The sequence below is a fragment of the Diabrotica virgifera genome, chromosome 2, assembly GCF_917563875.1.
Source record: "Diabrotica virgifera virgifera chromosome 2, PGI_DIABVI_V3a".
Taxonomy (NCBI): Eukaryota; Metazoa; Arthropoda; class Insecta; order Coleoptera; family Chrysomelidae; genus Diabrotica; species Diabrotica virgifera.
The window spans coordinates 46,768,057-46,912,235 of NC_065444.1; the positions used below are offsets into that span (position 1 = coordinate 46,768,057).

The 144,179-nt window shown below is 32.7% G+C and overlaps 2 protein-coding genes across 4 annotated transcripts; both read right to left on the reverse strand.

Annotated features, from left to right (window-relative positions):
• Positions 1-30,658: 30,658 nt before the first annotated feature.
• On the reverse strand, positions 30,659-91,380 carry LOC114339438 (bromodomain-containing protein 4-like). Of its 2 annotated transcripts, XM_028290101.2 has the most exons (9): positions 91,226-91,380; positions 80,321-80,455; positions 79,241-79,425; positions 75,051-75,818; positions 59,559-59,721; positions 57,402-57,662; positions 49,502-49,624; positions 45,828-45,956; positions 30,659-30,866 (listed from the first exon to the last, which is right to left on the reverse strand). In XM_028290101.2, the coding sequence occupies exons 2-9, from the start codon at positions 80,442-80,444 to the stop codon at positions 30,829-30,831; spliced, it is 1,791 nt and encodes a 596-aa protein (XP_028145902.1). In that variant the 5' UTR covers positions 80,445-80,455; positions 91,226-91,380; the 3' UTR covers positions 30,659-30,828. The 2 variants fall into 2 exon arrangements, with proteins under 2 accessions (XP_028145902.1, XP_028145910.1); XM_028290109.2 differs by lacking the exon at positions 80,321-80,455 and having other exon boundaries at positions 91,226-91,365.
• A 9,405-nt stretch (positions 91,381-100,785) lies between these two features.
• On the reverse strand, positions 100,786-126,807 carry LOC114339418 (homeobox protein Hox-B3-like). 2 transcript variants are annotated; one of them, XM_028290074.2, is made up of 3 exons: positions 126,549-126,807; positions 114,049-114,226; positions 100,786-102,812 (listed from the first exon to the last, which is right to left on the reverse strand). In XM_028290074.2, exons 1-3 carry the CDS (start codon positions 126,768-126,770, stop codon positions 102,043-102,045), a joined length of 1,170 nt encoding a protein of 389 aa, XP_028145875.1. In that variant the 5' UTR covers positions 126,771-126,807; the 3' UTR covers positions 100,786-102,042. The 2 variants fall into 2 exon arrangements, with proteins under 2 accessions (XP_028145875.1, XP_028145891.1); XM_028290090.1 differs by lacking the exon at positions 126,549-126,807 and adding an exon at positions 115,363-115,594.
• Positions 126,808-144,179: the final 17,372 nt, after the last annotated feature.

Sequence of the window (144,179 nt, forward strand, 5' to 3'; positions counted from 1 at the left end):
TTAAAAAATGTTAGCAATTAGCTTGTACCTCTCAATTAAATTACCATGTAAATTATTTAAACGGAAACTATATTTAATTCTAAGAAAAGGTAATACCTAATACCTGTAAGCTGAACATATTGCATGTTAGCTTTCCATAGCGCGTAGTGTGAATCGTTAATCAAGAACTCCATCTTTAATTAATGTGGCTCATCTTTATGGATCAGATAGGAGTCGATACGCTTTAATTAGCAGAGGTGTAATTCTTCTGAAATTCGCTATTAGTAGAGATGCATCTCTAGTAGTGTAGTGAGGAATCTTCTTCTCTTCAAGTTCGGTTCTAATATAAACGCAGTAGGCCGGTGGCTGACAGCGTGTCGGGGTGTGCGACAGCTGTGCGCCGCGCGATTGTCTCAGAATGATTGATGATCGAGGACGGCTGTGAGCTCGGCCACCCTTGACTCTCTCTTCTCTCTGTCGGGCTCGGGGTTCCACTTCGGTTCACTATACTTACTATACAACAACCTCTGTGTATATATGCTACATTTTGTTGAAACAGGGACGTATCAGAAATCACGACTTTCTACACTTACGGCATTTCTTGTAAAGGCGCAGAACGTCATCTTACAATTTTTTTAATAAAAAAAATTGTCTGAGACAATTCCCCTTTTCCTATACTTTTTAGGTCTGAGATTTGGTTTTATATCCCCAGAAACATGGACGTATAAATAAATATTATTTATACGTCCACTCCCGGAACCAATGTTTGCAGGTTTGAGTAAATAATTCTTTCTTTGCCGTTCAACATCTAATGAGGTCAAAGCTTCTCTTAAGACGTGCCAAAATCCAAATGTATAAAACCATAATACGACCAGCAGTGATATAGAGAAGTGAAACATGGACATTGAGAAAGAAAGAAATCAATAAACTTTTAGTATGGGAACTCAAAATCGTGTGAATTATATAAATATGGTCCTTGCAGGAAAATCATCATCATTATTCTCTTTGCCTTTTTCCTATGCGGGGTCGGCTTCCTTATTGCATTTCTACACACAATTCTATAATGGGTCATATCAATGTTAATCCCGTTTACCAACATGTCCTGCCTTATCGTCTCCCCCAGGTCTCCTTTGGTCTTCCTCTCCTACTCCTTCCAGGAATCTGCACTTCAGCCATTCTTCGTATTGGGTGATTAACGTCTCGACGTTGAACATGACCAAACCATCTTAACCTATGCTCTCTCATTTTGGCATCATTTGGTGCCACACCTAGACTTCCCCTAATATACTTATTTCTAATTTTATCCTTCTTTGTCACTCCACTCATCCATCTAAGCATTCTTATTTCCGCCACATGCATTCGTTGTTCCTCTTTCTTTTTCTCTGCCCAACATTCAGTTCCGTACATCATAGCCGGTCTTATGGCTGTTTTATAGAATTTTCCCTTCAGCTTCATTGGAATTTTTCTGTCACACAACACACCACTCGCTTCTTTCCACTTCATCCATCCAGCCCTAATTCTACTGCATTCATCTCCATCTATTTCTCCATTACTCTGTAATACCGATACTAAAACTATTGCTTTTCACAATCATTTCACCATCCAAAGGTACCATGTTATTTGTAGTAACTCCATCTTTAAATGAACATTCCAAAACATTTAGGGAAATGTGACAAATGAATGGAGGAGCAGATACAACAATGAATTAGAGACTCTCTTCGAGCCTGGAAACATCGTGAGATGCATAAAAGCCAATAGACTAAGATGGCCACGTGGTACGGGGTAATGACGACAGACTAATTAGCAATGTGTTTTGGGAAAGACCAGATGGTAGAAGACCGACAGGACGGTCTAGAAAAAAGTGGAAAGATGCAGACAGAGAAGACCTGGAGAACAAGGAAGTGAGACCATGGGAAATAGTAGCACAGGACCGGAACCAATGAAAGACAATAGTAAACGCGGGAAAGCTTTCCATTTCTGTTTTTCGTCATTTCCTTTTCTGTTTTTTCCTTTATGTCTAATTCCTCTACTATATTTTCATATATATGAGCTTATGAGCCAGTTCTTAGTTCTTATTCAATCTATCGTATCGTCTATCTAAGCGTCATATATCTTTCCAAGGAAACGCCTCTTCCTCATTACTTCTCCATTTGTGATATCACTCTAAATATTATTAGCATGCTGTCTTCATTGGCTGCGATCTGCGATTCTGTACCAGATGAACGGCTTAATGTAGGAATTTTCCCACGAGAATCTTCATATGATGTACCCATCGTGTTGAAGATCTTCCTCTTTGTCTTTAGCCGTCTACCTTTCCTACTACTACCAATAGTTCCATGATCCCCGTTATGCTGGTTATTTGGTCTAAGTAATTTAGTTATGCAGAGAATTAAAAACCATACAGAAGATAATATTAATACTATATAAACAAGCAAAGAAGAGAGATCTAGTAATAAACCAGAGCAAAACGAAGTACCTCAAGTATTCAAGAGGGAGCACGAACATCCAGAAAGAAATTAAGCTTGTTGCATATAACTTTGAAAGAGTACACCCTGTCAAATACCTGGGAGTGTTGGTGAATGGCAGAAATGATAGAACCGATTAAATAAATGAACGCATACCAATGGGTAATAAATTCTACTGGAACTACTAATAATTCTTAAAAGAAAAACACCCAAAGTAAGACAACCAAATTAAAAATGTACAAGACCACAATCAGACCAGTTATCACCTATGGTGCAAAGACGATATGTGCTTAACACAAAAAGATGATATAAAGTTAGAAATCTTAGAGGGAAAGATAAGTCGACGAATAATGGGACCGTTGAGGATAGGTTTAGGCGAATATAAAAGGTTAATCAATGAAGAAATTAAAGCAGCTATCGACGGTGAACATAATCAAGTTCGCGAAGGCACAAAAGCTCAGGTGGCTGGGACACACAGAAAGAGCTAACCCAGATTTTTCGCTAAAGCGAATAACCGGCTGGAGACCAACAACAAAGAGACCAAAGGGAAGACCCAAAACAAGATGGAGAGATCAAGTCTTAGGAGACATAAAGAAGCAAAGAATTGGAAGGAGCGGTGTAAGGACCGGAAAGAATGGAGGAAAATTGTAGACAGGGCCAAGTCACACAACACGCTGCTATAATAATAAAAAGACAACAACGGACTGTTGATGTTAATTCAACAAATGAATCAGACAGTCCAAAACACTGGCGAACACTCCGCCAGGAGTGAGTAAGTCATGATAATGATTAATTTAGGTATACTTGGTGTTATTTTTTTAATAGCCTATTTTTTATAATATAAAGCTCTTCCAGAACTGACAATTTGGTTATGTACAGGACACTCGTAGGATTCTTCTATATATTCATATTTCGAACAACTTCGATATTACTTCTATCGATTTTTTGGGGCTCCATATTTCAGCTGCGTATGTAGAAATAGGATAAATAAGGCCATTGAGCAACATAAGTTTAATATTCTTTTAGTCAACGGTAGTATGTTTTATTTCTTCCCTATACGTTACATAAACCTTTGGGCTATAATATAGTAGTGAATTTTAGTGGCTAGCCTTATACCCTTATTTTGTTACCATTACCACGTTTCTATTTTTATACCTGTTAGTCCAGAAAGTCACTGAGCATCCGCTAGGAAAAATATTCTGATTCGGATTTTTTGCACAATCTTACTCAAAAAGGACTCCTTTTAACAAATTTTTGCCAGAACCAAAAGGTGGTCAAAAATTTTTTAAACGTTTTTTTTTTTGTTTTTTCCTCAAATTATTTTTTTTGCATGGAAAAAAGTTTTTTTTAGGTTTTTTGGATCATTCCAAACAGAAAAGGTCTTTAGTGACTTTTCTCTAAAAATGATAGCTTTTGACATATAAGCGATTAAAAATTGAAAAATTGAAAATTTGAATTTTGCCAAGGTAGGTAGATATTCTTTAAACATCGATTGATGAAATCCCGAAGAGTTTTTTGCAATACAATATTCAAAACTCCTTTGTTTTTTAATTGCTAATCACGCGTGCGCGACACTATTTTCCACCGACAGTATGGTCCAAATGAAAGGAATAAATTCGTTATTTCGTAAACCGGCAACTTTAAGGCAATATCCCGAAACAGGTCGATTTTTATTTTTAAGTTATGATATTATGGCATATATGGTATACTAGTGACGTCATCCATCTGGACGTGATGACGTAATCGATGATTTTTTTAAATAAGAATAGGGGTCGTGTGCTAGCTCACTTGAAAGATTCTTCAATTCTCTATTCAGTAATATAAACATTTACATAATTATTTATACAGGGTGTCAAAAAAATTTTTATTAAATTAAATTATTTGACAAAAAAAGAAGTAGAAAGCACCCTGTATAAATAGTTATATAAATGTTTACATTACTGAATAGAGAATTGAATAACCTTTCAAGTGAGCTACCACACGACCCCTATTCTCATTTAAAAAAATCATCGATTACGTCATCACGCCCAGACGGATGACGTCACTAGTATACCATATATGCCACAATATCATAACTTAAAAATAAAAATCGACCTGTTTCGGAATTTTTCCTTAAAGTCGCCGGTTTACGAAATAACGAAAATATTCCTTTCATTTGCACCATACTGTCGGTGGAAAATAGTGTCGCGCACGCTTGATTAACAATTAAAAAACAAAGGAGTTTTGAATACTGTATTGCCAAAAACTCTTCGGGATTTCATCAATCGATTTTTAAAGAATATCTACCTACCTTGGCAACATTCAAATTTTCAGTTTTTCACATAGTTTTTGAGGGTTAAAAATGGCCGATTTCGCAATTTTTCAATTTTTAATCGCTTATATGTCAAAATCTATCATTTTTAGAGAAAAGTCACTAAAGACCTTTTTTGTTTGAAATGATCCAAAAAACCTAAAAAAACGTTTTTCCATGCAAAAAAAAATGCAAAACTCCAGAGAGTATTAAATCAAATAAATACATGAGCACAAAATTGGAGAATTAAATTGAATGAACAAAAATCAAACCATATGGTTTTTACAAAATGTCACGGTGAATCACCTACAGTAACAATAAATAATAAGGTAATTCCCTCAGTTACCTCTGTAAAATATCTGGGCATGCACTTGGACAGGGGATTAACCTGGAGAACCCATATATGGAACAAACGGAAACAACTGGGCATAAAATTTAGTAAGCGTTATTGGCTTCTAGGGCGTAAGTCTAAGCTCACGACAAGAAATAAACTGCTAGTCTACAACACAATATTCAAATCAGTCTGGGCATATGGTCTGCAGCTCTGGGGAACAGCATCCAAGTCGAATGTATCCATAATTGAGAGATTCCAGTCCAAGGTGTTACGTTCAATAATCGATGCTCCGTGGTTTGTTACTAACTGGGATATTTACAATGATCTGGAAACCAAAACCGTCAGTGAAGTGATAGTGGAGTTAAGTGCAAAATACATTGTACGTCTTGAAAGCCACGCGAATGTGCTTGCAATTAATTTGTTAGACAACAGTCAGGAAACAAAACGGTTAAAGAGACAGACACCATTAGATTTACCGCACAGACATTAATATTGTTACAGTAGCTAAGTTAATATATGTAATACAGTAATTTAATATTATCTCTATAGAGATGTGTGGCGCTGGTCACAATCTCTTCATGTCATTATTTCTCAGATAAAATGTGCCTATTGTTATATGTTATAACAGATTGCCTAATAAACATTAAAAAAAAAATAATAATTTTAGGAAAAAAACAAAAAAAAAAACGTTTAAAAAATTTTTGACCGCCTTTTGGTCCTGGCAACATGCAAATTTGTTAAAAGGAGTCCTTTTTGAGTAAGATATATTTTTCTAGCCTTAATATTTTTCCTAGCGGATGCGCAGTGGCTTTCTGGACTATGTAGGTATATCCCTATATTTATCTAAAGACATACATCATTATGAGTAGGACGATACTTTTAACTTATATCCCATCTTTGCTTTGGAGCTTAATTCTTCGTTATATTAATTTAGCCAACTTATTATTCATTGTAGATATACTCTATAAGTGAAGTAAACGTCAGTCCTTTGTGCAGCATCACCTCTAAATACTTAGCTCTGTTTGACTATTCTATTACGATGTCGAAAATTAGCCAATCAATCTTAGATAAATCAGCTTCAACATCATCATTCCATCTTTATCCTTCCATCTTTTTCTGGGACGACCTACAGATCTTCTAAGGTCTGGTCCGTCAAAAAATATCTACTGTCTTTAACACTCTGTCTTCTTCTGATCTTACTACATGACCTGCTCATCTTATCCGGTTAGCTTTTATATGTCTGACGATATTTACAGTGCCATACTGAGTCACCAATTCAGCATTATGCGACTTACACTCTCCTGTCAATTCATCTCTTTGAGAGCCAAATATCTTTCTACGAACCTTCCTTACAAATACCATCAGCTTATTTATATCCCGCTGATGTGGTAATGTAACAACTGGGCGATTAATTGACACGTACAGTTTTAATTTAGATTTTCTTTTTAGCAGCTCATATCTAAATAATGCTACATTCCCCGCAGCTATTCTGATACCTCCTTTTCTATATCAGCACCTCAGAGTAAGATCTGTTAAGTCACCAAATCAAAATTTATGACTGAAAAATTTCAACTGTCTTTTAACATTGTTTTTCTATGGATGCTACACAATACGCAACTTCTCTCACTACTTACATACATTCAAAACGAACAACTTCTCACGCAGTGAGAAAAGTCGGCCATTGCAGTGAAAAATATTTTTTCTCGCGGGTTCTCCTGCGGTCTTTCATACTATGATGGCCGTTTCCATGGTAACATGCACAATACAAACACAATTAATGTTGTCAAATAAATGTGTTAAGGCAAAACCTACCAGGAATTTCCTTTCAAAACCGTTCAAAAATAACTTTTAATTAGAATTTTTAAAAATAAGGTACATAAATTTTAAGAATATTAAATATCTACATGTACATTTATTTTATTTCAATTTCTGCATCTAATATACCTAAAAGAACCTAAATTATTTAATTTTGAAGTTTGAACTCCTTGACAAAACCGCATCCATAGAAAAAGTACAGTGTACAACACATGAGAAAATGACATATTTCTCCCTCGCTTGATTTGCGGCCGTCGCGGTCGCCTCGTGCTTCGGCTCGTGCCAACTAGTGATGTTGATTATAGTTACTTTCGAGTATTCGTTCAAATCGTCACTTTTGTATAAAGTAATCATTTACAGTATTCGTTACTTTAATTACTATGATTATTTTTGTTACTTTTGTATTTGAGTACCGGTAATCATATCGAGAATCGTATTTCTCAGTAGGTAGGTATTTTGTATAGGTATTCCGATATAATAACGACCTTTACGAAGTACGAACTAATCAGTGTAATCAAAGTAGATACAATAGTCGTTACTCGCTCTAATACGATTAGTATGAAGTAACGAAGTAATCAGAGTAATCAAAGTCGATACAATAGTCGTTACTCGTTCTGATACGATTGGTACGAAGTAATCAGAGTAATCAAAGTAACGATGTGCCTCTCTGTATAGTAATCGTTACTTTCGGTATTCGTAAGTAACGAGTACTTTGTAACGAATAGTTACTTTTTCAACATCACTAGTGCCAACAATCTTCTGCGCTCGTGAGAAGTATGTCGTTTTTCTCACTTGTTGTACAATATACTATTTCCTCGATTCTAATACGGGACTTAATACAGTATACTACCATTAGAGACTTAAATTTCACAAGTAGAGACTTACATTTCTTTTTCACTAGTTAGAATTAAATACCATAGATCCAAAAATGCACATAATTAATTTTTTGAACAATGTGACTTAACACACCTTACCTTCGAGGTGCTGATGTGGTTTTCTGTGAATACCGCCCTCAGATATTTAAACTCAACATGTCATTATTGGTCTTACACTAGTTTTATACAATCTTAACTTCAGATCAGTTTTAATATGTCGGTTTCGTCATATAATTTTATTGAGGCATAATGCCCTCTATTTGCTTTTTGTACTTTTGATCTCTCTCTTCTTTGTTCAGGTCTACGTGTACACGTAGTAGGACAGTATAATTACAAGTTATTTTATTTCCGTTATTTCTTCAATACTGATGGCATGGATTTCTCTTTTGCATCTGATTGGTTTTGTACTGATTACCATTATGTTAGTTTTAACATCTGTTAAATGGATAAAATTCTGTCATAATCATGTTAAAAAATTAAGTTTTGTAGTTACTGAAGGTATGGTTAGCAACTGGTTCTAACTCTCTATCCTGATATCTGCGAACTCCTTTTATTCATCATAGCCCATAAACAAAATCAAAACTCTGAACTGAACACAATTTCATTTCATTTCTGATCCTACTGAACATATTATATTTAGATCAATGGCAGCTGTGAAGACGTTTTTTTACAAATCTCTTACAGATCTGTATTTTTGGAGACAGCATCAATACTTATTCCAGACGATTCTGTTATTCCAAATGGGAAATACGTAATTAGAATTAGCTCGGCTTCCTACTAGAGGAGCAGAAACTGTTCTTTCAAACCAGAGTAAGACAATAAAGTTTAATGATGACCCACAACGTACCTGTCCAGATCTGAATTACTATGATGATAATCAAGACAATAAAACTATTCTTCTTGATACGTCTATCTTTGAGGAATGTTGATGATCATGGCGATGTAGTGTTAAACCAGGTTCTGAGGTTCTTCAACCATGATGTTCTTCTTCCTGGGCCTCGCTTTCCAAATATTTTTCTTTGCAGGATGGCTTGTAAAAGGGGACATCTGGATTCGTTGTGCATAATGTATCTGAAGTATTCTAGCTTTCAAGATTTGATGGTGGTCAGAACTTCTCGGTTCTTCTTCTGAGGACTTGAACATTTGTGGCTCGGTCAGTCTACAAGATGTTAATCACGGGAGCATAATAATTTTATATATATACACCGTTCTTAGGCGTCAACGCCCTTCGGTAGGGATCTATAGAGAAGTATCACCAAGTTTATTCCAGACCAAGCCGTAGACTCTATTGAGTTTTATACTACGACGTTGGCCTTTTATTAATTTCATGACCTATCGGAGGCTCGAACCAGCGATCGCAAATCGCAAATCCACTAATCTTGTCGATCGACTGCGCCTCAGCTAACTGGACCGTCTAGATCGACATAATAATTTTTTTAATTTTAAAAATTCATATTTTTATAATGCAACAACTAAATGTGAAATTTTTTATAGTATTGGAAATATATTGAAGGTCTCCAAATTTTGCTTGACCATATTCACGAGGTAGGAGAGGAAATGGGCATTAAAATAAACAAATCCAAATTTTTAGTTTTTAGTCGTGACCCACATCCAGACACAGAGCTTCAATTAAATGGAGTCGAAGTTGAGAAAGTTCACAAAATTACATATGGACCAGCTAGATCCAGACATTAAAATAAAACGTAAAATAGCAATGATTAAAACTAAATATATATTATGATCGCTTTAGAACGTCTTGCGGCGTTGTCCGATTCCCAAATTCCATTCCTTCCTATTTTGCCACAGGTTATCCCTGAGGTCTCGCGCGCTCATCGCTTTCCGGATGCAGGTGGTCCAAGTAACTTTCGGTCTCCCTTGCTTCCGATGTTCAGGAGGTTGCCATTCCAGACATTGTTTTGGAAGTCTCTCGTCATTCATTCTGTTCACGTGTCCATACCAGATCAGTTGTCTTCTCTCTATATCTTTCATTATTATTCCTTCTATTCCCATTCGATTTTTAATGTCTTCATTTCTGATATGTTCTCTTCTGGATATACGTAATGACCTAATTGCATCCATTTCGACTACTTCAATTTTCTTTTTGTTTTTTATGTAAGCCTCCAAGTTTCTGCATCATATAATAAACTGCTCTTAATCATAGTCTCGTAGATATTAAATTTTCTCCTTTTCGATATTTGAGTACTCCAAAGAATATTATTGAGACATCGGATTGCTCTTTTTGCTTGTATAATTCTGGAAGGAATTTCTTTATCATCAGTTCCAGTTTAATCATATTCTACTCCTAGATATTTATAATCTTGGCAGGCTTTAATCTTTTGATTATTTTCCATAGTAAGATCAATATCGTTCTCTTCTGAACCAACACATAAGTACTTTGTTTTATCTATATTGACGTCCAATCCCCATCTTGAATATTCCTCGACCAACTTACGCATCATGTATTCTATGTCTTCCCTGTCGTTTGCTATTACGACCTAGTCTTCCGCGAACTGGAGCGTGTAGAGGCATGTATTGTTTAGCTCGATACCCATTCCATTTACTTTCCTCTTCCAACCATTAAGTGCTGCCGCAACGTAGATTTTAAACAGGGTCGGAGATACGCAACATCCTTGTCTAAGCCTCTTAGTTACTGGAAAGCTGTTAGTAAGTGAGTTTCCTATCTTTACTCGTGAACGTGATCCTGCATATAGATTTTTTAATGCATTGGTAAGAGCGTAGCTTACTATGAAGAATGTAGAACTTCCCACATCTTATTTAAGGTTATGTTATCATAAGCTTTTTGTAAGTCAACGAATGTCAGGTGCACTTCTCTGTTTCTGGCTGTTTTTTCTCTATAATTTGTTTTAAACTAAATATGTTGTCTGTACAGGAGCGGCCAGCTCTAAAGCCCCATTGTTCTTCTTCTTCATACTGGCTATATTCGGACTCTATTAGGTCTCTCAGTATTCTACCATACAGTCTACTGAGTGTGCTGGTCACCGAAATTCCACTGTAATTTTCGCAGTTTCGCTTATCTCCTTTCTTATGGATGGATGAGATATAGGTAAGCCATTTTCCATAACTAAAACTACTTTTATGAAACTGAAGTAACGTCTTTGAAATAATCATCTCAGTTTAAAACTAAGACAAAGAATGGTTAAGTGCTATGTTTGGTCTGTACTTTTGTATGGAGCAGAAGTGTGGACGCTAAAAGTATCGATCATGAACAGAATTGAAGCATTGGAAATGTGGATTTAAAGACAGATCCTAAAGAAACCTTGGACAGCAAGAAAAACTAATGAAGAAGTACTAAGCAGGCTCGACAAAGGTAGAGAACTGCTAAAGACTGTTAAACACCTGACAATGTCTTATTTGGGACATATAGTGAGGGGAAATCTATATCAAATATTACGACTGCTCCTTAATTAGAGATGCATCAAGTCATACTAGTTTGATTTTATTCAACAAACTTGACTTGACTTGAACATCAAACTTTTTTTGTAAAAAAGTTTGACTTGACTTGATTTCGACATCTTTAGGTTTGACTTCTACTGAATATAAAAAAGAGAAAACTTGAATACTTAGGCCACCTGATGAGGGGACAAAAGTACACATTCCTACAAAACATAATGCAAGGAAAATCCAAGGACGAAGAAATCCAGGCCGTAGAAGAATGTCCTGGATGAGAAATTTGAGAGAGTGGTTTGGCTGTACCACTAACGAATTGTTCAAAACAGCAATAAATAAAATTAGAATCGCCCTAATGATATCCAATCTCCGATAGGAGAGGCACTCAAAGAAGAAGAAGGTTTGACTTGAAATCAAACTTCTTCAAACAGTTTGAAGTTTGAATGTCATATTGGCAATGTGTTCCAATTCTAATTGAGAGCGTACGGATTTTGTTGTGACTTATTTGGATAGGTCTGAATCTGTATTCTGCTACTCCGCAAATTAGTTTGTAGTTCATATTTAGACGTCCATGTTTGGCTTGTTTATTACGTTAGTTTTGAAGTGTGTGGCTTTGGGAGATAATATCTGAATGTGGATATTTTTCGGTTCAGAAAAAGTACCAGAACAAATTGAGTCTGATATTGAAGGTATTCCCACTGCAAAAATTAAGAGAAACAATCTGTAGTCGAAGCAGTATTAATTAAGAAAAATAAATATACTGAATTATTTGATGTTGCGGCAGGTAATTTCAAAACAATGAAAATTGCAAAGTGCATACATACTTATATTATGTAAAAATAAAGAACAGCGTTATAAAATCACAAACAGTGAACTAATTCTAAAGGACAGCGTTATGCATAACTCGACCAAGCGCCATTTCTTTAAAATCGAGATAACAGCGGATTCTGGTGACACATAGCTAAAACTATCTTGGAAAAATCCCTGTTATTGTCACGTTAACGGTTACTAAGAAAAACAAAAATAAACCAAGCGACATTATGTCTATTAAGGGTTTTTAGTTTTGCATAACAAGACTATATTCATAACTGCCATTCTTAACTGCCATTCATAACTGCCATATATCCATAACTGCCATTCATAACAGTTTCGCAATTGTAGACTAAGCGCCGACTTTGGTCTGTTTATGCTAAACTAAGCGTTTGGCCAGAATAACAGTTTTGTCCCCATTAATGTACACAGTAATTTTAAAGTTTCCGTCAAAAAATGATGGAATTTTTTTAAAGTGAAAATGTTGTGTTTATATACAGGTCGCGTCTGCGTAACTTGGAACCATATGGGAAACTTTTTTAATATCAATTTTACGAAAAAAAAGTTATTCTTTGTAAAGTGCTCTGCATGGTCTAAAACCTAAGATGCAATCATCAGATATCAAATTTTGTCAACAGTATACGAGGTATGTCAAAAAATATGAATTTCGCTCAAGAGCAAACTACCTTTATATGTCAAAATATCAAAAAATTTTATTATGAAAAGTTGTTTGTAATTAAAAACCATATTTAAATATGCAATAACAGCCTTCTACTTGAAAAAAAAATTTCTGAAATTTTCCTAAATTAACGATTCCGAACATCATTTTTATTTATTAGACATGTAATAACTCTTTTATTAATAATTTTAGGAAAAAAAGTTATTCTTCATAAAAATCTGTGCATGGTCTAAAGCTCAAGATGCAACCATCAGTTATCCAAGTTTGTTAATTTTATACGAGGTGTGTCAAATAATATGAATTTAGAAATAATTTTGAAAGAATTCTTTCTTAATTCATATTATTTGACACACCTCGTATAAAATTAAGAAACTTGGATAACTGATGGTTGCATCTTGAGGTTTAGACCATGCACAGATTTTTATGAAGAATAATTTTTTTTCCTAAAATTATTAATAAAAGAGTTATTACATGTCTAATAAATAAAAATGATGTTCGGAATCGTTAATTTAGGAAAATTTCAGAAATTTTTTTTCAAGTAAAAGGCTGTTATTGCATATTTAAATATGGTTTTTAATTACAAACAACTTTTCATAATAAAATTTTTTGATATTTTGAAATATAAAGGTAGTTTGCTCTTGAGCGAAATTCATATTTTTTGACATACCTCGTATACTGTTGACAAAATTTGATATCTGATGATTGCATCTTAGGTTTTAGACCATGCAGAGCACTTTACAAAGAATAACTTTTTTTTCGTAAAATTGATATTAAAAAAGTTTCCCATATGGTTCCAAGTTACGCAGACGCGCCCTGTATATGTAATTAAATTGAAAAATACAAAAATAATTTTTATAAAATCTTTTTATTATGTCTAACGTGCTATGTACTAAGAATATAGTATAGTATAAGTCATAAAATGGACCTTTCGGGATTCTTCTATATTTTGAATTTTGAATGTTTTTTAATCATTTCTGTACTGAGAGTATAAATCGATAGCCTGTTTTTCATGTATAAATATTGATTTTATTCCAACAGTACAACTTTTAATTTCAAAAGTCTGCTTTGTAAGGTACAGGTCAACTTCTACTGTTAGTATTTTCTGCTGTCACTTACGCAGCTTGACTTATACTTTTAGTACACACCAAATGTTGAGATTCTGGGGCATTTGTATTGAAAAAATGTAGATAATCCAAATTTGACCATAAAATTTCAAGGAATTAACATCCTTAAAAAGGTACGGAAACAGATTTTTGAGGTTCTTTGTTTTCTTCCTTTTTAACTTTCCTGAACCTTTTTTTATGACTTTCGTTCTGTCGTTGAAGACGGTGCCGATGTTTATTGTTATCGGTTATAAAAGCAGACAATTATAAAATTGTAGATCCAATTTAAACCAAAAACTGTTCAATTAGTATTTTTATTTAATTTTGTTGTGCGTGCTAAAAAATAGTTTATTGTGAAAGTGTCAGTGTTCTATTGTACATGATTTTTAAAAATGAGTAGAGGGAAACAAATACTAAAATTATTGGAACTAAAGGATGATTTATATGGCACTCAATGTATTATTAAATTTCTTATGTTAATTCGCAACTGACATGTCTATCTCAATAAAAAAGTAGGTATATAAAAAAATTAAAAAAAATAAAATACAGGATCCTTTATAAAAGGTATATTTAAAAGACCCTAATAATGGTTACATCACAAAACAAAACGCTTTCGGATTAACAAGTAATCCATCATCAGTGTTAAGCCGATAACATGCATGCGTGAGCCATCAAAAAGTTATGGGCAAAAACCCTTTAAAAGATGTAGTTGACACTCAACTTTCAATATGTGAGGTTCATCCCTTTCATATCACATCCACGTGGGTTAGAGTCCTGTGTTGCCCTGGGTAATATCCAGGAATATTGGCAATATCTAACTATTTTAAACATACTATGTAGTATAATATAAGATCTTATACCTTTTAAAGGGTTTTTACCCATAACTTTTTGGTGGCTCACGCATGCATGTTATTGGCTTAACACTGATGATGGATTGCTTGTTAATCCGAAAACGTTTTGTTTTGTGATGCAACCCTTATTAGGGTCTTTTAAATATACCTTTTACGAAGGATCCTGTATTTTGTGATTTATGGTATACAGCCAGCTACAGGAATTTTATTTTCCTCGTGGATTGTTAAAAAAGTATATCTACGAAATAAATTATTTTTCAAACTCTTTCAAACTAGTTTGACAAACAGTTTGAATTTTCAAACCTGTACGATTGACCAGTTTGACTTGACTTGAATTATTTGTCAGAAGGATTGACTTGAGTTTGACTTGAAATTAAGTCAAACTCAAGTCAAATTCAAACATTCAAGTCAAACTTGTGCAACTCTATCCTTAATGGCAAAATAGGTCGTAGAGGTGTAGGAAGAAAACAAGTTTCTTGGTTAAAAACATTTGTGAGTGGACTCAGATATCAAATGCAGGACAATTATTATTCCATATTGCAGAAGATCGAGAAGCCTTCGCTGTGGTGATCGCCAACGTCGGATAATTCTGATATGGCACATGAAGAAGAAGAAGATCGGAAGCAAACTGTACATCAGTATTTACTTCCAGTACAAAACATTTTCAATTACACATCGTTTGTTTTGCTAAACAATTTTTCTTATTGTTATTATTTGCTCTAATTTTTGTATTGTAAGCTTCTTGTCAATATACAGGACAAAAAAGATCCTCTAACAATCGACTAAAAAAAACTTTACACGGAATTGATTTAAACTTATTATTAAACTAATTACGTCAACATCAAGTCTTAGATAATCTGTAATAAAAGTTGTACTATTTTTAGTCCGGCTCTGGCTCCTGACCTGCTTCCGCATTTCTTCTTTGGTTTAATGCTGAAATGTTACTTTGTATCCTTGAAATCCGCCAAGTTTCAATAGGTCCGAAACTAACAAAAGCTTGTTGATTGCTTATGTAAACAATTACTAGCCCGGTAAAGAAGATAATCAGTCATATCATTAATTACACTCAATTCGCATAAACGCTGGAAATGACTGAACCAAAATTATCTTAGGATTGATTTACTCTCAAATTTTAACTGTTGTTTGTTCTTCGTTGTAAATGTTAATTGCAATAATTCAGAGTTAATTATTAATTGTTACCAAATTAAAAGGGGATGAAATTTTTTACGCAACGTAGTTTTTCTAGCTAGTCTATATTTTCCAAAGATCTACAAGCCCGTTTTACATGGAAACAAGAACAAAATAAAATCAGTTCTTCTCAGATTTGTATGATAAGAAATATCGGACAGAGTCTCCGAATGTGCCAACGTAATGTGGAGAGGCTAAGCACAGCAAAATGCGAAATATTGTCAAACATTTGAAATAAACTAATGTGGGAAATGAAACCGAGCTCAAAATAAGAGGCAAACTGAGAGGATATGAAATTCTTGGCGTTACCTATCACCACCTATATGGCTGCGGGGCTGATAGATACCAGCATCAGTAGTAATAATGTTAACACTATCACAGTAAAGATCGAGGAACTCATTCTAACAGACATATAAAAACCTCCATTGGGTCAGTGGCCTCCTGACTCTTGACGTTTTGCTGTAGCTCCCCCATCTAACTGGATGAGTAGAAATGAGTTTTACAAGAAAAAATCGAATATTTCGCGAAATGAATGACAGATCGAAAAACTGAAAAATACGTTCTCAATATTTTTCAAAAATCTATCGAATGATACCAAACACGACTTCCAACGGAGAGTGGTGGGGGGTAAATTTAATATTTTAAATAGGAATCCCTCGATATTTCGCGAAATGAACATCAGATCGAAAAACTGCAAAATATTCTTCTTCTCATAGTGCCTATTCGTTTCGAATATTGGCGATCATTCTGGCTATAATTCTTTTATTAACTGATGCTTTAAATAGATTAGTTGTTGTTGTGGAGAACCATTTCCTCAGGTTCTATAACCATGATATTCTTCTTCTCCCAATTCCTCGCTTTCCAAATACTTTACCTTGAAAGATTACCTTCAGTAATCTGTATTTAGTGCCGTTTCTCATTATGTGTCCGAGATATTCTAACTTTCTCCTTTTAATGGTATACATCACCTCTCTTTCTTTGCCCACTCTTCGTAATACGGTCTCGTTGGTTATCTTGTCCGTCCATGATATCCTTAGGATTCGCCTGTATAGCCACATCTCGAAGGCTTCAAGTTTTTTCTCCATGGCTTCAGTGAGTGTCAAGGATTCAACTTCGTAATACAATACTGAGAAGATATAACATCGTAGGAGCCTTATTTTTATCTCCAGATTAAGATTGTGGCTTTTAAAGAGTTTGGCCATGTTATTGAATGTACTCCTAGCCTTCTCTATTCTACATTTTATTTCTTGTGAGTGATCCCATTGTTCGTTTACTATTGTTCCAAGATAGTTATACTGTTTTACTCGGTCCACTGGTGTATTATTGATAAGTAGTTGGGCGTCTCTAATTTTATTTTCGCTGATGATCGTAAATTTAGTTTTTGATAAATTTTAGTTTTTGATAGTCCAAATCTTTCACTTACTCCATTTACTTTGTTTATTAGTTGCTGTAAACTGTTCAAACTGTCTGCAAAAATAACGGTGTCGTCTGCATAGCGGATGTTGTTTAGCCGTTCTCCATTTAAAGAAGTATTCCATGTTCGCAATTTTCCAAGGCTTCACTAAATATTTCCTCTGAATATAAGTTAAATAATATAGGTGAAAGTATACAACCTTGTCTAACACCTCGTAGAATCTGGATCGCTTCCGTTGGTTCACCTCCAAGATTTGTTCTTATTGTGGCTGATTGGTTCCAGTATAAATTTTGTATTATACGTCGGTCTTTATCATCCATTTGGGCTTTTTTAGAACATCCATAATTTTTCGGTGTTGAACTGTATCAAATACTTTTTGGTAGTCCACAAAGCAGGTGTAAATATCGCAAGGCATATCTCTGCACCTTTGAAATAAAACCTGTAGACTAAACAGTGCATCTCTTGTATGTACCTACGCCTTTCATGAATCCAAACTGTGTGTTTTGTATTCTCTCTTCGCATAGCTTGTATATTATACGATGTATAATTTTAAGAAGAAGTTTTAATGTATGGCTCATTAGACTTATTAGCCTATATTCTCTGCACTTTGTTGCTCCCTGTTTCTTTGGTAAGGTAATAAATTCTAAAACTAGCCAACTTTTTGGGATATTGCCTGTGTCATAGATGTTATTGAAGATTTTACATATTATTCGTAAAGATTCATCATCAAGAAGTTTAAGAAAATCAGATTGTACTCCGTCTGGTCCTGGAGCTCTACCTTCTTTTAGTATATTATGGCTGCTTTTATTTCTGCCACTAGTATAGGTGGTTCTGTTTCCGTAGGTATTGGGAACTGATTATCTTTCCATTGTCATTAACAAGTTTACTTATTCTTCTGTTTTTACATTTTCCTGTAATTTCTCTTACCTTCTTATGCACGTTGAAGTCGTCGTATTTACTTTGCAGAATTTCGATTTCCTGGCATTTTTTCTCCAGTTCTTTCTGTTTGGCTTCTCTGATCTTTCTCTGTAATGTTTTATCGTTCTTGTTTTTCCTTCTTTCTTCCATTAGTTGCAGAATCTCTGTCGTCATTCATGTCTTATTCTTACCTTCTTCGTTTTTCATAAAATTGTCTTTAATGTCGTCTATCGTTTTATTAAGGGATTTTATCTTTTCTTCTGTGCTTTCCATTGTATTATCGATTTCTTTGAATTTTCTATTTAATGTTTTGCTGACTATTTCTTTTACTTCGCTACATTTCAGTTTTCTGATGTCATGTTTTTTTACAGTTTTTCCGCGTATTTTCTTTAACTTAGTTCTATACACGCCCACTAAAGGATTGTGGTCAGATTAAATATCAGCGCCTGGGTAGGTTTTAACACTGTTGAAACTATTTCGATATCTTTTGTTAACAAGCATATAGTCTATTTGATTTCTTATAGGTAATAACGTCTTCTCCGTTGTCTCTAGGCTATTTCCACGTATACAGGCGTCTAGGTGGTAGATTGTAAAATGTGTTTAGCACGATTAAGTCATGCTCAGCTGCAAAGGTACTCATTGTTTCTCCGCGTTGATTTCTCTCTCCTAATCCATGTGGACCAATATGTTGCCCTTTTTTTCCGTTACCTATTTTCGCATTGAAATCTCCCATGACTATAAAGAGTTCGTGTCTCGGTATATCTCTTATAAGGTTGCTTATTTGTTTGTAGAATTCTGATATTTCTTCATCACTATGGTCTTCTGTGGGTGCATAGACTTGAATGATGTTTGAATTCACCGGTGACGTATTTATTTGTAACAGGAGGATTCTATCATTTACTGGTATGAAGTTGTTGACATGTTTGGCTATACTTTTATGTGTGATAATTCCAACTCCATTTTCATATTTACCATTTTCTGATCCTGAATAGCATATTCTGTAGTCTTCTATGTCACAATAACTTGAGTCAGGTCACCTCATTTCGCTTGTGCCCATTATTGCTATGTTCATGCGTTCCATTTCTTTGATTGCGCTTTGGATTTTTCCTGATTGAGCCATCGTCCTAACGTTCCAAGTGGATATCCTCTTCAGACAATTCGTGTGGATTTTTCTTAAAGATGTGTTATTGGGTATTTCACAGGGATTTTCCATATTAACTAACTGGGAGGCCCTGTGGTCATGGGAATGGCCTCTCTTGCCGGATCTTGGTATGATTGTACTAGAGATATCCATGCAAAATATACTTATTCAATATTTTTGAAAAATCTATCGAATACTACCAAACACGCCCTCCGCCTCCTTGGACACCCCGCCTCCAAGGAGGTGGGGGGTCGTGTTTGGTGGTATTCAATAGATTTTTCAAAAATATTGAATAACTATATTTTCCAGTTTTTCTATCTGATGTTCATTTCGACAGAAACACGACCTGATACAGAAAGGACAAAAAGAATGCTAGAAACAGCAGAGATGAAAACATTGCGAAAAATCGATGGTAAGACGCTGTGGGATAGAGCTAGAAGTGCAGATCTACGAAGGAGATGCAAGGTGGACAATATTAATAACTGGGTGAAAAGCAGAAGAGTAGAATGGAACGACCACATAAGCCGAATGACAACAAATAGAGTAGTAAGGACGGCGAGAGACGGGTCCCCAATAGGAAGACGATCAGTGGGAAGACCACGAAAAAGATGGAATGACAACCTACTGGAGGCACATTGAAAAACAGACAGAGTAATGTCTATATAAAAAGAAGAAGAATAAGAAGAAAAAGAAGAAGAAGAAGATGTTCATTTCGCGAAATATCGCGGGATTCCTATTTAAAATATTAAATTTACCCCCACTACTCTTCGTTGGAAGTCGTGTTTGGTATCATTCGATAGATTTTTGAAAAATATTGAGAACTTAGTTTTTAGTTTTTCGATCTGTCATTCATCTCGCGAAATATTCGATTTTTCTTGTGAAACTTTGGGACTCACCCATTTCTTTACGCCCCGCTCAAATCGTCAGATTTTTTAAATATACACTGTTTTGCATCTACTTAACTTACCTTATCTTAATCTGACGATTTCGAGTTTTTCTAAGGATAGATTTTTTTTTGCCCCCCCCCCCCCCTTAATGCACTCCCCTGCATTCAGAGCCAATATATGGTAGAGGTACATTTTCAGGCTACAAGGTTTCTCCCCATGTAATAATCTGACGCGCTCGAGTAACTGCAAAAATTCCCGCTTGGGCTTCCCTACCACAATACAGTAGACAGTATTCAGAACTTCTTGATAGACTGTCAATATGTAATTCAAAGATATTCTTACAGTTTTCCAAATAACCTGAAAGCATTACTAGATCACAATTCTGTCCCGGTTAATTTATTAGGTTACTTAAAATGTAGGTATAAACATGTTACAAAAAATTTAATTTCTACAAAAATATTACCGGAATGGGAATGTCGCTAATAACAATTGGATGGATACGATGTTGTCTATTTAAATAAAAAAAAATGAAATTGGTCACGCTGTCATTATATGTTTCATAATAAAAATGTTTATACCAAAAAATGCGGTCGTCAAACGATCCATAATCCCCAACTTGTTAGTATGTGTTTATCACTTTCGTGCCAATAAAAACTTCATACGCACAACAAACATGCATGGAAACAATGATGTATACGTACCGCAGGCGACGGGCCGGCAGCGTCGTAGAAATGACGAACGGCCACGAGCCCGTGACGTCACTTGCCCCCTTTTCCCTACGCGGTGCTTCCGCTCATAGGGATGATATATGGCGACGAGTAGAAGATCGCGCAGCGGCCATCACTCAAATCAATTCGTCCTATTAGTGACTGGCATTACTGTTTCAATTGGAGGTTGTGTATGGCGCAGTCAGTAGGATTATAAGATACAGCTTAGATAAAACCTGGTTTTCAAAGGGTTTTAACAAATAAGTACTTAGTACTTTTTTCTTGTAATATTTTTAAACTATTTTTTTAAATTTTAATTATTTCAACATACTCTTACTTAATTTTCTTTTTTAGATAGGCGGTACTGCCTGTTTTTCTTCAACGGTGCCTTTCATTCTGTCCCTAAATTTGCATTCAATCTTTTCCTTGGGCGTCCTATACTTCTTGTGCCTAACGGTGACTTGTCCCTGGCTATTCTTACTATCCTTGATTCAGACATCCTGCTTATGTGTTGATTCCACTCTTCTTTTCTGTTCTTTTTTCGGCCGTGTAAATCATAACTGGTCTAATAACTGACTTATTTGGGCCTTTGTTTCCACTATTAGGTGTTTGTTTTTCCAAATTGTGTCATTTAATTATTCGGCCGTTCTACTGGCTTTAATTATTTGGTCTTCTACCTCTTCTCCGATATTGTTGTCGGCTGATAGATTAATTCCCGTGTATTTGAAAGTCATTACTTCTTGTATAATTTTATTGTCTAACTCCAATTTGTATCTTATTGGTTCTTTGGATATTACTAAGCTTTTTGTTTTTTGGCTGATATTTTCATATTAATTTCTTTTGTGTTAATGTTGTATTCGTGCAGTAATCTTTGTAGGTCTTCGCACTCTGTTACTAACACGGTGTCATCAGCGTAACAGGGTATTTTTATCTCTCTATCGCCCATTTTGTACCCTCTTAACTCATCTTACTTAATTTTATCATAACAAATGTAATTATAATAACAAAAGAAAATTATTTATATTTTAGCATTCAAGAAGTTTTTGGGAAAATTTATTTTGGCCCTAAGGCAACATATGACTCCCACACGTGGTAAGTGGGTCAAAAGGTAACATTAGGTCATTATGTTACAACAGGTGACAGGCAACAGGGCCGTAGCCATAGGAATTTTATCCATCCTTTGGATTTTGCCATGTTGGCAACTATATAAGACTTTTAGTCTGTTTTTAAAAGGCTTTGACCTGTGTATTTTTTGGTTGGCTCACCATGTTCTTGTAACACTGATGATGCTCTTGCTACAGAGCGAAAACGTTTTGTTTCTATGTTTGTAGCCCTATAGGGGCTTTTTAAACTAATATACCTTTTACCAAGCCAAAATTTTTTATTAAATTTTACTCATATTTTATGTTGAAACAAAGTAAAGGACCCGCTCTTTGGCGCTTGGCGCCTCCAACATCCCGGCGTCCGTGTGCACCGCACACCCTGCACAATATGTAAAGCCGCCTCTGGCCACTCCATACATAGAAGGAGAAGGCAACAGAACTGGATTATTGTATCATAAAGGCTAGTATATAGAAGTAGGTGAAGAATATATTAATCCAGATCAATGTCCAGAAAGTACAAGACTATGGGGAACGAGAACAGTACAAAATACAAATGTAGCAAATTCTGTTGTTAAACAGATAAATAGGTATGAAACATGTTCTTTCTCTACAGCAATATAATTTTGATATAAATTCCAAATATGTGTATTGAGAAATTTTGGAAAATTCGGAACCAATTCAAATTAATAATTATTATATTCTTCCTCTTTATGTGCCATCTCCCCACAGGACGAGAGAAGCTAAGAATTTTAATTCATTCCATCCTTCATCTAAGACAAAGATAAATTAGCTCTCTTAAGATTTTGCAAAGAAATTGCAAATTAAAAGCCGATTGAATTGATCCGGTTTGTTAAGAATTGCCAACTCTCTCTATATCACAATAAAACACGGGAACGTTCCCACAAATTGTCTAAAGTCTATAAACAAAAATGTCAACTCCATGGTCTCTGAGCAACGCAAGTATAGTAGCTAACATAAATGGATGCAGACGAGTTTTGGGTGCCTGAAAACTGGAACGGAGCAGATTGGTTAAGGCAAAAAACCTTCAAAGAAAATCATGGAAAGTCAAAGGAAAAACTGCCCCACTATATTTTCCACCAATCTAAGTTGCGGACGAAAATAAAAATGGTCCTTAATACGGGGTACCCCTTAAATACGGAAAGGGTGCAAATTTGCAAAGAATCCCCCCATCAACTACCATTGAGATTCAAGGAAGTGAAGAGAGAAGGAGAGGAATACGCATTGCCACCTGGAATATATCGCACCCTCAGTGCAAGACTGCAGTAAGTCAAAATAAATAAGTTTCGAGATAAAGACGATTTGGTTTATTTTCGTACTAATATCGGTGAAATAAGACACAAGTTTTAAGAAAAATTAACATTTGATTATGATTTTGCATGCTTTTCAGTCTATGTATATTACATTAACCAAAAATAGAAATTTAAATAAAATAATATTAATGCAAAAAAATTAGAAATTTCAAAGTTACAACACTTTTGCACGGAAAAAATTGTTAATCACTACACATTTAGTATTAGAATTTCAAAGTTACAACAGTTTTGCACGGAGAAAATTGTAAAAAGTGTAGACACATTTACTTTTACAGAAAAAACCTGTGTTACCGGCCACATGCCAACATCGGCCACCTGTACTAACGGCCAGTTTAAAAATTCCCCAAACCAATTATGTATATCTAGACTACAAAAACTGGCAATACTGGCCACCTTTCTATATCGGCCAATAGTTCTTTCATTTTTAGTGGCCGTTGCTGACAGGTTTTACCGTAGTTTTTGTCCTCTTCTCGTACATCATCTTGTGCCAAAATATTTTTATAAAAACTATGGTAGGCTTCTGGTATCAAACCCGAATGGCATAAGTAAAACAAATCTTTCTTTTTGGCCATTTGAATTTTTGGCTGTTCTTTGGCAAGTTTTCTGAGAATAGATATTTTTGACCTCTCAGTATTGTCAATACACAAGTTTTAAGATAACTGTTTTTCCTGTCATGGGAAAAATACTTTTTGGTCGTAAATAGTTAGTCTTAATTTAGGTATGTGGTTTTAATCCAATCTAACAAATAAATGGTCAAACGACATCGCACACATCTTATGGAAAATAAATATAATATCACACAAAGGACATAAAATTTACATGAATAGATTGGTCTCGAAAATCTTTGTTTATTGTCTCAGCCGTTAATCGATTACGTAGACGCACTGTATATTAAAATTAAACACCACAGATATAGATATTAAAATAACAAATATCTTACTTTTTTCATTGCTTGTTATTGCTTGTTATCGAATCCGTTGCAATGTTCCGTGCAAAACTGTTGTAACTCTGTTGCATTAGAGTTACAACAGTTTTGCACGGAACTTATGTTCAAAAACGCAAAATAGTTAAACTGTTGTTGTTGTAATATTTAGCCCATTAAGCATTTGAAAGTTACTAAAGTTTTACAGGGGATAGATATGCATGTTTACTTCATGAATTCCATGATTACTTCATTTTCATAAAATTTTGAGTTACTGCAGTCTTGCACTGAGGGTGCGATATGCATCTTATTCATTACCGGGAAACTGGCAAATACTGAAGCAGAGATTAGAAAAATGAAAATAGTACAAAATTGCGAATTCATTCACATTATACTTTATCTTCATAAACTGTAGAGTTAGAGTAGCATGGTTGAAATTAAGAACAACACATAGACACCTAAATATCATAGAGGTCTATGCTCTAGCAAGTGGTAATTAACAGCAAGGGATTTAAGATTTTGTTAACATTTAACATTGATAAAATATTGTAAATGACAAAACAATCAAATTGATTTCATTTTGCTTCGCCAAAATAACTTTAATAAAATCTAATAAACATATCATAGAGCAGACATTTTCATAGTGATCACAATCCAATAATTATTAGATTATAATTAGTATATCTTAGTTATCGATCCATCATATCGATATTATAGATCCAGTTATATTATATTTTAGACTAAAAATATTTCTGAAAGTTAAAAGGGAAAAAGTGACGAGAATAATAGCGTTGATTGAGGTATTGGGGGTTTTATACCCAATACCTCAATCAACGATAATAGCCATCGCACAACTAAACCCTGAAAGGAAAACAGAAACATGTGTTACAGTTGAGAAAGACATGAAAACGATAGATAACTTGGTACAGTAAGATATTAAAGTAACAACGCAGCTACAGTCGAACCCGCTTATTAGAATACCGGTTAAAGGAATATCCCGGTTTAAGGAATAAGAATTTGAGGTGCCAAAACGGTTTTACTGTGCACATATGATCGGTTGTTAGAATATCACTGTTATAGGAATGCTTTTGCTTGGCACGAAGGCTATTCCAATAAGCGGGTTCGACTAAGAATAAATAAAAAAGATACAAAAGTAATCAAAAATTAAGTTATTTATGCTATAGAATCTCAGAAGAACAGAGAAGCCAGCAGTCTAGACAATATTATTGTGGAAATACTTAAAATAACTTTAGAAAACGGAAATATCAACTTGACAACTAGTCCATATGGTGAGACCGCTCCCGTCTGAAAAAAATTTCTGATTCGGTTTCTTTGTGGATTCCTATTCAAAAATGTCCCCTTTAAACAAATCAGAAGGTTGCCGGGCGGAATTTTTGGGCAGAAATTGTTTAAACAATTTTTTAAACAAATACAAAAGATCATGTTTTTTTGCTGTGGAACATATATTTTTAGCCAATCCAATATGGATTTTTTGGGCCAATCTAAACAAGAAAGGTATCTTGTAATTTTTCTCAGAAATTGATAGTTTTGGAGTTATAGGCGATTTAAAATCTAAAAAATGCGAAAGTACGAATTTTCGAGACCTAAAAACTCATATTTAAATTAGTATTTTTGAGGTTGCCAGATACTTAAATTAAAAAAATTGAAGAAAGACTTCTGTGTAAAAGGTATATTTATTAAAACCCCAATAAAGGGCTACATTAAAAGACAGAACGTTTTCGCTCTAAAGAGAGCATCATCAGTGTTCTAAGCCTAAAATAAGTACAACCATAATTAGTGAAGACAAGAGTAAAAAAATTTAAAGGTTAACCAAGATAAAAAATTAAGTTATACTTACAAGCTCTACATGCTAAGCCACCAAAAATACATAGGTTAAAACCCTTAAAACGCCGACCAAAAATCTTACATTGGCCTGTATTATGTTAAACCCTGGCGATGGGTGAAAATGAAAAAGATATACCTCACAGCATTATATGACTCTACCACGTGTATGTGGGTGGTTGAGTTGATTTCTCTGTCTTCACGAAGAAAAAGGTGAAAGCCAACTAATTACAGGTGACAGGTAAGAAAGCGTTTCTGACCGATGACAGCACAAGACAGACGGTCCAACATGAAGATTTGTGAAACCTATGTATTTTTGGTGGCTTAGCATGTAGAGCTTGTAAGTATAACCTAATTTTTTATCTTGGTCAACCTTTAAATTTTTTTACTCTTGTCTTCACTAATTATGGTTGTACTTATTGTAGGCTTAGAACACTGATGATACTCTCTTTAAAGCGAAAACGTTCTGTCTTTTAATGTAGCCCTTTATTGGGATTTTAATAAATATACCTTTTACACAGAAGTCTTTCTTCAATTTTTGTAATTAATGGTATACAGCCAGTTACGGGAAATTTTTCCTTATGGAATTTAAATTAAAGACTGAACATTCAGCTTCAAGAGTCTGAATAGTGATCGCGTCTAAGTTTAATTTATACCGTTGTTTTTTAATTGTTAAATATGCGTGTTTATCCGATTTTTTTGCCGGTGCGGCGCGCTCCATTTCAAAAATCTCCCATTTTCCTCAGAAAAATATTTTTTCTAGATTCTTTGTGATATCCTAAATAAAATAAGTTTCTTGTCATTTTTCTCAAAAGGTAATAGTTTTTAAGTTATAAGCGATTTAAAATCCGAAAAATGTCAAAAAAACGCATTTTCGGATTTTAAATCGCTTATAACTTTAAAACTATTAACTTTTGAGAAAAATGCCAAGAAACCTATTTTAATTAGCATGTCCCAAAGAATCTAGAAAAAATATTTTTCGGAGGAAAATAGGAGATTTTTGAAACGGAGCGCGTCGCACCGGCAAAAAAATCGGATAAACACGCATATTTAACAATTAAAAAACAACGGTATAAATTAAAGATAGACCCGATCAATCTTCAGAATCGTGAAGCTGAATATTTAGTCTTTAATTTAAGTATCTGGCAACCTCAAAAATACTAATTTGAATATGAGTTTTTAGGCCTTGAAAATGTGTATTTTCGCATTTTTCAGATTCTAAATCGCCTATAACTCGAAAACTATCAATTTCTGAGAAAATTTACAAGATACCTTTCTTGTTCAGAATGACCCACGAAACTTAAAAATATAATATGTTCCGGAGCAAAAAAACGTGATCTTTTGTATTTGTTAAAAAAAAATTGTTTAAACAATTCCTGACCAAAAATTCTGCCCGGCACCCTTCAGATTTGTTTAAAGGGGAGATATTTTTGAATAGGAATCCACAAAGAAACCGAATCAGAAATTTTTCCAGACGGGAGCGGTCTCACCATCTGGACTAAACACTATTTAATAAGATATACGTCGCAGGTAAAATATCATCAGCCTGGCTAAAGGTTTTATCACTAATCAATTTCACGAATTCACAAGAAGTTTGAGCTTCAGATAGGCGACAACTCATTTCGGATTTCGAGACGGACTGGAAATAAGACCAGCTATTTTTGCCTTAAATGTGTTAACACAACGATGAAGAGATAAAAATGAAGATGTATTATATACCTACATGTTTTATAGATTATCAAACAGAATTTGACTGCGTTAATCATAAAAATATGATAGAAATTCTGAGAACAACTAAGCTGATGTTACGAAATTGTTACCAAATACGAATTAAATCAAATGAAAATGTAGAAAAAGAACTGTGGTAGGTATAAACACATAGAAATTAAAGACAATAAGACTTTGCACTTGAAATATCATACATATCATTATAAATAAAATTTTAATTTGTTGAATACTGAAATTCCACACTTAATTTATTTTTAAATAGGTACCGAAATATTGTAGGAGTATTTTTTACCATAATATACGACCTAAAACTTTTTTCATATTTACTGATTTTGTAGCACTACATATTTAAGCTGACAGCGACATCTACAGGATTAGCCCAGAAGTATATACTTAGCGATGCTTTTAACAGAGGGCGGCCGTAGGATTGTTAGCAAAGGAATTATATGATTGATGGAAATATTTAAATCAGTTATTAAGTTGTAATGTAGTTATTTTCATTCGAGAAAACAGTTTCCTTTGATCTAATAATGCAAATAAAATTAGGAAAGTTGTGCAGCATTTTTTCCTATTAGCTTCACGTGTTAGCCAATGCTTCCTGTTACAGTGATAGTGATGTGATGTGATCACTCTCATTATTTTCATTTCACTTTTTACCAAAATTTACTGTAGGTAGGTACCTACTGCAATCTTCATCCATTTTACTTATAAAAAAACCAATTGAAAAAATAAATAATTTTTTATATAAATTGATCCCTCAGTATTCTTTTTGCTCCATATCTTCGGAAGCCAATTGGAAATAAAATATCTACCTATCCAACCCAAATATCAAAAAGAATGATTTACAATCAATGTCTTCAAAAATCATTCAAAGATGTTCCACTTACTTGGTTCCCTTATTTTTGTCTTTTTTCTTTTGTTTTTTTTTTAATAATTCCTAATCAACCTGCTTTTTCATTTTTCTGAATCTCAATGTTATAGTCTAAGTAATGAAGCTTAAAATATGCTTTGCTGATTTGCTTGAAAATTTGAGAATAAGTAGTAGATAGTCCAAGCATCAAAATCTATATGATGCCGAAAGGCGCTTTTACCATGAGGGTGGTTGTCGCCCCATCTCGGGGGTGGAAATTTTTTATTATATTTTGACCGCAAAAGTTGGTAAAACCATTCATTCTAAGCAAAAAACGTTGTATATATTTTTTTGATGAAATTAATAGTTTTCGATTTATTCGCTATCGAAAGTGTTAGTTTTATACCGAAAATATCATGTTTTTAATAAGTTTTCTGCTAATAACTCCAAAAGTTTTCGTTTTCTCAAAACAACTTTACTTAACAAAAATGTACCTTCAGAAAAAATAAACAAAACCGTTTTTTTAAGACCAAGAGTGATCGAGCTATACTTTATTATATGCTAGCTCTTCTTCGTCGAATGCTAAATATTGTAGTTTCAAAGTCAAAAGACGGAAAACCATGCATTTTTCGAGGATAACTTGTTTAAGCTAATTTAAAGTATTTAAAAATGCCATATCTCCAGAAATAAAAAGAAGTCTCTAACTCAAAAATTAAGTGACTTATAGTCATATATAGTCATTATAAAAGAATGTCAGTCCCTATTTTTTCAGCGAACAAGTGATCAGAAGCAACCCCCTAATCACCACTCTAATTAAAATTAGTCATTGACCTTCTTTATCTTCTTTCTTTAAGTATCATTAATAGGTTCTAGAAGTTCGACCGGCTTAGAATGATCAATTTAAAAAAAATGGAGATAAAAGCGAATAACGAATTTTTGTGGTTTGGAAAAAAATGGCCTTTTATTCAGAATAGAAAGATATCAAAGATACGAAAAATATTTAAATACGGAATTGTAGCTTAGTTAATTTCCAAGAAACTGATTTGCAAACACTTTTTTTACGGCCAAAATTGAGTGAGCTATTAAAACTTGTAATAACATGCAAAAACCACCTTTACCAACCCTTTCAATGTCACCTCTTTTTGTAACTGAGGATTTTAAAAGGAATTCATATTAACCGCCTTAAAGATGTAAAAACCTACAAAATTGTTTTTACCCAACTCCCTAAGATAAAAAATAAGAAGTCACGGTTAAAAAATCAATATATTTTTTTGAAAAACAAAAAGGGGAAATCCAATTGGAAGCATAATAATGCACGTTGGCGGTGTTTTTAGTCATTAGCCTTATTATATTATTAAAAGATTCTAGAAGCTTGACTGGCTTAGAATGACTATTTTTCAAAAAAAAAGGAGTTTAAAGCGAATAACGAATTATTGTAATTTGGTAAAAAATGCCATTCTCTTCAGAAGAGAATTTCAGAAGAAGCATCAGAGATTGTAGGCTATTTAATTCCCAAGAACTTCGTGTGATAGAATTTTTTCTACGGCAAAAATTGAGTGAATCGTAAATGAGTATACCATCGAAAAACATTGATTTTTTAGATATAAAACTAACACTTTCGATAGCGAATAAATTAAAAACCATTAATTTTATCAAACAAATGTATAGGACGTTTTTTGCTTAGAATGAATGTTTTTATCAACTGTAGCGGTCAAAATATAATAAAAAATTTCCACCCCGGGATGGGGTGGCAACCATCCCCATGGTAAAAGCGAATTTTGGCATCATATAAATTTTGATCCTTGACCTATCCACTAACCTATTCTCAAATTTTCAAGTAAATCGATCCGTTCTGTAAAAATTGCGAGGTGAAAAGCTTCGGTTCCTGGACTAATATTAATTCGTCTTAATTCGAATGCAATTGAATAGTCTCAATGAATGTGCATTGAGACGACTTAATATGTATGGGGTAGGTACCTACTTAAGGACTATAATAGAGGATAAAGGTACATAACTAATTTTAACACAATATACAAAAGTATATTTTACGGTCAATCTTACAGTAACATGTCATATACAAACATAAATAAAACAATATAAACATGTATATTTAAATTCGCTAGTTATTCTCAATTTAGAGTATTGTTCATTTTCGTCTCAGAGATGTTATTAGTCATTTAGATTCCCATTAATGTTCGCTGTAATTTGCTGTCCCATTTGGTTGACCTAAAATTATTATCAGGAAAATTAAGTAACGTTACAATAATTATTTATTGGTTGTATTGTTGTATGAAAAATATTGACCGCACGAAAAAATTCGCCCAATAAAAAGATACCTATTGTAGGAAATCACATATGCAATCATTTCAGTTCATTTTTGTGAAAAAGTTGCAACTGGCGGAGATATTAAACAAAAAGAGTTCTCTTTTAAATTCTAGATGGCGGCTAACGCAACTATTAGACCAGGGCGCATCTGTAAAAATATTAGTATATTTGGACGTTGAGAGGTGACTCAATTTTTTTTGCAGAAATTGCTTGAAAATAACTTAAATAATAATAAAATAATGAATGGGTTGCATGTGTGAGTCCATACTATTGTAGTAAAGAAAAGAAAAAAAAAGAGACGTTCTCACAAACAATTTATTTTACAACTGACGACCGGTTTCGCTGTCTACAATATTCACAGCATCTTCAGGTCACGGTAAAAGTAAAATTAAATGCTACAAATAACAAAAAACCAGAGTTAGTTAAGTGGTCTGGTTGAAATCAAAGGGTAAAGGTCAAGCTAATATTAAAGTATATATATTTATGCATACATATAAATACTAAAATGTACGTAAATATGGTTTAACAACCCTCACACTCACATACATGCAAGCATTCAAATGTAGTGGCAACTAAAGTATGTCAAGTATAAGTATAAAATGTACACTTACTTTCCGGTATAAGGGAAGAATATAGTAGTATTCAATATCATACTTTTTCTCCAAATTATGCTAAAGGGAGAGATGGTAGAGGGACAGATTTGATTGTAATGTACAAACAAAACAAAATAATTGGCAGGATCTTGAGGGGATTAGTAAGGGAACACGACATTAAACCGTGAAACCAAAAATTGTTAGTTATATATAAAGTGATGTTATTTTTAAATTTTTTAAAGTGTATATTTTTAAGTTAATTGGGATTATTAGATGTTGTTCTGGATGTTCAAGAACTGATGGATGTAAGATTGGTTGTGCAATTTTCTTAAAACCAGAATTGGTCAGTTGTGTATTATTTGTGGTGTGATTGTGAAAATGTTTTAATTTTGATTTGTTGGAGACATTGAAATTAAACTGAACAATAGTAAATAGGTAAAATTTGCTAAAATTTAAAAGTGTCAAACAATAAAATCATTAATAAATAATTCAGAATTAAATTCAAATGTGAAGGTAACTAACTGTACATGAAATTAAATTTATAGTAATATAAAGTTATGATGATTTGTGCAGCAATGAATGAGATTTTACGAGATATTACTAAAAAGTTAGAAAAAGGCAAATATGAAAAAATAGATGAAAAAATGATTCATTTATGTTAATATCTGTTGAATGTAATAAATAGTTGAGTAGATTGAAAAATTAATCTCAAAAAATCTTTGAAAAAGTTGCCTGGTTGAGCTGAATTATATGGTTTCTTTGAAAAGTTAAAAAAAGTTTTTGGAATATTTTTTGTTTTAAAGTCGATAAAAATAACACATAACAGACTCTCGAACGCACACAAAGGACGTGGACACAACGGGAGTTTGGAAATTTTTTGATGAGGAAAGCAAACTGTGTATTACTACATCTTATTTCTTTTTGATTTTTAAGAATTGTAAAAATTCCTCTAATTTGGTTTTATTTACAAAGAAACTCAAATGTCACTGAGAGTGAGAGGTTAATATTATCATTGCATGGATCCCAGGGCATTCCGGAGTATTAGGAAATATTAAAGCTGATTCACTTGCTAATGTAGGTCGTTGTCTCAATTGTCCGGTAAACATAAAGGTGGAGAAAGATGACTATTTTCCCTTTTTTAAAAAAATGTACTGGGATGAATTTAAAAAAGAGTGGAAGGAATCTTTTAAATATAAAGGTATTTGGTATCAACAGCTACAACCAGTTTTCAAAAATAGTCCTTGGTATCTTAATGTTCCTTACATAGATAGAAGACATATAACAACTATTATCAGAATGCGTACAGGTCACTGTTTGGTTCCAAATCACCTATTTAAAATGGGGATAGTAGAACATCCTTATTGTGAATGTGGTCAATTAGCAGATTTACAACATGTGATTCTTGAATGCCCTATTAATACTGTGCAAAATTTTGATTTATATAATGAATTAGCTAAAAATGGGTGCCCAACACCTATATCCCTTACAACCCTTCTTTATAAACCGCAGTTGGTTTTTATTAAACTTTTAATACATTTTTTGAATATACACAAAATTAAGTTATGAGGAAAGTAAAATATTGAAAATAAATTAATAACATAAATGAATATATTATAAATAATTTGAAAAATATGTCAAAAGTACACGTGAAAATATAATTCGTATATCCGAATAATATAATCTTTTGTTTCTATATAAACATTCTGTAATCACCTGGGTCTTTCACTATACCTATCTGAGGCAACAACATGGGATTGTGTAATGGTCAGGTGTTGCCCTGTATAAGACAAGTTTGTGCCTTTGTTGTATTTATTCCATGCCAACTCAAAATTGCCTGTAAATAAGATATAGAAGAATAAGATTGTGTAATGATCGGCAGTTACCCCTGAGAGAAAAAAGTTTGTGTCTTGTTATATTTGTCCCATGCCAACTCAAAATTGCCAGTAAACTCAAAAAAAAAGTAGAAGAATAAGATTGTGTAATGGTCGGCAGTTGCTCCTGAGAGCAAAGTTTGTGTCTTTGTTGAATTTGTCCCATGCCAACTCAAAATTGCCAGTAAACTAAAAAAGAAGTAGAAGAATAAGATTGTGTAATGGTCGGCAGTTGCTCCTGAGAGCAAAGTTTGTGTCTTTGTTGAATTTGTCCCATGCCAACTCAAAATTGCCAGTAACCTAAAAAAGAAGTAGAAGAATAAGATTGTGTAGTAGTCGGCAGTTGCCCTTGAGAGAGTAAAGTTTAATGTCGTTGGAAAAAAAAAAAGTTAAGTTTTTGTATTTGTCCCATGCCAACTCAAAATTTCTCCTAAATCAAAGAAGAAAAAGAACATTGTGTATTGATAGACAGTTGCCCCCTTAGACAAGGAAAGAGAGGTTGCAGCGTGAAATTTTTTTATCTTGTCATGTTTGTCCCACACCAACCAAAATTTCTAGTTAACTAAAGAAGAAGAAGAAAAAGATGAAGAAGAAGAAGAAACAAATTGTACAATGTACTAACTCCAAATTGTAAGTGAATAAGGGATTTTTCCCTTGTTCCGAGACGATGAGCTGGCCAAATACCCAAGTAGGTGGAGGCCAATAAACTGAAGAAGAAGAAGAAGAAGAGTGAGAGGTTAAGTCAATGTCAAATTCTTCTTCTGTTATGATGTAGTAATAGTTGCAGGCCTTGTCAGTTTACAATAAAATATATATTTTTCTTTTTGACAATATTGTTAATGAATAATATTGGCTAGATCTAATACAATTTTGTGCAATACTATGGTAGAAATCAATTTAAATTAACATATTTGGAAATTACTTGTGGTTACACAAAAGATGAATTACAGATAATTAACAATACGGGGGGGGAGGGGGTTTGTATTCAAATGAGGAGCAAAAACTATGGTGTAATGTTTTTTGGTTTTAATACTTATTAAAATCAGATGGATTTATTTGAAAATCAAGTTAAATTGTGACCTGTATAACTGGAAATTTACTCCAAATAAATGTAAATGAATAATTTTTTATATTTTTTATAAATTTTAAGCAAAATCTGTTGGTATCATTTAACTGTCAAAAATATTTTAGTTTATAAAGTTGGTAGAGTGCTAAATCATCTGTTTTACAGCCGGATGTGAAGGGTGGGAGGGTGGGGAAAACTCACTTAAAAATCGGTTGTTAGATTTTGTTCCTCCTTTGAAAAAATCCCCTAGCTAGTGAATTCCTATTATAACGAATACAAAACCGGTAAGTTGAAATTTGAATTTTTACAGTTTTTACGGTATTTGAAATAAACAAAATCATAGTAGATCTTAGAAAATATTTGAGTTCATAATAAAACACGTGCTCAGCAATTTAGTACAGTCTGAATGAGAATTTTTTGTGTATTTAAATGGAATTCGAAAAACATGTGCAGCTTCAATTCATGCAGTTACCAATGACAACTAAGTCTGATCAAACTCTGTAATCACAACCTCTGATAATTCAACCATTTGGCACGCAATTCGGTCGATACAAGTCAAGTTCCCGTACCAAGACTTTGAGTCTAATTTAATTTTAGTTTGTAGATAATGATGGATAATTCAGTTATATGTCAAGTAGCTCAGCACGTGTTTCCCATCCGGTGGTCTATGAAGAAAATTTGATGTACAAACTTGAGAAATTTTCAAGAAAAAACCCTTTGCATATCCAAATTGGTTAACCACGTGGTCATAAGTATAATGTAGCGGTTACAACCACATTCACATATGGGGTGGAGTTCATTTTTAAATCAATCTATTGTATGGACGAAGAAATGAAGTAAGTGGTGAGTTAAGAAATTTTTTTATTGAAAAGTAATAACCAAGCACAAATAAAAAAATAAAAAATATTACACATGATCGAATTGGTGTAAGCTATTGAGTAGTGGGGTTGTTATAGTTTATATCAGAACTGAATATGCTGGGAACTGAATATGCAAATAATAATATTTGAGTTATCGTCTCTCTCAAAAAGGTCCGCAACATTGTTTAAATAATCAAAATGTCAAAAAATGAAGGAAAAATTCAATTTTTCTCTTAGTTTTTTGATTATACCTTTAAAAGTAGGCATTTCCGAGAAAAGTTGTACTGATATAAAACTTGCATAATTAAATTTCCTACAACACAGGATTGGTTAAAAATTTAAAAAAACCCTTGTTGCAAAATAGCAATAATTGCGAAAAAAAACATACAAAAACAAGTATTCGCATTTTACGTTTTTCAACCAGAAGTGTACTGTACTTTCATTTGCAATTTACAAAATTAAAATCGATTAACTACCACGGCGTCAGGAATTTTTTTAAATAAACATTAGTTATTGGTGCTACGCGCAGGACAGCGGATAGTTTGCTCTGATTGGACATTCCAATGACCTTTGATAATGATTGATACATTTTAATTTTTATTACATTTCGATATAAATTTGTTTATTGCCAAATAAAAACACATACTGTAGTAAAAATGCCTTTTACAAAATTAGGCTTTTATTCACATAAAACTTGACAGTAGAATTAATTTGAATGACAAAACAATTAATCAATAAAATAAACAATGACAAAAGAATACTAAATTATACTACATTCACCCGGCCCTATTTTTGAACAAAATCTTGCAAATATCGTGGTTTATTTTTAGTTCTAGCTGATTTACGGCTAGATTGAAAATCTGAATTTTCCCATCTTGGTTCATGATTATGAAAATCTGAATTTTCCAATCTTGGTTCATGATTATCATCAGGTACTTGATTGGGTTCTTGAATAGATAAATTTTCTATGTCCTCTGGTATTGATTCAGTAGTGGAATTCTCTAGTGCAGTGGTTCCCAACCTTTTATGTCTGGCGACCCACCTTCTGATGTTTTTTCATATTCGCGACCCATCCCTCACCCATGATGTTATATATGTACGTTATTCAGCTACTCTAAGAGCCACGCCGCGACCCACCTAAAATCCGCTCGCGACCCACTAGTGGGTCGCGACCCATCGGTTGGGAAACGCTGCTCTAGTGTATTATTTGGACTTTCATTTTCATCTTCATCATTATCTTGATTCAATAATTTCAGGTCACCTCTAGGAGCTAAATGCTTCGTTGAAACTGTACTTTTCTTTCCGTTTGGATACTGTATTAAGGCGTAATCTGAATTGGCTTCTAAAAGATCAACCTCTTCAACTAAAGGATCAAACTTACTTTTTCGTACAAATTTTCTTAGTAATACTTTGTCTGAATCTTTAAGCCATGATGGAATAGAAGTTCCTCTAGTTGATCTTCGCTGACATGTAAACAAACGTTCATGAGGTGTACAATTGGTTGCTGTACACAGTAAACTTCTTATAGAGTGCAGAGCATCTGGTAGAACAGTCTCCCATTTAGTGATGTCTAAATTTTTGGTTTTCAATGCTAGATTCACTGCTTTCCATATAATTCCATCGTATCTCTCGACTTGACCATTTCCTCCAGGGTTATATGGTGTTGTTCTACTTGAAGATATTCCTTTAGAGTGTAGATAATTAATAAATTCTTGTGAAGTAAAGCTAGTTCCCCTGTCAGAATGTATATATGCCGGCATTCCATATAAACAAAACATTTGATTCAAACATTCAATTACTGTCTGACTGGATGTATCTGAGCATGGAAAAGCCCATGGAAATCTTGAAAATTCATCAATGATTGTAAGCATATAAGAATTTCTAGAAGAACCGGGTATTGGACCTTTAAAGTCAATATTCAATCTTTCGAACGGAGCTGTTGATTTAATTAAATGTGTATCATCTTCTTTCTTATAAAATCTGGGTTTAATTTCTGCACAGATTGGACAAGAGGTAATTACGTGTTTAATTTCATCTAAAGAATAAGGTAAATTTCGAATTTTTACAAAATGGTGCATACGAGTAATCCCAGGATGCGATAAATCTGAATGTAATTGATATAACTTGCTTGTATTATTTATATTATTGCATATTCTTGATAGTGCATCAGCTGCATCATTAGCCTTTCCTGGACGATAGATAATATCAGATTTAAAACAAGAAAGCTCCAAACGCCAACGCAAAATTTTTTCATTTTTGATTTTACTTGTATGGTTTGTATTAAACATGAACGAAACTGATTTCTGACCTGTGATTAGTTTGAATTGTCTTCCTAAAAGATAGTGTCTCCATTTTTTCAATGCCTCAACGCAAGCATATGCTTCTTTTTCAATTGCAGAATGTTTTCGTTCAGAATCTGTAAGGGTACGTGAGAAAAAAGCAACGGGTCTTCCAGATTGACTCAGAGTGGCAGCAATAGCAAATTCAGAAGCATCAGTTTCAACAATGAGAATTTCTTTTTCATCAATTGTCCATAGAAGTGCATTAGCTATATCAGTTCTCAACTCCTCAAAAGCAAATACCAAGTCAGGACCTAATGGAAATTTCTTGCAATCTATAAGACCTCTAATTTTTGCTGAAAAATTATTAACCCATTTTGAGTAATGTGAAAACATTCCAAGTGCCCTCTGAAAACTTTTAGAATCATTCGGAACTGGTAAATTTAGTAGAGGCTTCAATCTGTCTGGATCAGGTTTCATTGTAGAGTTTTCTATTGTATATCCCAAAATATTTATAATTTTTTGATTGTAGTGACATTTATTTTGATTTAAAGTTAACCCATATTTTTAACAGCATTTAAAAAATTCTGTAAATTTAAATCATGTCTATCTTGATCCTCACCACCAACTGTTACATCATCTAAATAAGCGTAAACACCTTGTAGATTTTCTTTTTTTATGATAGAATCAATGGCTCTCTGAAAACATGATACTCCATTGGTAACTCCAAAAGGAATACGACGGAATTGGTAAAGGCCTCCACTTGCCTCGAAAGCTGTAAATGGTTTGTCAGATTCGTAAATTGGTATTTGATGATATGCGTATTTTAAATCAATTGAGCTAAAAATTTTATATTTTGCTATCTTAGACACCAGTGAATCAATATTCGGCAACGGATAAGCATCAAGTAATGTGAATCTATTTATTGTTTGAGAGTAATCAACTACCATCCGACGTTTATGATTTTCGTTTTTAGTTACCAACACTTGGGCCCTCCAAGGTGATTTACTTTCTTCAATAATTTCTTCTTTAAGGAGACGTTTTATTTCTTGTTTAATAAATTCTTCATCTTCCTGTGAATGTCTGCGAGATTTAGTAGCAATAGGGTGACAATTTTCTGTTAAATTGGCAAACAACGAAGGTGGCTTAATTTTAGCTTCAGTAAGACAGCATATCTTAAGAGGTCTTCTTGGTCCTCCAAATTTAACTTCTAAGCTTTCATGTTGTTTCATAATATCTTGACCCAAAATCACATCTGTACAAAGATTGGATAAAACTAAAACTTTTGTTTGATCATATTTTTCTTTATCAACCTGAATGTTTATTAAACAATAGCCTTGAATATTAGCTGAGAATGACATAGATGCCATAGAAACTTGGACCCCTTGCATTGGAAAAATTTTAAGCTTATTTTCAATAGCGAATTCATGATCTAAAAAAGTATCTGAGCTTCCAGTGTCTATTAAAGCGTTGGCATCAATTTGGTTAACTGTTACTTTGGCTATACATTTTGAAAGCGATTGAGGTGTTTCCATTGAAGAAGCGATTACCATTGTAGATGCATAAGTTGATCTCGTTTGACTTTTCTTTGATTGCATGCACATTTTAAACCAATGTCCAATTTTATGACAGTTTTGGCAAATCGCAGCCCTTGCTGGACATACAGATCGAGGATGTCTTGGATGTCCACAAAAATAACAAGTCTGACCAGGTTTTGTTTGAACAGAAGCTAAAGTAGTTTGTTCTGAATTTGGATGACTAAAAGATGCTATATTATTTAATGCTGCATGATATGTATCAGATTGTTTTTGAGAATTTTCTAAAGATCTAGATTTAGATAATGCTTCTTCCAAAGATAAATAACTAAACTCTAGTAATCTTTGACGTATATTAGATTGAACGAGATCATTAATAAAAGCATCACGAATATAGTCATTTTTATTTTCTTCTGAAGAAACTGCTTTAAAATTACAATTTTTAGCCAAAAGCTTTAACTGTTGAGCATACTGATCTATAGATTCGTTTATTTGTTTTCTTGTAGCTAGAATATGTCTTGCGTAAATCTCATTTGTAGGTTTAATATACAATTCTTCCAAAATTTTGATAGCAGAAATGTATGTTTTTGCTTCGCTTATGTAATCATATACTGAATGTGAGACAAAATTGATTAAAAGCATATACTTGTCTTTATCTTCTAGCGATTTTTCTGTAGATTTATTGCTTTCTTATCAATGATTTCTTAAATGTTTCGTACCAGTGTTTAAATTCTTTGGCGGCAGTTTGGGAGTTTGGATCAGCCTCTAGTTTATCAGGTCTAAAGTACTTCTCCATTGTATATTTGGTATATTTATGTGAATAGAATTGTAGTAAAAATGCCTTTTACAAAATTAGGCTTTTATTCACATAAAACTTGACAGTAGAATTAATTTGAATGACAAAACAATTAATCAATAAAATAAACAATGACAAAAGAATACTAAATTATACTACACATACTCTATCCTTAGAAATAACACTTTTTTTAGCAAAAATTTTCTTTGTTCATATATTTTAACTTAGAGAGTAAAACTTTATTATTTTTAAACATATACAATTGTTTAAACAATATTTCACAAACAGTAATAAAATTAGATTGATTTTTATGGAATTAAAATATTAAAATACAACAAAATATAGAGTAAGAAAATAATCTTCTTCTTCTTGTAGTGCCTATCCGTTTCAGATGTTGGCGACCATCATGGCAATCTGTACTTTGCACACTGCTGCTCTAAAAAGATTTGTAGTGGTTGTGTTGAACCACGTACGTAGATTTTTCAGCCACGAAATCCTTCGCCTTCCTGGTCCTCGCTTTCCCTCTACTTTTCCCTGCAAGACCAGTTGCAGCAGTCCATATCTCTCACTGTTCCTCATGATGTGACCGAGGTATTCGATTTTGGCTGTTTTTATTTTGATTAACAGCTCTTTTTCTTTTTGCATTCTCAGCAAAACACCCTCATTAGTAATGTGGTCGGTATAAGATATCTTCAGGATCCGACGATAAAGCCACATCTCAAAAGCCTCAATTTTCTTGCAGGTGCCGTCTGTGAGAGTCCATGACTCAACTCCGTACAACAGTATAGGAAAGATATAACATCGTAGTAATCTGACTTTTATGGGTATCGACAAGTCATGACATTTGAACAACTTTGACATTTTTTGAAATGCAGATCTTGCTTTCTCTATCCTACATTTGATGTCTATAGAATGGTCCCAATTTTCATTGACGTTCGTACCAAGGTAGGTATATGTTTTTACTCTCTCTATGTGTTGACCATTCAGACTGATTCGTCCAAATTGCTGTTTGTTCTTAGAGATAATCATACATTTTGTTTTCTTAGTGTTTAGTGAAAGTCCGTATCTCTGACTGACCTCCGCAATTCTGTTCATTAACTCCTGCAGGGCTTCAGAACTGTCAGCGAATACCACAGTGTCATCTGCGTATCTTATGTTATTGATACATTCTCCGTTAATTCGAATTCCGGCCTCAACATCATCCACTGCTTCTTGAAAGATTTCCTCAGAGTAGATGTTAAACAGCAGTGGGGATAGTATACATCCCTGACGGACCCCACGTTTGATTTTGATATCGTCGGATTCTCCTGCCTCTGTCCGGATAGAGGATGTTTGATTCCAGTACAGATTGCTGATAATCCTTAAATCACAGGTGTTAATTCCAATATTGGTTAATATCTCCATCAGCTTGTCGTGCTTTACTGTATCGAACGCTTTATGGTAATCAATGAAACATGCATAAATATCGCAATTTACGTCTCTACATCGTTGAAATAGCACTTGTATACTAAATAGAGCCTCTCTTGTACCCACTGCATTTCGAAAACTAAACTGTGTTCGGCTGATTTTTTCTTCGCACAGTCTATATATCCTTTGATGTATAATTTTTAGAAATAGTTTTAAAATATGGCTCATTAAGCTGATGGTTCGGAAATCACTGCAGGATACGGACTTTGTTTTCTTTGGTAAAGCAACAAACGTCGACTTCAACCATGTTTTTGGTATTACTCCGCTTAAATATATGTCGTTAAATATTTTGGTTAGGCGTTGAGTACCGTCGGTGTTAAATAGTTTTATGAGTTCAGCATATGCATTGTCAGGTCCAGGAGCTTTGCCATCTTTTAGTTGTGATATTGCTCTTTCCACTTCATCTGATGTGATTGGTAAGTGGTCATCACATATGTAGGATGGAGGTAGTTCGGATCTAGTATCATCAAAGAGTTCCTGTATGTATTTTGTCCATATGCTGATTTCTTGATTTCTGTCTGTGATGATATTCCCCTGTTATGGCCTCGCAATTTGCTAGCTGTGTTGGATTTCTGAAGACCAGCTGCTTGTTTCACCTTTTTATGCATGTTAAACGTATCATATTTTTGCTCTAACGACTCTATCCCTTCACACTGTGATTTTAACCAATTTTCTTTGGCCTCTCTTATTTCAGTTCTTATTTGTCTCTGAATCGTGTTGTACATTATTTTGTTGTTTTTTGATTTTCTTCTTTCTTCCATAAGTTGTAGTATATTGTCGTTCATCCAACTTTTTCTCATCTCTTTCTTTTCTATTAGATGTTCTTCTCTTATGCTGTTAAAGGTTTCACATATATTTTGGAGTCATTCTTCGGCATTATATGTTTGCTCCATATTAATTAGCTTCTCTGAAAGAATCTGTGCGACTGTCTCTTTTGTTTTCTTATCTTTTAGTATTCTCATATCGCACTTTTTGTTGCTGTTCTTTTTTGCAACCTTCTTGAATCTAAACCTAAATTTACCAACAACAGGAACATGATCTGATGATACGTCAGCACCGGGGTAACCCTTAACCGATAGGCATCCATTACGGAATCTCTTGTTCACCATAATGTAGTCAATTTGATTCCGTATTACCTTTCCTGGTTGATCTTGCGGGGAGACCCAGGTGTACAAGCGTCTTGGTGGTAGTTTGAAGAATGTGTTTAGTATTGCAAATTCTTCTTCTTCTACAAACAGTTTTAATCTGTCTCCCCTTTCATTTCTCTGTCCTAGACCAAAATCACCTATGAATTCACCGCTTCTCCCTTCACCAATTTTCGCATTGAAGTCACCCATAATAATAGTTATATCTTCTTTTTTAAGTCGTTTAAGTGACTTTATCAACAACTCATAAAATTGCTCTAGATCTTCTTCTGGTTTATCGCTCGTGGGGGCATACACTTGTAATATATTTAATTTGACGGGGCTAGTATTCAGTTGGATTATTATTAATCTTTCAGAAATAGGTTTTATATTTGTAACATATTGACGTAATTGGAGAGACACGATTATTCCAACCCCATATATATGTTGACCATCGTCATTTCCTGAGTGATATACCATGTGGTTATCAACAATACAAGCACCACTATTTGGCCACCTCATTTCGCTTATGCCCATTATTCCGATTCCGAGTCTGGTCATTTCTTGAATGGTATTATGAATTTTTCCAGCCTGATACATTGTCTTCACATTCCAGGTACATATTTTAATAATCAACTCTGCTGTTCTTAGAGACACTTTTCCAGTTCTGTCACAGGGGTTTCGCTGGGTTACGACCTGGGAGGCCCTGTGGTCTAAAGGTGGATCACCTCCCCTTCCGAATCTTGGCTTCCGTATTCCATGATTAGTAACTATTTCCACTTTAGTTGGATTTGCCATGATAGCTTTACTAGAGATGTCATCAGGGACCTTTAATGCAGTGGTTTCTCGTTGTCTTCTGCATTCTGATGCCGTTGAACACTTTCTTGGTTCTTCCGCCTTTGAGACCAGTTTCCCAGTCTCAGGACAACAGAGTGCCCTTCCATTTACCAGCTCGTCTGCCCGAAGCCGTTGGCCAGTAAATGGTAGATTGCTTATCCCGGCAAACACTCGGACGTCAGAGCCTCGTTAGTTGTCTAGCAGGATGTACCAGATGACCATGATCTAGATCACCATACGAGCAGGCGAGGTTGACATTTGAACAGGAGAGGCTATATCTTACGCATCACTGCCCCTTAACATCCAAGAAAATAATATATTAGATAAATATTGGAAGAAATTTTGGTGGAAATCAACTTGTGTGAAACGAACACCGCTGTCCTGCGCGTAGCACCAAAAATTAAGGTTTATTTAAAAAATTTTCTGACGCCGTGGTAATTAATTGATTTTAATTTTGCACATTGCAAATGAAAGTACAGTACACTTCTATAAGCAAAAAAAATTTAACTTGTTATCTGCTTTATTTTCAGTCCTGCAACATTTAAAAAAAATGAATTTTTTATTGCGAAAGCTGGATTGCAAAATTTATTTTGCAAAATCTATTAAAACAATCTTAATGAAATTTACAGTGTTGTTTTACTATATCATAAAGTTTTTCTGGGTACAATATGAAGCTCCTAAGTGTAGCATAAATGGTTGAAAAACGTAAAATGCAACTACTTGTTTTTGTATGGGGTTTTTCGCAAATATTGCTATTTTGCAACAAGGGTGACTATTTTTTAAATTTTCAACTAATTCTATATTTTAGGAAATTTAATTACTCAACTTTTATGTCAGTACAACTTTTCTCAGAAATGAATAATTTTAAAGTTATAATCAAAAAACCAATAAAAAATCGCATTTTTCCTTCATATTTTGACATTTTGATTTTTTAAACAATGTTCCGGACCATTTTGAGTGGGAGGATAACTCAAATATTATTATTTGAGTTATTTTCAAGCAATTTCTGCAAAAAAATTTGAGTCACCTCTTAACGTCCATCTCAAAACAGATGCGCCCTGGACTATATGGAGTTCAGTGCTTTAACTGTATGATTTTAACTATACACTACCAGAGAACAACGGTCGTTATTCTCTGACACTACTATGGATCATCCCTAAAGGTTAGAACAATATACTTTGGGGTAGCTGGCCATGCACATCCCGACTAGACTATGAAGACAAATATTATGTATTATACGAATTATACCAATATACAGGGTGTCCAGAAACTCTACCGACAAACGAAGACAAGAGATTCCTCAGATAATTTTAAGACAATTTAACTAAATTCACCTAGTCCGAAAATGCTTCCTAAGGGAGCTAGAGCTCTTTGAAGATGGTGTCTTGTAATTCGTTTTTCTTAAATACCTCCAGAACGCTTCTACTTAGAAAAACGAAAATTGGTAAGCGTATTTATCTTCTAGAGATAAATCTGTACCATCCATTGCGACCTTCTAGTACCGTTTATAGGCGTCCGTTTTGGGTAGGGCAACGGTTATTTTATCGCATAACTTTTTTTTCTTTAAAATTGAAGCATTTTTTACTCTGGAATATTAAATTGTGAGGTATTCTAGTACTAAAATGTACTCTTACTTTCTTTCTTTCTTTTTAAAAAAAATTTCAAAAAAAGATGTATTTAACCAACTTAAAGCAAGAGTAACTTTTAGTACTAGAATACTTCATAATTTAACAATCTAGAAATGCTTAAAAATTAAAGACCAAAAAGTTATGCGATAAAAAAAGCCGTTGACCTACCCAAAACCAACGCATATGACTGATACTAGAAATTCGCAATTAATGAAATCGATTCGTCTCTGGACTATAGTTAAAAATACAAGTTTTCGTTTTTCTAAATAGTGTTTTTTTGAAATTGTTTTTTGAAATTCAGAAAACGAAAAATTTTCAAATTGATTTTTCTAGAAAACAGTGTATCCTATCGACTTCAAGCAAGAGTACCTTTTAGTACTGGAATACCTCACAATTTAATAATCAAGAGTTAAAAATGCTTAAAAATTAAAGACAAAAAAGTTATACAATACAGTAACCGTTGCCCTACCCAAAACGGACGCCTATGGACGGTACTAGAAATTTGCAGTGTATGGAATAGATTACCCTCTGGAAGGTAAATACGTGTACCAATTTTTGTTTTTCTAAATAGAAGCGTTCCAGAGGCATTTAAGAAAAACTAATTACCAGCCGCCATCTTCAAATAGCTCTAGCTCCATTAGGAAGCATTTTCGGACTAGGTGAATTGAGTTAAATTATCTTAAAATTATCTGAGGATGTCTTCGTTTGTCGGTAGAGTTTCTGGACACCCTGTATATATATTTAAATACTCATTTCAATGTAGACCCCAAGTCCTAAGAAACTATAATCTTAAACAAATAATTTACCCTGTTCTGGTTCTATAACATACTCTCCATTTTTATACTGTGCGATAAAGTGTTTGGTCCTTATTTGACAAGAATACACATCGTCCGGTAAAGGAATGGTATTCTCTTTATTATATTGACCAGGTGTGCCTAAAACAAGTTAAAATAATTATAAAATAATTATAAAAAGAAGAACTGGCTTTATCTTTTTAATTATAATATAGTTTAATTTGCCTATAAGATAAAATGTAAAGATCTGAAACATTTATTTTGCGGCTTCAACAATTTTGCTGTACGGAGTATAAAACGACCCAGCGAATGAGTATGCGCTGTTCGTAGATTTCAAGCAGGCATAATGATCGTATAAATTGAAAAGAAACGTACCGTGCTCTGAAACAATTACAATCCCCAAAAAATTGATTAGCTTCATTGAAATGACGTTGGCAAAAACGAAAAGCGAAGTAGTGTGGACAGACATCTCAGAGGACTTCGAAATCAAACAAGGACTCAGGCAGGGTGACCCGATGTTAACCACGTTGTTCAATCTTGTTCTTGAAGTAATAATGAGGAATTGCAACATAAAAATGGAAGGAACCGTATTTAAAAATGAACATCAATGTATTGTTTTTGCGGATGATCAAACAATATTAGCAAAATCAAACAAAGAATTGAAAAGAATTGTGAAAAAGATAGAAAAAGAAGTAAATAGGTTTGGTCTAAAGATAAATGAAAAGAAAACTAAATACATGATAATGGGTGATACACAGCAAGACAATGAAGAGTTTATAAAGATACAAGGGGAGAAAGATTTTATATACAGTTTTGACAGAGTGGAAGAGTTTACTTACCTTGGTGTGAAAGTTTAGGAAAATGGACATGAAGATAAAGGAGTAGAATCCAGAATTAAAAAAGGCAACCAGAAATATGGAATGCTGAGATCCTTAATGAAGTCTAAGTTTGTTTCAAGGAATACAAAAGAAAGAATTTACAAGACAGTGATTAAAACGGTCACTGAAATGGTGACTGGACATTGTCGTTTAAGAAATCACCTATACCAACTAGGTAAGGTGAATGAACCATGGTGCAGAAAGTGCGAAATGGAAGAAGAAACTGCCATACACATACTATGCTATTGCAGTGTGCTAGGTGATGTAAGGCAGAACTTCACTGGTCAAATGAGGTTTGAACCAGAAGAGATCCTAAAACTACCAATAAGAAAACTCTTGGCCTTCGTTGAGGCCACAGGACTTATTAAAGTTTAAGGAGAAGAACAGGGTTTGGTACAAAGGTCTTATGACCGAGTGCCAGAGACTAACGAGTCTCGCCTGAGTTAAGAAGAAGAAGAAGAAGAAGAAGAAGAAGGACAGTGATTAGAGCTACGGTTGTATATGGAGCTGAATTATGGGTTTTAAGAAAGGCAGCTGAAGAAAGATTAGAAAGATGGGAGAGGTAAATTCTCCGATCAATTTACGGAGGCATAAATACACAAATTTGATGGAGAAGAAGGACAAATAAAGAGTTGGAAGAGCTGTATATGGAACCAAAAATCACCGCAATAATAAAGGCGCATAGAATAAGATGGCTGAGACATGTGCAAAGATTGGAAAACCATAGAATGACCAGGATGATATTGAACAGGAAACCAGTAGGGAAAAAAAGGAAAGGAAGACCCCGTAAAAGATGGTTTGACAGCGTCCAAGCAGATTTACGAGAATTAAAAATAGATAACTGGAGAAACAAGGTATTAGACAGAAGATAATGGAGAGGAGTAGTAAGAATAGCACAAGAGAAATTGTAACAGAAGAATGTGCCATGTATTGTAAAATGAGAGCTATATATATGTATATATTTATATGATGTATTTTTTAATAGACAAATTAATATTGTATATTGTAGATATTATGTATAGTAAAAAAAATGTAATTGTGTTTTTCACGCCCAGTGAAAAACACGACTTTATGGCGACGCGTGACTTTTTCTAAAGTGTTACCAAAACCAGAAGTATTTTATAAATATTTTTATATATACAGTGTTCCCATACATCAAAGTTTGTCCGACTAGACACCGTGAATTTTCAGCTTACAACTTTTTTTTGGTACGCGCGATCCAGGTCTATTATAAAAATAGATGAAATACAGAAATAAAATTAAAAAATTAAAAATTTAAGAAACTATATAAAGTATCTACAAACTAAAAACATATTTGTTGTTTTTAGGTAAAATATGTATTATATCACCTTTATACTTTATTAAAAAATCCAAATTGTATAATTAGTATACTAATCAGTACATTCATTTGTCATTTTTAGCCTAAAATATTAAATAATTTTTATTTTATTGATTATACACTACAATATAATTATATGTCATATAATATTGTTGTTGTTAATTAATATATTTCGACAAGTAATTAAAATCGATTAATATGATTTATATAGGATAAAAAGGTATAGATATGTTATCTGTATAGTAAGCAAGTACAGTTACAAGTTATAAACTAATAATTAATAATGCATATTATGCAATAATCGAATCCAAAGGGCCGGTACGGTTAACTAACCGGAGTTTAATCGAGAAAATACCGGCCCTAAGAATAACAGACTTCATAAATGGAATTATAATTATTACCTATAATTATAATAATAATTAAAATTGCATTTATTAAGTCTGATATTCTTACGGTCGGTATTTTCTGTCCCGATTAGCTAACCGGGACATAAAGTACCTACACCGGCCCTTACCTAGCCGTGTCACCAAATTAAAATTTGGTAACACGAATACTAATCCACAGCGGCTTAAGAGCAATCGTGCCCGCAAAATTTTCAGAGACGATTCAGTATTCAGTCCTGACCGATACTACAAAGATCCTACCATCGTTGCCACTCACAGAAGTGGTAAATAACGGCGCGGCGCACGGTAAGTAAGGGCACAGTATAAAGAGGGAACCTCTATATACTGTGGTAAGGGCGTATTATAATAACGTGCAACCGATTTTACATAAACTCGCTGATATTTTCGTGCTTCTAGTTGGCTATTTTACTGAATTAGGTAGATACTATTAACAAATATTTCTATTTTTAAAAAATATAAATGGAATTTTTTCATAGTAGTCATAAAATATTTATTTGCAAATTGTAACTGTTACCAATGGTAACAATGGTTACATGGCCGCTTCGCTAGTGATGGCCTGTTAAGCAAAATAAATAATAATTTTGCGGCTTCCATAATATCTTCTCCCGAAGAATATTTACATTTATTTTATTAGGCTCTATCCAGGTAAGTGTACACTTCCTTATTCCTTTTGATTATGTATTTATCTTGCCCAAGGTCTATTATTCTGTGGTCGTTAGAGTCGCTACCTATCGTTATCTACCGTTTAGGACTGTAACACCTCTAAATTTGTCATATCACAATATATTTCTCAATTTAATAAGTGTAAAGAATGCTACTTCATAAGACACAAATATCGCATTTTATAGTTTATTGTATTGTTTTTTTTTTTAAATTATGTATTACGTTATGTAGGTACCTATTCTATTAATATCGACATACGCGAAGACAAAATTTGTTCCTCTTTTAAAAAAGACTACTATAACTTTTTTGGTATATTCATACATTAACATTGATCAATCATCAAATGGATGATTGATCATCCATTGATGATTGTTTTAGTATTATTAATAAATGCATACTTACAATTCATCTGTTGTGAATATTGACCTCCTGCCAAATGATTAGGTCGACATGGTACACAATTCATATCTGGATAATTCATAGCAAAATTTGGGATAGGATATTGGTAAAAGTTCTGTTGTTGACCTGCAAAATATTTTTATTTTGTTAATTAATATTTAAAAATCAATATAAAAAATTGTCAAATACATATTTATTTTACTTCTTCTTTTTCTCCAAGTGCAATATCATCCTGAATTTCAAGAAGTTGTTTAGAGTAACCAAACCATTCTCTCGAAGATACATGGATGAGCGCGGTGTAGGTCGCGATCGCGGTCGCTACATCGATATCAAAACAAAACCTTTATTTTTTTATGAGATGATACATACCAAGGATTTGTCACCCGTTCACCTTCGCGACCTTGCATCGCGGTTTACAGCGATGTCGATGCCAAAACAGGATACGGAGTGTATCTTCGGTATGCTCTGCCTGTCATCGATGTAAACCTCGACCGCGATCGCGACCTACACCGCGCTCATCCATGTGTCTTCGGCATGTTTTACTCTTATGTTCCTTAGTCTTTTTCACGCACTTGGAACTACCTTTACGATCTATTTTGTCATCGATTATTAGCCGCAAGATGACGGGTATTATACCGGGTGTCCACTTATATTTTCCCCCATTTTACTGCCTGTAACTTCTAAACGGTTCAAGATAGAAATATGAGGTTTTCGCTGAAATGTTTTATTTTAGTAAAAGTTTTGTCTGAATGGATTGAATTTTTATATCGCTTTCAAATACGAAAAAAATGGCGGATTTTTGAAAAAAACATTGTTTACTTTTTTTAATGGAACACTCAGTATATTTTTTTGTAAATTGAAAGAAAGGTCATTCACCTATCCAGCGATATAAAGTTTTTTTAAAATCGGTTGTCAAATCACTGAGTAATTAATTTTTAAAATGAAAGGTGCAACGTTGATATCACATACCTAAATAACATAGTTAAGCAAATTGATAATATTATGTTATGTGATTTCCACATTGCATCTCTCATTTTAAAAATTAATTGTTCACTCATTTGACAACCGATTTTAAAATAAATTATATCGCTGGGTAGGTAAATGACCGTTTTTTCAAGTTTTAAAGTAAATGACCACTTTTTATATCGCTTTTAAATAAAAAATGGCGGAATTAAAAAAAACGTTGTTGACTTTTTTTATTAAAACACCCAGTATATTTTTTTCTAACTTGAAAAAACGGTCATTTACCTATCCAGCGATATAAAAATTTTTAAAATCGGTTATCAAATAAGTGTACAATTAATTTTTAAAATGAGAGATGCAATGTGGAAATCACATAACATAAAATTAATTTGCTTAGTTATGTTATTTTGGTATGTGATATCCACGTTGCACCTCTCACTTTAAAAATTAATTACTCAGTGATTTAACAACCGATTTTGAAAAACTTCATATCGCTGGATAGGTGAATGATCTTTCTTTCAATTTACAACAAAATATGCTGGGTGTTCCATTAAAAAAAGTCAACAACGTTTTTTTCAAAAATCCGCCATTTTTATTTTCGTATTTGAAAGCGATATAAAAAATTCAATCCATTCAGTTTGAACCGTTTAGAAGTTACAGGCAGTTAAAATGGGGGAAAATATAAGTGGACACCCGGTACAGTATGGTGCAAATGAAAGGAATAAATTCGTTATTTCTTAAACCGGTGACTTTAAGGAAAAATCCCAAAACAGGTCGATTTTTATTTAGAAATCAAGATATTTTGGCATATACAGTATGTCCCTGAAGTTGTATCCATATGGAAAACTTTTTTATTATTAATTTTACGAAAAAAGTTATTCTTCATAAAAAGCTCTGCATGGTCCAAAACCTAAGATTTAATCATCAAATATCAAATTTTTTGAATATTATACGATGTATGTCAAAAAGTTTGAATTTCACTCAAGAGTAAAGTAGCTCTATTTCTCACAATATTGAAATTTGCTATTATGAAAAGTTGTTTGGAATTAAAACTATATTCTAGTATGCAATTACATCCTTCTAATTGATTTTTTTTTAATTATGGATAACTAACATTATTTTCAGTTATTTCAATTCAAATAACTCTTTTATTATTAATTTTACGAAAAAAAGTGATTCTTAATAAAAACTTCTGCATGGTCTAAAACCTAAAATACAATCATCATATGTCAAATTTTATTAATTTTATACGTGGTATGTCAAAAAATATTAATTTCGCTCAAGAATAAAATACGTTTATTTTTCACAATATCCAAAATTGTTATTATGAGAAGTTATTTAGAATTAAAAACTATGTTTCAGTATGTAATTGCATCCTTCTAATTGAAATATTCTGAACTATAAAGGTACTTTACTTTTGATCTAAATTTATCTTTTTTGACATACCTCGTATAAAATTGATAAAATTTGATATAAGATGCTTGTATTTTAGGTTTTAGACTATCCAGAACTTTTTATTAAGAAACACTTTTTTTCGTAAAATTAATAATAAAAGAGTTATCAGAATTGAAATAACTGAAAATAATGTTAGTTATCTATAATTTTTCAAAAACAACTTTTTTTTCAATTGGAAGGATGTAATTGCATATTAGAATATAGTTTTTAATTCCAAACAACTTTTCATAATAGCAATTTTTAATATTGTGAAAAATAAAGCTACTTTACTCTTAAAATAAAGTGAAATTTAAACTTTTTGACATACCTCGTATAACATTCATAAAATTTTATATCTGATGGTTGAATCTTAGGTTTTGGACCAGGCAGAGATTTTTATGAAAAATAACTTTTTTTCGTAATATTAATAATAAAAAAGTTTTCCATATGGATACAACTTACAGGGACATACTGTATATGTCATACTAGTGACGTCATCCATCTGGTCGTGATGACGTAATCGATGATTTTTTAAATGGAACTAGGGATCGTGTACTAGCTCATTTGAAAGGTTATTAAATTCTCTATTCAATAATATAAACATTTACATAATTATTTATACAGGATGTACAAAATAAATTTTTTAATTAAATTATTTCACAAAAAAAAAGAAAAATGGATGTAATTTATTTAATTCAAAATACATTTAACTGTTACCCGAAAATAGAGAAAAAGGTTTATTTCACCATTAAACATTTAGTCCAGAAAGCCACTGCGCATCCGCTAGGAAAAATATTCTAATTCGGATTTTTTGCACAATCTTACTCAAAAAGGACTCCTTTTAACAAATTTGCATGTTACCAGGACCAAAAGGTGGTCAAAAATTTTTTAAACGTTTTTTTTTTGTTTTTTTCCTAAAATAATTTTTTTTGCATGGAAAAAAGTTTTTTTAGGTTTTTTGGATCATTTTTTTTAGAAAGGTCTTTAATGACTTTTCTCTAAAAATGATAGTTTTTGACATATAAGCGATTAAAAATTGAAAAATTGCGAAATCGGCCATTTTTAACCCTCAATCACTATGTGAAAAACTGAAAATTTGAATGTTGCCAAGGTAGGTAGATATTCTTTAAACATCGATTGATGAAATCCCGAAGAGTTTTTTGCAATACAATTTTCAAAACTCCTTTTTTTTTAATTGCTAATCAAGCGTGCGCGACACTATTTTCCACCGACAGTATGGTGCAAATGAAAGGAATAAATTCGTTATTTCGTAAACCGGCGACTTTAAGGAAAAATCCCGAAACCGGTCGACTTTTATTTTCAAGTTATGATATTATGGCATATATGGTATACTAGTGACGTCATCCGTCTGGGCGTGATGACGTAATCGATGATTTTTTTAAATAAGAATAGGGGTCGTGTGAGTAGGGCTCATTTGAAATGTTCTTTAATTCTCTATTCAGTAATATAAACATTTACATTATTGTTTATACAGGGTGTCCAAATTTTTTTTATTAAATTAAATTATTTGACAAAAAAAGAAGTAGAAGGACACCCTGTATAAATAATTATGTAAATGTTTACATTACCCAATAGAGAATTAAAGAACTTTTCAAATGAGCTACCACACGACCCCTATTCTCATTTAAAAAAATCATCGAATACGTCATCACGCCCAGACGGATGACGTCACTAGTATACCATATATGCCACAATATCATAACTTAAAAATAAAAATAGACCGGTTTCGGGATTTTTCCTTAAAGTCGCCGGATTACGAAATAACGAATTTATTCCTTTTTAACGAATTTGCACCATACTGTCGGTGGAAAATAGTGTCGCGCACGCTTGATTAGCAGTTAAAAAACAAAGGAGTTTTGAAAATTGTATTGCAAAAACCTCTTCGGGATTTCATCAATCGATGTTTAAAGAATATCTACCTACCTTGGCAACATTCAAATTTTCAGTTTTCACATAGTGTTTGAGGGTTCAAAATGGCCGATTTTGCAATTTTTCAATTTTTAATCGCTTATATGTCAAAAAATATCATTTTTACAGAAAACTCACTAAAGACCTTTTCTGTTTGGAATGATCCAAAAAACCTAAGAAAACTTTTTCCATACAAAAAAAATTATTTTAGGAAAAAAACGAAAAAAAAAACGTTTATAAAATTTTTGACCACCTTTTGGTCCTGGCAACAAGCAAATTTGTAAAAAGGAGTCCTTTTTGAGTAAGACTGTGCAAAAAATCCGAATTAGAATATTTTTCCTAGCGGATGCGCAGTGGCTTTCTGGACTAATTGCTTATCGATTAAATTCAATGATCTAGCCAGCTCCCGCCAGCCACCTGCCTCTTGGAAGTTTAAATATTAATTTAAACGAAAAACCATTGTTTATTTGTGAAATAACCATTTTTTCTGATTCATGACAGCAGTAAAATTTATTTTGAATTAACATTTTTTGGTCACCCTTTATAATTAATAATGTAAATGTTTATGTTACTGAATAGAGAATGGAATAACCTTTCAAATGTGGTAGCACACGACCCTATTGTCATTTAAAAAAAATCATCGATTACGTCATCACACCCAGATGGATGACGTTACTAGTATGCCATATATGCCAAAATATCGTCATTTAAAAATAAAAGTCGACCTGTTTCGGGATTTTTCCTTAAAGTCGCCGGTTTACGAAATAACGAATTTATTCCTTTCATTTGCACCATACTGTATACAGTGGGACCTCGATAACTCGGATTAATCGGGACCGCGGCCGATCCGGGTTATCGAAAATCCGGGTTAGCCGGCGAATATGGTAAAAATTAATAAAATAAGGTATACTTACAGATAAACTCCGTTATAATTGAAATAACATGAAATATATACAGGGTGTCCCGAAAAGATTGGTCATAAATTATACCACACATTCTGGGGTCAAAAATAGTTCGATTGAACCTACTTACCTTAGTATAAATGTGCTCATAAAAAAAGTTACAGTCCCTTGAATTTACAAAATGAAAATCGATTTTCTTCAATATATCGAAAACTATTAGCGATTTTTTATTGAAAATGGACATGTATCATTAATATGGCAGGATCATCTTAAAACAGAATTATAGTGAAGTTTGTCTACCCAATAAAAATTTTATGGGGGTTTTGTTCCTTTAAACCCCCAAATGTTTGTGTACGTTCCAATTAATCTATTCTTGTGATACCAATAGTTAAACGCATTGTTTTTAAAACTTTTTTGCCTCTTAGTCTTTTTTTGACAAGTCACCTTTTACCGAGATGTGGCTTCTTTCTCAAAATATACCTAAAAATGTAAATTATAAATAAATTTTCAGATTATTAATAGTACTTACATAATAATAATCGTACTTAACCGTATACAAATACGTGGTGGATTCAACAAATATTCAAAATATGTCGATAAACACTGGCTTATCGAAAAAGTACTAAGAAGTAAAAAAGTTTTAAAAACATTGTGTTTAACTAATGGTGTCACAATAATAATTTAATTGGAACGTACACAAAAGTTTGGGGGGTTTAAAGGAACAAAACCCCCATAAAATTCTTATGGGGTGCACAAATTTCACTTTATTTTTTTTTTAAATGTTGCTGCCATAAGAATGCCACATTTCCATTTTCAGTAAAAAATCTCGAAGAGTTTTCGATATATGAAAAAAAATCGATTCTCATTTTGTAACTTCAAAGAGCTGTAACTTTTTTTGTGTGCACTATTGTATATAGGTAAGTGAGGTTCAATCAACCTATGTTTGACCCCAGAATCTATGGTATAATTTATAACTAATCTTTTCGGGACACCCTGTATGCACAGTACACATCTAAATTAGGTATAGTTGTATAAAGTATAGTATAGAGTATAGAGTATAGCATATAGAGTATAGTATAGAGTATAGAGTTGGTCCAGACACTGGTAAACCACGTTCGCGTTCCGCACAAAATCACACACACAAAGCGTCGTCGAGAGTCTCATTTTTAGCTTTATTAGCTTTGCACCGATTGTCCAAACTGTCTTTTGTTATCATTTTCAAACAAAATTCTTGGATTTTAGTTCTATTTTTCTTCCATTCCAATACTGTTGATATACCGACACCATATTATGATGCTGTAATTGTTTTTAAAGATTCGCCTGTATCAATTCTACCTAATGCCTTCTAGTTTCTTTTCCATTGTCACTACAACAATTTTACGTTTTGTTGCTATTACGTAGACAAAAATACACGCAAACACAAATATATCTAAAGCACGATTACAGAAAGGAAGCGAACCAATACAAGACTGTACTACACACAATACAGTCACAATCGGAACGGTGTTATGTTATTTAAGAACGGAACGGTTTTTGAGTCATTTTTACTATCGCATAGTTCAAATTACACAAATACACATTAAGTCTTAAATATTATATTACATACATTTTTATTGTTGAAATTTTTGTCTGATAAAAATCGGTCCGGGTTAGCCGGACTTCCGGGTTATCGGGGGCCGACTTATCGGGGTTCCACTGTACTATATTCAACTCTGAAACAATTTAGGTCTGGATCTCGCGTATGAAAAAAAAGTTGATTAATAGCAAGCTGAAATTTTTTTAATAGCTTAAGTATATCTAGTCGGACAAACGTTGATCTATGGGAACACTGGAACAGGGGAAGTTTTAATTGTGGAACAGGTTAAAAATTTGGAACGTCAGACTACGAAAACGTCCCATGTATTTTGTCGGACAGAACTTCCAATTAATTTGTTACCCTTTCATTAAACTGTCCTGCAAAAATCAGACTTTTATTATTTATCACCAACTGGGCATTTTAATGAGTGGAACACGTAGAACATGTCAAATTACAGGAATTATGATAGGTGACAAATAGCAGTCTGATTTTTGCATGAGAGTTTAATGAAAGGGTAACAAATCAATTGGAAGTTCTGTCCGACAAAATACATGGGACGTTTTCGTGGTCTGACGCTCCAAATTTTTAAATTGTGCCACAATTAAAACTTCCCCTGTTCCAGTGTTCCCATACATCAAAGTTTGTCCCACTAGACACCCTTAAGCTATTAACAAATTTTCAGCTTGCTATTAATCAACTTTTTTTTCATACGCGGGATCGAGACCTAATTGGTTTTTGAACCTTGGAGCAATAAACTCTTTTGAGATTAGCATGACCAATTACATTTGCGTACTGCGTGCGCTTGTGCAAAATTTCGGCCAATTTAACTGAAAATATTTCTTTTACATAAGAAAAGTCCTGGAATCCTTTGTACAATGATCTATTAAAATTATGTGGTACGTAGAACGTGAAATAATTTTCTAAAATGTTTCTAAAAAAATATGAAGGTTTACTAGTTTTATTCTAGTATACATTTTTAAACTCTCACACACTTTGCAAAAAAGTTCCATCTTTTACATCCCAAACATATTTTGTTATAAATCGGCTAATAAATGTATTGTATTTATGTACTTATATCGAACATTTAAATCATATATACCTGGAATAGATTGAAATGGTTGGAAATTATTCATGCAATTCATTGGTGGATGAATTGCATTTGGAAACGTCGACTGCATTGAATTTGGCATCGATAGCATTGAATTTGGCATAGACTGAATTGAATTTGGCATAGACTGCATTGAATTTGGCAAAGACTGCATTGAATTTGGCATAGACTGCATTGAATTTGGCATCGATGGCATCGGATCTGGTATCGACTGCATTGAATTTGGCACATTGTAGTATGACATCGTACGAGCTAAAAAATAAAGAATTTTCAGTACATCTAATTTACTACATCTACAATGACACCGATATTGTCCAAGAAATTAAATCACAGCGACTAAGATGGGCAGGCCACGTGCACAGACTTCATAACGAGAGACTTGTAAGACTGGTATGGGAGGAGATTCCTACAGGCAAAAGACCACTCGGACGTCCCAGAATGCGATGGAGAGATAACATCCAAGCAGATCTCCGAAAAATGAACATTCCATTTGACCCTAGGTTGATGGAAGACCGAACAAATTGGAAGAAAGTTGTACAGTCAGCCAGGACCCACCCAGGGTTGTAGCGCTACGTGATGATGATGATGAATTTAGATTAGAAATTAAAATTTTTTTTTTTAACATTCTACTTCTTCAAGTTAGAAAATAACCACTGGTTCAAACGGTTTTTCGCAAATAATTCAAAAAGTGAGTATTTGTTAGACAAAAATTCTTATCAAATATATAGCACGTAAAAAAGTGAAAAACGTGGTGTATATATTAGGTCACTATACCTAGTAAAAGCAGAGTTATAGCTAATGAAAAACAGGTTCATATTTGTCAAATTCCAAATCGAATATTTTAACGTGCTATAACCAAAAAATTAAGCACTTATTTGGGGAAAACTCATTTTAACTTTTTTAAAGTGTTTAAAAAATCCTTATTTCTGTTTTTTAAAACAAATTTTTTTAGCGTCAAAAGTAAACAAGTTACGTTCAAAATATAGTGGGTCCCTTTTTTTGGTAAGAAATCGGGAAAATCACCCCCTAATTAGCATTTCAAATGAACTTAATTGTTACCACTTCACAAGTTTTTTACTCGCGTATGTATTGATCATAATATAATCTGTAAGTTTCATAGGTTGAAAGTGCTTATATTTGAAAGAGCTGTAGTTAAACGGGCTTGAACGACTTACTTATCACGAGTGTATGCAAATTTAGAAACACTGAATCTGAACCAATTTTTGTCTTACAGAAAAACAAAAGAATACAAAATATTCAGAAAAGTAAAGCCGACTTTTTTTTATTTAAGATTTTTGGTATCTCTAACAAGTTTTAAGTTATTTTGAAAAAAAAAACATTTTTTTTTCAAAATAAAATTTTTTTAAAATTTTAATTTAAAACCAAATTTTTTCAAAAATAAGCACTTTAATCGATGAAACTTACAGATCATATAAACACAACATAAGTATAGTAACTTGTGAAGCGGTAACGATTAATTTCATTTAAGTTGCTAATTAGGGGGTGATCTTCCTAATTTTTTTGCCAAAACAAAAGAGTCCAACTTTATTTTGAGAGTAACTTGCTTATATTTGATGCTTGAAATTTTTTTTATAAAAACAGAATTAAAGCTTTTTTTAACCACTTTAAACAAGTTGAAATGTTTTTCCCCGAGAATTCTTTATTGTTTGGATATTTCACATTGAATTATTCTATTTAGAATTTTTCGAATATGAACCTATTTTTCATTAGCTATAAAAAACCGTCTAAAAACGTTGTTATTTTGTTTAAAGATGAACATAATATTCACTTGCAAATAACTCGAAATGTATTGATTTGGTGAAAAAACTCTACAGAACAAAAGTTGCTTAAAATTAGTCAGTTTATCCATTTCGGGACTAATCTTGGACATATATTTTTTCACCCCTGAGATGGGGTGAAACTCACCCCCAGGGCAAAAACACACATTGGCACCATATCACTTGTTTTCTTTGATATGTTATCCATGCGTACGCCAAATTTTATGTTAATCTAAGCGGTTCTTTAAAATTTACAGCAAAAACCATGAAAGAATGTACTATATTCGGTCTATCTGTGCACGTTCTCCCTTATTGGTTGATCCGGGTATGTTTGTGTAAATAACAAAATAAATATATAAAGTATACTTACTTGCTGTAAAAGATCTGGGAGGAGCAAAATTATTTGGAATGTTAAACGATTGGTTTGGCTGCAAAGCTGAGTGCATAGCATACATTTGTTGAAGAGGATGCATTCCAGCCATTGGAAACGGAGATGGAGGTATTGGAAATTGATACGGAAATGGTGGCCTATTCTGCAATAAACAGATATAAAATTAAACTCATACAAAAATAAAATAACACAAACTAACAATGAGACTAACATTATCATAACGAAACTTTGTTTATTTACGTATTTAAATTGTTGTTTATTAAAAGTTGTTATTTAAAAGTTGTTTAGAGTTAAAAATATGTTTTTAAGGTGTAATTATGTGCTAATTTAAATATTGTGAACTATGTATAAAGGTATTTACTCTTGAGCGAAATTCATATTTTCTGACAAACCTCGTATAAAATTGATAAAATTTGATCTGATGGTTGCATCTTGGATTTTAGACCCTACAGAGCTTTTATGAACAATAACTTTTTTTCGTAAATAAACATTTTCAATTTCGTTGCAACACGAAACTACAGTCGCATCATTATTCCAGTTCAATGAGAAAGTGCAGCAAGCACCTCTACCGGTTTCGAAACTTATTCGTCTCTCATCAGGAGGCACATATGCTGCTCCCTCTGACCCAACTAGGACAAACCCCGGCGTGAAGTCACGGATTGCAACGAACGAAATGGCAGGGATGCCCTAGCGGCAACTGCTAGCAAAAAACTAAATTTTCAATCTAATAGCACATAAAACAACATCCAAAAATATTATTGTACATCCTACCAGACTGAACACAATGGGAACCTTCTCTGGTAACACCTCCGAGGCTTCTACAATTTGCAAGTCATAAATTTATTCTAAAACACAATTTATTCTAAATACAATTTGTTCTAAAACTTAGTTTTTTTTAATAATAAAAGAGTTATCTATGATGTTGGGTATCGGTAATTTGAGAAAAATTTTCAAATATTTTTTTTTAATTAGAAGGATGTAATTGCATCTAAAACTATGTTAGAACATAGTTTTAATTCCAAACAACATTTCATAACAACAATTTTCAATAATTGTGAAATATAAAGGTACTTTAGAAGAAGAATTTATAAAATGGTGAATTGTTTTTTTTTAATTGTTTTGTCTGTGATAAACAAAATTGATAGAACCTTCAGCAATGTAATTTACTATTTTATTTGGGAATAAGCCACAATTTAAGTTTGAAATTAAGAGATAACGGCAGTTTTGTTTTAATTTGATTCAGAGTTGGACCACCATCTCCAGATATCTATTTCTGCATCTCATGCGTCCTCGGTGGAACTATGCAGTCACAACCCTGAATCAAACATCAATAACCTGCCTATTTAAGGCGAACCATCGCGGTGCAATGATTCCACCTTTTGAGACGCAATCTAGCGACATCTCTCGCAATACGAGGAAAACAACGAAAAGCCCCAGATACAAAGTTTACTACTTTTTAAACAATTAGAATAATTAAAATCAAAAATATAATAAACAATATTTTAAATCTAAGACTTTTCGCTAATAAACTGCTTTCTGGCTGCATCCTGTATCTCAGGTTTTTACAATATATAAACACAGAGACGACGAAAATAGGAGAAGGCAAATGGAGGACACTTTGGCCACGCATTTACCTTCCCTTCGTCAAGGAAAAGGACCGAAAGACAGTTTATAATAAATAGAAAATAAGATTTAAAATAAGATTTAAAATAGTGTTTATTATATTTTTGATTTCAATTATTCTAATTGTTTAAAAAGTAGTAAATTTTGTATCTGGGGCTTTTCGTTGTTTTCCTCGTATTGCGAGAAATGTCGCTAGATTGCGCCTCAAAAGGTGGAACCATTGCACCGCGATGGTTCGCCTTAAATAGGCAGGGTTGTTGATGTTTGATTCAGGATTGTGACTGCATAGTTCCACCGAGGACGCATGGGATGCAGAAATAGCTATCTGGAGATGGTAGTCCAACTCTGAATCAAATTAAAACAAAATTGCCGTTATCTCTTTTTCATTTTTACTCAGAATTGAGCATTATAAACTGTCTTTCGGTCCGTTTCCTTGACGAAGGGAAGGTAAATGCGTGGCCAAAGTGTCCTCTATTTACCTTCTCCTATTTTCGTCGTCTCTGTGCTTATATTTTTTAAAAACCTGAGATACAGGATGCAGCCAGAAAGCAGTTTATTAGCGAAAAGTCTTAGATTTAAAATATTGTTTATTATATTTTTGATTTCAATTATTCTAATTGTTTAAAAAGTAGTAAACTTTGTATCTGGGGCTTTTCGTTGTTTTCCTCGTATTGCGAGAGATGTCGCTAGATTGCGTCTCAAAAGGTGGAATCATTGCACCGCGATGATTCGCCTTAAATAGGCAGGGTTGTTGATGTTTGATTCAGGGTTGTGACTGCATAGCTCCACCGAGGACGCATGGGATGCAGAAATAGCTATCTGGAGATGGTGGTCCAACTCTGAATCAAATTAAAACAAAACTACCGTTATCTCTTTTTCATCTTTACTCAGGATTGAGTATTATAAACTGTCTTTCGGTCCTTTTCCTTGACCACCTTGACGGACTTTCCTTGAAAGTCTTAGATTTAAAATATTGTTTATTATATTTTTGATTTCAATTATTCTAATTGTTTAAAAAGTAGTAAACTTTGTATCTGGGGCCTTTCGTTGTTTTCCTCGTATTTAAAATTAAATTTATTTGACGTTTCGACTTCCACTTTGGAAATCGAAATAACAGTAGGATAATGATTTCCGAAGAAGTCGAAAAGTCAACTTTTAATGTCAATTTTAAAATGTGGCTGATTTCCCAATTGGGATAGTAAATTGCACAAGGTGCCATAAGGAAATAGCTTAAGAGGCTAGATCAGCGCGTCATCAAGACGGAAAACGCGATCCAAGATTGCAGCTTTAATTTTGAATATTTTGACGGGATATTTGGCACACATATACGTAATATAAAGTTATATATCCTAGAATGATATCTTTGGATGTAGTCCATGGTAATAAGGTTTTTTCCATGACACTCGAGCAGCCAGGGTACTGAAGCGTTTTTTCGACAGGTAATACCTATAAGAGTAAATTGTAACTATTTCCTGCGTAGGATCTGGCGGCCATTTTTATTTATAAACAATTAAGTGTCAAAAAATGGCATTTTCCCTTTTTTTTTCAAATCAATGGAAAACAGTGACACTTATGGTTTTTTAGTACAAATATCTTTGAGATTACGTATTACAAAGTTTGATATGCTCATTTATTGTTAATATAATTGCGAAAAAAGGTCGGAATTGAAAAAAAAATTAATTTCGCAATATCTATTGTAAAAATTAGTGTACAGCTTTGAAATTTTTGTCATGTAAGGGTTCTTTGGTGCTTAATATGTGATAAAAATTTCAAAGCGATTTATTTAATTGTTTAAATTTTATTCAAATTGTTTATCGCATAGAGCATTTTTTTTGCAATAACATAAGTCAGAAAAAAATGACGTTAGAACCATTCCACAGATGTCAAATGAAAGAGCATGAGCTACCTATATTTTCAACTTGGTTTAAAAAAAGCGAATAAGAAATGCATTTATTAGTAATAAATAATTATGCAAGAGTATCGTAAATCTTTCCTTATAAACTTTTTATTTTGTTATATAAGAAATTATATATATTTATTACAATTTTTTATCAATTATGATATAAATAACATTACTTGATAGTTGTGCACTTAAAACAGGGTAAAAAATTTAATTTTTTTGGTAAAAGTTATTCAAAAACTTTATAAGGAAAGATTTAGGATACTTTTGCATAATTATTTATTACTAATAAATGCATTTGTTATTTGCTTTCTTTAAACCAAGTTGAAAATATAGCTCATGCTCTTTCATTTGACACCTGTGAAATGGTTTTAACGTCATTTTTTTCTGACTTATGTTATTGCAAAAAAAATGCTCTCTGGGATAAACAATTTGAATAAAATTGAAACAATTGAATGAATCGCTTTGAAATTTTTATCACATATTAAGCACCAAAGAACCCCCATTTGACAAAAATTTCAAATCTGTACACTAATTTTTACAGCAGTTATTGCGAAATAATTTTTTTTGCAATTCCGACCTTTTTTCGCAATTATATTAACAACAAATGAGTACATCAATCGTTGTAATATGTCATTTTAAAGCTTTTTCCATAATCTCAAAGATATTGGACCTAAAAAAATCATAAGTTCCACTGTTTTCCAGTGATTTGATAAAAAAGGGAAAATGCCATTTTTTGGCAGTTAATTGTTTATAAATAAAAATGACCGCCAGATCCTACGCAGGAAATAGTTAAAATTTGCTCTTATAGGTATTACCTGTCGAAGAAACGCTTCAGTACCCTGGCTGCTCGAGTGTCACGAACAGGGTATATTTTTGTCTTATTACCCTGGCCTAATGGTGAAATGATTGTGAAAAGCAATAGTTTTAAGTACCTAGGATCGGTATTACAGAGTAATGGAGAAGTAGATGGAGATGCATGCAGTAGAATTAGGGCTGGATGGATGAAGTGGAAGAAAGCGAGTGGTGTGTAGTGTGACGGAAAAATTCCAATGAAGCTGAAGGGTAAATTCTATAAAACAGCCATAAGACCGGCTATGATGTCCGGAACTGAATGTTGGGCAGTGAAAAAGAAAGAGGAACAACGAGTGCATGTGGCGGAAATGAGGATGCTTAGATGGATGAGTGGAATGACATAAAAGGATAAAATTAGAAATGAATATATTAGGGGAAGTCTAGGTGTGGCACCAATTGATGCCGAAATGAGAGAGCATAGGTTAAGATGGTTTGGTCATGTTCAACGTCGAGACGTTAGTCACCCAATATGAAGAATAGGCGAAGTGCAGATTCCTGGAAGGAGTAGGAGGGGAAGACCAAAGAAGACCTGGGTGAGACGATAAGGCAGGAGAAGTTGGTAAAGGGGATTAACATTGATATGACCCAAGATAGAATTGTGTGGAGAAATGCAATTAGGGAATAAAATATTACAAAAACCGCCACCGAGTCTGTACCGCTATTAAGAAGAACAAAAAAATACACTCTTCAAATAAACTTTTTCATCCCGTGACAGATTTTGCGGCACATTGTAACTAAAATCGATTATCTATAACAAGAAATTGAACTTAATTGATAGGGCAGTCAATGAAGGTATGTGGCTCCGAATTCTATCCTACTATATCGATTTACGTGATATTTTCACAGCCGGTAAGGAATTGCCCAAGAAACAAAGTCTACCCTATGCCGATGTGTGCTTTCGTTTGGGGGAAATCCCACCCCTTCTCGGGGATGGAAAACTTTTTTGCTTAAATAACTACGGAAGTTGCTAGAGAACCTAATACTAAGCAAAAACTGTTCTATAATTTTTTTCGAAAACTCAATTAGTTTGCAATTTGCAGTTTTGGCTCGCAATTTTTTCGTCCAACATCGATTTACTTGAAATTTTTACAGAAGGTAGGGAATAGTCCAAGGATCATTTTCTATATCATGCCGCTGTACGCTAAAACCTTGGGGGTGGTTGCCACCCCATCTCGGGGGCGGGAATTTTTTATTACTTTTTAACCATAGAAATCGATGTAAAAAGTCATTCTAAGAAAAAATGTTTTTTTACATTTTCTTCGTAAAACAAATATTTTTCGAGTTATTCGCGCTTGAAAGTAACAGTTTTTCGATGAAAAAATCGACTTTTTTAGAGGATTTTTGAGAATACCTCGAAAAATATGCATTTAATCAAAAAAACTGTGGATATCAAAATTGTATCTTTTAGTAACACAAATCAAATTATTTTTCTGGAATATCTTTAAGACCAATACAAACCGAGATACGGCATGTTAAATGTTAGCTTTTTTCGTCAAATGCATAATTTGAAATATTCAAAGTAAAATAACGGAAAAACTATGCGTTTTTCTAGGAAAACTTAAATAATATTTTTTCAAGTATACAGTTTGACCTTATAAAAAATAATAATTAAAAGTTTCTAGCCTGAAAATTAAGCAACTTATGATCAAAAAATATCGGTACCTGCTTTTCTCTATGAAAAAATTAGTGAAAACAACCTCCTAACTAAACTCCTAATTAAAAATTCGTCTTTACTTTTTTGTAGTTCATTTTATATTTGTATTATCAATACACGTAAGAAGTTTGACCTATTTAAAAAGGCTAATTTTATAAAAAATTGGAGTTTAAAGAAAAATTAATTAAAAAAAAAAAAAATCAATGGGAAAATCCCAATAGTTGGCTGTATACCATAGTTTAAAAAACCAATACAGAAGTAAAAACTTCGAGATGTATTCTGGTATAAAATCGTTTATTTAAAAACTATAAAATGTCATCGATTGCAGAACGTTTTCGTTCTAAACAGAACATCTTCAGTGCCTAGAATGAAGTATTTCCACGTTAGATTAAAGCAAAAGGTTAAAAATGTGACTGTTAAAATGAAAAAAGTGTGGGAATACTTACATCCTGCCGAGTATTTTGAAACTAGCACACCGTAAATAGTGTTAACATCATCATATATGGTTTACATAATGTAATATGTTAAAATGTTATGACTACAAGTCGATGTTAATGGATAAAGTGGAACACATGCTAAAAGGGTGCCATGGTTCCCTGCTCGAAGATACTAGGTACTTGCCAATTCAATGGGCACAGACCAACTGAGAAATTATGAAGTGGATATACAATTTGACAAGGGTGACATGACATGACAAGATAAAGCCAATTTTTGGTTAAAGTTTCATTTGATTTTGGATTTTTTAATAAAATGCGAAGGTTTGTCTGCAAAAATAATTTAAATTATTTGAATAATAAAATCTACTGTAAAGTTTAAATTAGCAACTCTCTATTCCAGAATAACTTATAGATTCATTAAATTTAATGCAAATATATTACGTGGTTTAAGTTGTGACGTCATCGGATGTGAAATGACGAGATGAAAGTTAAGTTTGTTGAAACAAGGAAATACACTACATAATAAGATAATTAGACTTGCGTGGAAAAACAAAGCTAAACAAGCCGAGAAAACCAGAATTTAAGAGTGTTTTTATGTGATGAAATGTTGGTTGCCTAACAAGGCAAGCAGACAACAGGTTGAAGGTAAACGGTAGAATATTGCGAGAAAACAGTAAACATATGTTACAGTTTAAGTTGATTATCCAGTTGGAGTTGACTCCAACTAGTTGGAGTCGACTCTAACGGCTGGTTTCAGTAAAAGTTGATTATAAATATAAAATGAAGATTTATATTCAACATTTACTAGTAAAAGTAGACTCCAACTAGGAAAAGTATACTCTTCCCAATGCCATTTAGTAAAAGTTGATTCTGATTCACACAAACAGCCGATTCTAGAAAATAAATGTTACTGAATATGTTCAAATTAGTCTAGGCTGTATCGTCGCCCCCGTTAGGTAAATTATTCCAGTTATTTTTTTTGCACAAACTTACTAAAAAAGAGGTCTTCTTCGACCAAATAATGAATCCACAGGGTGTCAGATGGTACTGTGGTCGAAAAATTGTTTAAACAATTTTTTTAAACAAACTCAAAAAAGAAATTTATTTAGGACAATTTTCTTTACATCATTTGGGTTATTTGCAAAATACGGAAATGACCATTTTCAAGGCTTAATAACTCAGTTAAAAATTATTATTATGAAAGTCCGAAAGTCACCAAATAAAATTTTAACGACCCCCCTACAAGATACTGAAGAAATTTTTGTTATTATTTTATTACTAAGCGGCTATTTTTAATTATTAACAATGAGCGCTAGGAGCGTATTGACGCAGCTATCAATGTGAGTGCGAGTGAGATGCACCATTGCACCATTTTGACATTTAAAAATTCAAACTTCTGTCAAACCACAAAACTGTCAAAACTTTTTTTGTAATTTATAGCTCACATGTCATCACCATGACAAGTCGAAAGTTCTTCTTTTTGTGGTGCTTTCTCCTTTAGTGGAGGTTAGCGACTACACTGGCAAATCTGTCTCTGTCCAATGCGGCTCTAAACAAAGATGTTGAATCAAGGCCGGTCCAGTTCCTGATATTTCTAAACCATGAAATCTGGCGCCTACCGGGACCCCGTTTTCCTTCACTCTTACCCTGGATGATCAGTGCGTGAGGCGGTACTTTTCGTTTCTCATTATGTGTCCCAGGTAGCTAACTTTTCTGACTTTAATGATTTTTAGCAGTTCCCTATCTGTACCTATTCTCCTCAGAACATATTCGTTGGTGGTGTGGGTTGTCCAAGGTATTTTCAAGTCTCTTCTATAAAGCCAGAGTTCAAAGGCGTCCAACTTGTTCATCAGTGTTGTGTTGTGTCCAGGCCTCCGTTCCATACAAAAATATTGACCACACATAGCAATGCAGAAAATGACATCTAAGGCTGATATTAATGCTACTGTTACAAAATAAGCTTTTCATTTTGATAAACCCCTGCCGGGCTACCTCTATTCTCGCTCTTGACTTCTTGTTTTTAATCAAGTTGGTTGTTGAACCAGCAACCAAGATATTTGTACTGGCTTAAGTCTTCAAGCTGTTGGTGTTTCACATATTTATTGGAAGAGGTAAATTTTTGATCCTTGATATTCTTATAACTTTGGTTTTCGCAGTATTGATCTTCATCCCCATTTTTTCATAACTCTCAGTAACTCTATCCAACAGTATCTGCAGACTATGGTCCGAATCAGTCATTAATACTGTGTCATCTGCATAGAGGATGTTATTTACTCTCTGACCGTTTATCCTGATTCCTTCTGAAGGGTGCGACAAAGAGTTCGCAAATATTACCTCAGAGTAGACGTTAAAAGTATGGGTGATAGCACACAACCCTGTCTAACATCTCGTTGTATTTCAATTGGCCTTGACGTATTACCATTGGTCTTTATGATTGCTGTCTGATTCCAATAAATAGCCTCTATAATTTTAGAATTTCTTTTGTCGACTTCGATGTCATTCAATCTTTCTATCAAGGTCTTGTGCTTCCCCTATCGAACGCTTTCTCAAAATCTATGAAACATAAAAAGGTCTGCTTGCTGATCTTTGTATCTTTGTGCCAGAGTTTGAAGACAGAATATTGCTTCTTGTGTCCCCATACCTTTTCTGAAGCCAAATTGTTCTTGACCGGTGACCTCATCACATTTTTTATAATATATTCTGTTCTGTATGATACGCAAGAAAAGCTTCAGAATGTTATTAAATAGACTTATAAGGCGGAAGTCCTGGCATAATTTGGCGTTCTTCTTTTTAGGCAGTGGTATGAAGACTGATTCAAGCCATATTTTAGGGATAATCCCTGTATTGTAAACATTATTAAATAGTCCAGGAAGAAGGTCTAAGTTTTCCTCGTTGATTAACTTTAATAATCTTTTCCTACAGATTTGGTGTTTTTTAGTTGACGTAGAGCATATTCCAGTTCGGACTTTAGTATTGGAAGACCTTCGTCGTTTTCGGTATTTAATGTAGGAGGTTATCTGATGTCATAGAAGAGTTCCTTTATATAGTCTTCCCACATGTTTATTTGTTCTTCAGGGCTTGAAATCAGTTTGCCTTCTGCGTTGATTAGATTATTTGGTCCTTGTGAATATGTAGTGCCTGTGAATTCCTTGAGTTTCTTATACAGATGGAAGTCATCATGTTTTTTATATAAGTTTTCGATTTCGTCACATTGTTCTGTTATCTATTTTTCTTTTGCAATTTATATTTTTTGTTTAATGGTTCTATTTAATGGTTTGTACATTGCTTTGTGCTGTTTGCATTTTCTTCTTTCATCCATTAAATCCAATATTTCCTCTGTCATCCATCTTTGCTTCCGTGGTCGCTGTTTTGTGAGCATTTCAGTTGCCGTTGTAAGGGCGTGTCTGATTTCCTCCCGAAGGCGAAAGTTAAGGATATTTAATTATATGAAAGTGTGCTAAAAAACAGTGCCAAAAAGTAAAACCCATTTAAAATACATTGTTACTTCAGACACACTTTAAACTCTTCATGTACTGCTATCTATATTTACAATTTTCACACAATAAAACCTTTACATTTTTACATAATATGAGATAGAGTAGATAAAAATTATTTTTGTGAATTTGGTTAACAAAAATTGGTTAAACAATTTTTCGACCGCGGTACCGCGTGACACCCTGTGTATTTGTTATAAGGATTGTTATACGGATGTATTTCTTTGAGTAAGTTTGTGCAAAAAATCGAATCAGAATAATTTACCTAACGGGGGCGACGTTACAGACTATACTAATAAGTAGTTGAAACGGCCAAAACAAAGAAACACACACTCATCAAAAATGCACTTGAGATTCTCGTATAATCAACATTTACTGAATCGATCCAGGAAGAGTCAACTCCAACTAGTAAAAGTTGATTTAAATTTTTAAAATCAACTTTTACTGCTCGTTTCAGTTGGAGTTGACTCCAACTAGTTGGAGTCAAACTGAGAATCAACTTGAACTGTAACATATACAAAAGGTGGCTATTTATTGTGTTAAATTTATTATTATACTATTGTAATGAATAATTATGTCTGTTAAAAGTTGGAAAATAGTTGTTAACAAAATTAAATAACTAAAGATTACTGTTAGTGAGGTAGATATATGTGTGAAGGATATGATTGTATATAGTATTGTGAAATGAATGAGAGTATGTAATAATATAATAAAATTAAACTATGTGACATAAAGTCTAATTCATCTTTATGTAGTTTTGAAAGGACTGAATGAATTGGAAGTAATGTATCTTGATAGTCTACCAACGTGGAATAGTGAATAAAATAATTAGAATGAGAGCTACCAATATAGGTCAAATTGTGGGTTGGTGTCAGTATGTAAAGAAGAATCTAAATTGAATGAGTATATGAAATAGAAAAGTATGAGATTGATTTCTATTGGTGATAGTGGAGTGAACAGACTGAACTAAATGAAATATATTTAAGTACACAAACTTTATGAACGTATGTGATTGTAACTGAAATCAAACAAATGAAAAATGTGAAAAAAATTTTATTTTAAATTGGGATAAATGGATATTGGAAGTTGCCTGATATGAATGGAAATGAAAAGATAGATGAAAAAAGAAGAATAGTGAATGCAATAAAACTTAAATGTTATAATCTGAAAGAAGTTTGACTGAATGGGTCGTAATGGATATAGGTGTGCAGTATCCTATTGTTAAGTAAAGTCTAAGAATCTAAAAAGAAAGAAGTGACAGAATGTTACTAAGTAAGGAAAGTGATATATATGAAAGACCAGAGTGATTGGATGTATGGTGTTTTTTATTATTGTAAGCGGAGATGAGAGAAAATGAGTAAGTAACATAACAGGCAACAGGATAAGTGAGTGTGAAGAACATTCCAAAGAGACAATAAACCAGACCGATTTAAGGATTAATAATAATAAGAGGCATTTAAATAAATTATGAAAGAAATGGTGAGATGAGATATAGAGGACCTGAAAAAGAGACAGAGACACAAGGTCAAACCAGAAATGACTAGGAGTGGAGAAAAATATGAAGGATAGGAAAATAGAAGAATCAAAACTGTGTTAGGGATGGGATAGTGGGGGAGGCAGCAATGAAGTTGAAAAGAAATGCAAGTTGAGATATGTGTTGATGGGTGATTAGTATGGAAAGAGAAGACTGTTATAAACTAGTGGGGTAGTGGAAAAAGAGGGGGAGGGGGAAATGGAGAATAGGAGTATAGGGGTAGGGGGTGAGAGGAATAATGAGAGAAAACTAGGGTTGGATTAAGGGAATAGTTGTCGATGGATAGGAGTGAAAGGACGATTTAAAGTTGTTTGACGATTAACGCAATTGGGGCTGGTCCTCATGTCTCTGGAAATCTCAAGGTCCTCGTACAAATCCAGGCGTAGATTGTTTCTGTCTTGGATGTTATGTATTAATTTAACACCATCAGGGATGTCAAGATGATGATTATTAACTTTCAAATGATGGGAAAAGGCTCATGTAGTGTCTCTTTTAGAATGTTCAGCAGATCTGGTTGAGAGTGATCTGTAAGTCCTGCCGATGTAAGAGGCATCACAATCAGAACAAGTCAGTCTATAAACACCACTACGATTCATATAGTGTATTGTATCCTTAGTATTTGTCAAAAAGTGGCCAAGGGTATTTCCAACTTTGAAAGAAATATGTATATTCTCAGAAGAGTTAGATACAATACGTTTAATCTTTTCAGATAGATGTGGGTTATGATATGGTAGTGACCTGTAAATAGCAGAAGAGGAAGATGACTGATGGAAAGCAGAATTTTGAAGCAATTTAGATTCTCTTTTACGGATGAGTTTATCTATTATAGAGGGATCGTAACCATTGTTGACAGCTATTTGTTTTATAATGTTGAGTTCTTTGTTGAAAGAATCTGTTGACATAGGTATAGAGAAAAGTCTGTGTATGAAGCTTCTGAAAGCTGCTAGTTTGTGTGATAGAGGATGATTAGAAGAAAAATGAATTACATGGTCAGTTTGGGTGGGTTTACGAGAGATACCAAAGTTGAATTGGTTGTTAAGTCTGGTAATAGATAAATCAAGGAAATTAATGGCCTGAGAAGATTCTAGCTCCATGGTAAATTTGATATTAGGGTGAATTAAGTTAATTTTAAGAAGTAGTTGTTGAGCTGAGTCATGATGTCCAGCGATGAAGACCAAACAGTCATCTACGTAACGAAACCAATGTAAAATTTCTGGATTTTTCATAATGTGATTGGACTCTAAATGATCCATAAAGACATCAGCTAGGAATGGGGATAAGCAACTGCCCATTGCTAAACCATCTGGTTGTTTATAGAATTTGTTGTTGAATTGAAAGAAATCTTGAGATAGACATAATTCAAGGATATCTAGTATCGGTGAAATGACATTGGGCTGAAAAGACTTGTTGACTAAGAGTGATTTTACCAGACTTAAAGTTTCGATTTTGGGCACTGAAGTAAATAGGTTGCTTACATCAAAAGAAAGCATAGTTATGTCTGGATTGAGATTGATGAGTTGAAGTTTATCAACTAATTGGTATGAATTTGATACAGTAAAACGGGGTGTGAAGTTGATTAAATTTTTTAAGGTGTTGAGTATGAATTTTGATAAAATAGAAACTGGAGTGTTAATGAAACTGACGACAGGACGTATAGGAATTCCAACTTTATGTATCTTGGGTAAACCGTACAACCTCGGAATAAGAGGGTTGCCAGGCAGTTTGTTGTAAGGGGCCTCATAATTGGATAAAAATTCAGAGTGTTTTTTGATGTTATCTTTCAATTTACTTATGAATCTCTTGGAAGGATCAGTTGGTAAAATAATGAAGTGGTTGTCATCTAGAAAAGATGAAACTTTATTGTTGTAAGTATCACGGTTTAGAATAACCAAACAATTACCTTTATCAGCTTTAGAAAAAATTAGGTTGTGATTAGCAATTTTATGTTTAATTGATTTAAGAATTTTGAGATGAGATTGAGCTTGTTTAAATGATAGATTATCAATAAAAGAAGAGTTCTGAGAAGAAGAAGAATTTGAAGATGAAGAAATCTTATTTTTATATTTATTTATGTAACGGTAACAGGAATTTCTAGTTGACGTTCTTTGTGAAAGAGATAATGAAAGGTTTTGGATTACTACATCTGTCTCAATAGATAGACTCTCAAGATCGTGTAAAGATAAATCTTTAGGGACGGAGTATTTGAGACCATAGTTTAATAATTTAATTTCATCTGTTGAAAAGCTGATATCGGTAAGGTTCTTTATTCTAGGGTGGAATTGAAAATCTGAAAACTTTTTATTGTTATTTCTATCCTGAGAGGCTTGATCATATACAGTTTTGTCTTTAATGAGATTAATAAGCTTGTTATGTACTCTATTGAATTTAATTGTGTTAGAAGCATCTACCTTGTCATGCACATCTGTCAAAAAATTATTGAAGTTAATGAATCCTATAATATCGAGCAAAGAATCATACATTACCTTAAGCTTACAATTGATGTAATTAAGTTTACTATAATGTGAACATATCTCTTTTTTCATAAGTTTTATCTGTAGTGAAGTCCTGATGTTGGGTGGTACATTTTTTGATGTCCTGACTATACTAAAAATTGGAAAAACTTTGAATTTGAGACACTGTTGAATAAACCATATATCGAGTTTCAAGTTGTTTCGTCATGTTGCTAGTCGCAAATACTGAAGAGCCAAATTGACCATACTGTCATTAATAAAAAATCAATGGGAAAATCCCAATAGTTGGCTTTATACCATAGTTTAAAAAACCAATACAGAAGAGATGCCAAAAAAGATACCATACAGAAATGTAGGTTTCTTCTAGATAAACATTTTGATTTTATTTTTTATAAGAGTATCTGTTATCATTTTTAAGTTACATGGAGAAAAAGAAGATTTTTAAGAAAATTTAAATATGCGCTCTATAATTTGATCTTATTTTTTTTTTCAAAATCCATTAATTTTAAACCCGCTCAACTTTTTGAACATAAAAATAACACTGTATTAAAAGGTATTGTAGACGGAAAACGATGCATTTAAATTCTTGTGGATGAGGGGTTAAATATACTTCTCAATTTTTTTCTTAAAATTCGTTAGTTATCAATTTTTTGCAGCATATCTCGCTTAGTTTGAATGTAATCGACATTTAATATTGCTTATTTGAAAAAACTTTTCAAGCACAATAAAAGGTATTGGTAGCATTATACACCTAAAATCGACTGTTTCTCTGTTATTTCAAGTTGAATACACTGATTTGAGCATGCACCAAAAAAACAAACTCTTTTTACCTACCATATCTCTTTTTGTGTTATAACTACAAGATTGAAGAAGGAACAAATCTCTTTGTGTTTTTATGAGCTACAAAAATGTTTTATATAATTTTTTTAGTTAGATGCATTGTTTTTAAAGTATTCGCAAAAAATCGTTTGAAAAGGGCTAATTTTCAACCACGAATAACAAAAAGTATTGGATTTTCGAAAAACAATTATAGAACAGTTCTTGCTTAGAATTAGGTTCTCTAGCAAATTCCGTAGTTGTTTAACCAAAAAATTTTCCACCCCCGAGAAGGGGTGGGAACCGTTTCCAAGACAAAAGCACACATCGGCATAGGGTAGACTTTGAATAAGGAGATATTTTCAGGCTATTGCTCAAATTTCATTAAAGTCCATGCAGTAGGGTAAAATTCGGAGGTAATAAACTGTTCTTGCTCTCATTGACTGCCCTATGACTAATTTGGCAACATTTAGGACGCCTGTGAGTATATAATTATCACAATATTGTGCCTTCGTCTTTGATAGTATCACGTACTGCCGACGCACTGTTGCCGAACTTTCGAAAGGTTGTTGAAGGTTCGCAGAACTTTCGAAAAATGGTGCAGCTGATGCAGCCTCCTAAGAACAATATTCAGTAAAGTAAATTTTGGTTAGCATAACAAATTATAGGTATACATATTTTATTTACCATGAATCGTGGTGGCGTTTCCTGTTCCACAAATTCGTTCTTAGATTTGAAATTTCTCCTTCGACCTTTAGGCTTCGGAGGTATCTCAACTTCTTGGGAATCTTCTGCTGAAATTTCGTCTTTTCCGGAATTAGTGGAATCATGTGTACCATTAAGTGTTGAGTCTTGACTTAGTGGACTTAGTGGAGTACATGGAGTTAGTAAAGTATGCCTTATCATAGAAGCCTCTTTTTCTTCGAGACTTTTCTTTAGTATTTCATGTTCAGATTCTATTTCATCTATTGTTTTGCTTATTTTTTTATCTAGTTCGTCTTTTGGTATCAGAACTTCTGGCAGTTTTGGAATATTCGAGTTATTATCAGAACCATTATAAGCATTTATGGGGTGTGCAATGACTACTTGTTGACTGTTTATTTCCTTATCCCGAGTCTCAGGGTCAAAGTAACTGTCTTTATTAGCTGAAAGAAACGTATGTGATGCTTGTCTTGGAGTAGGTTGCAAGTTGTTTCCTGCAGGGGTATTATAAAAATCTTGAGTTTGACTTTGGTTTTTCATTCCAGTTGCTTTCTTTGGATCGAACGTCTCTAAATATTTATCTGCTTTGTACGAACATCCTTTGGGTTCAGGAATTTCTTCGTCTTGTGCTTTGGATCTAAAATAATTACTTGGATTGTATGCTGACACACTAAGAGGTTGTCTACTCTGATTATAATATTCTCTACTTTGATTGTATTCATTTAGACGGTTGTAGTACCCATTTCCGTTTGCCTAAAAAAGTTAAACATAAACTACAGAGAGGGGCTAAATTATGGAATAAATTCGATTACACAAAATACAAAACAGGTCGATGTTTATTTTCAAATTACAACTTTTTGGAATATATTTCATACTAGTGACGTCATCCATCTGAGCGTGATGTCGTAATCGATGATTTTTTTTAATTGGAATAGGGGTAGTGTGGTAGCTCATTTGAAAGGGTGTTCAATTCTATATTCAGTAATATAAACAATAATATCATTATTTATACAATGTGACCAAAAAAATAATTTTTGAATTAAATTAATTGCCGCAAAAAGAAGAATGTATTATTGTGTTTTCAATTTTATCAAAGGCAAAATAAAAATTAAATTAAATATTTTTTTAAATAACGCGGGCACATAAATTTGATACACCCTGTATATTGAGCTGTAAATATTTATTAGAATTTAGTTTGGATGTAAGTGGCTTTTTTTTTAATGAGCTTTCCGATGAACCATTAAAGACTTTTGTGAATAATTAAAGTGAAAAGGACGATGTATTTAGATTTAAAATGAAAATAGATTGTTTATTACGAGAACTATAGAATCCACAGGTAGATGTAATTATCACTTTCTGGGAAAGTGGTTTAAAAAGAAAGTTTGGAATTTTAATATCTTTGTTCAACACGAGTAAATGTTGTAGAGTTTCCCCGAAAGCAATTAGGATGGTCGGAATAATTTTGAAAAAGACTGTTTGTTTGTCGAATGGAAAAGATTGTTTATGATTCTTGGCAAGTTGGAAGGGGAAAAGTGGTTTGAATGATTGAGAGAGTTTGAAAAAGAAGTCATTATGTTTTTGGCATCGCTGAGAAGCAGTTCGACATTTTCGTGAATAGATAGTTAGCAAATACCAGTGGTTTGTTTGATAGTGGAGAATAGTGTTGAAAAGTGAAACGAAAGACAGATCAAATTGAGACGAAATAACTCTTTGATTCTGTATTATTGTGAGAAGGAGAGCAAAGAATTTTTGGAGTTTTGTTTGAATCGAGTACGTGTCAAAAGAGGCCCGGCTTGTTGGAGAATTGGTGCTGGTATGCTGATAGTTTTGAAGCTGGAGAACGGAGAGGGTTTTGATGAGTAGCCTTTAACATAGTCAACGAGGGAGAGCTGTTTTTGGGTCACGAGAAGACATCAGAGTGAGTGAAGCAAAAGGTCAATCAACTTATGTGAAAGATATTTTTATGTTCGGAAACTAAAATTTTGAGTAAAAGGCATATGAATTAAAATTCCAATATTTCTAAAAGTAAATAGGAAGTATAGCTAATCTTGCGAATACATAAATTTGTTTTGTTTAGTTTGTTTTACCAAAGTCATCGGGAACAAACCGATAAATTGTTTTTTTTAACTATAATAAATTTAAGTGGTAAAGATTTCATTCGGACATCTGTGTCCACAGGTTTTAGATTTGATAGATTTTAGAGTATTGATTTTGACAAATAAAAGACAATTCTGTATTTTTATTTTAATATTTTGCTTTATTTCTTTTCCCTATTTTATCCCGATTAGGATCAACTAAGAGATACTGAACCCACGAGAGAAGATAAGTATAACGTGAGATAATTTAGATTTTTTTTTAATAGTATAAAAGGGCACCCTGAGATTTTTTATTCATTTTTATGTATGATTTGCGACAATTAAATAATTAATCAGATAAATAATAATTAATATAAAATTAATAAAAAGCAGATCATAACAGTGTGTAATTTATTTAACTCAAAATACATTGTACTGCTCTGTCAGTAAACAGAAAAAAAATGTTTATTTCACAAATGAACATTTATTTTCGCTTAAATTAAATCCCAAACAGACTTCCACCCACCTCTTGGCAGTTTGAACGTTTAATTTAAGCGAAAAGCAATGTTTATTTGCCAAATAAAATTTTTTTTTCTATTTTCTGACAGCAATAGAATGTATTTTGAGTTAAATAAATTACATACATTCTTCTTTTTGCGGCAATTAATTTAATTAACAAATTATTTTTTTGGCCACCCTGTATAAATAATGATATTAATTTTTATATTACTGAATAGAGAGTTGAACACTCTTTCAAATGAGCTTCCATACGACCCCTATTCCTATTTTAAAAAAATCATTGATTACGTCATCACGCTCAGATGGATGACGTCACTAGTATGAAATATATGCCAAAAAATTGAAATTTAAAAACAAAAATCGACCGGGATCGATCGTTTCGGGATTTTTCTCCAAAGTCATTCATTTTAGAGAAAATGAATTTATTCCAGGTATGCCGATGATGCCAAGGAAATTAAGATGAGAGGGAATTTTAAATATTTCACGTCCCATCTGCTCAGCGTGGTAAAAGTTCTAACAAGAAAGATTCCTTAGTACTCAACAAAAGTGTAACTGAATTAAAAATGTATAAACATTTTCAATTTCTTTGCAACGCGAAAATGCAGCAGCCGCATAATACTCTGATTAAATCGGAGAGTGCAGGAAGAGTCTATACCGGTTTCGGAGGTTTTTTCCTCGTCATCAGTAGTCCCATATCCTCCTCTCTCCGATTTCCCCAGGTACAATGCTTTGGGCCTTTCCTAATTGCAAAGAACGAAATGCCGCGGAGGAACTAGAACCATCTACCGAAAAACAAAATAAGTTATCAATCGAAGTAGCACAGAAAACGACAATAAATAGCGTTCCCATACTATCAGATTGACAACAGGTGGAATACTTTCTTTGGTTACAACCTCCCGTGATTTTCAAAAATTATAAATTATACAGGATGCCGAGGAAATTAAGATAAGAGGGAATTTTAAATAATTCACGTCCCATCTGCTCAGCGTGGTAAAAGTTCCAACAAGAAAGATTCCTTAGTACTCAACAAAGGAGTAAATGAATTAAAAATGTATAAACATTTTCAATTTCTTTGCAACGCGAAAATGCAGCAGCTGCATAATACTCTGGTTAAATCGGAGAGTGCAGGAAGAGTCTATACCGGTTTCGGAGGTTCTTTCCTCCTCATCAGATAGAGGATATGGGACTACTGATGAGGAGGAAAAAACCTCCGAAACCGATATAGACTCCTCCTGCACTCTCCGATTTAACCAGATTATTATAGCTGCATTTTCGTGTTGCAAAGAAATTGAAAATGTTTATACATTTTTAATTTATTTACTCTTTTGTTGAGTACTAAGGAATCTTTCTTGCTGGAACTTTTACCACGCTGAGCAGATGGGACGTGAATTATTTAAAATTCCCTCATCTTAATTTCCTCGGCATTCTGTATGATTTATAATTTTTGAAAATCTCGGGAGGTAGTAACCAAAAAAAGTATTCCATCTGTTGTCAATCTGATGGTATGGGAACGATATTTATTGCCGTTTTCTGTGCTGCTTCGATTGATAACTTATTTTGAAAAAAAATATATATATTTACCATATTAAAATTTTCCTTTCCTCCTTGCGGATTATTCTTGTTTCGACGAGTTCTTTTCGAATTACGAAATTCACATTTACGTCGTTGTATCGCCTCTTGTGGATACTTGATTTGAAACGTTGGTTGCTCTAGCAATCGTCTCCCTTGATTTCTTTGGACGAAAGTTTCAAGCTCTTGAAGAGGATCTAAGGGATAAAAAGCAAACGTTGGTTTTATATAAACTTATTTGTTAAAAATATATTTGAGATCTCAATGTATGTGCCTAATTCAAAAGAACTTTGCTAAAAGACAACAAAAAGGGATTGATTACTCTCAGAAACTTGAATACAAGATTTCAGAATAGGCAGCTCATATCCACAAGATTTTGAGGCCTATACAATCGTCAATGGTATAACATGTAGCAAAAAAGAAATGAAGATGGGCAGGTCATGTGGCAAGGGCACCGAACGACAGGTGGACTAGATGACTAGAAGATTATTGGAATGGCGATCGTGGGCGGACAAAGGAAGCAGAGGTCGACCACCAACCCGCTAGAGTGACGATAAAGAGAGCTGCCGGAAACGGGATGATGGTAGCTTAAGACAGGGAGACATGAAGAAACTTAGACGAGACCTATGTTCAGCAGTGAGCGATAACGGTAGATGAAAATGATGATGACAATCGTCAAACCCACGCAATATTTATTTAGGAAGAAAATATTTTAAACATTTTTCTTATTTAAACGAAGCTTTTAGACTTACCTTGCTTTTTTCTTTAAAGTGAAATTCTGAGGTGAGCGGAATGAAAGTAGCACTACGAAATAGCATATTTCGTGGCTCTACTTCTATTAGGTACAGAGGTGCCTTGGAAAGGCGCTGTAAATAGTTGGAAGAGTCCATTTACACGACGATGGGAGTACGTTATACAATAAATATGTAAACTTTTTCAATTTTATTAAAATCTACATCAATGATATTAACTAAAAGCGGTTTTATTTAATTCTGAAAAATATTATTTACCAACTTTTTTTCTAAATACAACGCAGCAGTGAATTAAGCTAAAGAACTTTATGTATTGATACTATTGTATAAATTATAATACCTGTATTTGGATCACGATCTTCGTCAATTACTAACACATCTGGAGATGGACTGTCTGAAGTAGAAGAGGACACAAGATATGAATTATTCTGATCTACATTTGATGTATTATGTTGCCAGCTCATTTTGGTAATGACTAAAACATTAAAATACAAGCTCTTTATGTAAGAAATAACCTTCTATAAAATTCTAATTCTTTTTCTAAGCACCTTCTATAAAATTCTAAATCTTTTTCTAAAAAGAAAATCTCTTAAAATCCTTTGTGCTTCCTTTTCAACATAGTCCTAAAAAAGGGCGGTAAGTGAAGCCATATAGACAACACTATGCAAATAGTAAAGACCTAATAGGGATGTTCACAAAAAATTAAAAAGTCATTTCAAACATGTAAAACGATTAAGAAACACCCTAGGAATAATTGTCCAAAATTTCAACAAAATTGAAAAAGCCTTTCTATAAAAAATCTTTATTAGAAATCTAGCATTATTTTAAATTTCAAGAACGCTTCTCTATTGGCCTGACGTCACTAGTTGCATACCCCAAGCGCGCGCCATTCTCATAGTGTTACTGTTTACCTGTTTGACGTTTCAGGTCATTTTATTTTGTTCTCTTCTTGTTTTATCAGGGTTAAAGTGGAGTTTTATAGTGAATTTGTTTAGTTTAAAGTGGATAGACTGTTTGTAAGGACATATTTTGGGTTTTACAAAAATAAACAAACAAAATGGAAGAAGGTTTTCAGAAAGCCGATTCGTATAAACTACCGACTGTAGTGTAGATGTCAACAATGGTGTATGATTTATTGGCATCTTGTAAAAAAATAAATCTACCACAGCTTTACTGAGTGTATATTCCATATAATTTTCCATGTCTTCTTTAAGCTAAAAAAATAAATGCTTAATATTCCACAAAAAAAATAGAGAAAGTTGTATGCATGCATTGTACGCATGCATATTGTATACATACATTGGCTGGTTATTACTTTACCTTGGTTAGGTGTATTAAAAATATTTTTATTCTTCTTCATGTGCCTTGTCCGTTGTGGACGTTAGCTATCATCATGGCAATTTTAATTTCATTTGAGGCGTTTCTGAATAACTCGATCGATTTTTGTCCAAATAATTGGCGTAAGTTTTTAAGTCATGAGTGTCTTTTCTTCCGGGTCCGCGTTCGCTCTCTATTTTACCTTGCGTTATCAGTTGGAGTATACGATATTTATCATGCCTCATAATATGACCGAAATATTTAAGATTTCGTTTCTTAATTGTAAAAGAGATTTCTTTTTGTTTTCCCATTCGACGCAATACCTGTACGTTGGTGTGGGTCGCCCAGGATATTTTGAGGATACGTTGGTACACCCACATCTCGAATGCCTCTAGCTTTTTCATTAATGTTTCCATTATTGTCCAGGCCTCTGCGCCATATAGCAAGACCGGAAATAATAACATTTTAGCAGCCGCATTTTTAGTGGGAGAGATATAAGGTTTGTTCCAACATGAACTTTTGGACGGTCCAGAAACCGTCACGAAACTACTTGTACCGTTTGTTGTGCGCATGTTCGTAATTGTATCGCCCAGTTATCGTCCCATGACGGTAATTTGGAAACCGATGTTGGAACGGTTACCTGACATAACTGATTTATCTATCAATATGTATATTGTTGTTGGTATATCCTTAGAATATAAAATAAACCAGGAAGGAGTACAATGCGAAATTACTCCGAGCCAGGAAGGAGGTTGCAAATGGCGATCAACTGTCAGATTTGCTTTCTATCTCCAGTGACGTACCTTTGAAAGAGGGAAGAAAATAAATTCTTAACGATTTTATTACATCTTTGATGTTAAAGAAACAGCTATAGATCAAGAGAAAATACGTATTAATATAATATTTTGTTGAAAAGTCAGTTAAATAACATTTTATTATACTAATAACTTCAGTTAATTGATAGCATATACAGGAGCTTTACCAGATGGTACGCCTATGCACACAGCTGATCCAATACACAAACACCTTCTACCTCCTTGACAAAAACTTATGAGTCATCCACAGTTCAAGATGGCCAGTTCCGCTAGAAATTTAAGGTGTTGTTGATATATGACAGACTCCTTCTGTTGTTTTATATGCTAAGGGTATATCCAATGATAAAAACCAAAGACGTATGCTGTAGATATGATAATATTCTGTGACACATGACAGAAGCTCGAAACAAATGAACAATCAATGAAAAACCCTATTGCCCGATTACTGAAATGATCATCACGAAACCGTCACCAAAAGATCACAATTCTTGTTGGAACAGTGGGAAGGACGATCCGATGACGATCATATTTTTGTTGGAACGGATTTTGTTTATTACGCAGGAGCGTTACCGTTTCGTGACGGTTCTGGGTCGTGTTGGAACAAACCTATTATGTCGCAATGGGTGAAAATATTTCTCATGCATGTTGTTAAATGTTGCTATGTCCTTTTCAACTCTAGATCTTATTTCGGTTGTTTCGTATTTCGAGTTGACAACTGTTCCAAGATAAAAAATATTTTTGAGCTTGGGTATTATACATTTTCATTTCAACCAATCTTTTCACTAAATTATTGATTTTAATATAATATAAAGTCATACCTACATCCACATGTAATTATTTCAAGGTTTACTTTTACTGTATGTATTATTAGAATCCCGTTTTTAGGAATATACCAGTTTAAGGAATACAAATTTGAGGTCCCGAAACTTTTTCATTTACTCTTTAAGCGGGTAGGTGCAAAATCTTGGTCCAATGCTATTTAAATTCATTCATTTTTTTTCGAATCCTGAGAAAACTAATAATAAGTATGAATAATGTAAATGCAGAAAGAACAATTACATTATTACCAAGGGCCGAAAGTCTCTGGAAAACTTCTATAATGTTTATTTTATTAAGTTAGTTCTTTAAGTTAGTTATTTTAAGTTCTAGCTGCAACAAACCATTTCTTTTTCTGTTTTAAATTGGCTGGAACGGTAATAAAAATCTTGTCAGAACTGTTTTTTGAGATATTTACACGCCCAGGAACAAAACACCACTTATTTGGCTTTATTTTTAATAATTAAATACGTAAAAAACTGCGCACATTCAAATACACTGAGTAAAAAGTATACAAAACTAGTCGTCGATCAAAGACGTTACGACTGCTGACGTCACAGAACGTAGCCTCGCTGCAGGGTACCGTTTTTCTAGCCTCCAAGAAAATCAAAATTATGAACTCATTTATCTTAAAAAATATACATTTTTAAACAGTTTTATGATTGTTACGTTTTTATATACCTTGTAATCTATTGAATTTAACTATATTTAAAAATTAGTGAACATCTCTATTGCTCATACAGCAGACAAGCTGGAAGTAATACATATGCAAAACTTCCTCAAAGGCCTAAATAAGTATGAACCTACAAATAATGGCATTAACACCCAATAACCTAACCAGAAACATAGGCCCCAATTCATTGTCGATAATTCTAGCTTTGAAGTTGTTGGCTAATTATTCACACACTTAGGATCCATGACGAACAAGGGCATAACGGAAGAACTCAAACGTAAAATAGTTATGACAAACTTTTACTACTTTGGGCTACGTTGATAGATGGAAAGTAGAAACTTAGACCGGAAAACAAAAATAATAATATCAAAAACAATTTCAATTGCCAGATGACGCTAGTCACCTAATACCTTCACTTCGGTTGCAACGGGTGAGAAAAACTCTCGACGCTAGTCAATTAGGGTATGGAGAACAGTGCCTACGTTCTTTCCGATGAGGTTCCAATAAGAGCCGAAAATCGCGATTCAGAGGACTGGACTGCGCTCCGTATTCTAATTGAAAAGTAAGATTGTTTTGCCTTCGCATTGTAACTGAATAAAAATGGTATATATTTTTATTTTATAGTCGTATTACTCCGTAGAGTAACCAGGTGCATTTTCCGTTGGAACTTTACCGAGCTGCAGACGGGGGATGTGAATTGCATAGTGTAGAATTCCTTCCCTTTGTCTTCACGGCAGCATCCATTTGGCTTGCAAATTGTAGAAGCTTTGGAGGTGTCACCAGGGAAATGTACCAATAAGTTTTCAATTTAAAAATCTTTTAGTAATATTTTTAATATTTTCAATATTATTAATTTTGCTATTAGGATTGAAAACTAATTCATCTTTCAATTGCCAGATGACGCTAGTCCCCTAATACCTTCACTTCGGTTGCAATGGGTGGGAAAAACTCTCGACGCTAGTCAATTAGGGTATGGAGAACAGTGCCTACGTTCTTTCCGATGAGGCTCCAATAAGAGCCGAAAATCGCGATTCAGAGGACTGGACTGCGCTCCGTATTCTAATTGAAAAGTAAGATTGTTTTGCCTTCGCATTGCAACTGAATAAAAATGGTATACATTTTTATTTTAATATCAAAACCACTTATACTGCCAGTGACGACATACAGATCAATAACAGGGACCATCTCTAAGACAGACGAAAAACCTCTCTCGTATATTTGAACGAAGAATTCTGAAAGAAAATATTCGATATTCGAAGGCATTTATGAAAACCGTATTTGGAACAGAAAGTACAACCATGAGGTATACGACAACTACAAGCAAATATCTGGTGTTAAGACGTGTCATTTGTAACAAAAATATGAAGGCTAAGGAAGGCTAAGCTTAGCAGGAAAAGAGGAATTGGGGAATTGGTAGGAAGAAATATTCTTGACTCGAAACCTTCGTCAATGCTTATCAGCAGATCAATTAATAAATGCCGCTCATGATCGAGAACGATATCGGCAAACTGTCATGGAAGCTACCCACGCCTAAAATTAGGGCATGGTACTAAGAGGAAGAAGCTTAGCAGAACATCTAGCAACATCATTGCAGAACAACCCTCCAAGATGAACCCTCAGGTCACAAGTGGTTATTGTAGGAGAGCCCAAGCGGGGATTTTTGCAGTTACTCGATGCGATTATCACATGGGGAGAAACCTTGTACCCTGAAAATGTACCTCTACCATATATTGGCTCTTAATGCAGAGGAGTTCGTTAAGGGGGGGCCGAAAAAACTCCTTAGAGCAACTCGAAATCGTCAGATTAAGATAAGGTAAGTTAAGTATATGCAAAACAGTGTATATTTCAAAAATCTGACGATATGAGCGTAAGGAAATGGGCGAGTCCCAAACTTTCACAAGAAAAAAGCGAATATTTCGCGAAATGAATGACAGATCAAAAAACTAAAAAATGCGTACTCAATATTTTTTAAAAATCTATCAAATGATACCAAACAAGACTTCTACCGGAGAGGGGTGGGGAGGTAAACTGAATATTTTAAATACGAATCTCGCGATATGTCGCGAAATGAACCTCAGATCGAAAAACTGAAAAAGACACTTATTCAATATTTTTGAAAAATCCATCGAATGGCACCAAATACGACCCCGCACGGAGGTGGCGTGGGGGTTACTTTAAAATCTTAAATGGGAGCTCCCATTTTTTATTGATTCCAGATTTGGATTCCTTACGTAAAAATAAGTAACTTCTTATTTAAGACATTTTTTCGAATTATGGATAGATGGCGCTATAATCTATAAAAACGATTGTTGGAAATGGAAAATTAAATTAAAAATGGACAAGTCCTCACTAAAATGGAAAACTTTATTTAACTTTTTTGGTTTTAGGATCTAATCTTCACAACCCAATGGGTCCCCAAAGCGCTCGAGTGACTGCACATTTAGCATACTTTGCTCCCCTGCCATTAGGTTAGGTTTCCCACAAGTGGTGTAAAGTAGATGGAGAGGTAATCAAAGACTTTGATAAAAGGACGGTGTAGATAAAGAAGCTTGAAAATGCGTGTAGCAATAGACTTGGAAAGACAAGGTACTATTATACGGTTGTAAGACCATTGATAGATTCATAATTAATCAGTACCTGAACATAATATCGATTTTAGTTACACATTTCATGGAAATTTTTTTATAAAATTCCGCAATTACAAAATATATCTTACAATACATCCAAATGAAATTATTTCACACTGTGAGACAGAAATAATTATGTGAAATAACATCATAGCCCCATCAAAGAACAATCTGACCCCCAAAAAAATAAAAGAAGGATAAAAATTTGGGAATTTTGAAAAAGTTGAAATTGTCTATTATTATATAAAAAAAGTTTACAATTCTACATCCCCTCCGTTTTACAAAATTGGAGGGGAATACCCCCTCTCGAAGGTGAAAAATATATATTCAAAATAAATCTGGAATTGGATAGAATAACTAATCCTAAGCAACTTTTGTTCTATAGAGTTTTTTCCCTAAGACAATACTTTTCGAGTTATTTGCAAGTGAATATGTTCATTTTTAACAAAAAAAAACATGTTTTTGGACGGTTTTTCGGAGATAACTCAAAAAGTAAGTATTTCAGCGAAAAAAATATTCTTAGCAAAATATAACTAATAAAAACTGAAAAAAATGGTGTACGCTTGATGTATGTAGACCCATAAGAAGCAGAGTTGTAGCTAATGAAAAGTAGGTTCCCCCTCATTAAATTCCAAATCGAATATTTCAATGTGAAATAACCCAAACACGGAGCACTTTTCGGGGAAAATTCATTTCAGCTTTTTAAAAGTGTTTAAAAAAGATTTATTATTATTTTCTAAAAAAACTTGTAACATTAAAAATAAGTGAGATACACTCAAAATATTGTTGGTCCCTTTTATTTTTTGGTAAAAAAATCGCGAAAATCACCCCCCAATTAGAATCACAAATAATTTTTATCATTACCACTTCACAAGTTACTTTTCTCATGTATTATTTATATGATCTGTAAGTTTCATCGCATCGGTTCAAAGTGTTTATTTTTGAAAAAGCTGTAGTTAAAATGGCTTGAACGAATATCTAATCATGAGTTTAGGCAAATTTTGAACAACCATAGCATAACCAAATTTGTCTAACAAGAAAATAAAAGAGCAAAAATATTCAGAAAAGCAAAACGTATATTTTATTACTCTTTAAGATATTTGGTATTATTAAAAATTTTTAAGTTAATTCCATGAACAATTCCATTCTTTTTTTCAAAATAAAAAAATGTTTTATTTTAAACCCAATTTTTTTTCAAAAATGAGCACTTTGGACCAATGAAACTTATAGATAATATAAATAATACATAAGTAAAGTAACTTGTGAAGCGGTAACGATTAATTTTATTTGGGAAGCTAATTAGGGGGTGATTTTCGCGATTTTTGTACCAAAAAATAAAAGGGATCAACAATATTTTGAGCGTAACTCACTTAATTTAAATGTTACAAGTTTTTTTAGAAACAAAATAAACCTTTTTTTAAACTCTAAAAAGGTTGTAATAAATTTTCCCCTAATAGAGCTCTGTTTTTTGGTTATTTTACATTGAAATATTCGATTTGGAATTTGACGAAGAAGAACCTACTTTTCATTAGCTACAACTCTGCTACTACTGGATCTGCAGACCTTACACGTACACCATTTTTTTCAATTTTTATAAGCTACATTTTTACTAAGAATATTTTTTTTGCTCGAACTACTTACTTTTTGAGTTATCTGCGAAAAACTGTCCAAAAACATGTTTTTTGTTAAAAATGAACATATTCACTAGGAAATAACTCGAAAAGTATTGACTTAGTGAAAAAACTTTATGGAACAAAAGTTGCTTTCATGTTATCCAATTCTGGGCCTATTTTGAACGTATATTTTTTCACTCCCGAGAAAATATTTTTCACCTCGTCTTTTCCAATTTTTGTAAAATGGAGGGGATGTAGAATTGTAAACTTTTTCTTATATAATAATAGACAATTTCAACTACCTATTCCCAAATTTTCATCCTTCCTTTATTTTTTTGGAGGTTTTCGTAAAATTGTGTGTTCCCTGACCGGGCTATCAACCCTAGTATCAAAAAGCATACATTTTAGCCACAAATGTAGGCGTAGAAGATTGGAAAGGACCCATAATTTTTTCAGCTTTTTTGGTCCACCCAAAAATCTATCAAACTATCATAAAAAAAAGCTTTTTTGATATACGTTTAACTAGGTACATCTTTAGCGAGCAACTACAACTATAAACATAAAAAGGGGCGCTCTAACACGGAGGATAGAAGAAAAATACTTTAAACCAAACCTGTGCTATGAACTGACCTTGATCCCCTGATCATTATCCTGTTGTTATAACCTTAAGTAAAAACACAAGACCCATTAGAGTTTCATTACACCAACAATTTTTCGCTTAATCAATGTCATATAAACATAATTCTAAATCCATTGAAGTTGGTTGTATACAACAATAAAACAAGTTGGAATATTTTTAGGAATCAAAGATATAATTTAGTCAATTTAAAAATCTCACTAAAAGCAAATAAACATAATAGAACAATAGTCCAGAGAAATAACATCCAGGCCGAAATAAAATTTTTTGAGTAGTATGGACATCTAAAGTATTTCTCATGATCATCTTTCAGTGCGTCACAATTTTTCGATTTCTTTCTAACGCATTAAATTGTATGTGACAGAAAAAAAGGCACGTCGGTGATTACATTTCTTCGGTGACATTTTTATAACATTTATTCTAGTTGTCGATAGATGGCGCCATAATAAAAAAATATTTTTTTTAATTAGATAATAATATTACAAATATAATCTGTATAATTTATAAGACTATACAAATCAAAGAAAATACCATTTTATAAATGCAAGAAACACTTTTGATTTGTTTTTATTCCAAATTGAAAATAAAATGTGACAACTGTAAGATTTAACTAAAATGTCATGTTAGAATGAATGTCATAAATGTGTATTATCACTTACCCTTTTTCCTATCATTTGTTACGCACTGAAAAATGATCATGAGAAATACTGTATATTATTAACCTATATGTTTCATGAAGCCGATTTTGATGATATATTGTACATAGTTATAAACAAATGAAGATAAAAAAACGGTAAATTATCGTTTTTTTTGTCTATTACCAAAAAGTTAAGCACTTTAAACAAATTTGAGAGTAAGAAACTCATAAATCGTATAAAAAACTTCAATATGGCGTTCGCTGAATATGTCCATCCTTATTGGTTACTTAGAAAAATGCAAAATAAATCATAAATTTTGAGTTTTTATAAATATTCATAACTTAGGTAAAAATTAACTTAGAATCTTCTGATTACACAGAATGCCGAGACTTCTTGTATTTAAATTATATTTCAAATTTCAAAGCAATTGGTCAAATAGTTTAAAAGTTGTTTAATTTGTTTTTCCCAAATTCCTTTTTTTTGCAACACTATAAGTCAGAAAATTATGAGGTTACAATAATACTTCGGACAGTTTATGAAAGAGGAACATTTATACTATTACTTTAATTAAAAATAAATGACAAAAAATAATTTTAAACAGTGTAAAATTATTTTGCAAAAACATGGCGATTTTTTGCTTACTTATAAATAATTAGAATAACTTTTTAACCGTTACCCGTAGAAAAATTATTTTTTCATATTTAGAAAGACTGAATTTTTATACACATTTAGAAAGAAAACAACTGTCCTAGGACAATTGGGGACAAAGTTAGCCATTTTTTTAATTCACATGTTTTTCCAAATTTATTTTGCAATATTTATAATTATTTTTTGTCATTTTTTTTAAATTAAATTAATACTGTAAATTTTCTTCTTTCATAAACTATCCAAGATATTACTGTAACTTCATCATTTTCTGACTTAGTGTTGCAAAAAAAATTAATTTTGGATAAAAAAATTAAATAACTTTTAAACTGTTTTACCAATTGCTTTGAAATTTAGGGTATGATTTAAGCACCATAAGTCTCAGCATTTCGTATAATAAGAAGGTTCTAAATTAATTTTTACATAAGTTATGAATATTTATATAAACTTAAAATTTATGATTTATTTTGGAATTTTCTAAGCAACCAATAAGGATAGACCTATTCAGCGAACGCTATATTAAAGTTTTTTATACGGTTTATGAGTTTGTTACTCTCAAATTTGTTTAAAATGCCCATTTTTTTAGTAATAGACGAAAAAACGAAAATTTACCGTTTTTTGATGTTCATTTGTTTATAACTATGTATATCATCAAAATCGGATGCAGGAAACATATAGGTTATTATTATAGATGACCATACTACTCGAAAAATTTGGTTTCGGGCTGGAGGGGGTTGTGTTACCAACAGGATATTTTTTTTTCCTTATTTCTCTGAACTACAAGCAATGGAACGCAGTTTTACCGGAATCAGCATGGAACTCAATACTGCTAGCACATACAAATGACTAAAACCTGTTCCAATACCATATTATGTGAAAAAATAACTATGAGACGTTGACTTGGAAAATAATGGCAGTTAGCAAGATCCCCTCAGATTAAAACGGATCTCAATAGAGCAAAAATAAGATTAAAATAATTGTTCATGAAAGATGATACAGCAGAATAATTGCAAACAATCAGGAATACCTGTAAAAACTAGATGCATCAAAAGCCACTGACTACTTATGGAAGCCCACAAAGAAGCTTACAAAGGCTGGCCAATACAATACAATACTTAAAAATAGAAACAGTAAAATGGGCAAAAATTGGAAAAAGCCGAAAAATTTCCAAAGCACTTGAAAAAAGTGTTTACACCCAAGAGAATATTGAATGGCAAAAAGAGAATAGCAAATATTTCGAACATTTAAAAATTAGTATCCGTATTCTAGGAAAGTAGCAAACTTGTTGAAAATAGGCTGTTTTTATTTAAATGCTAAAAAAATTATATGATATCAACATTTTACCGAAACACATACAATTAAATTGACTCTATAGGCTAAAAGAAAATGATAAAATCTAGCAATACGCACTAAATCCATGGATTTAAAGAATTAAAGAAGTGTTGCAGATTAATGTGGACTTACCTTGCTTTTAGTTTAAATTTTTTTAAGTTTTTGAAATAAAATCGTTTAAAATACAAAACACAATACAACAATATATTAACACATTGATATAGAAGTGTTCTTCGCACAAGCAATTTTAAAAAGTGATATTTACAAAAAAAAGGCGTTTGAAGTAAATGTAGTAAAGTTGTTTTACTTTCTTGTTAATTATACTGGTTGTCTCAGAAAAGTAATGGTTTAGTTTATTGTATGAAGAATTCAAAATAGGACAAAAAGAAATCGATTGGATATTACTCTACAACATTTTGAAATACTTTAAAGTTGTGTTGTAAATCTTGTGCTATTACAGTGGAACCCCGATAAGTCGGCATCCGATAACCCGGAAGTCCGGATAACCCGGACCGATTTTCATCAGACAAAACAAAATTTTTTCCACTTTGACTGAGTTTTTTACCAAGAAATAAACAATACTGTATATAACTGCATCAGTTAATAAAATAATTGTAACCAGAATGATCAGTAGTAATTGCACAAGAGCTCTAAAATTATATATTAATTTTAGAGATCGAGTGCAATTTGTTGCGATTATTTCATGAATAAAACTGTTCAAAACCAAAATTTCATTGTAATTTATTTATGTAAGTACAAATTAGTACTGTTAAACACACAGTTCTTATAAAATATTTTACGGTTGAAAGTCATAACTTTTATAACTTTTAAAACATTAATTCTCATTAATGTCACTGAGTGTATTTTTTCGTAGCAACGAAAGGCATCTGACGTAATATACTTGACGGCGGGATATTATCAAGAATTATCACCTTAATTTGCATTTCTGTAGCTTTCTATTGGTCAGAATCTCCTATGAATGAAATAATCAGTAGTAATTGCACAAGAGCTCTGAAATTATTGAATTTTTCCCAAGTGACACTTTGACAGTTTTAATTTCAAGAGCTGAAGGCGAGTGAAATTATGTCAAAGTGTCACGAGAGCAAAAATTCTATATTAATTTCAGAGGTCGAGTGCAATTTGTTGCGATTATTTCATGAATAAAACTGTTCAAAAACAAAATTTTATTGTAATTTATTTATGTAAGTACCATTAAACACACAGTTTTTATAAATATTTGACGATTGAAAGTCATTACTTTTATAATTTTTAAAACATTGATTGTCATTAATGTCACTGAATGTATTTTTTCGTAGCAACGAAGGTCATCTGACGTAATATACATGGTGTTTCATTAATAATTGTCCATATAGTAACTGGAGAAACCTTAGCACAAAATACGAAGATTTAACCTAAAACACTTAAATAAAATGTGGTTCCTTATTGAGTTACAGGGTGTTTTATCTAAAAATTCAAAAACTATTTTTGCTCAGAATTTTTAAACTATTCGACGTATCCTTTTCATACTTGTAAGGAAGTATAAGTATTGTACAAGCTACTAAATTATGTTAAAAAAACGTTTCTGGCTATTACCAGAGGCGTACGACGGGGGAAAGTGAATGGTTGACCCTTTCCAAATTCTACGCCACTGGCGGAATTGCTATTTTAGTTCAATTTTTGGATTCTCCAATACATTCTATGAAAATAACATAACCATCATTCGTAACGATAAAGTTATTAATTTTCGAGATATTTGAAGTTAAAAATGAAACGTCACGGTTATTTTGATTAATGTATTGTGTCGCTTCATTTTTAATTTCAAATATCTCGAAAACTAATCATTTTATGGTTACGAATGAAGAGTATATTATTTATATACAAAGTATTGAAAAATCAAAAAATTACACTAAAATAGCAATTTCGTCAGTGGCGTAGAATTTGGGAAGGGTCAACCAGCCACTACCCCTGTCGTCCGCCTCTGGAAGTAGCTAGAAACGTTTGTTTATCTTAATTTAGTAGGGTGTGCAGTCCTACACTTTCTCCCAAGTATGATGAGGATACGCCAAATGGTTTTAAAGTACTGGGTACAAATAATTTTTAAATTTTAATCATATTATGAATCATATCGTAAAATAATCAAAATAACTGGACCGTTTCATACTTAACTTCAAATATCTCGAAAACTAATGACTTTGTCGCTACAAATAAAGAGTATATTATGTACGTAGAAAGTATTGGAGAATCTAAAAATGGCAATAAAATAGTAATTCCTCCAGTGGCGTAGAATTTGACAAGGGTCAACCATTCACTATCCCTTGTCGTACGCCTCTGGTAGTAGCTATAAACGTTTGTTTCTTATAATTTAGTAGTTTGTACAGTACCTATACTTCCTGCCAAGTATGAAAAGGATACGTCGAATAGTTTTAAAATGTTGAGCAAAAATAATTTTTAAATTTTTAGATAAAACACCCTGTAACTCAGTAAGGAACCACATTTTATTTAAGTGTTTTAGGTTAAATCTTCGTATTTTGTGCTAAGGTTTCTCCAATTACTATATGGACAATTATTAATGAAACACCCTGTACTTAACGACGGGAGTTTATCAAAAATTATCGATTTAATTCAGATTTCTGTAGCTTTCTATTGGTCAGAATCTCCTATGAATGAAATATTCGTCAATATTCGAAACGAATATTCACTAAAAGAAGAAGTATACAACTGTACGTAATTTAGATGTACTGTGCATATGTATTTCATGTTTTTGCAATTATAATCGACTTTATCTGTAAGTATACAGTATTTTATAAATTTTTACCATATTCTCCGGCTAACCCGGATTTTCGATAACCCGGATCGGACGCGGTCCCGATTAATCCGACTTATCGAGGTTGCACTGTATTATTCTTTTTAAGTAACCAAGACAACTTTTTTCTGATAATTTTTAAATACATCGGTGAAACATTTAAACATTTTGCAATTTTTGGTACATATACAGTAAAAATCATTAAAATAATAGGTTTATCTTTTTTGTATTCAAAATTGGTTGTTACCTGACATCACAAAAAGGTTCTATTTGAAAGCCGACTGGTAGAAATTTTCATAGAAACTAAATAAATATTGAACATCCATGCAGCCGAACCCTACAAACTACGATGAGTTTGTGAAGGCAATTAAACTGGAGTCAAGAAAAGTCATTCCGAGGTGACGTAGAACGTAGAATCAACTGTGTGCCTGGAAGGATTAAGAACAATTGCAAAACTACTGTCGGTCATAAGAACCCCTACCTCCCACGAACCATTGAAGCAGATGAGGCTTAGTTGCGGCAATATCAGAAACTAGACTCCAGGTTTAGATAAAGAAAGTTAAAAACACTAATATGATACACAGCACCAGGAAATCCAAGAAATTAATGAAGAATCTGGCCAGACATAAGATAGTGTTATAAATCTATAAAAATATGAGCAGGCTAAGATCCCAAAATGACGGCGGCAATCTAAAGTGGTGTAGCTGTATTAACATCAGGAAAGGTTATAGAGGAATCAAAAGGCTTCCACCCTATTTCTCTCCCGTGTTCAACATTCAAGGTGTACGAATGATTGATGAATAGAATCAAAGGTTGTAGATTGTCAATACAAGAAAGTCTAGAGGAACAGACAGGCTTAGGAGGAAGAAGGTTATCTACTAGCCAAGTATTGTACTTAATCTTACTCACTACATCGAGGCACAAGTAGATACCGTGCTCACATAAACGTAGTACCTACTGTTGCTAATACTCTTCAACATATACACTAATGACTAATCTAAACACGCAATGCATTAAAAACATTGTCCTCTGGACAGAGAACATCTTGCAGACGAGTTTGAATCGTTGTCAATATACTACAGGCAAAATCACTCACAAATGCAGACAAAAAAAAACAAATTACCGTCTTCCACCACAACAACGTTTGTTGAAATGCTTTCAACACACTGAAAATAGTATTCTGAAGCAGAGATATTACAATGTCTTTAAAGATAAGGCTTCTAAGGTGCTACGTGTTCTCCGTATTATTTTATGGGTTGGAGGCTTGGACATTAAAGAAAGATGTTTGGGACAGATTAGAAGTCTTCTAGTTACGGGCCTAAAGAAGGATATTAAGAATAAGTTGGGTGAATAGTCATGAATATCGAGCGGTTGAGAGGAATGGAAAAAGAAAGAGAGGTTTTATATACAATCAAAGTTAGAAAACTGCAATATCTGGGACTTGTCATGAGGGGTGAGCGTTAAAACTTGTTGTAATTAATAATACAAGAAGGAATACAAGGTAGAAGGAGTCGTGAAAAAAGACGTATTTCCTGGTTAAACAATTTCAAAGCTTGGTTTAACTGCACTTCTGCTGATTTTTTTAGAGCAGCGGTATCGAAAGTGCGAATTGCCATGACGGTTGCCGACCTTCTTGGAGGAGATGGCACATGAAGAAGATCACAACAATAGAAAAGCTACAGAAACCTTAAAGTTCAATATAATTTAGTCACATAGTTACACTGTCCACTCCTCAAGTATCTCGGAGTAACGCTAGATAAAGCATTGAGCTACAAGCAGTTCATTGAAAATTGTAAATCTAAGATAAGCTAGAAGTAATGTGATACTAAGACTAAGACTGATCATCCAAGAGGGGAACTAACCAAAATGTGTTACCAACAAAAGCTCCAGACAACAGCAGAATATGCCTACTTCGTTTGGGACCAATCAAGGCACACTTTTAAAATTTTCTTCTTCAAATTCCATATTCTATCGAAGAATGGAAATCATCATAACTATGTGGACGCTGTTAACTGCCGCTCTTAATAATTCTACACTACTACATTTAAACCATTCCCTCAAGTTATTAAGGCAGGATATTCTTCTTCGTTAGGTATACGACTGTCAGATAGAAAGACGAACAACTCGGTAAGATCAATAACAAAAGTCGAGAACATAACAACAAAAATTGACAAACTTAAATAGAGCAACAATACAACATTGAAGACCTTACGAAAGTGAACTACCAACAGAAAGACCACAGATGAGATGGGTTGATGATATTAAAAGAATAGTCCGAACAAATTGGAAATATATTGCTGAAGATAGAGACCGATAGAAAGAGTTGGGAGAGGCTTATGTCCAAACATGGACGATAGAAGACCAAGAAGAAAAAATGAAGAAGTAAGAGAAGATATGTGATATCTTAAACGATACACAGAACATAATGGAGCCTATGTGACAGACGATCAAATAGTCAAAATTGCAGAAGTAAAACACGCAAACACACCTCAACAGATTGGATAAAACCTCCTAAGAGATGGTACAAAAGTTGATCTTACATAGTTATCTTAACTGCTACTCCACAATTTAAGAAAACGCACTTATACACCAAGCTTACCAGTTAACTTTGCCACACTGATTGCCAACGTTAATGGAAATGATACATACGGGGGGGATCAGACTTTTAGAGGACTCTGATTATTGGAGTACTTACATATTCTTATAAAAGCGTTTTATCATAAAATGTTTCATAGAGAAAACTCGAACAGGAGTATACAAAAAATGGGATGGAAATAAAGCTAAATAAAATTGAATACCTAACAACAGAGAATATAAAAATAAAACAGCTGAAAATAGACGAAGGAAAACAAATCAAAGGAACAGACAAGTACACGTATTTAGGTTTTATAATATCAAACAAAGGAACAACGGAAGAAGATTCAAAAAATAGACTTGGACAAACAAGAGACTGCATATGAAAATGAACTCGGCAATGTGGTATAAGAACATCAGCATAAAAGAAGAATATATGACAAGCAGTATCCTCACTTATGGGTGTGAAAATTAGACAATAAATAAGAAAACCAAAAACAAAATAAGAGCAACAGAGATGAAATTCCTAAGGAGAAGCTGAAAAGTAACAAGAAGAGATCGAATAAAAAACATGAAGGTTAAGAAAAGAATGGCAATGAACTCAGACATAATAGACTACATCGAACAGAAGAGATGAACCTGGTACGGACATGTCAGAAGAGCAGACCAAAATGGTTGGATAAATTTAAAAACAGCTTGGAGCCCGAGAGGAAGAAAGAAGAGAGGCAGACCCCAAAGTCCAAAGATCTTTCAGAGATGAAGTGTACGAAGCAATGGAAAGAAGAAATCCACAGAAAGGGGACTAGCAAAACAGAAGAAACTGGAGAGAACGGCTGTGTGAAGGAATACAGTGAAAACTGGAAATCCTTAGAATATTATATGTCTCATAGAGTCTTGCTTACCTACCAACTTGATTATGTCATTATTTTGCCACTTAGCCGCTTGCTGAAAACTTTGGACCCTTTATTATATCCAATCCATCCATCCAATGACACTACAGCCCAAATCCAGCCTTGGCCTCCTTCAACAAGCTTCTCCAATCATTTCGATTTACCGCTGTTCTTTTCCATGAACGCGTTCCCAGGAAGTTCCTGGCATCCTCATCGACTTCGTCTTTCCATCTCTTTGTAGGTCTTCCAACAGTATCCTAATAAATTTAAAAAAAAAATCAAAATGTAAATTCGTACAGGTTAAAATAAATTTTATATCAAATTTTAGGTGGGTACAAAAGATATTTTCAAGAAAGTATCTAAATCATACAAGGGGATCATTGTTTAAATAATTAAAAAGGGGTCATTTTTGCAAAAAAATACTTTTTAACTGCTGAGGTAATTCACTTATTAATGAAGCTCTATGGGATTTTTTTCTGCAAAGTTGAAGGGTAAATCTTTCACATGAGACTAACTAAATTAAATTTGACCCCTATTTATTTAAATAATTGTATATAAAACTTTAAAAACAAATTTGCAAAAAAATATTTTTAGCGTTTTAAATAAGCACTATAAAATATATTATTTTACAAAATAAGTTGCGCTATGTTACCAGTATTAAGCAAAAAAAATTGTTCGAAAACTATTGAATATTTTTTGAGATATTGAATTTGTTTATTAAATGTTACTATATTTTCAATTATAAAAACGCGGTTGTAGCCAAAGAAGTATTCACCTGCTTAAGATCTCATTATTTTTATTTTTATAAAAATACAAAAATAGACGGTTTAGTTTTGATTTAATTTCACTTTTATTTTTATGTATATTTTCGATAAATGTATTAATAAATTCAAATTTCAATTAAACTCTCCCTAAAATGGCATTTGAAAATTATTCAAATCTGTTTATAAGTTGTCTTTTTAATAACGTCGCGGGGATTATGTATTTTGAAATGCCGTTTCGATAATTCGGTTCCTGGGAGTTTTTTACTAATTAACAAAATTTTTTTGTCGTTTTTTCTTCTTCTTTTTTTTTGGAGTTATATTACTACGCGCCCTTTTAGGGTTAAATTTTATTAAGAATGTCGAATCTCAGAATTGTAGATTCTAGACCAAAAAATATTAAGATTTAACTAAAACCTTTTAAATAAAATGTGGCTACTTACTGAGTTACAGGGTGTTTTATTTAAAAATTTAAAAATTTTTGTTACCAAGTATTTTACAACTGTTTGACGTATCCTTATCATACTTGGCAGAAAGTGTGGCTATTATACACCCTACTAAATTGTGATTAATAAACGTTTCTAGTTAGCGCCAGATGCGTACGACAGGGGATAGTGAATGATTGACCCTTCCCAAATTCTACTCCACTGAGTGAATTACTATTGTAGCGAAATTTTTCGATTCTCCAATACTTTGTATGTAAATAACTTTATTGGTATCGATAAAGTCATCAGTTTTAGAGATATTGGAAGTTTAAAATGAATGAATGAATGAATCAAAATAACTATGCCGTTTCATATTTAACGTCCAATATCTCGAAAACTAATGACTTAATCGTTACCAGTAAAGAGTATATTATTTACAGAGAAAGTATTTGAGAATCGAAAAATTTCACTAAAATAGTATCTAATTCCCTCAGTGGCGTAGAATTTGGGAAGGGTCAACCATTAATTTTCCCCTGTCGTACGCCTCTGGTAGTAGCTAGAAACTTTTATTTATTACAATTTAGTAGACTATATAGTACCCACACCTTCTGCCAAGTATGATAAAGATACATCAAATAGTTTGAAAGTACAGTAGACTCGCGATTATCCGAGTCTGGCTCGGATAACCGAGGCAAAAGTCATAACTGGTCAGTTACAACTTTCAACCTAAGCGCAACATCGCCGCCTCAAAAACAGGAATGAAGCTTACGCAAAAATCAATCAAATTTTTTTTAAACACTACTATTGATAAGGTAAATGTTTTTATCTTTTATAGACAGTAAAAGTTATTAGTTTTGTGATTAAAATATCCACAGTTATGGTTATTTACGTGTTTTTCTATCAACATAACCAATCTCAGTGTTAACCGAGTTTTTCCATATCCGAGGTAGTCACGGTCCCAGATACCTCGGATAATCGCGAGTGTACTGTACTTGGTAAAAATAATTTTAAATGTTTTAAATAAAACACCCTGTAACTCAGTAAGTAGCCACATTTTATTTAAGTGATTTTAGACCAATCTTAATATTTTTATGTCTAAAATCTACAACTTAGAGATTCGAAATTCTTAATGAAACTTAACCCTAAAAGGGCCCGTAGTAATATAACTCCAAGAAAAAAAAAGAAGAGGAAAAAAGACAAAAGAATTTGTTAATTAGTGAAAAATTCGCAGGAACCCAATTATCGAAACTGCATTTCAAAATATTTAATCCCCGCGACGTTATTAAAAAAAAATTATAAACAAATTTGAATAATTTTTAAATGCCATTTTAGGGGGAAGTTTAATTGAAATTTGAATTTATCAATACATTTATCAAAAATATATATAAAAATAAAAATAATAAGATTTAATACAGGTGAATATTTCTTTGGCAACAACCGCGTTTTTGCAATTGAAAATAGAGTAACATTTAATAAACAAATTAAATATCTCAAAAAATATTAAATATTTTTGGACCAATTTTTTTTTTTTGATTAATAGTGATAACATAGTGCAACTTCTCCTGTAAAATAAGATATTTTGTAGTGCTTATTTAAAACGCTAAAAATATTTTTTTCAAATTTGTTTTTAAAGTTTTATGTATAATTATTTAAATAAATAGGGGGTCAAATTTAATTTAGTACATCTTATGTGAAGCATTTACCGTTCAACTTTGCAGAAAACAATCCTATAGACCTTCATTAGTAATTGAATGACCTCAGCAGCTAAAAAGTCATTTTTTTGCAAAAATGAGCTCCTTTTAATTATTTAAACAATGATCCCCTTGTACGATTTGGATACTTTCTTGAAAATATCTTTTGTACCCACCTAAACTTTGATATAAAATTTGTTTCAACCTGTACGAATTTACATTTTGATTTACATGTAGTGTAATTTTATTTTACTAGACTACAAGTCTTTTTCCCTGCATTCTTACATTTAGCAATTTTCTGGGGATTCTATTCTCATGCATGCGGACCACGTGCCCTGCCCACCGTAATCTCTGCAGTTTAGTGTATTGTGCTAGAGTTGGTTCGCTATATTGCTCGTATATTTCTCTATTATACCTTTATTATATCCAATACCCTCATTTAAATACTTTGCTTAAAAATTTTAACATCAAAGATTAACATATCACTAAAGAATTCTCATGTATTTGTGTACATTCTAGAAATGTGGTGGTTAAATAAAAGACAAAAATTAACTTCTTATATCTATTAAGTCTTGTTTGGATATACTATATTTATGTGTACAAAGAATATATGAATTATATAAAAATATATATATTGCTAAATTTATATTTATACAAAAAACCTTTCTAAAAACTATTAAATATAAATTTAAACAAAATCATATATACTGTTAGAAATATATAAACTATGTTTCATATACTGTTTTTTATATATTGAACATTATTTGGCCATATATTTATTGACCATTTAGAAACAAAAATATGTCTATAGCATATTTTATTATGTATTTAAAATAGTGAGAAACCAAAAGAGTATTGTATATATAGAAGGAAAAGTATGCCCCTAAAGTATTTCAGAGCCAAAGAAAAATATATATCTATTATTAAATATATTTATAGTTTATTATTTTGTTACAAAAATATAATGAATTTTAAGAAAAAATTATCATCTTCCAAATTTAAATATTTTTTTAAATATTTTTTAAATAAAAAATTAATTCATTCGTTGCAATATTTCTTAAATTTCATCAATTTCTTAACGTTGCAATATTCAAAATAAGTAGAAATTTATAAAAAAAATAACGAATTTTATATTTATTTACAAAAGTCTATTTGTACTACGAATTGAAAAATTTTATTAAAAATTTTTTTGGACACCCCTTTTATGTGGATTTCATACAACAATGGATCTGTAAGTTAGCTATTCTTTAAATCTCTTATAATATCAATTAAATTTACAAATCTAAGCTACTTTTGAATACATATAAATAATTTTTAGTTTATTTAATAAACATTGGACTCATTATAAAAGAGTTTAAAAAGGCACAACTACGAACCATATGCTCTATTCAAATCCATAAATATAAAAAACTAAACATAAATTATCAACATAAAAGGCAAAAATTAATCTTTAACTCTGATTGTTAAGTCCGTAAAACCTAAATTGAGTATAGTACTTATTGTCTATTATATTAAAATATATCTGGGCCAAGTCAGAGCTAAGTAAAAGTATTTATATCACAAGAAGCAAAAATATTTCTTAATTTGATAAATACATTTTCCTTATCCAATAACTGAAAAGATCTATATGATTTAAATATTTTTGATACAATTCTAACAATTTATCAAAAAAAGAGCACAAGATAAGTATAAATGAAAATCAAAAAAATATGTGCTTCATATGGTTTACTTAGCTTTGATTTTGAAGAGAAATTTTTAAACCTAAACCCAATATTTTAATAAACCATTATCATTTCCCACACCAATTACAATGGAGTTAAGTTATCATGAGGACTAATATTTCCCAAGCACTGGCCATGATGTTCCCACTGGACATTAACGGAAGGACCAGTTGCAAATTCTCTCTGTCCATAGACTTCATGATCGACTTCTTCGCCAGCTCCCTCCTTCTTGATATTCAAATATGGCTGATACAATGGCTTGGTAGCTTCCTCGTTATACTGATCATAATTATTAACTGGATAGTAGTTAATATTATTGTAGGAATATCCAGAGTCAGCATCAATATACATGTTGGATCCGCAGTTGGATAAGTATTGGTTTGTGTAGTTCTGTCTTTCACGATCCCACTGGGAGCAGTACTGAGGAGAACTGTAATTCGGCAAAGTCTGAGGTATGTACTGATTCTGAGAAGAAATCGAGTGGTTCAACAAACGCTCTATAGCAGTCTCATCCGATTTAATCTGAATTCTCGATCTGGAACCGGGACTGGAATTGGTGGAAGACGAAGAAATAAGTGGTGATGACCTGTGATCCGGGGAACCAGACTTACTCTTCTGATCCTTCTTGTGCTTCATCCGTCTGTTTTGGAACCAGATTTTGATTTGTCGTTCACTGAGATTCAGGATGTTAGCTAGGTGTATTCTTCTTGGGCGGCAAAGGTATTTGCTGCTGTTGAACTCCTTCTCTAGCTCGATGAGTTGGGAGGAAGTGTAAGCCGTACGGGCTCTCTTTGGTGCGTTCGTATTGGTGGATATCTTTGGACTTGGGATAGACCGAGGGCTTTTTTCAACATCTGCAACCAACAACAACAAATATTATATTTTGTTCAAAAGTGAATTTTATAGAATATGCATATTAAGGATGAAATATGCACAAAATTAAGAACCATAGATACAGTATCCAGGGCCGCGTCGTCCATAAGGGCGGTGCCCCCGGCGCCGAACCAAAAAGGCGCCGGGAAGTGCCGAAAAAAATTTGAAAATACCGAAATTACCAGAAATATTAGTAATATTTTATTATCTTGTAAAATTGAAAATTTACCAATCATAGGTAGATATTATTACTTTGATCCCCTAAGTGTATGAACTATTATTTCTCTCGTTAAACTGAACTATTACTCCATTCACTCACGGTAAAATATTGCAAAACCTCTGAATTTTAAGGAACAGCTTGGAATAACATGAAATTTGGCATACACATAAACATGTCAAAGAAGAAAATTATATTGTGTCGACGTGTGCTTTTGCCCTAGGGGAGTACCACTCCTTCACGGGGGTGAAAAATACATTCAAAATAAGTCCTGAAGTGGATATACTGACGAATTGTAAGTAACTATAAAGTTAAGTTGTTCTATAAAGTTTTTTTATTACTTAAGTCAATATCTTCTTTTTAAGTTATTTACTGTGGTGAATAAGTACAGGGTGAGTTTTTAGTGCGGGATCGGTCGATAACTCCATTATGGTATAAAATATTGAGAAAAGTTATTTAAAAAAAATGTAGACAATGATATTTTCCATGCTTGGAAAATATGTCCATTTCTACAGGGTGATCAGTAACTGCGTGGTATATCAAACATATAATTTTTTAAATGGGACACCCTATATATTTTTTCATATTTATATTCCCCTCATAATTCTTGTTCATATAATATAGGGTTTTGCATTACTATACAGAGTATTTAACAAGTTATGACCATTTTTATTTCGAAATCACCATGAGATTAACACCCTGTATATAAAGAAGTAATTCGTAGACAATAATTTCTTTTATGTAATAAGATAAACAATATACTGTAGTTTTTAAATTAAGTCCAATTCACATCATTGACGAATATTTGTATACAGGGTGAACTACAAAACCAAATTACGATTTTCTGTATTTTTTTAAATGGATCACCCTATATTTTATTTTTCAACATTATTGTATTTAATATACTCTTTCATTTTTATATAGCATTCCCTATATCTAAACTCATTACTTTCCGAGATATTTTTAGTTTTCCTCAAATTTCTGGAATACATTCAATTTTTCTAGTAGAAATAAGTTAGTATTGAGTGATAATTAAACAAAATTATTTTTATTAGATAAATAACTAACACAAAATATAAACCATAGCAATATGCAGTAAATATAGCAATAAATGTGATATTAAGAAATTATCATATTTCCCTAATATAAAAGAATCGTAAAATTCCTAAAAAAAACTTTTGTTGTATATAATAATATAACAAGATAATTTTTTTCAATAAATAACTTACATGAAACATAAATCAAAGCAATATACAACTGATGTAACAGTTTTTAGATTGGTATATCAACAGCATTCTAAGCCAAGAATTTTTTAGTAGAACATTCATTTTTATAAGCAGTTTTAAACTACAAAACAAAATTACGATTTTCTCAATTTTTTTTAATAGATCACCCTATATTTTATTTTTTTGAAATATTGTATTTATGATACTCTCTCATTTTTATATAGCATCTCCTATACCTAAACTTACTAGTTTCTGAGATATTTTTAGTTTTCTTCATTTGCCGGGAATACATTCAATTCTTATAAATATAAATAACTTAACAAATAAGTATTATGTAATAATATAACAAATATTTTCATTCAATAAATAACTAACAAAAAAATAATAAACCATAACAAAATTTAATGAATGTATCAATTAATGTGATGTTAAGGATATAAGTCTAAAGTAAATGTTGAAAATGACCACTTTCGACGTCTATGCAATTTTGTAACCGATATTCAAATGACCGAGCCACATTTCTTTGTAAGTCAATATTATTAAAAGCTTCTTTTATTCTATTTTTCATATCATCAAGCGTTGTTGGATGCTTCTGGTATACAAGGTTTTTTATATAGCCCCACTTGAAAAAAATCAATTTTGGAAGAACTGGAGCACCGCCGTATAAAAACCTCAACCGTTAAAAATGTGGACCAATCTCATAATCTCTAACTATATCACCTTAAACATTTATAGATCATCTAGTTTGAGTGTTATCAAAGTAGGGATTTCTTTATGCATATTAATGAAATTTAATATGAAAATTATATTATTAATAACTGCGGGTCACAATCTGCAATTAGGAATGTGTTACTAAAAACTTCTTGGCTTAGGATGCTGTTGATATAATAATCTAAAAACTATTAAATTAGTTGTATATTGTTTTGATTTATGTTTTGTGTGAGTTGTTTATTAAATAAAAATAATCTTGTAATTTTATTATACACAAGATACCTATATTTTTTTGTAGGAATTGTATGATTCTTGTATATAGGAAATATGATAATTCCTTAATATCACATTTATTGATACATTCATTGCATATTGCTGTGGTTTATATTTTGTGTTAGTTATTTATTGAATAAAAATAATTTTGTTTAATTATCATTAAATACCAACTTATTTCTACTAGAAAAATTGAATGTATTCCCGAAAGTTGAAGAAAACTAAAAATATCTCCGAAAGTAATAAGTTTAGGTATAGGGAACGCTATATAAAAATGAAAGAGTATAATAAATACGATATTTTTGAAAAATAAAATATAGGGTGATCCATTTAAAAAAATAGAGAAAATCGTAATTGGGTTTTGTAGTTCACCCTGTATACAAACATTCGTCAATGATTTCAATTGGACTTAATTTAAAAACTACAGTATATTGTTTATCTTACTACATAAAACAAATTATGGTCTATGAATTAGTTCTTTATATACAGGGTGTTAATCTCATAGGGATTTAGAAATAAAAATGGTCATAACTTGTTAAATACTCTGTATAGTAATGCAAAACCCTGTATTATATGAACAAGAATTATAAGGGGAATATAAATATGAAAAAATATATAGGGTGTCCCATTTAAAAAATTATATGTTTGATATGCCACGCTGTTATTGATCACCCTGTAGAAATGGACATATTTTCCAAGCGTGGAGAATATCATTGCCTACATTTTTTCTAAATAACTTTTTTCGATATTCTATAACATAATGGAATTATCGACCGATCCCGCACTAAAAACTCACCCTGTATGTTCATTTTTAAACAAATAAAAAACACGTGTTTAGACGGTTTTTCGCAAATAACTCAAGAAGTAAGTATTTTGCCGAAAATATATTCTTAGGAAAATTTTTGAAAAAAGGCGTTTCCTTCAAAATATCAAAATATTATTTTTTATTTAAAACCAATTTTTTCACAAAAAAGCACTTTGAAATGATGAAACTTCCAGATCATATAAATACTTATAATACATAAGTGAAGTACCTAAATTGTAAAGCTGTAACGATTAATTTCATTTGGGATACTAATTAAGTGGAGATTTTTACGATGTTATCAAAAAAGGGACCAACTTTATTTTCAGCGTTACTGGCTTACTTTTGCTGCTAGAAACTTTTTTAAAAAACAAAAAAAGCTTTTTCTAAAGACTTTAAAAATTTATAACCAGTTTTGCCCGAAAGTGCTTCATTTTTCGGTTATTTCACGTTTAAATGTCCGATTTAGAATTTGACAAATAAGAACCCACTTTTCTCGATCTACCACTCTTCCTCTACTAGATCTACCGACTTTTGCGTGAACAAGTTTTTTAAATTTTTTTATAAGCTATATTTTTGCTAAGAACATTTTTTCAATAAAATACACACTTTTTGTTTTATTTGCGAAAAACCATCTAAAACCGTGATTTTTATGTTGAAAAATGAGCATATTATTCACTTGCAAATTACTCGAAAAATGTTGACTTAGTGAAAAAACTGTATATTATGGAACAAGAGTTGCTTAGAATTAGTCCACTTCCGGACTTAATTTTAACGTATATTCTTTATCCCCGACGACGCCATATCAATTTTTTCCTTTGTTATAAATTAGCTATGCGTATGCCTTTCATGTCAATCCACGCGGTTCTTTCAAATAGGGAGCAAAAACCGTGAGCAAATGGATTATAATAATAATTATTTGTATATTTATTTGTTCTCAGATAATGTAATCGTGGTTTTTTGTAAATATTTGTAGCAGAATAATTTATCAGTATATTACTTTCTTGCCGCTAAAAATCTAAGAGCAGAAAATAAGAGTTACCCAGAGGGCCATGCCAAGTACCACAAAGAGACAGAATACCAAATAATATCAGGCAAAGAACAAAAATCAAAGACATAGTAGAACAGGTAGCAAAAAAGAAATGGAAATGTGCAGGTCATGTGGCAAGAACACCGAAAACAGCTATACTAGAAGATTATTGGAATAGCGACCGCGGCGCGGGCGGACAATCAGATAACTGCACCACGGAATCAGAGATCGACCACCAACGGACTGGAGTGACGATGTAAAGAGAACTGCTGGGAACTGGATAGCTGGTAGCTAAAGATAGGAAGACAGAGCCTATTTTACTTCAAATCGGACCCGAGGCACTACAAAATTTTCGGGCCCCTAAATACAATTTAATAATAAAAACTTAAAAAAAACTTAAAAAGTTTAAACAATTAAATATTGTTTAATTATAACTCTAATTGTTATCGCTTATCATTTCCTGTTTGTAAAATGAAAGAATTTTGAAAATTTATTTTGTTGTTATAAAAAAGTTTTTTTGGTGATCTTTCCGGGCCCCATTAAAATACGGGCCCGAGGCAAGTGCCTCACGGGCCTAATGGTAAAATAGGCCCTGTAGGAAGACATGGAGAAACTTAAAGGAAGCCTATGTTTAGCAGTGGACGATAACGGTTAGATTATGATGATGATGATACTTTCCTAACACATAAAAATAGTTTGTAGGTATACCGTATAACGATTCACTAAGCTACAAAAAACTACTTACAAAGGAAGTAGGAAAGGGGCGCCGAAAATTACTTGCCCCGGGGCGATTGACAGCCTTGGCGCGGCCCTGACAGTATCCAATCATAAGCTATAAAAACAATTTTTATATGACGTTTAAAGGAGTTGAAATAATTTATGATATACACTCACCGGCGCAAAATTCCGCCACCCAAAATTTTTGATTAAGTTTGACAATCTATAACTTTATTATTTGTACTTCGATTTTCAAGATTCTTGCATGAGTTTGTAGGTACATGTATTGATGTCAATTTCTATTATTCCGATCACAAAATTTTTTTGCTCAGATACAGGGGTAAATATAAGCGTTGTTTTTTCTCCTAACTTTAAAAAATTCTGTGGAAAAATTGAAGGGCTGATTTTGTTTCATACTCCTTTTGTATTATCCTGGAGGTATCACTAAGGTCTTGTTTTTTGAATTATCTGAATAGCTCTTTTCTTGTAAGAGCTGTAATTAAAAACACTGCTTTAAAGGTTTATTTAATTAAAAATACCAAACGCACTAAAATTAACAAAACAAAACAAATTTAACAACAAAACAAAACAATTCAATAGCGGTTATATCCACCTCTTGCAGAAACGACTGCTCGCAATCAGTTTAGCATCTAATAAAGATGTGTTTTCCTTGCCTCGGGAATAGCCCGATATTCCTCTACCAGGGCCATAACTGTCCCAAATTTTTTGGAGGCCTAGGATGACGGCAAATAGCTTTTTTTTATTCATCCCATAAATGCTCAATATGAATGAGATCTGGGCTGCATGCGGGCCATTCTAATCTTATCAATCCAACCTCAATTGTATGAGTCAATCAGTGTTTTTATTTACAAAAAATGGTACAGCTCTTACAAGAAAAAAGATATTCGGATAATTCAAAAAACAAAATGTTGGTGATGCCTCCGGGAAAATAAGACAGGACTATGAAACAAAATCAGCTATTCCATTTTTCCATAGAATTTTTTAAGATTAGGAGAAAATACAATGCTTCCTTTCACCCCTGTACAATGACATGCAAGCAAAATTTTTTGTTACCGGAATAATACTAAACAATACAAATACATGTACCTACAAACTGGTGCAAGAATCTTGAAAATCGGAGCACAAATAATAAAGTTATAAATTGTCAAACTTAATCGAAAATTATGGGTGGCGGAATTTTGTGTCGGTGAGTGAATTTTCATTTACTTATGGTAGAATTTCATAATTTGTGATTTACTTTCAATATAATTTTTGGTCAACAGAGAGAGTAGGTAACAGTTTTAGAAAAGTAAAGTATGCAGATTAAAACTTGAAACACTCACTTAACCAGAGGGCAAACACAATAAAGTAGGTAACTATGTTATGGATTTCAGAGCATAAAATAAACGCTGGTAGTTTGTTATTCCTTTTGTCGGACCAGAGAGGAACTGGGTTGGTATACCAAAAAGCATTACTGTGTAATATATCCAAATATGGGAAAGAGAAGTAAATTATGCTTACTAGAAAAATATTTCATGTTAAAGCAAGCAAACATATTTACTAGAGCTCTCTGAACGATATGCAGAAATGCTTAAGAGTTTTATTTAACTCATTTTGGAGGAATTTCGCAGACGAAATGTGTATTCTAACTGAACATAGCAACCATATGCCGAAGAAGATCGACAAGCTTGCAAAATTCTCAAATGTAATGGACCTTAAGATAAATACAAAAAAAAAACAAAACTTTAAAAAAACAAAAGCCAAAAAATTAAGATTAAAACAAATAGAAAACAAATTGAGGAAGTAGATACCTTTACATTTATCTGGGATGAATCATGAAAAAACGGTAGTAAATGATAAAAAGGAGTTTAAAGAAAAAATTAGAAGAAATAGAAAAAAGAATACTAAGGGCACAGCATGCATAATATACATAACTGCTAAACACATTGCGTGCCAAGCTTTAATCGGGAGAATAGTCTTAGGATCCATCGATATTCACGGTCATAAAGTATACACATACGCGTATATCAAAAATGAGCGACGTGGCCCTGGCAAAATATTTGTGTCCCTCATACATGAACATGAGCGACGTGGCATGCAATGTGTTAAAGAACATGTGGAATACACGAGATTTATATCAGATCATTTATATCAATAAATATCAGTAAAAATCAAAATACTTAACAGCTGTATCACAGTATAAAGAGGGACAGTAGAACCACTTTTCGAAAAATTTGAAGTAAAATATTTAGTTGCGCATGGCGACCGCGCAATGTTCGCAGTCGCTTTTGCACCACTCTCGCATTTCTAGTCGCATAGAAACGTACGGGTTTTAGCAGGAATAACCCGCATCCACCACTGGTGAATTACCAATTGCGTACTGCCGGTATTACTTCTTGAGATCAAAGTGCTGACATGGAAGAGGTTTTACTGTCCCTTTTTATACTGTGGCTGTATTAAGAGTAATATTATTACATGGCCCGGGAATTTTCGAGGCAGGAAGAAACAACCACCAGAAGAATAAATAACTTTATAAAAAATAAGTCGTTGAAAAAAATCCTAAAATATACTGGTTCGATAAAATATCAAACGCAAAATATCACTCAAGTTTAAAAGAAGGAGATGGAAATGTATTAAACATAAACTAAGAAAAGACCAAAATAATATCATCAGACAGGCACTCGAAAACAAGCGCTAGGAAGAAGAAGAAGTGAAAGACCGGATAATGACTGGAGAAGAATTGTAACAAGGGATCATGAAGGAATTGTCGTGAGATGAAGAGAGGTCAAACAGATAGCGAGAAATTGAATGAAAATTAAGTAGAGGAAATTTCGTAGGAATAAAATAGAAGAGGATGCTCTAATCCAGCCAATCAACTATCTTACACTTTTGGGTAAGAAACGCGAGAGTGTTCCATAAGGGTCCATAAGGAGGGAAGGCCGGAAAGAGAAAGAGAGAGAGAGAGACGGAAGATGAATATAATAGTCCAAGTAATGAAGCTTAAAATAGGACAAAACCTCGCCATTTCTACAGAATGGATCGATTTGCTTAAAAATTTGAGAACAAGTAGTGGATGGTCCAAGGATCAAAATCTATATCTCATGCCGAAAGGCGCTTTTACCATGGGGGTGGTTGCCACCCCATCTCGGGGGTGGAAATTTTTTATTATATTTTAATCACAAAAGTTGGTTAAAACGTCCATTCTAAGCAAAAAACATTCTATACGCAAAAACGCTTTCGAAAGTATTAGTTTTTTATCTAAAAAATCAATGTTTTAAATAAGTTTTCTGCTAATAACTCCAAAATTTTTCGTTTTATCTAAACAACTTTACTTAACAAAAATATACCCTTTGAAAAATTAAACCAAACCGTTTTGTTAAATTATCTTTAAGACCAATAGTAATCGAACTATACTTTATTATATGTTGGCTCTTCTTCGTCAAATGCTAAATATGGTAGTTTCAAAGTCAAAAAACGGGAAAACTATGCATTTTTCAAGGATAACTTGTTCAAACTAATTTAAAGTACTTAAAATTAATATCTATCTCCAGAAATAAAAAAAGTCTCTAGCTCAAAAATTAAGCGACTTATAATGAAAAGAATGTCAGTCCCTATTTTTTTCAACGAAAAAGTGATCGCAAGCAACCCCCAATCACCACCCTAATTAAAATTAGTCATTGACCTTATTTGGTGTTTTTTATTTATTGAAACAGACTGTATGACTTTTACACACTTCTAAATAGGTCAAACCGGCAAACAGGTGTATGTTCTCAAAGAAATTGAAAGTGTGTAAAAAAATTTTAATAATCAGCTAAGTACTTTCAACACATAACGTGTCATCATCAGAGCTTCGTCCTCTTATAAATCCTTCATAGAAGAGCAGTTGTTAAAATTCACATGATAAATCATGGATACTGGGCAAAAGCCACAGATACCGGGTATAAAACCCTTAAAATTAAAAGTTTATCACATCTAAATTCTTTTTTAGTTTAAAATTACAACATGGCTGCGTCAAACCATTGTGAGTTCACGTGAACAGCTGAGCGCTGTCATTCATTAAAATGATAAAATGATAAAGAAGAATTAAAATGTTAATGAATGACAGCGCTCAGCTGTTCACGTGAACTCACAATGGTTTGACGCAGCCATGTTGTAATTTTAAACTAAAAAAGAATTTAGATGTGATAAACTTTTAATTTTAAGGGTTTTATACCCGATATCTGTGGCTTTTGCCCAGTATCCATGATTTATCATGTGAATTTTAACAATTGCTCTTCTATGAAGGATTTATAAGAGGACGAAGCTCTGATGATGACACGTTATGTGTTGAAAATATTTAGCTGATTATTAAAATTTTTTTACACACTTTCAATTTCTTTGAGAACATACACCTGTTTGCCGGTTTGACCTTTTTTATTTATGCATTATTATTAGGTTCTAGAAGTTTGACCGGCTTAGAATGATTAGTTTAAAAAAAATGGAGTTAAAAGCGAATAACGAATTTTTGCAGTTTGGAAAAAAATGGATTTTTCTTCAGAATACCAAGATTAGCATCAGAGATATGAAAAAATGTTTAAATATGAAAATGTAGCTGATTTAATTCCTAAGAAACTGATTTGCAAATATTTTTTCTACGGCAAAAATTGAGTGAGATATTGACAATTAAAACTTGTAATAACATGAAAAACCACCTTTACCAACCCTTTCAAAGTCACCTCTTTTTGCGACTGAGGATTTTAAAATGATTTAATATTAATAGGCTGATAGATCAATAGCCTACAAAATTATTTTTAACCAACTTTCTAGGATCGAAAATAAAAAAGTTACGGTTAAAAAATCAATATATTTTTTTGAAAAAAAAAAAGGGAGAAATCCAATTGGAAGCATAATAATGTAAGTTGGCGGTGTTTTTGGTCATTGGCCTTATTTAGTCTTATTTATTTATGTATTGTTAATAGATTCTAGAAGCTTGACGAGCTTATAATGATAATTTTTTGAAAAACTGGAGTTAAAATGGAATAACGAATTTTTGTAGTTTGGTAAAAAATGTCATTTTCTTCAGAATAGAAAGATTAACATCAGAGATACGAAAAAATGTTCTGAAATAAAATTGTAGGTTATTTAATTCCTAAGAACCTGGTTTGAAAAAATTTTTTCTATGGCAAGAATTGAGTGAATCGTAAATGAGTATATCGAAAAACGTTCATTTTTTCTATACAAAACTAACACTTTCGATGGCGAATAAATCGAAGTCTGTTAATTTTATCAAAAAAAATGTATAGAACACTTTTTGCTTAGAATGAATGTTTTTATCAAATTTTGCAGTCAAAATATATTAAAAAATTTCCAACCTCGAGATGGGGTGGCAACCACCCCCATGGTAAAAGCGTTTTCGGCATCATATAGATTTTAATCCTTGCACTATCCAATACTTATTCTCAAATTTTCAGGCATATCAATCCATTCTGTAAAATTTGCGAGGTGAAAAGCTTCGGTTCCTGGCCTATAAGTCAAATATGTTCAAAAAGACAACATAACAAACAAGACAAGTAAATTAAAGAGAAGTGGAGATGATGACATGTGCGGAGGAGAAGAATTAAGGGGTAGTGTATTTTTTTTATTGTCGGAAAGACAAAAAAGAATATGCTACAAAGATGTAATCAAATATTTTAAGGAAATGAAGATGGAAACCAATATTATCAAAAAAAAAACTTTGAAATACTACGATAAACATTACCAGAGAGACGTTGATTGGGTTTAATTTTATCTAGAACCGAGACAATCATGCGTCGAGCCGTCCATAAAATTCAAAGCAGTTGTCTCCATGTCCACATTTCAAATGCGTACATACACCATGCGTGTTTAAATAATACCTTGCTTGGTAAAACTGGTCTTAAATAACTTATGATCTTCTCTCCTCCTCCTCTTCAGTCGTTTCCTCATTGCTGAGTGTCGTGATTCCCTATAATACGAGCAACTATCTCTTTCCATCGGTTTCTGTCCTGAGCTTCCCTCATGGATTCAGAGAATGTTTTTCCACTGGCTTTCTGTACTTGATCCGTCCATCGAGTAGGTGAGCGACCTCTACTTCTGCGCCCTTCAACGTTTCCCGAAATTATAAGTCTCTCAAGATTATCATCACTTCTTCTCGCAATATGGCCGAAAAAATTTAAAACGGTGGAGAGGAAAATCGAGGAAAGTCGAGTCTGAAATTATCTTCTAAAATCATGTAAATACATACCTTTAGTAATTGTCATAGATCCTCCTTCAGATGGTGGCGTGACTTCGAAAGGAAGCTGAACGCTGAAGTAAGGCCTCTCGTAATTTAGCATAACTTGATTGTTTTGGTCGTACCCAAAGTTATTTTCTTCGTTTTTGTCGTTCCATCTCGACAGGTGGAGATTATCCATTGACTGGAACTAAAGAATAATGGGTTAGTATGACATATCAAAATTTAATAAAGGAATATAAGTGCTTATGAACAAAATCACGTATTAGAGTCAACAATGGGGACTCAATATAACCGTGAAGAAAGCAAAGCTTATAATTAGGAACAAAAAGAAAACAGAAGGTCAACTTTACATCAACCAAACTCCAGTAGGAGTTTGGTTTTGGAAGTCTTTACTTTAAAAAGGCAAACCTATAATAAACTAAATCACTTGAGAAAGGCACTCTGCCGAAACAGCTGTAGTCACATAGTTATAATAAATTTTGTGGAAGTATAGAAAACAAACAAACGTTTTCAGTGTTTTATTGTTAGATAAAATGAACTACCATCAAGTAACGGTCGAATCCATCAATTATTTAATAGAAGAGTTGTAGATTAATAAATGTAATAAAATATATCAGTATATTAACCAGATTTGGACAACAAAAAAATGATTTATCTATATTAACAAAAAAACCATCTAACAAAAACATTCAGAGATTATAAAAATATCTAATCCTACGCTATGGTGAAGATTTAGTAAAATAAAGATAAAAAGATATGTACAATAAGGCAGTAAGGCCAATTTTGTAATACCTAGCAGAAGAAAACAAAATTTTTTCGTTTCATTTATTTCTACATCAATTTTTTTATATGAATTGAAAAGTGTGATCTACTACAATATGTTTTTATCAGAGTGAAACAAAAGCCATTACGTAATGTGCCCATGCCCTACGCGATATCCAAAGTAGAAAAAATGAAAAAAAAATCATAAAAGAAGTAGGTATGTACATTCCTGAAACATTTGAATTTTAGATGTTTGCTGGGTATGATTCAAATAGATGATATTGCTACTCCTGATTAAGTAATATTACGATTTAATAACTAATAAAATTAAAATTTGTATTTTCTTTCACCCCAGTAATGACGACACACAAAAACCACAAAATTATTACTAATTACAGACATTAGAAAATGCGCAAAAAATTCTAAAAATGTAATATAAATGTAATTATCGGTAATTTATATTAAATTTAGTCTAAATTTAGGCCCAGTAAGACAGTACAGAATTAAGTAATTATTTAAGTCATTTAATATACAAAGTAAAAATTTAAAAATTCGACTTACTAAACTCTGAGAGTTGTTGGTTAATACGGCTGCGGACATGTCGATAATACATATGGTGAGGTTTTAGACAAATTTTCGAGCCGTAGGACTGATAATGTTTTTGTAAAATGAAAGAAAGGTTTAAAAACAAGTTTAAAAAGATTACTTGTCACAAGAAAAGTTTTATACAGGGGCTTTAAAAATATCAAAATATCAGTTGTAGTTGAAACATGTCACTTCGATTTAAAATCGTGAGAAATATTTTTAATTAGAATAAATTTTCTTAACATAAAAGAGTTTCTTAGCATAATATGTTTTTGTCACAGCTCTTAAAAAAATAGTAATTCGAATGTTAAATAGGCCAATCTGTATTTAAATAAACTTGAAAAATTATAAGCATTCAAATTAAAGTTAATATCACTAAAGAAAGGCTTCTTAAAAGTTATGAAAAACTCCTTATAGGCAGGAAAACGCAATAAGTGAAACTATTAAATAATCCTAATTAAAAACTAGTCAAATAAAATAAAAATGCAGAGAATACTATGGTCTGTTCAAAGTATGGTCTATAAGGAGTAAATCAAATTTACAGCGCCGTAATGCTTGGTTGTAATAAGTCCAACCTCAGGCAATTTTACTCCACTGCTATGAAATTTTGACACTGTTGACATTTATTAAATTTTGATACCATTGGAATTTCATAGGTTAATTAAGTTATATCGTCGATTTTTTTGTTTTCTGCGTTCTTCCTTTAATTTTTAGGTTTTTAGTCTGCTTTTATATAAAAAACAGTTGTTTTTAGAACTCTTTAGCGATTTACTAGTATGGTTCTTTTCATGAGGATTTTTCAGTGCGTCACAAATGATAGAAAAAAAGGTAAGTCCGTGATAATATACATTTATAACATTTATTCTAACATGACATTTTAGTTAAATCTGACAGTTGTCAAATTTTATTTGCAATTAGGCATAAAAGCACAAAATCAATTGTCTTTATTGCATTTATAAAATGGTATTTTCTTTGATTTGTATAGTCTTACAAATTGTACAGATTATATTCGTAGATACGCCCAGATAGGAAAGGAGATATGCTACCAAGATTATATTGGTAAACACAGTCTTCACGACGTTACTAATGACAATGGCTTAAGACTTATTAGTATGGCAGCTTCCAAAGACTTAATTGTGGGAAGTACATGTTTTAATCATAAGAATATCCATAAAGCAACTTGGATATCACCAAATGGACACACCACAAATCAAATTAACCATGTTATAATTGACAGAAGGCATTTTACAAACCTAATAGACGTCAGAAGTTACAGAGGCGCAAATATTGACTCAGACCATTTCATGGTAGGGGCCAAGTTACGACAAAGAATTTCCAATGCCAAGAAAGAAAGGGGCACTAGACAAGTAAAATATAATGTACATATGCTAAAAAATGAAAAAATAGAGAAACAGTTCCAGTCACATATAAAAGAAACCCTAGAACACACCTGGGCAGTCGACCAGTCAAACACGGAAATGTGGAACAACTGCAAGGAGGCTCTGAAATTAGCAGCCGAAAGCACATTAGGAATATCCCGAACCCAAGAAAGAAACGACTGGTTCGACCAAGACTGCAAAAAAATAACAGATGAGAAGAACGAGGCATTTAGGACCATGCAACAACGGAAAACTGGGACAACAATAGATAGATACAAAAACTTAAGGAGAGAGGAAAAACGCATACACCGAAAAAAGAAACGAGACTCGGAAAATGACATATTAGAACGGCTCGAAAGCCATATGAGTCACGGAGAAACAAGAAAGTTCTATCATCAAATAAATATTATTAGAAAATAATTCAAACCGAGAATCAACTATTGTAATGATAAGGAAGGTAACTTACTTACCAACAAAGAGGATATCCTGTTACGATGGGTAGAGCACTTTCAAGAGTTACTGGAAGGGGAACCTACTAACAATATAGAGCTGGAATACCGAAATGAGGAACTCGTGGAACCCCCCTCGGTAGAAGAAGTGAAAATATCTATAGAAAAACTAAGAAACCACAAATCCCCAGGCAGCGATGGCATCCCAGCAGAGTTATTTAAGCACGGTGGAGAGCAGCTCACCAAGGTGATGCGAGAAATTGTTTGTAAAATTTGGTCTGAGGAGCAAATGCCTGAAGAACGGAGCTTAGGCTTAATATGCCCGTTACACAAAAAGGGAAACCAACTGGAATGCAATAATTACCGCGGAATAACTCTCCTAAATACAGCATACAAGATATTGTCAAACATTTTGCACGAGAGATTGAAGCCTTATATCGAAACGTTTCTAGGAGAATATCAGGCAGGATTCAGGCGTGGACGTTCAACCATTAACCAGATCTTTACACTACGACAGATCCTGGAAAAAGCGCAAGACTTTAACATAGATATGTACCATATTTTTGTCGATTTTAAAGCTGCTTATGACAGTGTATTAAGACCAAGTCTCTACAACGCTATGAATGAGTTAGGAATTCCAAAAAAACTCATATGCATGATAAAAGTGACAATGGCGAAGATGATATCAGCAGTAAAAATTCAAAACGACTCGTCAACCCCATTTGAAATACATAGGGGGTTAAGGCAGGGAGATGCGCTGGCGTGTCAACTTTTGAATGTAGCATTAGAAAAAGTCGTACGAGATGCTAATATAGATAGCAGGGGAACAATATTCAATAGATCTGTCCAAATTTTAGCATATGCAGACGACGTGGACAATATAACAAGAACCAGAGCGAGAACTGCGGAAATCCTAACCGAGCTAGTAGCAGCAGCAGAACAAATGGGGTTACATATAAATCGAAATAAAACAAAATTCATGGCGACTAACACAAACACAAGAGCTGGAAATATTGACGCAGATCTAATCATCAATGACCAAAACTTCGAAGCGGTCAAAGAGTTCATATATCTAGGGACATTGGTTAACCCCAATAATAACATATCAGAGGAAATAAAAAGACGAATAATAATTGCAAACAGGTGTTATCATAGTCTATCAAAGTACTTAGCTAACAAACGTCTGTCTCAAAAAACTCGTATAAGGCTGTATAGAACATTGATAGTCCCCGTTCTCACATATGGATCAGAGGCATGGACTCTAACTAAAACAGATGAATCCGCTCTGTCGATTTTTGAAAGAAAGGTGCTACGTAAGATATTCGGAGCGGTCTGTGAGAACGGAATATGGAGGCGTAGATATAACTTTGAACTGCAGAATATCTACAAGCATACGTTTGGTGGAAAAGATATCACTATAATTAAGCGAAACCGCCTGCAGTGGGCAGGACATGTAGCCCGGGCCCCTGAATCGAACATGATAAAAAAGATTCTAACAGCGCAACTCGTGGGAATGACAAGACGGGGTAGACCAAAGCTGAGGTGGATGGACGGGGTAACACAGGATGCCGAGAAGATCGGAGTCGGCAACTGGAAAATGCAAGCAAGGGACAGAACAGAATGGCGTAGAAAACTTGAGAAGGTCGAGGCCCTCTAAGGGCTGTAGCACCAAGATGATGATGATATTCGTAGATATATTATATAATTAGTAAATACATTTTTTCTATTATAGCGCCATCTATCGACAACTAGAATAATCACCGAACTAGAATAATTACCAAAGTAATCACCGACGTGCATTTTTTTCTGTCATATACAATTTAATGCGTTAGAAAGAAAAAGAAATCGAAAACTGTGACGCACTGAAAAATGCTCATGAGAAAAACCATATAATATGACATGTATGGATTACCGTCGAAGGCCGATATGATCAATTAAAAAGGAAGATGTATTTGGTGATTTTTCTAGTGACTTTCTTGGGTGTGAATCTGTCTTTTTAGTCCTCCTGGTTTAAAAACAAACCATAGAAGTATCCGATTGATTATCAAAGCTACTATAAAATAGAAACAAATATATGCGAGAATATCACAGAGTTCCATGGAGGAAGCAAGTCTGGAGATTGGACTGCAAGTCAGAATCCGAAACAAAACCAGAATCACAGGATATAAGAGAAGTGAAAAAATGAAATGGTGTTGAGCCGGGCACGTAGCAATATAATTTGAAAATAGACGAAATTGCAGAGTGTAGTGGAGTGCAGTGGATTGCAACTCATACGACACACATCAGTGGAGGAAATTCTTAGAGGTAGCCTCAAGACTGGAAGAATTCGGTGTGAAAAATAAAGAAAAACTGGATATAGATACCAACACTCCGTTTTAAACGTTAGAATTAGTATTGTTGAATTTTACAAGCGGGTTTACCATTCTGTATGTGAATTATCAAAAATAAACCCTTCTTTACTATTCCACAGCAGTTAACAGCGATAATCTTCTACAAGTACCTGTCTAATACTGCTTTTCACGGCCGCTGCCGTGAAGAGCGGCATCGTTGTCAAGAAAATTTTCATTTATTTTGCATGTAGCTATCCTTGTAAACTGTATCACATGTTTGAAATACGCTGCAGGTGGTTTTGTAGATAAAACAAAAAACAACATCTTTTCATGGTGTAGACCGGATATTAAAATAATGCCGTTTTGACCCAATTAAAATAATGTTCTAGAGTTTCCAAAATTCATTGCAAAGCAAAATTTTAAAATCAAACAACATAGAATATACCATATCTGCAATATTTTGGGACATAAATAGGCCAGGGTAATAAGACAAAAATATACCCTGTTCGTGACACTCGAGCAGCCAGGGTACTGAAGCGATTTTTCGACAAGTAATACCTACAGGAACAAATTGTAACTATTTCCTGCGTAGGATCTGGCGACCATTTTATTTATAAAAATTTAACTGTCAAAAAATGGCATTTCTCCCTTTTTTTATCAAATCAATGGAAAACAGTGAAACTTATAATTTTTTTAGTACAAATATCTTTGAGATTATGGAAAAAGCTTTAAAATGACATATTACAAAGTTTGATATACTCATTTATTGTTAATATAATTGCGAAAAAAGTCGGAATTGCAAAAAAAATATTTTCGCAATAACTGTTGTAAAAATTAGTGTACAGGTTTGAAATTTTTATCAAATGAGGGTTATTTGGTGCTTAATATGTGATAAAAATTTCAAAGCGATTCATTGAATTGTTTAAATTTTATTCGAATTGTTTATCTCAGAGAGCATTTCTTTTGCAATAACATAAGTCAGAAAAAAATGACGTTAGAACCATTCGACAGGTGTCAAATTGAAGAGCATGAGCTATGTTTTCAACTTGATATAAAAAAAGCGAATAAAAAATGCATTTATTAGTAATAAATAAGTATGCAAAAGTATCGTAAATCTTTCCTTATAAACTTTTTGGATAACTTTTTCCAAAACAATTAACTTTTTTACCCTGTTTTAAGTGCACAACTACCAAGTAATGTTATTTATATCATAATTGATAAAAAATTGTAATAAATATATACAATTTCTTATAAAACAAAATAAAAAGTTTATAAGGGAAGATTTACGGTACTTTTGCATAATTATTTATTACTAATAAATGCATTTTTTACTTGCTTTTTTTAAATCAAGTTGAAAACATAGCTCATGATCTTTCATTTGACACCTGTGGAATGGTTCTAACGTCATTTTTTTCTGACTTATGTTATTGCAAAAAAATGCTCTCTGGGATAAACAATTTGAATAAAATTTAAAAAATTGAATGAATCGCTTTGAAATTTTTATCACATATTAAGCACTAAAGAACCCTTATATGACAAAAATTTCAAAGCTGTACACTAATTTTTACAATAGATATTGCGAAATTAATTTTTTTTACAATTCCGACCTTTTTTCGCAATTATATTAACAATAAATGAGTATATCAAACTTTGTAATACGTCATTTTAAAGCTTTTTCCATAATCTCAAAGATACTTGTACTAAAAAAACCATAAGTTTCACTGTTTTCCATTGATTTGAAAAAAAAGGGGAAAATGCCATTTTTTGACATTTAGTTGTTTATAAATAAAAATGGCCGCCAGATCCTACGCATGAAATAGTTACAATTTGCTCTTATAGGCATTACCTGTCGATAAAACGCTTCAGTACCCTGGCTGCTCGAGTGTCATGGGAAAAACCTTATTACTCTGGACTAAAAGCCTATATTTGTAAGGTTAGGTGTTTACATTTTTGTGGTTATTTTCGATATTTTTCAAGTTCTTTCACCTTAATACAACATTTCCATTTTTTTCCAAAATTAACACATTAATATGACGAAAATACAAAAGGACAAAACTAGTTCTTAATTGCATGTTTTTCATTTACTATATAGAAACTATTTTTGGATAATCATTATACAAATTTATTTTTCCAAAAGGCTCAACCAATCTTAACCTTTGCAAAATTTCCTAATTGGAGGAAAATGCCCTACAGCTAATGTTATTTTGACTAGATGATATAAAAATTCATTTAGTCACTAATTAAATTAGTAAAACTGTGACCAAAATAAATTAGTGACTATCATTTCCAGATTGAAATCAGGACCTGATTTTAACCTGATTGATTTATTTTTTTTCTTTTACTAGCCATCGCTTGGAAAATATTATATACAGGGTTGGTATAGAGTATGGAACCAACTAAATCTCTTTGAAACAAAAAGACACTACTCATTAAACTGCAACAACAAAAATGCATCTGACGCCATATTTTTTGTTACTATTACCCTATTTCCGGTTTCACGGGAAATACACTTATTTTGTTTAAATAGGACATACCCATTTTTGCAGATTTTAGAAAAACCTGTTATTTTTGATTCACACATAAGTACTAAGTTGGGTAGAATATTTTGTTAAAACAAGAAATATATCACTTTCAGGGTTAAAAAAACGTAAATTTATTTATTGAGGCCAGTGGGAATAATAGTCTAAAACAATCCCTTCAAATGTTCAAAATGCTCACCGCTTACCTCCTGGCAATGTACAAGCCTATTATTAAATTCGTTAGTGAATCTTTATAAGATTTCTTTACTTCTTAGTTCACATTCGTCAATAATACTTTGTTTGTTTCAAATCCTGGAAACATGTTGATCGTCTAATGTAAATATACGTGATTTTAAATAATCCCAAAGAACAAAATCTAACGGATTAAAGTCCGAAGAACCTGCAGGCCACTCTATGAAATCCCTACGTCCAGTGATTTAGAAAAGTCACATTCAAAAAATTGTTGGGAATAATTCTAGGTAACTATTCTTTAACTCTATGATTTTTCGTGTTAACAAATTTCTTATAACCAACGTGATATATCTGAGTTGAAATTACTAGAAATAATAGTATTTTTTAATCTGCAAACTTATACAGGGTGTCCTATTTAAGATAAATAAATTGGGGATATCTTCAGTGAAACTTGTAGTAGAGTAGTAACAAAAAGTATGAAATCAAATGCGTAATGTGTCATTATACTTGCATGTAGTTCCATAAATGTCGTATTTTTTATTTTAAAGATATTTACTTGGTTCCACACTTAATCATAACCCAATACACTGTACGTACAAGACAACCTCATAGATCTTAAAGATGTGAGATGGGAAAAAATTATTGTAAAGCACAATTAACTTAAAAATAAATTATTACTTTACATTAGGTAAAATTCGTATTATTACATATACATGTATGGAACTGACTTAAAATTTTAAAAATGAGAAAATTTACTAATTCAAAAAGAGAGTCTTTTGAGTCATCGTAATTTTGAAGTGTGTAAAATATATAAATCCTAGCTGAGAGCTTTCGGCTTATAAAGCCATCTTCAGAGCTATGGGCAATATTGAAAGCGCTCAGCTAGCTTCCATTGTATATTTTAGCTTTATATCAACATTGACCATAGATCTTAAGATGGCTTTATAAGCCGAAAGCGCTCAGCTAGAATTTATATATTTTACACACTTTAAAAGTACGCTTCTCCATGTCTTTAAGTAGTCATAACTGTGTACAAAAACTATTTTAGTCTTTACATCAATAAATCATTGGCACTACGAAAAAGAAAAAAATAATTTTAAGAAGCGGAATAAACGACCTATCTTAAAATAATATGTAGTAAAATAAAAAATTAAAATATTGAGTTACCAATTGCTGAATACGGTCCTCTAACGTCAGGAGTTTTCCTACACGAACCATTCTGATGAAGAGGCTAACACAGAATACGTGGTCCGGCGTGGCTAACATATTTATACGTAAAAATACCGAGTTTGGAAGTTAGGAGAGTCAGAAAGGCAGATAAACAATATATCTCTGTGAGATAAGAAAAGATTTCAAATAAGTATTGATTCATTGATACGTATTAAACAGATACGCATGTTTAAATGTAGAGTTGGAGTGATTCAGTGTCCACAAATAAATTATCAAAGAATCAAAGAGTAAATTAGATGACAAACAACATGTAACTTTAAAAAAATCGTTCAAAGACAATTAATTCGATTTCAAGATATTAAAAGAACATTTCTTTTAACAACGGCTTTCAGAAATTAACAGTTTTTTATTAACAATTTATCTGGTTACTACCCCATAAGGTATTTAGAAAAATCGTTGACATTTACGCATTATTTAATATATCTAAGACAAAAATTCTTGCTATTTTTATATATTTAGTGCATGTGAAAACAATTTTAAAACTATAAACACTTCTTTAAACTAATAAAAACCGTGACAATCACATCACATATGTTCACACCCATAATAAAGAAAAAACCCGTGTTGAGCTGGCTCCCCCCACTTGCAAAAATTAAAAAACAAATAACCCTGATTTATGAGCTATTTATGAGCTTCCATATTCCGCAAACTAAAAATTTTGAGCTCGTTTCACTGAGCAGGAATTCAATACTTTAGTGAAGGGGGGGGGGCTGAGTCGGAACTACTTAATAATTAGGAATATTGAATCGGTTTTTGCGGCAGAATTACGAGCTATTTATGAGCTCTTGAAATTATACAGTTTAGATTTTTGAGCTCATCCCCTTCACCCCCAAACAACCCTTTAATTGATTTAACTTAAGAGAAAAATGCTGAGAAAACTTAAAATATATCGTATTGCGGCTATAATTCCTATAGCTTATATACTCGTAAGAATAAATTATTAAATCACGTGAATTTCGATTATTGAGCTACAACCCCTTCGCAAGAAAACCACCCTATCTTCCCGGCTTAAAAGAAAGTTGTACTTAAAATGCATTAAATTAATTATTTGGCGACTACATAGCATTTAATAATTTATAAGCTCCCAAATTACGCGCCTTTAGATCAGTAAATTGCAATTTATTTTGTATAGTGCAGTCACTGAAGGTAAAAATCAACGATTACCTTCAATTTCGGTGAACCTTCATCGATTTTCACGAAAATTGGTCAGTGGTTAGAGGATAACTCAAGAAACAAAGGTGACATGGTACCACCTTGCGCCTTTACCCTGAGGGTCGATACCGCCCCTTCTCGGGGGTGAAAATTATTTTATAAAAAATAATTGCACAAATCTATAAAAGAACAAATTATAGGCAAAATTTATTATATAAAGTTATTAAAATAAGTCAATACTTTTTAAGTTATTAAAGATCAAAGATTTTAATTATTCGTGAAAAAATGCATGTTTTGAAGCGGTTTTTCGTAAATCACTGAAAAACTGTATGTTTTTACAAAAAATTCAATAGTAGTTTAATTCGTATAGCGTATATTCTAAGAATAAATTCTTAAATCACGCGCCTTTCGATTATTGAGCTACAACCCCTTCGCAAGAAAACCATCCCATATTCCCGGCTTAAGAGAGAGTTGTACTTAATAGTTATTTATGATATAAGTGTTAAAAGTACACGTTTAAGGCACGCATGTGAAAGTTTGCAGAATAAGCGAAAGTGAGTTCTGCAATTCACATAAGTGCCTTAAAAATGTACTTTTTAACAGGCATATCATACAATATTTTTTCTACAAACGTAATTACAGGACAATATCTACAAAAACTTTTACTTGAACGAGACTGACATTCCAATTCTATATTTTTTTGACATTACATCAAAATTGCATATACGGTCAATACGAACTGCAGTGCCTTAAATTTTTTTTAAAGCACTAGTGCCTTAAAGTAGCATTTTTAACGCTCGTATGTAGTGCTAAAAATTGTATTACATTACATAGTTTCCCACCTTTAGACGTATCAGAGGAGTATGAAAACTGTCACTGTGACAGTAGAATTTTATAAAATACTCCTGTCACAGACGTCTAAAAGTGGGAAACTATGTATTGTAATGTTAATTTAATACGTTTATAACGATAATTTCCACCTCCACTAGTTTCATCTCTTTTTGTTGCGCAATGTATTATGTTTTCCATCTTTTGAGCTATTTTGCCGGTTTTTAGCGCGCTCATCACTGTACATACATCGCACATCCGTTCTAAACCGTAGCAACTCAAAATTTTAAAATTTTGACAGGTAAACGGAAACACAATATTTACTTTTTTATTGTAGACAGTATACATTTAATTTTGGTATTAAGAGCGTAGGAGCTCCAATTTCGGGCCATTGGTATTTAAATGTGTTAATTTTTTTCGAATACTGAAAAAACTAATAAATATTTCTGAAAATTTTAAACGCAGAATGAAAGATTTCATTATTGCCAAGGGCCGAAAGTGTCTTAGAATAAAGAAAGTTTTTTTAATGAGATATTTGAAATTAAAAAGCAAACTCAATTTTCTCTTCTTTTTACCCCTGTAATTTATCAAAATAAACATTACCTATAGAAGTTTTCAGGGAATTTAAATGCACATTGTGCATTTAAATTTTTTAAAGTTTTCTCAGAATTCGAAAAAATTAATGCATTTAAGAAGCATTAGATCGAACTTTGGGCTTGCGCTCTTAATATTTTACCTGTTACAACTGAACTAAAAAGGACATTCTAATTCACAATAATACAGTTTTCCTCCAAAAACTTTGATTTACGACACTTTTTCCCAAAAGAAACTTTAAAAGAAATTGGTGTTATATGGTTGCTTTTTGAATTAACACGTTTTTCACTGGAAACTAGCTCATATTCTTGTCACAAGTTCGAATGACACTGGATCGGAACATCAGATTTGATTTTTAATTGTGACATATCGTTTCGCTTATTTCATTAAGGGAAAAGGTCTCAAATTAAACACTTAAATAATTTAACAAAAAAATCACAAATGTAGTTCTAGTTCAAATCAAAACTTATTAAAAATTTGAAATCTTACCATTTGATTTTCGTCAAATTTGTACAGCGCTCCAGCCATCTGCGGATTCTTCACCGCTGCGAAAGCCTGCACTTCCTTCTGCTCGCTTCTGTTATCCACCGAGCTTAGATAAGGACCGTCGGTGATGCTTCCATAAGCTGGTGGAGACCTGGTGTCACTAGAACTTGGTGAAATCGGTTCTGTCAACAACATGCTGCCGTACTGTTCCTCACTCACTGACATGGTACCACTGCTATCGTAATATCTTACCAAATTAAAACAAAATTACCAGTTTAAGGTATTTATAATGGTAATGAGCTAGCCATGCCACGCCTCCCGCGCTGTTATCGGCCATTGGGATCTGAAAGCAGGTAGCGAAGGTTATATTAGAAAACTGGAAATTTGTGCTTATAGGTTGAAAACTTCGAAAAACAATAGAATTGTTATAAACAATACAGGATTTTCAGGTTTTGGGAGAGAGAAAGGGTGGGTACAGAAGTTGTAGAGGGAGAAGTATTGTAAGATAGCTTTCATTTTTCAGCATTCCTATTTGCAAAAGGAGCAATATGTCTACTACGAGTTCATTTTATTTTTAATAAGAATAATAACTTCGCATCTTTTCCTTATATATTTTTCTTTCCCTTGTTTCTAAATTTATCCCAAAATAGCAATAGTAAATTTTTTTTAAAATATGTAAAGTACAGTAAAACTATATTTATATATTTTTTAATCGCCCTAAACAACTATCTTCTTAAATCGCGTGATTTAAAAAGAAGACTATTTTGTGGCATGTCAAATTTGATGTATAAACACACAACATGAAATTAGTTTTCTGACTAATTTATTCTAGATACGTACACTGTATTTATTATTAACATCTTAATTAAAAATATATTATAACACCAATTAATATTAATTTTTGGTAATAAATAATTAAATTGACTTTTAATATCTGAAAAAATGAGCGAAGTATTAAAAAACAAGAATACATACATGTAACATTACGCAACAATTCGTAAGAAAAAAAAAAGAAAATCCGAAACAAAATAAATTTTACAGAGCTTAAAATACTATACAGAGCATAGATACGGATTCGTGATGACCTGTAGATGAATAGAGAAAAAAATCTGTTTTCTAATTATTATAATCAAATGAAAAGAGGAAGTAATAGGTATACTCTGGACTAATTAGCAAAATTCATGGAAAAGTTATTTACCAGCAATTTTACTACTGGAATCGAATTATAAGATCCTATATATTAACAATATAGGTATGCAAAGTCCACAGATAGTGTGCTACTTTTTTTTTATAAACAAAATGGCGCCGACAAATCGTATTTTTTTCAATTATTGCTCTATAACTCCGAAGATTTTAACTTTACAACAAAAACACCCAACTAAAAATTCACCGCAATTAAATTCTGCATTGAGATATGTTTTTCACGATTTGCACCGATGAAAAGTTTCCTCGGAAAATGCGGGTTTTCCTAACAAAAACTCTAATTTTCAAATAAAGTTTTAGGTCAGTAATTATTAATCAATAATTAAATAATTTAGTGACATCAAAGCTTTCTTGGTATAGATTGTAATTCCAGAAGCCGGTGAAAATTAAACGAATATTTTAGCAACAATTTAATTGTTAATTAACAATTTACGATCGCAATAATAACCAAAATAATCATGATATATTGATCAAACTTATAAAGATTATAAAGATGAGATGCTTATTTAATATTTTATCAAAGGTAATAACACGAGTCCTCTAAATTTTATCGATAAATTTTTTTGTTTTCACGAAAACTTCTTTATTTGGTAAAATTACGAAAACAAACCGAATGATAAAATCACGAGTCCGAAGGACGAGTGATTTTATCCATTTCGGTTTGTTTGAGTGATTTTACCCTAAATAAAGAAGTTTAAGTATGAAAACGAAAAAATTTATCAAGCAAAATTTAGAGGACGAGTGGTATTTGAAAAGATTATTTTGTGAACCAATAGCGAATCCTTTTATGTTATACCACTGGTTTGTTGAAATCAGCAAAAAAATAGTTTAGAAATATTTATTTTGAAAATAAAAACTGTAGAAAATCTGAGTATATCGTGGTTAGTGTTTTTAAAATATCTATGTACCAGGGCTGTTCATAAATTAAGTTAGTAAACACAGGTATGTACGTATTATGTGAAATTTAGGGTACCTTAAGTTTTATCAGGGAAGAGACTGTTTTATCAAGGAGGAGGCTGTTTTATCAGTATTACACTCAATGATTGGCTAGAACGACGCGTGGTGATTGGCTGAAAAAGCAAAAACGTCAGAATTTGACAGGTGAAAAAAATAATCGACAAAATATAAATTTTTCTTTTTTTTGCAAAATCTTTAAATTTTGAAAAAAAAATAGTTATAATCCGCTGGTCTAATTAGTATACAAAGAAAGGTTATTTACCAGCAATTTTATTGCTGGAATCGAATTATAAGATCCTATATATTATTAATATAGGTATGCAAAGTCCGCAGATAGTGTGCTACTTTTTTTATAAACAAAATTGTGCCGACAAATCGTATTTTTTTCAATTATTGCTCTATAACTCCGAAAATTTTAACCTTACACCAAAAACACTCAAATAAAAATTCACCCCAATTTAATTCTACATAGAGGCATGTTTTTCACGATTTGCTCCGATGAAAATTTTCCTCGGAAAATGTGGGTGTCCCCAACAAAATCTCGAATTTTCAAATAAATTTTTTGGGCCAGTAATTATTTATCAATAATTATATAGCTTGGTGAAATAAAAGCTTTCTTGGTATAGATTTTAAATTCAGAAGCCGGTGAAAATGAAGCGAATATTTTAGCAACAATTCAATTGTTAATTAACAATTTACAGTCGCAATAACAACCAAAATAATCATGAGACATTGATCAAACTTAGAAAGATTATAAAGGTGTGGTGCCTATTTAATACTTTGTCGACCAAATATAATTTTTTCATTTTTTTTTTGCATAATCTTTAAATGTTTAAAAAAATTGTTATAAACAAATTAACATTTCTCAGAAATTGTTTATTATATTCTAATTTTAAAAAATACTTAAAATGCGTATTTCATAGGTCTTGAAAATGAATGCTTTAAAAAAATTTTCCAACCATTTGCAAAAAAGTTATGAAACAGCAAATTAAATATACGATTTCTAAGTTGTTTATAATTTGTTTTAATTGTTTCAAAGCTTAAAAGTGAGTCTATGGTACAATCTAATTACTCACAAAGAATGTCAAAAATTAGTGCAATGGTTATATTTTAATCAAAGATTAAAAATACTTTTTTTGTAATTTTGAGCGCAAAAGGAGGCCTGATACAGAGTCGGAGCTAAAATATTCACTCGAAGCGACTGACACGCAGCATACATTATTTATTAAAAGTGTACGTCGCGCGGCCGATCGTCGCTCCGAGTGAAAATTTTAGCTACAGTAAGTACTGTATTAGTCTACTTTCGCGCGTGTAAATTACAAAAACATATATTTATAATCTTTAATTAAAATATAACCATTAAACTGATAATCGTTATTTTTTTGTAAATAATTAGCTTGTACTTTAAACTCACTTCTATGCTTTGAAAGAATTAAAAAAAATTATAAACACCGTTGTAATCGTATGTTTATTTTGCTGTTTTATAACTTTTTTGCAAATGGTTGCAAAAAAGTTTTAAAGCATTCATTTTCAAGATACTTGAAATGCGCATTTTAGCTATTTTTTAAAATTATAATATAATAAAAAGTTTCTCAGAAACGTTAATTTGTTTATAACTACTTTTTTTAAACATTTAAAGATTATGCAAAAAAATAAAAAATTATATTTTGTCGACAAAATATTAAATAGGCATCTCATCTTTATAAGTTAAGGTTTCAAAGTTTGATCAGTGTATCTTAATTATTTTGGTTATTATTGCGACCGTAAATTATTAATTAACAATTGAATTGTTGCTAAAATATTCGTTTAATTTTCACCAGCTTCTGGAACTATAATCTAAACCAAGAAGGGTTTTAAGTCACCAAATTATTTAATTATTGGTAGATAATTACTTATCCAAAACTTTATTTGAAAATTAAAGATTTTGTTGGGAAAACCCGCATTTACCGAGGAAAATTTTCGTCGGAGCAGATCTGGAAAAACATGTCCCTATGCAGAATTTAATCACGGTGAATTTTTATTAGAGTGTTTTTGTTGTAAAGGTAAAATCTTTGCAGTTATAGAGCAATAATTGAAAAAAACACGATTTTCGGGCGCCATTTTGTTTATAAAAAAAGTAGCACACTATCTGAGGACTTTGCATACCTATATTATTAATATATAGGATCTTATAATTCGATTCCAGCAATAAAATTACTGGTGAATAACGTTTCCCAAAAATGGCCTATTCTCCGATAACACAGGCCTACAGAAAAAAAATTTGTTTTGGTGCCGTGAATCTTTAAGCTGATTTTTACTATATTAGTAGCGATAAATGGAAATATGGATTCCGTTTTTTTGTACCAGCTCTAGTTTTATGGATATGTCACATTCCGAAATTAGTAGCTTTAATATTAGAGATAATGAAGAATATGCTATTCAAAGGAATATACATTGTTAATTAAACTTTTTCCTCGGTATATTTGTTGTTCTCATTGTATTCTGCCTTATTTATGCAAGAAATGATACTTTAATGTCGTTATATTACTATTTTATAAGGAAATAAAACAGCTTGAAAAGTATTTTTAAACTTTTAAAACTCCTCCGTATTAAGCTAGGCCTAATGAAGCAATTCGTTAAGGCACTTGATTCTAATTCTTTGCCTACATAGGAAGGAAGCTGCCCCAGATAAGTACGGAAAAACTCAAAGCTGGAATCTTTAATATACCACAGATCTGACTTCTTACAAAGGATCTGGCTTTTGTGGGGTCAATTAATGCGGTAGAGAAAAAAGCTTGGCTTTCATTTGTGGGCATTATGAAAAATTTTCAATAGTAATACCACTAGTGATTGAATTTTCGCGATAAGTCTGTCGATTTACTTCTAAACGAAACTGAGTTGCTTGAAAACACCACGAGTCCGTAGGACGAGTGGTGTTTTCTTTAAGCAACTCAGTTGAGTTTAGAAATAAAAGACAGACTTATAAGATAAATTAAATCACGAGTGGTATTTTATTAGACTATTTCACGAACAAAGTGATAGGTCAAAAATTCAGTAGAACGAGAGGAAGGAATTTAATAATAATACATTTGATCTAGGTAACCCAAATCTACCCATTTTTTGAATAATTCACAATTAGTCATAATCATGAAATATTTATTATAACTATAAATAATTTGTTATAATTATTTTTTACCTATCACAATAAATAGTTGAAGGCCCAGTCTTTTAGAATGAATGCTAGTCTTTCGTTGTTATTTTCTGCATCTAATTTCTAGTTGCGATCCACACAGAACATCATAAATTGTCGCATATATAAGATTTAGATTTTCTTGTGTTACTCGGTATATTTTCTTCAATGTTTTGGTTTATAACTTCGTTTGAAGGACCACCGAAATGACTCATTTTGACGTATACAGCTACAATAGTTTTTTTGGCAAACGTCAAACTTTGCTTTACGATCGGTATCCATGGTTACGTCGTTGAAAACACGAAGCTGATAGACCAATCAGAATTGAAAGACAGTTGGTGTTTTCGCGATAACACAAGCTGTCTTTGGTTTGTGATTGGTCAGATTATGTGAAAATTTTAAGATGAATGAAATAGTCTGGGAAATCTCAAAAGTAAAACTATGCTAAGCTGGAAAACCGTTTGCTGAATAACTTCCAATTTTCCTGAACCGTTTCCCTGAAAACTTAAGTGACACAAGTGAGGAACAAGATGAGAGATTTCACCAAGACATAAAAACCATGGAGGACCGCTACCAAGGAAGATGTGACACCTATATGATGGCAGATTTTTGAAGAGAGACTGTTTAAAAGTTCATTCCAGGAAATCACGCAAGCGAAGCTTTCGTTACGTCAAGTTTTTTTTTATTTTGTCAGTGTTTTTCTCAAAACTAATTGTATATCTGTTTCATTGTACAAAGAGTTTTATTGTATCTAGTTAAATGGCTTAAAATATACGTATTTTCTAATTGTGTGATTTTTATTTCAATTTAGTATATCCATATTAGCATATTCGTATTTTAATGCATAAGAGCTGGCATGGCCTATGTTATCTTGAAAACTAGAGCTGATTTGGCAAAACTAAAGCCATATTCGGAATCAGCACCCCAAATATACCTAAAATCAGCTCTAAACACTTTGGCACCAAAAACACTGTAGGCCTGTAATCAGCCCAGACTAGTATAACACGGAAATGGAACAGGAAGATATGAAAAGAAAAATCACGGCCTCGCTCAAAACATTCAAATGTTGATAATTTTGCTGTTTATTACTATTTAATCTGAACAAATCCTTACAGAAATGGACGGGTAAATCTCGAGGTTTAGAAATAAAGATGAAGAAATAAACATTTGATGCTATTGTTTCTTCTTCTTTTGTTGATCCATATTCCCTGTGGACGCTGGCAATCATGATGAGCCAACTTTGTTGACATGTTTCAATATGAAAAATCTTAGATATATGAGCAGGAAATTTTAAAAAACAAATGATCCTACAAATGTGGGTATATTAGCTACTGTAATGGGTATAAATATGAGCAAATATATAAGGCATGTATAAGGTATGTATAAACTGTTAAACTTTAGTGTTTGAAGATAAAGAAAATATACTCCATCTAATTTACTGACCATTGCACGTCATCCGCGTCATAGCCCGTGACGTCACATGATACCAACACGAAATATTTAGGCGGTTCTTTTTTAGAATCACCTTGGCGAGTACACTGGCATTACAGCCACTAGACATATTATATATACGCGTAGAAATAATATTTAAAGATTTCTATTAACGTTAGCTTAAAGAAATACACAATAATATGTTTCATTTAATTTGTATAAATGGATTATAAACCGTTTTTATGAAGCACATTTGTTCGGAATACACTTTAACTATAATCGAACGAAGGTGATATTTTGGCATACATTGGTAACATTTATTTGACAGTTGCTGTGATGACACTTCATATTTGTTTATATTCTTTACTAGAAGTATTTGTTTCATTGTATTTACTGTTTTTATTATGTATTTTAACGTAAGATTATCACTTAATTATTGTTTTCTATTTCTAAACTTTTTATTTATTTACATTGAATATTAATTTGTTTTGCTGCATAATCCACTTCCGCAAAAATTGTGTGATGTATTTGATTTAAAATGAATTCAAGAATTTTTTGCAATTGGGCAACAATATCAACTTAGATCTCTAACGCAGATAATGACGTGCAACGGCAAGTAAATTAGACGGACTGTAGGTAACCAAGGCTATTAGAAACAAGCTCATGACGACAGAAATTAAATAAAACTTAAACGAAGATAAACTAGACAGAAGTCTTCTTCTCTTCTCTAGCGCGAGAATTTTACTGCCACCGTTGCATTTGGTTGTCTTTTTAAAGACAGATCACATGCTATGATTTTTGTGGCGGAAATTCTTGAGTTGGGTTGATTTTATGTAATCAAATGAACTATCTTTTAGTAAAGTCGTCCCAGGAACGCAACTCATCAATATTGACAATATCATTTTAAAGTCTTCTACTTTAAAAAGTATAATACATGTCTGAATTGCCGATATAAATTTGGTGTTTGGTGCCGATATGAATTTGGTGTTTCCCAACCCACACCCGCAAGGGTGTGGGTGCAATACACAAGGTAAAGGTGTAATTGTACCGTGCGCAGGCCTGCATGGCAGTTGTGTGTCTAAATTGAACTGTCTCAAACGGTCGACTGGGGGAACCAGGCCACACCGCCTTTCATTTAAGGCCTTGTACCGGCACAGGGAGCGCTGCTGGTATGGACAGTTTATTTCTCCCATACTCGTGGGATCAATATGGAACCATGCAAAAATTTAAAAGATTAAAACCCTAGGAGTCTCGCTGAAAGACCCAACAAAAAATCAAACTTCCACTGAGATTGTTCGGCAGAATCTGGAAGAAAATAAACCCACCACATCGGTAATTAAAATACTGAGGACGCAATGCGGACTCCTTTAAAAGATGCTGAGAAGGATTAGGTTTCTCGGCAAAAAATATCTGGGGCACAGAGAAGGAAGCTTCGGAAAATGAGAGAACAGGGAATTGACACTTCTAAGGTCAAATTACCTCCTAGACCTTAAAATAAGACTCCTGGGAATGCCGAAATCACACAAGCTACCAAGGGGCCTGTGTCTGATAGAAGCACTCCTGAGGAGAAATTAACAAAAAAGAGTAGAACTGCTGCTGCCTCTTTCAAAGAACTCAGTAGCAACTACAAAGCTGCTCTTACGGGAATAAAGACAGCAATAATTCCCAAAGACTACCCAGACATATCTGTAAAGGAAAAAGACGTTGGGACAATAGAATAGAATAGAAATATGCTTTATTGCCACTGAAAATTTTTACAATTTTATGGACAAAGCTTACATACAGTCAAAAGAAAAACATAATATAAATAACAAATAACAACTACAATTTACTAAAATTAGATAAATCGTCAACAATGTACAGTATAAGATATAAAAGCCAAGACAAAAACAATTTATTGCAAAACATATATAAATTGCAAATTGAACATACAACAAATAAAATAAAATAGGTACAACATAAGGAACTGACAAGTTTATGCTACTGCGCATGGAACCCAATTTTCTTAGTTATTCATTAAGAAATTCTTCTATTGAATAATATGGTCTTTTGGATAGATAGGCTTTTGTCATTTTTCGGAACTTAGGGAAAGATGTTGCAGATTTAAGTTGTAACGGAAGATGATTGTACAGTTTCTTTGCGGAATATAATATAGATTTCTTTACTAACTCAGTGGATGGAATCGGTAAATAAATATCAAAGATTGAATTTCTGGTGGAGTAAAGATGATTGGGCCTTGATGGAAAGACATGAAGGTGTTTACGAATTAAACAAACCGTTTCTAGAATATATAAAGATGGAAGTGTTAAAATTTCGTGATCTCTGAAGTAACTTTTGCAATGTGTAGATATTCTGAGGCCAAACAAATATCTTATTGCTCTTTTTTGCAATCTAAAAATGACATCAAGTTGAGCAGCTGTACTAGAACCCCAAAAAGGAAGACCATATCAAAGATGAGACTCGAACAACGAAAAATATGTTATTTTAGAAGATGCTAAATTGAGTTCCCTTGAGACAGATCGTATTGCATAGCAAGCTGAGGCGAGTTTCTTACTTAACGAATCGATATGAAGGGACCATTTGAGGTTGCTGTCTAAAAAAATACCAAGAAATTTTACAGAATCAACGGTACTGATCTGGCTGTTATGAAGTGGCAAAGGTTGAAGAGCTCCTTTATAGGATAATGCTACTGTTTTATTTACGTTAAAAGAGAGTAAATTAGAGTCAGACCAGGTCTTTATCGTCAGTAGATCCGAAGTTATAGTTTCATGAAGAGATGCAATACTTGAGTTGCTCCAAGTGATACTGGTATCATCAGCAAAAAGAAAAATTTTCCCATTGATTTTTAAATTAGTAATGTCATTTATAAAGATAAGGAACAGTATAGGACCCAATACTGAACCTTGTGGTACTCCACAGACGATGTTTTTGAGACTAGAGTCAGTATCATTTGCTCTAACTAGTTGTTTCCGATTATTCAAGTAGGATTGGAACCAATTCAAAGAAATACCTCGAATTCCATAGAAATTTAGTTTTGTAATCAAGATGTCGTGATTTACACAATCAAAAGCTTTGGCATAGTCGCAGAAAACAGTGGCAGTATAAAGATTATTGTTTAGTGCTTGGTAAACCTCATGTAGTACAGAAAACATGGCATCAGTGGTACATTTATTTGTTAAAAAGCCGAACTGATTTTGTGATAAAATGTTGTTATCAACGATAAAGGACATAAGTCGAGTTTTAATGAGTCTCTCAATAATTTTGGAGAGTACCGGTAGTAAGGCAATAGGTCTATAGTTGCAGACATCAGATTTTTCGCCACCCTTATGAAGAGGAATAATAATGGCTGTCTTTAGGCACTCTGGAAATTTACCTTTTTCGAAGGAATCATTAATTAGTGAGAGGAGGATTTCCAACACATTTTCTGTGAGATTAGAGAAAATTTTTATAGATAGTCCATCAGTACTACAGGATGATTTGCTTTTGATACAATTGATTGTTTGGATAAGTTCAGAGTTATCGACTGGTCGTAAAAAGAATGAATTCCAGACCTGTCTTGAATTAGGAAGATAGGAAATAGGATCTTGTTGCGGCAAAATTGTTGATGTTATATTTTTACTCACATTAACGAAGTAGTCGTTTAGACTTTCAGGATTTGGAAGGGAAAATTATTGAGCTGTGTGAGCAATAAAAGAAGCCCTAATTAAACTTATCGATTAGGTTCCTTGCGCACCTCGTTACCAAGGTAATCGGCTCATGGATGGATACTATGGGTTGATATGTGCTGACGAGGAGTTCTTTAAGATCACAAAGGATTTCTTGAAGAAAAGAGGGAGTGAAAGATAATTAAGGCTGAGGAACTCCCAAAATCGAAGCGTGTACTGATGTACTTTCCAGAGACTAAAAATGAGGATCTAAAAGTGCCACTGGCACGAATTGGAAAGCAAAATCCTGAACTAAGGACCAGTCATTGGGCAATTCTAAGTTCCAAACCAGCAGCTGACGGAGGACTGCATGTAGGTCTCCGAATTGATAAGGAGTCAGAGGTACAGCTCGAAAGGCATCAATGGAAGCCTTATTATCTTCTGCAGCGACCAAGAATTATACCGTTGGAAGAGGGTAAAGCAAGACAGGCAGGGAACATCGGGGAACCAAAACTTGCAACGATTACTTTCGAACTGCAGGAGGCCGAAGGGGTATCTATGCAGGTGGACGAAATTACAAGAGGGCCTGTTAGAGACCCCAAAAATGAATAAACTGCAAAATTAAGATCATACAGATCAATTTGCAGCAAAAAAACAGCTTCAGCACTTTTGTACCAGGAAGTAGCTGAAAAGAACATTGATATGGTGCTTATTGAAGAACCGTGGATAAATGAAGGTAAGATACGGGGATTAAAATTTAAAGGATGGGAACTAATTTTGGGAGTACCTGACAATAAAATCAGAACTTGTATCTTTTGTAGATTTGACCTTAACCTGGTACCAGTTATGAAGCTCTCTAGGGGAGACATAACAGCTGCCAGAATTAAACTGAACTACAATGGGTTAGTTACAGAGTTGATTTTTGCGTCTCTTTATCTTCCTATTGACACTAAAGAACAACTTCCAGGGACTAACCTAGAGAACCTTCTAGAATACACCAATAATAAGCATACAGAACTTATTATTGGAGTCGACTCCAACGCTTACCACATCATTTGAGGGAGCAGAGATACAAACTATAGAGGTAAGTTACTTTTTGAGTACCTTTGCACTACTGAACTTGATCTTCTGAACAGGGGTAATAAGCCCACCTTCAGGACATCAAGAGCAGAAGCACTAATCGACCTAAGCCTATGCTTTATGGGGATTGGGAACATAATATCTGACTGGTATGTGTCGGATGCGTTATCCTAATCGGATCATGCATACATATGCTTTGAGATAAACTCAGTCAAACTGGCACCAAGGTTCTATAGAGACCCTAAGGTGACCGATTGGGAATCCTTTAAGAGGGATCTTGGAACAAGGGTAAGGAATTATCCTAAAAGGCCAAAAAACAACGTTGAGGTTGAGATGGCAGTAGACTGGTTGCAGCATGCAATAGTCGTCTCATATGAAGAAAACTGCCCGTTAAAGTAACTTGGTGGAATACGGAGCTGTCTGAACTCAAAAAAGAAACAAGAAATATATAAAAATAAAAATAAAAAATAAAAATAAAAAAACAAAGCCCTTCAATAGGGCAAAGAAATCAGGTGATTGGGAAGGATATAAGGCTAAACTGAAAACATATGATAAGAAAATCCAATCCGCTAAGGAAAGATCATAGAGAGAATTCTGTGAAAACATTGAAAGTGTACCTGAGAGCGCCAGGGTTAACAGAATCCTTAAAAGAGATAACATTAACAAACCCAAGTCAATGAAACTGCCCAATGGGAAGTATACGGGCACAGAGAAGGAGGCTGTAGATCATCTTTTAAGTGTTCATTTTCCAGGGTCGACGGAATTGACTGGTAATAACAATCATCAAGCAAACAATAGCCCAACCAAAAGGGACTGGCTGACCTCTGACGAGATCTTTGGTTCTCACAAGGTCAGATGGGCTATTGAAATTTTGAACCTTATAAAACTGCGGGACCGGATGGTATATTTCCTAAGCTTCTCCAGGAGGGTCTGTAAATAATCATGGTTCCCCTGATCACAATATTTAGAGCTAGCCATGCTCTGGGATGCATTCCCAAAGCTTGAAAAAGGGCAAGGGTGGCGTTTATTTCCAAACCAGGAAAAACAGATTACACCTTAGCAAAATCCTACAGTCCTATAAATCTGACCTAATTCATGTTAAAACAATGGAAAAAATCTTAAATGAACACATCAAGAAAAACAATTTAAATGAAAATCCACTGCACCAACGGCAATGGGCGTATCAGGCAGGGAAATTAGGTAAAGCCGCCCTGCACAATCTAGTATCGGAACTCGAAAGGAGTCTGCATCAGAAATAAGTCGCCCTTAATGCATTTTTAGATATAGAAGGTGCATTTGATAATACCTAAATCAAGTCTATACAAAGCGCACTGGTGAGGAAGAAAATCAACAACACAACATGCAAGTGGATTATTCAGATGCTTCAGAGCAAAATAATATCCACAGATATGCATGAAGATACCATAAATCTGAGGGCAACTAAGGGATGCCCTCAAGGCGGTGTATTGTCACCGTCATTATGGAACATAGTTGTCGATGATCTGATTCATGGGATAAGCGCCCAAGGAATCTGGGTCCAGGGTTTCGCAGATGATATCGTAATAGTTACTAGGGGAAAATTCCCCAGCACTGTTGCGTATCAGATGCGATATGTCCTTCACTGCATAGAGAACTGGTGTCTGAAAGATAACCTCTCCGTGAACCCTTCTAAAACTAAACTAGTAGCCTTTACAAATAAGAGAAAGCTTACTGGACTGAGTGAGCTAAAATTATTTGGAGAGGTACTGGAAAGAGCCAATGAGGTTAAGTATCTAGGGGTAACCCTGGATTCGAAACTCAATTGGAATACTCACATAACCAATATAACCCATAGGGCTAAGCGACTCTTTTGGAACTGCAGACGAGTTGTAGGTAAAACCTGGGGATTGAAACCAAAGGTGATATGTTGGTTGTACATATCAGTGATGCGACCGACAGTCACTTATGGGTCAGTACTCTGGTGAAGAAAGACGGCTTTGCAATCTTGTGTGACCACTCTCACCACCCTACAAAGACAAGCGCTTCTAAATATAACAGGAGCCTTGAATAGTACAGGAACGGCTTCATTAGAGGCTATCACAGGTCTCCCTCCGCTAAAATTATATATTTCGGCGGTAGTCTTTATGACCATCCTGAGACTCAAAGCAAACAATACTTGGAGGCCAAATTATGTATTGAATAGCCACACAAACATTACTAAGACTATACTTGAGGAATCCATCTTTATGATGAACTCAGGTATGATGACACCAGAACTAATCTTCACTGAGAAGATTAACACAATTATACCATCTAGTGAACAAAAAGTCCCAAATATTAATGGGGACTTTTTTAAGACTTTAAGAAGACATGTCAATCTTAAAAATTTTTCTGGGAAATCTGACAGCACAACCTCAAATATGACATAAAAAATAACAAAAAGTCTCTGGCAACCAAAAAACAATTTTTAAAATTTGTGCATGTGAAAATTTTGTGAGTGATGTCCCATTATTTAATTATTAAATGTTTTTACACTTTTTCAAAATAAAACATACAAAAACAACGGCTAAATTAGACAAAAACAACTGTTGATGATAAATAACATACACCACTGGGAACACAGAAACAAAAAAATTTTCTGCCAGGTTCCAAATTGACCATAACTAACAATTTAAGAGACTAAGGGCTGTTTGATTGGTCAACTCCTCTTATGGGGCTGGTGACTTCCAGGTACATCTTTAGCTGTGGAACAGTTGCTATGGCTGTTATGTAAGTGCATACCGATCACTAAAAACTTTGTATTATGTCTTTTAATCGCATACGATCTAATCAGGACTCCATCAACCCTTGACTAGTTAAGGATTGATGGTAGCATATATATATCAAATTATACACCAAGCACTTTTCACCAGATTGGTCGCTCCCAATGACTATGTAAGTGTCTCATTTTTACATGCTATAGACTGTTGAGTTCAATACTATACAGTTGCTTGGCTTTATTGTGTGTGATTGAAACCAAGACAAAGTTGTTTTTTATGTTATATATATATATATATATATATATATATATATATATATATATATATATATATATATATGTACATGTCTCTCGTTTTGTGTTTTTAGCTTGTAGTTTGTATTGAGGAGACTTTTTGTACTGGGCCTGATGATGAGTCATATATTATAAGACTCGAAACCGGTTGCCCCATGATTATATAACAACTAATAAAAATACAAACTAAAGATTGCGAGTATTGACTCAATTACTATATCCAATTAAATTTTATATTCATCATTGGCGTGCATACGGGTCATATTACCCGGTCATATTACCCGTATGCACGCCAATGGTGAATATAAAATTCTTAATTGTATTCCAAAAAATGCGCAATAACTACCTCTTAAAACTTACCAAATTTCTTTTGCATATCGCAACCGGTTTTAGAGCAATAAATAAATCGTCAGTTTGTAAGAAAAAATTCAACATCCCGTATCTCGGAAACGAAGCATTTGCGGACATATGTTTATAAAGCAAACGATCATTTTTTTATGCAGAATTACCCCTTAATGCTTGTTGCACTTATTTAGAAACACCCGGTATTGATGAAGAACATGGCTAGCTGTTAAAGTACCTAACTTTTTTATTATCCAACATAAACTCATGAATCAAAAAGCATAATGTTAAGAAAGAATAAGGCTGCAGTTGAGTTTTAATTTCAGTATTATACATACGCAGAATATTCCACAGGGTGATCCAAACTTTGAGGAAAAAACACACTATCATTATTACACCCGGTATACAATTATACTTATCTGTTTTCACAACAATATTATTACATCGATATTCTTAAAGAATAAAGCTATAACATATTAAAAAGATCACTAAAATCGGACAACAGGTTTAGAAAATACAAGACATTAAATATGTCCCATTTTTAAGGTGGTGCGTTAATTTTGGTGCTTAGTGTATATTAAAAACAGAAAGCGTTCAGTACCACATATCAAATCATACTTATTAGACATCTTACCTAATTAGCAGCCATATATAATATCAAAATTAACTATAACTCCCCAATCATTATTTTGAATATTTTAAGGAACAACCGTTATACATTTTCACGTAAAACCATGTCACAAAATTTAGTTTTTTTCTAGACTGGATATTTTCTCGCCTCGGGTCAATGTGATATTATATCTGTGTTTTTGAAATGTGTCAGCGAACTAAAGGAAATACCTGATAAATATGGTAATGGTTTATATTGAAAACAAAATCTATCGGAACTTATCGGTTATTGTAAAAAAGTGGTTATTTTGTAAATATACCTAGTTAATTAAAATATCTGAATTATTATATAGATAATGGTTGTAGAAATGAAATTCAGGACTAATTATTCACCATCTATTTTATTGAGGCAAAAGTAAGTATGACTGGACCGATTTCGGCCACTACAATTTACTGTCCATCTACAGGCCTTCGGTAAAGGTTCACTCAAAATGATGCGGGTCAAGAAATATAAGCTACATAAGCTTCCAATGTAGTTACAAAAAGAGTGGATTTCTCCCTATTATAAAAGTTCCCCAGATGTAGTTCAATTTGCAATTTTTAAACTTTAAGTTTGTGTAGTGTCTTGTTTAGTATGGAAGTCGTTGATCTGTGTTTAGATATATCTTTTCGTGTCTATTTCTAATTTTATCGATATGACCTTACAATTCTGTACCACAGTATATTAATAAGAGGTGGCTTTAATTCCATTTTGCTTCTTTACAAAGTCACTTTTTCAATATCTTTTTTTACTTAGTTACCCATATTTTTTTATTTAGCCTCTCCACTCCAACTAATGGACATTGGTATGGTACAGTTGATTTTGCAGTCAGATACCTAGTGTAGTGTGTAGTGTGTGTTGAGTAAATATCTTGTTACTTTGAAAACTCGACTTCATTGTCTTTACAAAGAGATGTATCTTTGTAAATGTACCATTTATTATATATTTTTAAAGATGTACCATTGTATCCGAACGTTTGCGGTCCCTCCGGTGACTACCGATCCCACAAGGATAGAAACTATTTTAACTTATTAATTTTAATAGTCAATGAAAAATTTCCTACCCCCGATGAGACTGGAAGTCACAGCCCCTGAATCCAAAGGTCATTTACAAAAAATTTCAATAAATAAATAAAGAACACATATGTTTAAAATATACCTACAAATAAAAATTACTTTAAAAAACGACATCACTTAGAGTTAAACAAACAATTCACATCAATTAATTTTCTTAAATTTCAAAACATTTTGCTTCCCAATTAGATTCTCAAGATATCCCACTTTTCCGATTTGTTCAAAGTTTTGTTTAACAAGTTCAAAATCACTACAAAGCACCATAACATAAATGAGCGCTTAGTACGCGTCTATTTTACTATACTCCTTGAACCGGCATCCTTTTGGGTTGACCTTTACAGAAGACATGAAGATAGACTGTCCATTTGGCTCAATAAAATAGATTGTAAGTAATAGACCAGGGCGCACCTGTAAAAATATTAGTACATTTGGACGTTGAAAGGTGACTCAAATTTTTTTGCAGAAATTGCTTGAAAATAACTCAAATAATAATATTTGGGTTATCCTCTCTCTCAAAAAGGTCCGGAACATTGTTTAAATAATCAAAATGTCAAAAAATTAAGGAAAAATTCGATTTTTTTCTTCGTTTTTTGATTATAACTTTAAAAGTATTCATTTCCAAAAAAAGTTGTACTAACATAAAAGTTGCATAATTAAATTTTCTACAATATAAAATTGGTTAAAAATTTAAAAAATAGTCACTCTTGTTGCAAAATAGCAATAATTGCGAAAAAACCATACAAAAACAAGTATTCGCATTTTACGTTTCGTAACCATTTATGCTACACTTAGGACCTTCATATTTCACCCAGAAAAACTTTCTGATACAGTAAAATAATACTGTAAACTTCATTAAGATCAGTTCAATAGATTTTGCAAAATAAATTTTGCAATCCAGCTTTCGCAAAAAAAATTCATTTTTTCAAAATGTTACAGGACTAAAAATAAAGCAGATAGCAAGTTGAATTTTTTTTCTTATAGAAGTGTACTGTACCTTTCATTTTCAATTTGCAAAACTAAAATCGAGTAACTCGAGTAACTACCACGGTGTCAGG

What these genes read in the sequence shown, in the direction of transcription:
- LOC114339418 (XM_028290074.2), bottom strand. Translation starts at nt 126,770, where the DNA reads ATGTCAGTGAGTGAGGAACAGTACGGCAGCATGTTGTTGACAGAACCG. An exon ending in AATTTGACGAAAATCAAATG is followed by an intron (nt 114,227 to 126,548) that starts GTAAGATTTCAA and finishes ATTATTCTTTAG; the next exon opens with TTCCAGTCAATGGATAATCT. An exon ending in ATCTATGACAATTACTAAAG is followed by an intron (nt 102,813 to 114,048) that starts GTATGTATTTAC and finishes TGTTGGTTGCAG; the next exon opens with ATGTTGAAAAAAGCCCTCGG.
- LOC114339438 (XM_028290101.2), bottom strand. Translation starts at nt 80,444, where the DNA reads ATGAGCTGGCAACATAATACATCAAATGTAGATCAGAATAATTCATAT. An exon ending in AGATCGTGATCCAAATACAG is followed by an intron (nt 79,426 to 80,320) that starts GTATTATAATTT and finishes TTTATCCCTTAG; the next exon opens with ATCCTCTTCAAGAGCTTGAA. An exon ending in AAACGCCACCACGATTCATG is followed by an intron (nt 59,722 to 75,050) that starts GTAAATAAAATA and finishes TGTTTATTGCAG; the next exon opens with AATAGGCCACCATTTCCGTA.